Source organism: Oncorhynchus tshawytscha, linkage group LG33, assembly GCF_018296145.1.
Source record: "Oncorhynchus tshawytscha isolate Ot180627B linkage group LG33, Otsh_v2.0, whole genome shotgun sequence".
NCBI classification, from domain to species: domain Eukaryota; kingdom Metazoa; phylum Chordata; class Actinopteri; order Salmoniformes; family Salmonidae; genus Oncorhynchus; species Oncorhynchus tshawytscha.
This window is the reverse complement of record NC_056461.1, coordinates 20,593,965-20,738,143: the sequence shown is the minus strand read 5'-3', so window position 1 is coordinate 20,738,143 and position 144,179 is coordinate 20,593,965. Positions and strand designations below refer to the sequence as shown.

Sequence of the window (144,179 nt, the reverse complement as noted above, 5' to 3'; positions counted from 1 at the left end):
CAGTACAACAGAGAGATGATTTTAATTCCTCCATAGTAACACATACATCATCGTAAATCGTGCGTTTTTTTTGTCGGTAACTAGTGGCTTGACAAAGTCCCACATTTTCAGAAGGATAAAAAAAGGATTTTGAAATTATGACCTTTTCACCCATTTGGGTCAACATTTCCCTCTGTTAGAGCTTTTGGGGTTAAAGTGAAAATGTAAATATCTCTCACGATATCACTTCCTTGGTTAACAGTCAGGTAATGTCTAGAAGCATTAATCGCCTGGTAAGGCAGCTACATGTGCATGCATGCTATATCCCACACATTCAGTAGCCTGGATCCTATTGGATCTTATTGTCTAGATGACATTTTTTAAATGTCTACTTGAAATTGTGACATCTCACACTGATCCTGAAGGACAAGTGTCATCATCCTCAGAACACCATAAGAGTGACTGTCCTGTCCTGTCCTGTCCTGGACTGTCCTGTCCTGTCCTGTCCTGTCCTGTCCTGTCCTGTCCTGTCCTGTCCTGTCCTGTCTGTCTGTCTGTGACCTGCTGGCTGTGCATTCACTCGTGGGCCTGGCTGTGCATTCACACGTGGGCCCAGGGCTCGAAGCAGAGTGCTGTCAGATCAGCTTTACAGACAGCGAACAGACAGCAAGGTCATGAGAGGAGTGCCCATGTCCACGGCTGCCCCGCAGCCTCCCAGCTGTCTGGAGACATCCTCACACAGTCATCGACTGCTCACTGGCCGAGGGCACGCACCCCATAATATTAGCCACCCCACCAACCCATCCACTGCAAACCACCCACCAACCCCCAAATCCTGACAACTCTAAACAAGAGGGCAACCATCCAGACAGACATGCTTTAAACAGTAACACTCAGTCAAGAACACAGTCATGAAAAAAGACAATTGAAGCTAGATTAAAATGGCTTTTACAAAAGCTTGTACAACATGTGACTCTCCAGAGTGGGCCAACTCTGCTTGAAATCAAGCATAAAAAGCTGTATTCAAACATTTGTAAATAAACATGGTAGAGTGGCTGCAGTGAGAAGCCACGGAGGTCATTTCAGCTGTGGAGATAAACCTTCAATGAATAATCAGCTTTTGATTCTAGTATGGAGGCAGACACTGGAGGGAGAGAATATTGAATAGACACTTGACAGTCAAGAGGAACACAAGAGAGTGCAATTTGAGACATTTAGAGGCAATCAGCTAAGACTGATGAGCACTTTACAGCCCAATGAACACAGGCAGACGCAGACGCAGACACACTCACACACTCATGGTACCGCCTGCGCACGCACTCACACTGTACAAAAGGCTGTGGAGATATAGTAGGTATCATAGTAGAATATACCCACTGGTGAAGTGGAGCAGAGCATGCTGGGCAATCTCCAGCTCATGGAAGAAGATCAGCTCGCGAGAAGTCATGTGAGAGAAAGTTCCAGCCATTCTGTGTTTTTCCACCAGTTAGCTTTTCATTGTGTTAGCCAAGGCCAGCATGCATCCTTGTTGATACAGTATGTAACTACATATTTCATATCCTTCAGGTGCTTATGTCTACAGACGCACTCGGTGACAATATTGTCATATTTTATGGATATGCTAATTAGGCATTTATACCGCGAGCGACCACGAGCTAGCAACTTTAGCTAAGCCTGCTAGCTCGGCCTCTCCTGTCAAATTATTTTGGACATTTAGCCTAGGATTCGTATTGTGTCCTGTCACCCAGTGCCTTTTTACATGCCCTGAAATTGTATAACTATAGATAATATGTGTGTATTTCATTGTGAACCTTGTAGAGGTATTTCAAGTTCATTGTGCAGTTGTAGCCCTGTACTGAAGATGGCGGTGCAAAGCTTTGTAGTACACGTGCGACGGGACCCCTTTGATCCTTAATTAGTGGAGTGACTTTGTATAGCCTAGCACTGTATTGTCATGTATAGCATAAGATGTTAGATGTGCATATTGTTTATAAAAGATGTGAATTGGAGATTGTATGATGTATATGGCATTCACTATTGTAACTTTATTTCCTCCCTTTTCAGAACCAAACACAGTTTGGTTGAGGCAAGATGCCATACCACTAAGTGCCTTAGCCCATCCATACTACATACACTGTGTTGTTCCGTGCCCGTAATGTGAATCTTCAGTGTCATTAAACCACCTCGCCTGTAATCCTCTGTACACGGAGTGAACTCATAAAATAAAACCTAACCTGAAGAATATACAGTCCACCAAGTCCTCAGTTATATACACACACACACACACACACACACACACACACACACACACATAGATGATGCCTGTGACATCAGCACGGCTGGGTGTTTGTCGAGGAGTGGGTCCACAGAGACTTGTCTTTGCTGACTCTCCTCCCTTCCTCCTCTCCTCCTCCTTCTCCTCCTCCTCACACATATTAATCTCATCAGTGAGAAGGGTACCCTCTCACCGTAGTTACAGTCCGCAAAATTCAGTCATAGCAGTCATTGTGTGTGTGCGTGCGTGCCTGTGCGTACATTATCAGATTCGATACCTCCAAGAGGAAATAAGGAATTTATTCAATTGCATATTCTCCTAATAGTCTCTTACTTAAAACACAGCTCCCTCCAGACAGCATACATCATCTCAGCATCTTTTCAACTAGTCATCATGTTTCCACCACATCCTAAAGTTAATATCCTTGGGGACATTTCCTATACTGCACCTATAGTGAAGCTCTCTCCACTAATGAGTCAGAGTTAAACCATACAGTATAACTAGGCATTAATTAAAAGAGAAGAAAACACTGGAATATGAAATCCTAGGAGGCTAGAGCGAGGATTTTTTTTCATGTCAGAGTCGGTGTGAGGCAGCGTTGGGTTAAGCCCGAGACTGAGGATGAGATGTCGGCAAAAGCCTTTCATTAGTCCCTAATGAAATTCCTAATAGTTGCCCCACACCCACCATGCAACCATTTAATCAACTTCCTAAATGGGAGAAGATATCAATATCCATGATGCTGAGACGGAGGTCAGCAGTTGAGTTTGTGCTGACAAGGAAAGGGACATGGGAAAAGGACATGGACGCATGTAAGAAAGCCCGCTACCACATCTGATGAGACATCAAACTTGAAAGGACAGTATAGGAGGAAGGTGGAATCCTATTACACCGGCTCCGACTCTCGTCGTATGTGGCGGGGCTTGAAAAATATCACGGATTAAAAAAGGAAAACTCAGCTGCGAGCTTCCCAGAGCCTAACAGAAGAGATAAATGCCTTCTATGTGCTCGCTAAAAGGCAAGTAACACTGAACGATGCATGAGAGCACCAGCTGTTTCAAATGACTGTGTGATCATACTCACCGTAGCCGACGTGAGTAAGACCTTTAAACAGGTTAACATTCTCAAGGCTGCAGGGCCAGATGGATTACCAGGATGAGTACTCAGAGCATACACTGACCAGCTAGCAAGTGTCTATAGTGACATGTTCAACCTCTCTCTGACCCAGTCTGTAATACCCACATGTTTCAAGCAAACCACCATAGTCCCCATGCCCAAGAATGCCATGGTGACCTGTCTAAATGACTATCGCCCCGACTCACATCTTTAACCATGAAATGCTTTGAAAGGCTGGTCATGGCTCACATCAACACAATCATCCCAGACACACTGGACCCACTCCAATACGCATACTGCCCAAAAGATCCACAGATGATGCAATCTCTATTGTACTCCACACTGTCCTTTCCCACCTGGACAAAAGGAACACCTATTGTATGTGAGAAAGCTGTTCATTGACTTCAGCTCACTGTTCAACACCATAGTGCCTTCAAAGCTCACCACTAAACTAAGGACACCGGGATGAAACACCTCCCTCTGCAATTGGACACTGACCTTTCTGATGGTCCGCCCTAGGTGGTGAGGGAAGGCAACAAAACATCCGCCATGCTGACCCTCAACATGTGAGCCCTTCAGGGGTGCGTGCTTAGCCCCTTCTGTACTCCCTGTTCACTCACGACTGCGTGGCTGCACACGACTCCAACACTATCATCAAGTTTGCTGACGACACGATGGTGATAGACCTGCTCACCGATGGCAATAAGTCAGCCTACAAGGTGGAGGTCAGAGACTTTGCAGTGTGGTGCCAGGACAACAACCTCTCCCTCAATGTCAGTAAGATCAAGTAGCTGATTGTGGACTATAGGCAAAAGAGAGGAGTGCATGCCCCCATCCACATCGACGGGGCTGTTGTGGAGAGGTTTGAGTCCTTCAAGTTTCTTTGCATCTAAATCATTAAGGACCTAACATGATCCACACACCGCACAGTCGGGAAGAGGACACGTCAGTGCCTCATCCCCCTCAGGCTGAAAAGATTTGGCATGTGCCCTTTTAAGCTTTAAAAAGATATACAGCTGCACCATCGAGAGCATCTTGACTGGCTGCATCACCGCTTGGTATGGCAAATACACCAGCCTTGACTGCAAAGCGCTACAGAGGGTGGTGCGGAAAGTCCAGTAAATCACAGGGGCCGAGTTCGCTGCCATTCAGGATCTCTATATCAGGCGGTGTAAGAGGAAGGCCCGAAAAATTGCCAAAAACTCCAGCCATCCAAGCCATAGACTGTTCACTCTGCTACCATCTACCCAAACCATCTGCATTTACTCTATCTTGCACTGACCCTACACATAATCATTAGACTATATATACAGTAAAAAATATATGCACACTCACACACATTCACATGCAGTACATAAACACACATACAAATGACACACACACACACAGACCGACACAACACAAACACACATACATACAGTTGAAGTCGGAAGTTTACAAACACCTTAGCCAAATACATTTAGACTCAGTTTTTCACAATTCCTGACATTTAATCCTAGTAAAAATTCCATGTCTTAGGTCAGTTAGGATCACCACTTTATTTTAAGAATGTGAAATGTCAGAATAATAGTAGAGAGAATGATTTATTTCAGCCTTCCACAAGCTTCCCACAATAAGTTGGGTGAATTTTGTCCCATTCCTCATGACAGAGCTGGTGTAACTGAGTCAGGTTTGTAGGCCTCCTTGCTCGCACACGTTTCTTCAGTTCTGCCCACAAATTTTCTATAGGATTGAGGTCAGGGCTTTGTGATGGCCACTCCAATACCTTGACTTTGTTGTCCTTAAGCCATTTTGCCACAACTTTAGAAGTATGCTTGGGGTCATTGTCCATTTGGAAGACCCATTTGTGACCAAGCTTTAACTTCCTGACTGATGTCTTGAGATGTTGCTTCAATATATCCACATAATTTTCATTCCTCATCTATTTTGTGAGTGCACCAGTCCCTCTTGCAGCAAAGCACCCCCACAACATGATGCTGCCACCCCCATGCTTCACGGTTGGGATGATGTTTTTCGGCTTGCAAGCCTCCCCCTTTTTCCTCCAAACATAACGATGGACATTATGGCCAAACAATTCTATTTTTGTTTCATCAGACCAGAGGACATTTCTCCAAAAGGTATGATCTTTGTCCACATGTGCAGTTCCAAACTGTAGTCTGGCTTTTTTATGGTAGTTTTGGAGCAGTGGCTTCTTCCTTGCTGAGCGGCCTTTCGGGTTATGTCGACATAGGACTTGTTTTACTGTGGATATAGATACTTTTGTACCTGTTTCCTCCAGCATCTTCACAAGGTCCTTTGCTGTTGTTCTGGGATTGATTTGCCCCTTTCGTACCAAAGTACGTTCATCTCTAGGAGACAGAAAGAGTCTCCTTCCTGAGCGGTTTGATGGCTGCGTGGTCCCATGGTGTTTATACTTGCGTGCTATTATTTGTACAGATGACCGTGGTACCTTCAGGCGTTTGGAAATTGCTCCCAAGGATGAACCAGACTTGCGGAGGTCTTGGCTGATTTCTTTTGAGTTTCCCATGATGTCAAGCAAAGAGGCACTGAGTTTGAAGGTAGGCCTTGAAATACATCCACAGGTATACCTCCAATTGACTCAAATGATGTCAATTAGCCTATAAGAAGCTTCTAAAGCCATGACATAATTTTCTGGAATTTTCCAAGCTGTTTAAAGGCACAGTCAACTTAGTGTATGTAAACTTCTGACCCACTGGAATTGTGATATAGTGAGTTATAAGTGAAATAATCTGTCTGTAAACAATTATTGGAAAAATGACTTATGTCATGCACAAAGTAGATGTCCTAACTGACTTGCCAAAACTATAGTTTGTTAACAAGAAATTTGTGGAGTGGTTGAAAGTTTTAATGACTCAAACCTAAGTGTATGTGAGTTATAACTTCCGACTTCAAATGTACACATCTACCTCAAACACCTCATACCTCTGCACATTGATCTGCTACCAGTACTTACAGTATATAGCTCCATTCTTGTGAATTTTATTTTATTCTTCATGATAAAGTCTACACCAGTTGTATTTTGTGCATGTGACAAATAAAAAGTGCTTTGATTAGTTAGAATGATTATTGAGACCTTTTAATAACTACACATCTTCATTGTTGCTATCGAAGTCATTCCAAAGGGCAGATTTAACAGAGCAAATGAAATGTAGCAATACTTTATGAGTCATATAGAGTGCATTCAGAAAGTATTCAGACCCCTTGACATTTTCCAAATGTCATTATATTACAGCCTTATTATAAAATTGATTAAATTGCCCCCCCCCCACATCAATCTACACACAATACCCCATAATAAAAAAGCAGAAATTAATTTTTAATATTTAAAAAATAATAATAATAATAATAAAGTATTCACATAAGTATTCAGACCCTTTACTCAGTACATTGTTGAAGCACCTTTGGCAGTGATTACAGCCTCAAGTCTTCTTGTGTATGACAACCTTGGCACACCTGTATTTGGGAAGTTTCTCCCATTATTCTCTGCATATCTTAAAATAAAAAGAAGAACATTTGCTGCCATCCACTTCCTTATGTCTGAAACACAGGCTTCCAGTGAGGGCAATTTTGGGGCTTCACCATGTTTCATCGAAATGTAAAGCTGTGTGTTGTCCGCATAGCAGTAAAAGTTAACATTATTTTTCCGAATGACATCACCAAGAGGTAAAATATATGGTGAAAACAATAGTGCAAGGCTCCTAAAACAGTTGATTTGTCAGAGGACAAACCATCTACAGAGACAAACTGATATCTTTCCGACAGATAAGATCTAAACCAGGCCAGAACTTGTCCATGTAGACCAATTTGGGTTTCCAACCTCTCCAAAAGAATGTGGTGATCGATGGTATTAAAAGCAGCACTAAAGTCTAGGAGCACGAGGACAGATGCAGAGCCTCGGTCTGACGCCATTAAAAGGTCATTTATGAGCGACACCGGTTGAGCATTCCTACAGCATTTCCTTCCAGAAGCCATGAGAAAATTGTCCGGCTGCGAAGACTGTGTGAGGGGATTTACACTACTATCTGTACTTATGGCACAGACGCTGTTTCACCTTTTCCTTCACTTAAATGACCCTTGCCTAACGATTGCGTCTGAAGCTGGGATTGCAGCACAGCTATCCTCGCCCTAAGGCGATCGATCTCCTGTATATTATGAGTTCAGCGACTGCAATAAAAGTAATAGTGTTAATGTTACTACTTAGCTTTGGCTGGTGGAGGTCCTGACGAACCACGTCCAGATAAAGCTATTAATGTTATTATGTTAAAAAAATAAAAAAATAAATGCAAACATTTCTAAAAATCTGTTTTCGCTTTGTCATTATGGGTGTAGATTGATGAGTACATTTTTTTATTTAATACATTTTTGAATAAGGCTGTAAAAAAATATGGAAAAAGTCAAGGGGTCTGAATACTTTCATAATGCACTTCAGAAAGTCTTTATACACTGTAAAACTGGATAAGCTCTGGCTACTAAAACATTTTGAGGAAACCGATTACCTAAAAAATATTCTGTGAGCAGTACTACCTTCATATGAGTAATATAAATGCAGATTTTTTGAGTAAGGTATTCCTAAATGTAATACCCCCACTAAGCCACACCTCCAAGAATTTCCCAGTGTGCCTTGCCTTTTCCCATGCCTGTGTTTGTTAGTGACAGAAACATGGTTGTTGAATTTGTTCATTTTCAGTCCTGTGGCCTTCACCAAGTGAGTTCCTAGGCAAATATTATCATTATAATTGAACCATTACTGTACATATCATAAGGCCTTATACAGTGGCCTGAAACTCATAGTTTACAGGCAACATCAGAACTGCAAGTAGGGTTGTAAAATTCAACAAACTTTCCCCAATGATGTTCCAGTAATCTTCCAACCAGGATTTCTGGAAAATGTCCCAGTATTTTTCTACCCTAACTGTAATTCCCAATCACATGTAATTCCTATTGAATATAGCCAGTGTTAGGCTATCCAACAGTTGAAATTTGTATTCACACGCAACCTGCATTCCTAATGACTGCCAGGGTTAAGAACAGTGGGAGGAAACTACCTAAGCCATTTAAATTGGAACTACCATTTCAGTAACGGGTGCAAAAATGTAATGACTGGATTGGTGTCCACATCAGCAACAAATCTGCATGGTCCAAACACACCAAGACAGTCGTGAAGAGGGCACGACAAAACCTATTCCCCCTCAGGAGACTGAAAATATTTGGCATGGGTCCTCAAAAGGTTCTACAGCTGCACCATCGAGAGCATGGTTGCATCACTGCCTGGTATGGCAACTGCTCGGCCTCCGACCGCAAGGCACTACAGAGGGTAGTGCGTATGGCCCATTACATCACTAGGGCCAAACTTCCTGCCAAACGTCCACCTCTATACCAGGTGGTGTCAGAGGAAGGCCCTAAAAATTGTCAGACTCCAGCCAGCCTTGTCATAGACTGTTCTCTCTGCTACCGCATGGCGAGCAGTACCCGGAGCGCCAAGTCTAGGTCCAAGAGGCTTCTCAACAGCTTCTACCCCCAAACCATAAGACTCCTGAACAGCTAATCATATGGCTACCCAGACTAGTTGCATTGCTCCCCCCACTCTTCTACGCTGCTGCTACTCTGTTATTATCTATGCATAGTCACTGTAATAACTCTACCTACATGTACAGTACATATTACCTCAATTACCTCGATACTGGTGCCTTCGCACATTGACTCTGTACCAGTACCCCCTGTATATAGCCCTGCTATTGTTATTTACTGATGCTCTTTAATTATTTGTTATTTTTATCTCTTACTTAACATTTATTTGTTAGATTTTGTTGGGGTTGGTATTTTCTTTAAACAGCATTTTTGGTTAAGGGCTTGTAAGTAAGCATTTCACTGTTGTATTCAGCACATGTGGATTTTTTTTGTTGATTTGAAGTGGTAGATCAACACAGAGTTACACATGGAATAGGCAAACGTTGTCACGCCCTGGTCTTAGTATTTTGTGTTTTCTTTATTTATTTGGTCAGGCCAGGGTGTGACATGGGTTTATTTTGTGGTGTGTTTGTGTATTGGGGTTTTTCGTAGGTTTTGGGATTGTGGCTTAGTGGGGTTTTCTAGCATAGTCTATGGCTGTCTGAATTGGTTCTCAATTAGAGGCAGGTGATTATCATTGTCTCTGATTGGGAACCATATTTAGGCAGCCATATTCTCTGAGTGTTTCGTGGGTGATTGTTCCTGTCTCTGTGTTAGTTGTCACCAGACAGGCTGTATAGGTTTTCACATTCCGTTTGTTGTTTTTGTATTGTTTGTTTTTCTTCGTCATTAAACATGTATGAAAATTACCACGCTGCATTTTGGTCCGACTCTCCTTCGACGGAAGAAAACCGTAACAAACGTACAGTCAATAACACAATAGGAAAAAAAATCTATATACAGTATGTGCAAATGAGGTAAGATTAGGGAGGTAAAGGCAATAAATAGGCCATAATGGTGAAGTAATTACAATTTAGCAATTAAACATTGGAGTGATAGATGTGCAGAAGATGAATGTGCAAGTAAAGATAAAGGGATGCAAAGGAGCATTGTCCTCCCACTGTTCTTTACCCTGGCAGTCATTAGGAATGCAGGTTGCAGGTGAATAGAAAATGTCAACTGTTACAAGCCAGCATAATGTGATTTACAGTTAGGGTTTCAAAATTCTGGTAAAAAAAAATATTTTTCCAGATATCCTGGTTGGAAGATTACTGGAACATTTTGGGGGAAAGTTTGTGGAATTTTGGTGTTGCCTGTAAACTATGAGTTTCAGGCCACTGTGTGAATCCTTATGATATGTAATGGTGTCTGAGGTCCTGAAGTGCGGCCTACGGTAGCGGCATCTTGCACCGGTGCAGCAATCTTGTTCAATGTGGAAATTTGGGTACTTTTTGGTTGAGATGTTGATCAGTGATATTTCGACCTCTATTCACCCATGTTAAAAAGGCAACCAGAAGTCTCTTGAATTCCCAATATGTTATTCCTATGCCTTCAACCATTTAAAGCACAACCAAATTCCAATGGAAAACTTTTGGTTTAGTTGTCTTCTAAATGTGTTATCACTGAACTATCAACCATTCAAAAGCACAGCAAAGTTCAAATAGGAATGCAATGTCAAATATTTTGTATTTATACGACAACTTAATGTGTTTTCACTTTGCTTCATCTAATAGCACAACCAAATAATCTGGAATGTAGTAGAGATTACATTAAAAGTACATAGTGCAAGTGATCAATGTAGTTTGAGATTCTGCACAGATATTTATATTGTGAACTTCTCCACACACCTGCAACCTTTGCATGCTACCGTATCTTGAACATGCACGCTTCTATGATTAGATAATGTGACTTTTGTAGTTACAGTAACCCGAAATGTGGACACGGATGTGTCAGGCATACTTTGAATAAAAACTGCTACATTTGTTTGTAATATAGCGGGGCAGCAGGTAGCCTGGTTGTTAGAGCGTTGGGCCAGTAACTGAAAAAAATCTGTCGTTCTGCCCCCGAACAACGCTGTTAATAACCTCTTTGCGATAGGGGGTGGTATTTTGACATCCGGATGAAAAGCGAGCCCAAAGTAAACTGCCTTCTACTCAGGCCCAGAAGCTAGGATATGCATATAATTACTTCCAGTAGATGTCAACAGTCTTCAGCCTGGTTTTTGGAAAAATGAGCCAGAAATTGTAGTTTTTCTAGGTGGCTCCCATTTTGGCTGTAGTGTTTCCAAGCGTGTGAATGAGAGCTCGTTCTTTGGTATTTTTCTCCGGTAAAGACAATAACGATTCCCTGTCTTAAATTGTATAATTTATTTGCGTATTAGGGTACCTAAGGTTTGATTATAAACGTTGATTGACTTGTTTGGATAAGTTTATTGGTAACGTTTGGGATTCATTTTGTATGCATTTTGAAGGAGGGAAAACTATTGACTGAAGCGCGCCAGCTAAACTGACTTTTTATGGATATAAAGAAGGAGTTTATCGAACAAAAGGACCTTTTGGAGTGCCAACAGAAGAAGATCTTCAAAGGTAAGGCATATAGTATATCGCTATTTCTGACTTTTGTGTCGCATTTGTGTGCTGGGCGCTGTCCTCAGATAATCGCATGGTTTGCTTTCGTCGTAAAGCCGTTTTGAAATCTGCCATGGCGGCTGGATTAACAACAAGTTAAGCTTTATTTTGATGTATTGCACTTGTGATTTCATGAAAGTTTAATATTTATAGTAATTTAATTTGAATTTGGCGCTCTGTAATTTCACCAGATATTGGCCAGGTGGGACAGTAGCGTCCCACTGATCCGCAAGAAGTTTCAACCTGCTGTTCCCCGGTAGGCCGTCATTGTAAATAAGAATGTGTTCTTAACTGACTTGCCAAGTTAATTAAAGGTACAAAAATTAAAATAATTAGAAATAGAGTGAACTTTGGACTATTTACTGTATTACAAAAGCCATATTGAATTGGGCAAGGTTTACAACACAACCAAATATCTACATTTAAAGGAGACGTGAATCCAACATATAATTTGTTAACTTGTCGACAAGTTAATAGGCTATTTAATGTATTGCAAAAGTGGTATTGATTGGGTTTGGTTGTCAACGTAACCAAATATCAAAATTTGAAGGAGATGCATACATTAATTTGTGCCATTGACTTAGTCTGACTTTAGTTCCAGTTTGTCTACAAATTAATAATTGATGTTGGATTAACATACCGATCAACCAAAATTCAAAGTTAAAGAATAAGACCAAATAAAATAAATTTTTCAATGGACTCTAAATAAAGTGTGATTTGATTTAGTCCTATTCTTTATCTTAAACTTCAACTTGGTTGAAATGGAGAACCAACATAACTTGAAGATTAAATTCGACATCAATTAAAGCTTGAAACCCTAGGGATCCGTGTACGGTTTGTTCAATCAATATCCGTTCTTCAACAACTAATAGGCTGACCAATAGGCATGCGCGAGCATTGCAAAAAAATCTCATAAGATTCTTGGTGTAGACTTCAAGCCTTTCTATGTGGAAATGATGAGTGTGTCTGTGTGTGCTCATCCATTCCTGTGTGTGTGTGTTACATGTAGGAAGTGTTCTAGCTGCTGCAGCAGCTCCATGTCTATGGATTTTATGTAGGATGTGAGGGATTGTAAGGGACTGTAAAAGTCTGCATCCAGTGTCTCTATGGAGAATGAAGAGTATACAGAGTCAAATACAAAGTCAATTTAGTTAATTGCACATTAAACACGGTCCCCGTCCCTGTAGAAAAACAGAGAGAATTATGTCATTATACTCTAGTACAGGGGTATTGAACTCCTACCGCACTAGGTCTGGAGTCTGCTGGAAATGAATTGCACCCACCTAAATCAGTCCCTGATTAGGTCTAGAGTGTAGTTTAAGGGCTATAGTACTGTACATACAAAGCCATACCATGTAAGGCAGGAAATGGCAGAAGTGTAGTACCACTGTCAACACTGCCAGCTTCAATCTCACCCAGTGATGCAGGTGTAGTGATGGCCATACACAGACATACTCAGTATTCCCACCTATTTCTCTACAGATATACTCACCTATACTCACCAATTGTCATTGAGAATAATTTACTGATTGAACAATCCATCTTCATTTCTTTCATCTCTCACATTATTAGGTGGAGGGAATGACCACCTATAGCTAGCTACCTACACCATGTAGACAATTGTTGATAATATATGCATACTCACCTTATCGCAGAGAGAAGTTGATGGTCAAAACTTAGTACGGCTAAAGCTAGCTAGCAATCATACCAAACAGATGTGTGTGTGTGTCTGTCTGTACACTGTAAAAGGATTGTTCAAGACTATCCAGCCCCAGCTAACACGGCTTGACGTACTAAGTTTTGACCATCAACTTCTCTCTGCCATAAGGTGAGTATGCATTTATTATCAACAATTGTCTACATGGTGTAGGTAGCTAGCTATAGGTAGCTATAGGTGGTCATTCCCTCCACCTAATATTGTGAGAGATGAAAGACATTTAAGATGGATTGTTCAAATGGCTTTGTATGTACAGTACTATAGCCCTTAAACTACACTCTATTTGTGCATGTGTCTGTGTGGTATGTATAAGGGGTAAGGGGGCAGAGTGAGTGTTTCCCTGTTAACCTTTATTTTACTTGGCAAGTCAGTTAAGAACAAATTATTATATACAATGACGGCCTAACCAAACCCTAACACGGATGACGCTGGAATGTTTCTGAAGGCGCTAACCTGTGTGTGTGTGTCAGTTGTTTTAGTCTGCCCTACTCATAAAAGTGTGTTTTTTGTGAGAGTTACTACAAAAACCGAGTGACGTCTTCGTGAGGACTTACCTCACTTCGGCAAAGCAAAGTAGCAGTTACTGAAATTTTCACACTCGGGGATAAAGTTTTTCACAAAAAAAGCATGGAAAATATATAATACATGAAATTGATTTTATTCACACCAAATGGCATCACTGTAACTCTTGTGATTTCCATATCAAAGGAGTTGATTGGAATTTGTTTCAGTGCATCTCAAACAAACAAAAAACTATCACAAAACAGGATGTGTCAAGGCCGTCATTAAAGGAAGACCAAGGTGCACCGTGGTGAGAGTACATTTTATTTTATTTTGTCAAATGTCGCCAACAAAACAAGAAATAACAAAAACGACCGTGAAGCTTACAAGGGCTGTAGTACCCCAAACAAAGGCAACTTCCCACAATGACACAAGGGAAAAAAGGCTGCCTAAGTATGATTCCCAATCAGAGACAACGATAGATAGCTGTCCCTGATTGAGAACCATACCTGGCCAAAACATAGAAATACACAAACCTAGAAAACAGAACATAGAATGCCCACCCCAAATCACACCCTGACCAAACCAAATAGAGACATAAAAAGGCTCTCTAAGGTCAGGCCGTGACAATATGACATCACACAGGGAGAAAGATGGCAGGAGCAGTGGTCCCCTGTATGTCCCGGGTTCCCCTGGTCTAGGCCGGGTTACCGTAAAAGCACTTTGTGACAGCTGCTGATGTAAAAAAAAAAAAAAAGGCCATATATAATTTTGCTTGATTGAATGATTGTATAAGTGATGTCCACTTTACACGTCAGGTAGGAAGTAGCAGTGCCAACACTGCCAAGTGTCTGGGATGTCCTCCACGGAGTCAACTGTCCTCTGACCCCCAAACACCTCCACCACTTCCACTCTCACAGTCTGCCGTCAACCGTCTGCACCCCAGCTCCTTCTGATCACAGTTTGAAGCGTTGGCCCAACCAGCCTCCTCACATTTGGGCGGAAGTGTCTGGGAACAAGATTAAATCAAACATCTGAGAACACATCAACTTCATAGAACAGTCAACACACTGTTATCGCTCGCAAAAAAAAACACACTTTAATCAGTATTATGAGTAGGGCAGTATAAAACAACTGACACACACATTCAAAATGTGTGTGTCCTGTTTTTAGGGACGTTATTCATCAGAGTGAGCAGCATCGGAAGCAGCAGGCTAGAGTCCCCACACTAACCCCTTCCCTTTTTAGGCCATTTAATTATTTATTCGAAAAACAGTACAGGCCTAGAGTAGGCTAATAAAGAAAACTCATCACTTATGAAGAAGAGCATCACAGCTTACCTGCTTTAGTTCATGGATCTCTGGGTCAGCAGGCTGTCGCAAGGAATGTTGCTGACACCCCTCCTCCAGCTGACCTTAAAATTCTGAGTTAATTAACTCGTTACAGCAAGCGCCTAATTATGGTTCAGCAGGCAGAGTGAAATCATACCTCCATAGACTAGTCATCCTACATGCAAGATCAAAATAGGCATTGGCTAGATCTTTATCATGATCTAAGAAGACAATAAATGCAGGTAGCCTGTGAAAATGGTTTGTCAATTTGCCAGAACCACTGTATTACCACTACGGCCTGCTTTTGGTCCGTCTTAAAGATGCACTCTTGAACCAAAACTGGTTCCTATTTTTTATGTACTAAAGGCATCTTTAAATATCTCTAGTTGTGCTGCACAAAATTGTGACGTTTATGCTTGTTTTCAAATATGGCCACCCCTACCTCATCAGGTACATTGCCGAACCTGCCGTTATGGCTTGAAAATGCCAGTACCCCAGTTTTTACATGATGAAAACGCAAACTAATGTGCATTTGACACTAGCACTTCCTTACCGCCAGCTGAAAATATAGCCCTCTATCTCAATGCAACCACTACCAAATGACAAATAACTCATTATTTGTTATTTCACTTATATTTTTATATTAACTCACCGTATATTTTTGTATTCAGATATCATGTCTGTGTTGTGTGCTGTGTATTATAGGTTCTGTCTGTCTGTCAAGCCAAACAATGTTTGCAGTCTAAGCAGTTGACAGACATGATCCCTCAAGGACACAAGCTAATTGTGCATTCCATAACCGGATGCCATTTTGGCTCAAGAGAAAAAAACACAAGCTTCTATCCACATTTGACTCATGGACTAAGATGTGACGGCATCCTCTGCAGGGAGAGGTATTGGCTGAGGCTGAGGCTGTTGACAGGTGTGAAACATTCATCTGGAGCTCAACCCACATTTTCAACACGAGGAACAAAGATATCAATTCACCACATGCTATTCTGTGAAAATGTCCCAGACAATACAGCATTTCCACACACACCTCTCATCTTTTACCTTACAAAGTGGTTTCTGGCTGCTTCAGCCACACAACACGCTAATCTTATGGCTTTACAGAGACCTGCATCTGTGCAGCAGGGAAAGATCTTCTCTAAGTTGACAAGGTGAATGGATTTAAAACAGCATTTGGGAGAATGGCGGGCTGTAAAATTGGATGTGTCATCTCCCTCATGGCTTAACTCTGGCTCTGTGAGGAAGTGTAGCAGAGACGAGCAGCAGCTATTCATGCAACTCTAAATCTGGACATAGTGACTGTGTGGAGTACGAGAGACAGGCAATCTACTGACGAGCCAAAACAGAATGAAACTGTTCAGCCAGTTTGGTCCGTATACTTCTCTATAGGGTATCACCGTTAAGCTGATCCATGACATACGGTACTCACTGACATACTCAACAGCTGTTAACTTCACATACACGATCATGCAACAGACCTTGAAGCACCACATTCACGAGTCTCATGACTATTCCAACAAGAGCTTAAAAAGATCAAACTCTCGCTAGTATACCCGGGAGACGCAAGAGCTATCCAGATTATCCATGCTTACAAGCCAGTTTACCCTATTAGTCTGTCAGAGGAATGCTGCAAATGATAAACAACCGGTTCAGTCAGCTAGAGCAGGTTTGTCTGTATGGATTTCATCTTTTCCATATCTAATGAGGTGGGTGGCAGGAAATGCTTAAATAATTTAACGTTATTATGTAGCCTTCTGTAAACAGCAAGTGAGCATGAAGTTATATACATAACTTACCTGTAGTGCTGAGTGATTAACTGAATTCTTTTTTTTTTTTTTGGAGCTCAATACACACATTGCACAGTTTCTCTCAAGAGATAGATCAGATCAAGCCCGAACTGTACAATGTACTAGAGTTGTAGTTTCCAACAGGTCAATACTCTATATAGTTGAGCACAGAAAACGTGGTAATTAACTACAATGACCATAATCCATTGTGTGCCTACATATCCGGTCTGTTTCTTTTACGCTTGCTACGTAAAAATAAGCAGAATGTGCGAGCGAGAGGGATAGAGAGCAGTTGCTTCGTGAGGTATCTCTACCTGAAAATACATTATCTAAGTGATTCATAGTTGGTATTCATCAGTCATAAAAGTATGTCTTATTTACATTGAAGAACTACTAAAATAGTGATTTTGTCAGACAGCATAGGCAGCAGCTCTTTAGAGTTGAGATGATGTCTTGGAATTAAATAATAAAGTCATCAAATAAAACAAATACACAACTGAAATATTTATTGTGAATAATGTGAATAAATGATGGTTAAGTGATAAGCAGTGATGACAGTCAATACCTTCATGGGACTTTTTAAATGGTTGTATTATGTGTTGTTACAGCATTCAACCCACATAATGCATAGTGCATTCAATTGTTTATTTGTTTTGCGAAACCAAAATGGAATTTAAAAAATAATCTAACCGAAACCGAACCTACCTCAAAAAGCACTAACAGCTCAGCACTATTTACCTGATACCAGCTATTAACCCCCTTTGGGTCCTTGAAAAGCACTATATTCAGTAAGTCCCATGTATTATTATTATTATTATTATTACTACATATTTCATAAAGACAGATCACTCTTTCCCACACAACATGGGAAAACTCCTGGCAGTGCTAGTACTCAGTATTCAGTGGAACAGATTAGCCTTTAAACCCCAAGTAATGAAGCGTTAACATTTGCATCCTGACATCCTTTTCATTCTTAAACACCGCCACATCCCTGTGTAGAACCTGGACATGCAAATTCAGAACATTTTCTGACAGGGTGAAATAGGCTTTGAGTAACCATGGAAACAATGGAGGGAGGGTACATGTGTCCTTAAAAGACATGGAAAGCAACGTTCAGAATCTAGACTAAGTGGGAGAGAAGAGAGTAATACTGGGATGAGATTACATGTAATATGTAGTTCTAAGTAAACATACAGGTAACTGACAAAATAATGGAAACACTTGAGGAAATGAGGGATGCAAAGTGTATTGAAAGCAGGTGCTTTCACACAGGTGTGCTTTCTGAGTTAATTAAGCACTTACCATCCCATCATGCTTAGGGAAATGTATAAAAATGCTGGATAGGCCATTATTTTGGCTACCATGGCTATCCCCCATAGGATGACAATTCTCTCATCCACAGGGCACGAGTGGTCACTGAATGGTTTGATGAGCAAGAACACAATGTAAACCATACGCCATGGCCTTCTCAGTCACCAGATCTCAACCCAATTGAGCACTTATGGCAGTTTCTGCAGTGGCGCCTGTGAGCGTTATCCAACACCATCAACAAAACACCAATTGATGGAATTTCTCGTGGAAGAATGGTGTTGCATCCCTCCAATAGAGATCCAGACACTTGTAGAATCTATGCCAAGGTGCATTGAAGCTGTTCTGGCTCATGGTGGCCCCAACGCCCTAGTATGTTGGAAATGACATTAGGCCATTTAAGAGCATTTAACCGTAGGATGGGCTGATGACTGTGGGTGTGGCAGCAACACTGTAGGTGGTTATGAATGTGAAAAGACTATAACCACACAGTCAGCCTGAAGACATAAACACAGTACTGAGCTACCATAGCTACCATGACAACAAGGTCAAGTACCGTGGTCTCACATGGAAAGGAGACTATAAGAAGCAAGAGCACTGGAGAAAAGGATCCGGTGCAAGTGAGTGTGATGCATTCAATTGTGCCCTGCGATGTAAAGAGCAACAGCTGGAAAAAAAACCCTAGAGATGGAAGATGGATCCTGCCCCACAGCATTCACTGTGGGCTTGAAGCAGACTAGATGACATACATTTACTGACAACCAGGAGAATCTTCACACAGTTAATGATCACTGTAAATTAGTGAGCCATGAGGGCTTAACGGAGAGAAGCTCCAAATGAACCTGTAAATCTTCAGCACCACAGACAGCACTCACATTGTACTATACATCTCTCAGTGTGGTACGTTCATATAACGACCTCAGTTAGCTTTCCTCGTGAATATCAGGCTGCAAGGAGAGAGGAAAATCAGTATGCATTGTGTAGGGCTATAAGCAAATAGTATGTTTTAACCCTGTAGTATGTTAACCATATAGTCTACCATATAGATTGCACCCTCTGTGCCTTTCTGTCCTTGTGAGTTGTCCAGTTTATTGGAAGCACTCCAGTCGGCCCGCTGGAAGTGAGGGGCCTTTTTGCCATTGGAGCCTGTTCGTCCAATACCCCCACCCCACCCCCCACATAAGACAAGGAACAAGGAATGTCAATTGTTGGAACCCTTCAAATCGACAGACAGGCAGATTAAGATGGTAAAAAAAGAAATTAAATAAATAAAAAAGGAAGGTTGATTATGAGGAATCAAGAGGGTGGATTGACACCTTATTAAGAAATGCTAGATGAATGTCTCATCATCAGGACAGAAGAACGATTGCTATGGAGAGTACAGAGCAAAGCATAAAGTACTCCATAAAACAATACAATGAAATCAACACGTTGTTATAGGATGGATTGACAGCACAACAAAAATGTATGGCCCCATATTGTCAATTGATCTATCTTTCTTTGTAAATGATAGAGGAAGGAGAGTGTACAACGAAAATGTTCACTGAAACTGGTATATACCTGGTAATAGACTCCAAAAGTGCAGTCTGGGGAAGGATTCACAGGCTCATGCGTATTTTGTGGTTTTCTAGATAATATTTCTTAATGTTGGGAGGTGACTGGGTGGAACAGTTTGTTCCTTTATCTTGACTGGGAAGATTCAGCAGATGTTTCTGAAAGACAGAGATATACCATCTCACCACCTCTAGCGCTGGTATAATTAACACTCCAAGCTCAGGTATGGGGGTAATTTTTGATATTAGTCCAAACACCCCAAAAATACCCTAAAACACCACAGAATACCACAAACTACTTCAAAATGCCCCTAACTACCATAAGCTACCTGAAAATGTCCCAGACCAAAAAAAACATGAATGACTTTGAGTGAGTGATGTTCTGTAAGTGGCTGAAAAAGACAAAGTGATATCATTGTGAAAGGCTGTCTGTGTCCTGGTGAGGAAAGGGAAACTCATTTATTTTTGCTGAATTTAGAAAGCAACAAGACAATGATGACTTATATCTCGTTGACTGTGGTGTAATACAAAATGTTGAAGCTTCAGTGAGCTCTGATGAGTTTGAAGAGCTGCCAGACTGCAATGGCTGCCAGTTGACTGCGATAGCCACAATGGACAGTGACCACTGATGATTCTCATGAATCTGATTGCAGTGCTTTTCTGGTGGAACATCCACAGGCACTCACCTAGTCTTATCATTACACTGCCTGATAATTAGGCTGCCATCACAACCGACAGCTCCTGTCACTGATCTGAGACTGACAATCATAACGCCTGTATCTACACACACACCTCCAAATTAGTTTTTTCTTAAAACATAAAAATGACATTTGCATGAATCAGGCTGTGCCTTTTATTAATCTCTCTAAAATGATGAACACTACATATCCCAGTAGTTTACAGTCACAGTGACTTTGCAAAAACACAGCTGGCAGCTGCAGGCGTTCACTTGTAACACACACACTTCCACCGTATACTCTTCCTCCTCTTCCTCCACCAAAGAGATACTGCCAAAAGCACCTTCGTCCTCAGACTAAACTCTCACCCACCTGGCTGTCCATCTCACTGACACATGCCAGCCATCATCTTCAAAACCCTCCTGAAAACCCTACTGAACCAGCGCTGACTTCTCCAGACATCTATCTTTTCTGTACACTTTACTACATAAACTTGGACAAGTTCAGTCTAATTCTTGTTCACATGACTTTTCTCTTCAGATATGTTATAACAAAACACAGGAGCAAAGCTGTTTCCGTTTAGCAGATAAACCCAGGTAAATGCTCATTTGGGAGATAAGAGCCGGGGAGCTCACCCACACACCACACAGCATGATAGCTGTAATCAGGAGAAGGAGGAAGAGGAGACTGAAGAGACTGATTGTTGTGTTGGTTATGGCCATTTACTGCTCGCCAACACTGATTGAGTCTACTTGGAACATACTGAAATGATAGTGTTCTGAGATAATGTGTGTGTGTAAGAGTGAGAGAAAGGGGTTTGGTGTTGGGAGTGTGCTTTGTAAACTCATAAAATGTTAAAACAATCCCTCACAGCTTCATCATTGAGTAAATGCACATAACACCCACAATCTGTCAGCTCAATTAAATCAGTGTGTAAAACATTATGCTCCATTTTCACCCAATAATGAGTTTTTATTTGTCCACACCACACTCTCATCTCTGTGACAGTGAGAAACAGAGAGACGGGGAAGCATGCAGACTCATTGTTTTATTTTAGAAAGGCACTGTAGAGCTGGGAAAATATTCTCTTTGCCTGCTGACTGAATGTGGATCATGGTGTACACAAGTTGTGACATGCCCTTGGCAGCGGAGCAGATTGTGAGAAACGTCTCTGGCATCAGGAGCTGTCAACATGGAGAAGATCATAAGCACTTAAGCACGCTGCTAGCAAAGCTTCGACACTGTTAAATATTCATTTGACGTGTGAAGAGACTTGATCGGCATTATATTACAATCATTAGCAGAGTGCATAATGAAGACTAAAATAAAAAATGTTTTAAATGTGGCTTTGCTAAGCACCTATCGGTATATACAGTATACACTGAGTGGACAAAACATTAAGAACACCTGCTCTTTCCATGACAGACTGACCAGGTGAATCCAGGTGAAAGCTATGATCCCTTATTGATGTCACTTGTTAAATGCACTTCAATCTGTGTAGATGAAGGGGAGGAGACAGGTTAAATAAGGTTTTTTAAGCCTTGAGACAATTGAGACATGGATTGTGTATGTGTGTCATTGAGAGAGTAAATGGGCAAGACCAAATATTGTGTGTTTGAACGGGGTAGGGTAGTAGGTTCCAGGCACAGCTGTTTGTGTCAAGAACTGCAACACTGGTGGGTTTTTCACACAGTTTCCCGTGTGTATCAAGAATGGTCCACCAACCAAAGGACATCCAGCCAACTTGACACAACTGTGAGATGCACTGGAGTCAACATGGGCTCAACACGCTCAAGGTCCTAAACGATATCTTAACCGCCATCGATAAGAAACATTACTGTGCAGCCGTATTCATTGATCTGGCCAAGGCTTTCGACTCTGTCAATCACCACATCCTCATCGGCAGACTCGACAGCCTTGGTTTCTCAAATGATTGCCTCGCCTGGTTCACCAACTACTTCTCTGATAGAGTTCAGTGTGTCAAATCGGAGGGTCTGCTGTCCGGACCTCTGGCAGTCTCTATGGGGGTGCCACAGGGTTCAGTTCTTGGACCGACTCTCTTCTCTGTATACATCAATGAGGTCGCTCTTGCTGCTGGTGAGTCTCTGATCCACCTCTACGCAGACGACACCATTCTGTATACTTCCGGCCCTTCTTTGATCACTGTGTTAACAACCCTCCAGGCAAGCTTCAATGCCATACAACTCTCCTTCCGTGGCCTCCAATTGCTCTTAAATACAAGTAAAACTAAATGCATGCTCTTCAACCGATCGCTACCTGCACCTACCTGCCTGTCCAACATCACTACTCTGGACGGCTCTGACTTAGAATACGTGGACAACTACAAATACTTAGGTGTCTGGTTAGACTGTAAACTCTCCTTCCAGACCCATATCAAACATCTCCAATCCAAAGTTAAATCTAGAATTGGCTTCCTATTTCGCAACAAAGCATCCTTCACTCATGCTGCCAAACATACCCTTGTAAAACTGACCATCCTACCAATCCTCGACTTTGGCGATGTCATTTACAAAATAGCCTCCAATACCCTACTCAACAAATTGGATGCAGTCTATCATAGTGCAATCCGTTTTGTCACCAAAGCCCCATATACTACCCACCATTGCGACCTGTACGCTCTCGTTGGCTGGCCCTCGCTTCATACTCGTCGCCAAACCCACTGGCTCCATGTCATCTACAAGACCCTGCTAGGTAAAGTCCCCCCTTATCTCAGCTCGCTGGTCACCATAGCATCTCCCACCTGTAGCACACGCTCCAGCAGGTATATCTCTCTAGTCACCCCCAAAACCAATTCTTTCTTTGGCCGCCTCTCCTTCCAGTTCTCTGCTGCCAATGACTGGAATGAACTACAAAAATCTATGAAACTGGAAACACTTATCTCCCTCACTAGCTTTAAGCACCAACTGTCAGAGCAGCTCACAGATTACTGCACCTGTACATAGCCCACCTATAATTTAGCCCAAACAACTACCTCGTTCCCAACTGTATTTAATTTTAATTAATTTATTTATTTTGCTCCTTTGCACCCCATTATTTTTATTTCTACTTTGCACATTCTTCCATTGCCAAACTACCATTCCAGTGTTTTACTTGCTATATTGTATTTACTTTGCCACCATGGCCTTTTTTGCCTTTACCTCCCTTATCTCACCTCATTTGCTCACATTGTATATAGACTTGTTTATACTGTATTATTGACTGTATGTTTGTTTTACTCTATGTGTAACTCTGTGTCGTTGTATCTGTCGAACTGCTTTGCTTTATCTTGGCCAGGTCGCAATTGTAAATGAGAACTTGTTCTCAACTTGCCTACCTGGTTAAATAAAGGTAAAATAAAATAAAATAAATAAATAAAAATGGGCCAGCATCCCTGTGGAACGCCTTTGACACATTGTAGAGTCCATGTCCCGACGAACTGAGGCTATTCTGACGGCAAAGGGGTTACCATTCAATATTAGGAAGGTGTTCCTAATGTTTGTTGTTATGAACTGGGTGGTTCGTGCCCTGGATGCTGATTGGCTGACAGCCATGGTATAAAATGACCATACCACGGGTATGACAAAACGTTTATTTTTACTGCTCTAATTATGTTGGTAAACAGTTTATTATAGCAATAAGGCACCTCTGGGATTTGTGGTATATATACCACACCCCCCTGTGCCTCATTGCTTAATCATACTCAGGTATACACATCTATAAACAATGCATTCTCTTTTCATATTCCTTTCCCAGTGGTAGTGGTCAAAACAGACTGAAACTGTTCAAACACCCAGACCAATGTTCTCACCAGGCAGATTGTCGATCACCTTGACTTAGACTGACAGACACCTTGAAACATCAGCTCCTAATATTGACCATATTAAAAGTCTAATGAAATGTCTCACAAATGGGTTGTATTGATACTGTTGAATACTGCAGATACTGTTGAAATTGCCTTCTTGAAAGATGTCAGCAATCATGGAACACTTAACAATAGTCATATCCTAACTAATTACTGCAAATGGATTTGAGTCGCATTCGAAATGTAAGCAATTAATAAAGCCTATGAGGATAGGAAAAGAGTACAGACAATCACTTAACTCAGTGAATGGAGATACACAAAGAGAGATATAGCAAGCTCAAGGCAGAGTGAATGGGGACATTGGGAACTGTACAGTCGAGCGTCAACCAAACCCAAGGTCAGTGGTAGACAGAGTCTGTCTGACAGGCAACTGCTAGGATGAGGGACAATGGCCAACTTTCTTTGAATCTAGTACTTTTTACATTCAGTGTGTTTAATTCTGATTTTTTTGGGGGGTACTCCGGATACATTTGGACAGGACATTTTCTCCACGCTTCCCTTTCAAAGTCACCAAGTCACTTGACAGTTCTCCTCTGCTTGGGATATGGAAATGAAGGGGTGTTTGAGGAATTTTATACACTCACTAGCAATCCTGAAACATTTTACAGGTCTGTGGAGATAATAAGGCATTTAAAACACTGAAAAAGACACAATTTATGTGTGTGCTCATTGCCCACACAACAGCCTTTATTTAGGTCTGTATCCCCACAGTACCTGCCTCTTTTTAACTGCATATTTTAAGTAATTACTGTCAGACTTGGCATCAAGTAGATAAGAAACCCATGAGATGATACAAACAATGAGATGACAAAACAAAAATCGAATGAAAATAATATTTATATCGGAATTGTGTCATGATGTGCTGACACCGCGGCTGGTCATTGTACTGAGGAACAAAGCTCTATGGGGATCTCTCTGTCACACACACACATGCATGGACACATGGACTCACGCACACACCCACACCCACACAACAACGGGGTTGTAGTGGAGCAGGTTGAGAGCTTCAAGTTCCTCAGAATTATCATTGTCCACACATAACAACACAGTCGTGAAGAGAGCACAACAACGCCTCAACGTCTCTTCTCTCTCATGAGCCCTCAGATCCTCAAAATGTTCTACAGCTGCACTATTAAGAGCATCCGGACTGGCTGCATCTCCACTTGGTATGGCAACCGACCGCAAGACCCTACAGAGGGTCTTGCGGGGGCTGAGCTCCGTGCCATCCAGGACCACTATACCAGGCGGTGTCAGAGGAAGGCCCTAAAAAGTGTCAACACTCCAGCCACCCAAGTCATAGACTGTTATTTCTCCTACCATACAGCAAGCGATACCGATGCACCAAGTCTGGAACAAATAGGACCCTGAACAGCTTCTACCCCCAGGCCATAAGACTGCTAAATAGTTAGTCCAGGTAGCTTATTGGTTAACTATTTAACTATCTGCATTGACCCCCACTGTGATTATTATTATCTGACCCTGCTGGTCATCTATGAACATTTGAACATCTTGGCCATATTCTGTTATGATCTCCACCCGGCACAGCCAGAAGAGGACTGGCCACTCCTCATAGCCTGGTTCCTCTCTAGGTTTCTTCCTAGGTTCCGGCCTTTCTAGGGAGTTTTTCCTAGCCACCATGCTTCTACGCCTGCATTGCTTGCCATTTGGTGTTTTAGGCTGGGTTTCTGTACAGCACTTTGTGACATCAGCTGATGTAAGAAGGGCTTTATAAATTGATTGATTGATTTTTGCACTAACTATTCTGACTCATCACATACGCTGCTGTTACTGTTAAGTATCTATCCCGTTGACTAGCCACTTCATCCCTACCTATATGGAAGACACATTTCAGTGGAATACATCTAGTTGGACAACTGACTAGGTCTCCCCCTTTCTCTTTCCCTTTATACGTACATGTCATCTGCCTCCATTACCTCGTACCCCTGCACGTCGACTTCGTACTAGTACCCCGTGTATATTGCCAAGTTATCGTTACTCATTGTGCATTTATTCCACGTGCTATTATTTTTCTATTATTTCTCTTGTTTTCTCTCTGCATTGTTCGGAAGGGCCCGTAAATAATCATTTCACTGTTAGTCTACACCTGTTGTTTACGAAGCTTGTGACAAATAGCATTTGATTTGGCACACACACATGTTTGCTGATTTGTATTGAAAATGTTCAAAAAGGGACAGTTTTTCTTTTTCAGACGGAGGTTTCTCCATTTTGGGATGGGTAGTGTTGGAATAAAAAGCAGATATCTTTGATCTGGAAATAGGCTGGGTCCTTTCATCTTTGGAAGCTTGGAGGAAGGTAGAACTTTAGTAGTATATGTTTGCCCCATCAACACATCAAATGGCACTCTTCAGATACAAACACCTTTGACATCAGGTGGGAAGTGATGATTCATCTGAACAAAGGAGAAACCCAACAAACACCTGGCTCTCTAGGTGTTGCACCTATCCCTCTCACTACAGAGTCCACTCATGCAGTAGTGTACTTAGTCTTATCTAGTATATATGTTGTGTTTTTGAAAAGTACACCATGCATTTGTCTACACTTTAAATGCACTGAACGTGTTGTAGTCATCCTTGTCTAACCTAAAAAGATTGTGCAACAGCCTTGTCTTGAGACATAACCAAGACTGACATACGGAGAAAAACTTTCGGCAACACTTCCAGACATACCCACCAGCAAACAATCTTCTTCAACCGTGGTGTGCGGAGTTCCTTGCCTGGAGATCACATACCTATTTGCCTTTTTGAACGACTGAAAAATAGACGAGTGGAGGTGGCAAGATCCTCCATCCTCATCATCGCAAATGTCATAGTGCTGACATTTTTTATTCATGCTCATCTGTCGCCACTTGGCGATGTCTCGGGAAAAAAGGCCTGTATCACTGTCAGCCAGTTCTATCAGTTACGTGAACAGAGTTCTACCACATATTTGAACAGGAAAGACACCTTGAGGAGTTCAGCAAAGTTCTTCACGGTGTGGAAAAAGATGAAACAAAGAACTAAGATCCTCCGAAAATCACGATGACTCATTGGTCTATACGACACCGCGAACAGCACACAGCGATTGGCAAACTGCTCAAGTCATTCCGGGTTCAACGAGAGTCATCTGAATCAGGAATCAGATATAAGAGCTCCCATGTGAGTCCTAACTAGAAAGTCAGCTCAGAGAGATTCAAAGAGGGATCCCCAGGGAGTGTGGGTGCTTGTTTACCAGTGACTATACACTGTGCTGTCGAGGAGGCCAACTGCTTGTAAAAAAAGAAGCAGAAAACGCAGACACATGAGAAACACTCTCATTCTGTCAATCACCCCCATACTACAAGAGACTGTACTGGCTTGTAGGGAGGGGGAATGGTGTGTGAGAGAAAAATGAGGTATTTACCTGTTTTGTTTAATATTAATAGTTAACAATTATTAAAGGAGTAATCGAACTGCCATTATCCCTTGTTTGTGCGCTGTGACCTCACACGCCCAATACAATAGCCACAAGAAGAAAACAAGGTAGCTTATGATGCCTCGATCTGCCGGGGAGGGGTGGAACCAACCCTGACTATGCAGTTTTGGGGTTTCTATATAAAACCCTTGCATTTCTGTATTATTTGGGCTCTCAACGTTCACCTACGGGTGGTTGACCAGCTCCACTAATGCAATAATTAATCGATATTAAAGGATGATTGAAGAAATTGAAAGTCTCTTCTCCCTCACTTGGTTAGAATTTTCACGACAGCTGTCACTCACAGAAAGAGGGGAGAAGAGAGAAAAGAGAAGAGAGGAGAAAGATAGTGAGAGCGAGAGAGAGATATCATTATGAAGAGGAAAGAAAGAGGACAGATGCATGATGTGACAGCTTGCGTAAGAGAGAAAGGGGCCATAAGCTCTGAATGTACTGAACACTACTATGCACTATTCTCTCCTAAGAGACAGCCTAAACTCTGGCTAGCTGTGAAACAGAAGCATTTCAACATGTACATTTAATGGAAAGGGAAGATGTAGCTATATTTCATGTTGAAAATAAACCTCAAGGGCTCTAGAGGATGGTGAGCTAAACCATCATGGCTGAGTGATTGTCCTGGGTTAAGTGGCCTGATGCAGTTGTCATGTTTGCTGGGTTGCTGAAAGTGTGTGTGTTTAGGGACATCCATCCATCACTGCATAGAGAGGCTGTAGTGGGGCTGGAGGGATGGGCAGCTGTGGTCAGAGGAGAGGAGGGGCCAGGCGTGCTGGCTGTAGTGGGGCTGGAGGGATGGGCAGCTGTGGTCATAGGAGAGGAGGGTCCAGGCTTGCTGGCTGTAGTGGGGCTGGAGGGATGGGCAGCTGTGGTCATAGGAGAGGAGGGTCCAGGCTTGCTGGCTGTAGTGGGGCTGGAGGGATGGGCAGCTGTGGTCATAGGAGAGGAGGGTCCAGGCTTGCTGGCTGTAGTGGGGCTGGAGGGATGGGCAGCTGTGGTCATAGGAGAGGAGGGTCCAGGCTTGCTGGCTGTAGTGGTCCTCCATCCTCCTGGAACCCGTGGCTCCACATCAGAACATCGTTTAATGCAGGTATTAATGATCTATGTGATGACATTGACTGACAGTGCCAGAGAGATTAGTAATTCTCTGCACAAATGAGGCTGCTTTATCGAAAATGCCAGCCGGATCTCAGACTAGACGTTTAGATAGTAAATCCATTACACTCAAATTAGAATGATATGTTTACGTGTGGTATGGTTACATAAGACAGAAGGTTACTTAACACAGTTTACATGACATAGAAAGTTCTAGATAACGCATTGCAAACATCTCAACCAGGCGGTTGAGTTGCCCAATTAGGGTAAACTCATTTTCTATTGGAATTTGCATAGACTTTTTAAATCATCCAAAAAAATGAAACATTAATTAACATTATGTCTGCTTCAGTTACTTATAATTGAAGACTAGCCTAGTTAAATGAGGACTGACTATAAAAATGAATAAAATATAATATATTTGCGTGTCAAAATATGAATATTCAAATACACAGTTGAAGTCGGAAGTTTACATACACCTTAGCCAAATACATTTAAACTCAGTTTTTCACAATTCCTTACATTTAAGCCAAGTAAAAATTCCCTGTCTTAGGTCAGTTAGGATCACCACTTAATTTTAAGAATGTGAAATGTCAGAATAATTGTAGAGAGAATGATTTACTTCAGCTTTTATTTATTTCATCACATTCCCAGTGGGTCAGAAGTTTACATACACTCAATTAGTATTTGGTAGCATTGCCTTTAAATTGTTTAACTTGGGTCAAACGTTTTGGGTAGCCTTCCACAAGCTTCCCACAATAAGTTAGGTGAATTTTGGCCCATTCCTCCTGACAGAGCTGGTGTAACTGAGGCAGATTTGTAGGCCTCCTTGCTCTTACTCACTTTTTCAGTTCTGCCCACACATTTTCTATACGATGGAGGTTGGGGCTTTGTGATGGCCACTCCAATACCTTGACTTTGTTGTCCTTAAGCCATTTTCACACAACTTTGGAACTATGCTTGGGGTCATTGTCCATTTGGAAGACCCATTTGTGACCAAGTTTTAACCTCCTGACTGATGTCTTGAGATGTTGCTTCAATATATCCACATAATTTTCCTGCCTACTGATGCCCTCTATTTTGTGAAGTGCACCAGACCCTCCTACAGCAAAGCACCCCCACAACATGATGCTGCCACCCTCGTGCTTCACGGTTGGGATGGTGTTCTTCAGCTTGCAAGCCTCCCCTTTCTCCTCCAAACATAACAATGGTCATTATGGCCAAACAGTTCTATTTTTGTTTCATCAGACCAGAGGACATTTCTACAAAAAGTACGATCTTTGTCCCCATGTGCAGTTGCAAACCGTAGTCTGGCATTTTTTATGGTGGTTTTGGAGCATTGGCTTCTTCCTTGCTGAGCGGCCTTTCAGGTTATGTCGATTTAGGACTCGTTTTACTGTGGATATAGATACTTTGTACCCGTTTCCTCCAGCATCTTCACAGGGTCCTTTGCTGTTGTTCTGGGATTGATTTGCACTTTTCACACCAAAGTACGTTCATCTCTAGGAGAAAGAACACGTCTCCTTCCTGAGTTGTATGACGGCTGCTTGGACCCATGGTGTTCATACTTGTATACTATTTGTACAGATGTACAGATGAATGTGGTACCTTCAGGAGTTTGGAAATTTAAAAAAAAATCTGGAGGTCTTGGCTGATTTCTATTGAGTTTCCCATGATGTCAAGCAAAGAGGCACTGTGTTTGAAGGTAGGCCTTGACAGGTACATCTCACAGGTACATTCACAGGTACATCTCCAATTGACTCAAATTATGTCAATTAGCATATCAGAAGCTTCTAAAGCCATGACATAATTTTCTGGAATTTTCCAGGCTGTTTAAAGGCACAGTCAAAGTGTATGTACATTTCTGACCCACTGGAATTGTGATACAGTGAATTAGAAGTGAAATAATCTGTCTGTAATTGTTGGAAAATTACTTGTGTCATGCGCAAAGTAGATGTCCTAACCGACTTGCCAAAACTATAGTTTGTTAACAAGAAATTCGTGGAGTGGTTGAAAAGCAAGTTTTAATCACTCCAACCTTAGTGTATATCAACTTTTGACTTCAACTGTATTTTAATAATGTGTTTACTGTTTATATGCTCATAATACCTGTAGAATGACATGCACTGAATAATATTATGAAACATATTGAAGATAACAGGCAGACAGTAAATACTGATATGAATATGAAAATATTTTTCAATTTGCACAGACAAAAAAATCTATTACAATATTTCTCCATTGTCCATTATAACTAGCTTTGGCTAAATTGCATTCCTATAATGGGCAACTTAACCGCCATATATTTTTCAAGAGTCCCTAAAATTATAATGCAACATTTGAATAATTTCATCATTACAAAATTATGTTTTAGAGGTCAACAACATTTAAATTCTCGTAATTTCCCATTTTATTCACAATTAGTAGTGAAAATGTGATTAATGAGGTTCGGTTTTGCTTACGTTCACCTCATGGTTTTCAACCAGCCTTGAATATTTGTTTTAAAAAAGTGTGATAATGAAAACCACATGATCATTTTAGTAAATGGCATTAGTTGAGATGTTAGAATATGCCAAACAAAATCCATATGTTTAATTTATTTCAAATTGCTTGTCAAAATTAGCAGCAGCCCAGTTGAGCTGCCTGTTTTATGGCAAAAACGAAAGTAGGTTGGTTGGTCGGGCTGGATGGGTCGGTGTATAATGCGAATGTCTAGCAACCCAAAGGTTCCATGTTTGTATCTCACAACTTTAGCATTTTAGCTAAGTAGCAACTTTGCAACTACTTACTACTTTTTAGATACACTATATGTACGAAAGTATGTGGACACCCCTTTGAATTATAGGATTCGCCTATTCCATCCACACCTGTTGCTGACAGGTGTATAACATCGAGCACATAGCCATACAATCTCCATCGACAAACATTGGCAGTACGATGGCCTTACTGAAGAGCTCATTGACTTTTAATTTTGCACGCCCAATTTTTCAGTTTTTGATTTGTTAAAAAAGCTTGAAATATCCAATAAATGTCGTTCCACTTCATGATTGTGTCCCACTTGTTGTTGATTCTTCACAAAAAAATACAGTTTTATATCTTTATGTTTGAAACCTGAAATGTGGCAAAAGGTCGCAAAGTTCAAGGGGGCCGAATACTTTCGCAAGGCACTGTATGTCAAAACAAATAGCAATTTCTAGCATATCATATGAATTGTAATTCGCAACATATCATACGAAATGGGTAATGGACAACCACAAATGAATACATAACATAAGAAACATAACATATGATACTAATTGGAGAGTCCCGGATTTACATTTACTATGTTATGTCTACCCTTGAGTCCAGGTTGAAAATGCATAGATCTGCTATGATCAACTTCTAACCAGCAGTAGTTTTGTCATGGTCGTTGAAAGAACTGGACCAAGGTGCAGCGGTTCTTTTATTTAGAAAAGATGCCGAAAAAAACAATAAACACTACAAAACAAACCATGACGCTAAAGGCTATGTGCCATAAACAAAGTCAACTTCCCACAAAGACAGGTGGGAAAAGGGCTACCTAAGTATGGTTCTCAATCAGAGACAATGACAGACATCATCCCTGATTGAGAACCCTACCCGGCCAAAACATAGAAATAAAAATAATATAACATAGAATACCCACCCCGAATCACACCCTGACCAAACCAAATAGAGACATAAAAAGGATCTCTAAGGTCAGGGCGTGACAAGTTTGGAGAGCAGCATGACATACAAAGGCTAATTTTCATCAATGTTATATTTTAAATATATTAAAAGAGTACAAAGATAATAATACCACTGCCTTACAATACCATCTGTCAATACTTGTAATTACCCATAATTATGGTCCATAGGATTCTGGATGTACTGAAGGAGAGGAACACCTATTTCTCATACCTATTATTTTCCTGCAATTTCCTCCCTAAGATTGTCGCATTCCTGCTGTGTTTTCTCAGAACCGTGTTCTCTGTTCTCTATGGAACATAATGGAAAAAATGTATAATGTCCGATCCACCCCTAGACAATTATAAATGTAACAGAAGTGGGACCAAGTTACTATTATTCAAGTCACAAGCAAGTCTCAAGTCACAGGGTACGAGTCTCAAATCGAGTCCCAAGTAGAATGGGTCGAGTCCAAGTCGTACATTCTAAGAGCAAGTCAAGTTTGGTCACAAGTTCTCAAGTTAAGTCACAAGTCAAGTAAAAACAAATATCTATACAGGCAATGACTTGTTCAACTCCACATTTTTGTCTATTTATTGAGGCTACCAGACAACCCCTTTCATTATTTTGTCTACAAAATGTAATTGATGATGTAATTGTAAAATAGTGTCCTTGTAGTAGGTGTAAGGGCGTGACATCAGCAGAATGCAAGGCAGGTTGACGTGCTCAGTGTCGATTTATGTACTGGTCTTGTTGATCCATTGTATCAAACATGAAACAGAAATGTCTAAGTGTTGGAATAAACGTTACGTGGATGTAATGATTGACTGCTAGCAATTAGGATTAGATGGTATACAGTATATATTTACAATGTAGCCTATGCATTTAAACGTGTGAAAGAAAGCAACAACAAGCATTTAAACAAGAGAACAAATCGCTCTCCATTGGCTGACGTTTGGAGAGCAAGTGGAAACGCCCACAATAATAAATCATTTAAACAACATATTCGAAATGCAAACTTCATAAATAATGATCAATTTCAAGCAATTTTGACATAGGCCTCCTAAAAGACCAGTAGGCCTGTGCTCGTAATTGTTGCTTGATGCCTCATTGCTGGTGAGCTTGCAACGTAAACAGTTCATATTCTTGAACATCAAACATTTTTGGAGCTGCATATTTATTCATTCTGGCAATCATCTCTCCCTACAATTTGTGCTTACGATTCTATAGCTCTCCAAAAGAATCAGCAATCTGTTCCAAAACTCATCTGATCTGTGTTGATTGACAGTTTGCTGGTCCAATCAGCAAACTGTGCACTTCACTAGCCAATCTATTGCACGTTTTTTTTGTTGCACGGGCGATGTTGTGGCTAAGGTCTTGGCATTCGCGGAGATTGATCCACAGACTGTGCCACAAAATAAGTGACATAATGTTACAAAACATGGCCATATAATTTAAAGTCATCAGTCTTAAGTCAAAGTCGAGGCCCGAGTTTTGAGGCTCTAAGTCCAAGTCAAGTCTCAAGTTATTTTATTTTCTATTAAGTCGAGTTTCAAGTCATCAAATGTGTGACTTTGCCCTCAGAACAGCCTCAATTCGTCAGGTAAGTACTCTACAAAGTGACGAAAGTGTTGTTCCACAGGGATGCTGGCATATGTTAACTCCAATGCTTCCCACAGTTGTGTTAAGTTGGCTACATGTCCTTTGGGTGGTGGACCATTCTTGATAAACACGGGAAACTGTTGAGCATGAAAAACCCAGCAGTGTTGCAGTTCTTGACACAAAACGTTGGGCCTGACACCTACTACCATACCCTATTCAAAAGCACTTAAATATTATGTCTTGTCCATTCACCCTCTGAATGGCACACACACAATCCATGTCTCAACTGTCTCAAGGCTTAAAAATAATTCTACCTGTCCCCTCTCCTTCAACTAAAATGATTAAAGCGGATTCAACAAATGACATCAATAAGGGATCGTAGCTTTCACCTGGATTCTCCTGGTCAGTCTATGTCATGGAAAGAGCAGGTGTCCTTAATGTTTTGTACACTGGGTTCATTTATTTCATCTTACTCACTTCATAATTAATTCAAATGTCATTCATGACTGGAGATGGTATTGACAACAACTCTGTCTTGTGGACAAAGAGTCTGTGAGGTCACAGATATGCAGTCATAATGTCATACCATTTAACAGCTGGTGGCCTGGGTATGACTAAAGTAAGCGTAAATAAGATTGGCATAACTTGACTCACATCAGACTAGTTTGTTCAGAACACTGTTAGCCTGTCTAGAAAGAGCTACACTAACCACACGGCTGAGGGTGGTTGCTCTAATGGCAGTGAGGTTTTCATCAAAAGCCCTCCGAACAGATAGAGTAGTGAGAAACACGTTTTGATTCCGACCAGAGTCTCAAAGAAGCACCAGACACTCTAAACACCACATATCAGCCTTTGGCCAGACTGCAGACACTATCAGCTGTTCTACTGCTACAATCATCATATTCCTCCCAGTCCTATACATGTAAATTGTGCATTCTGGGGGCTATAGATTATGGGTTATATTTTTTATTTCTTTCACCTTTATTTAACCAGGTAGGCCAGTTCAGAACAAGTTCTCATTTACAACTGCGACCTGGCCAAGATAAAGCAAAGCAGTGTCGACACAAAGAGTTACACATGGAATAAACAAACGTACAGTCAATAACACAATAGAAAAAGTCTATATAGAGTGTGTGCAAATGAAGTAAGATTAGGGACGTAAGGCAATAAATAGGCCATAGTGGTGAAATAATTACGATTTAGCAATTAAACATGGGAGTTATAGACTGTGTCTGATGCCGTAAAAGGTTGTTGAGTCAGTAAGTGAGGGCGATTGGCAGGACTGTTAGGACTGAGAATGGGCACACTGGGCATCGAGGAGAGTGGGGGCTATCTGAGTCACTAAGTAAAGGGCAAAGCTTACAGCATCCTGTTTGCAAACTACATATAGAGAAATCTGTAGCCTTACAACGGTTCTAAGTTAAAGAAAGACATTATGTTCTCTGGGGTTGAATACAGACATGTGTCTCAGCTCTTGAATTTCAGCTCTCTACAGAGTCATGACATGAGGCACCGTGATAGTAGCTCAGTTAATAACTAGAGGAACCATTAGTGATAGTAATGAATATTATTTGTCAGTGTCAACGTAAATCTATTACATGAACTATGGGCAATTTGAATTTAGCCTACACATTGACCCTTGACCTTGGACAATTGACCAGAGTACGTGAACCATAAATATCATAGACATTCTGTATTTTAAAAGATGCATAATTCTGTCCATTAAATGCATTACGGTGAGCAACAGTAACGTAGCAGGGATTATTTTAATAGGACCTAAAGACTGGGGCTGACACACACACGTACGCACACGCACACACGCGGACACACACTCACACACCGCTCCATTCCAACTGAATCTTAATCAAATAGCAGCAATACTGAATTAAAGTTCCTATCAAAGGGCCCTGTTTCAATTGGCGGCTCTCCTCCGCACCGGGGATAATTATCTCCATTATTCTATTGACGCAGGGGCCACTGGAAAGCCCTTTAATATTTGACAGCCTCTTTGTTTGCTAGCCGGCTCTAACACAGACACACACGCTTCTTTTCTCCTTAGAAGCACAAAAGTCTGGGTCTGTTCCCCCCTCCCTCAACACACACTCCCACACCCCCATTTGGGTTTCATTGCTGTTGCTTGAGGCTCATCTATTTTGCTAACTAATTCACAGCGATCAACATCCCTGCCAATTAATTAGGCAATCAGTCTGGAGCTCAAGTCACTGACACAGAATGAGGTGTCCCTCTCTGCCTCACATTGCCTTTACATGTCCAATATGAGCCCTTCATGGAGCTGATGGTAATGGGCTCCTAGAGGTCCCTATACACTGCTGCACACTCACCAACAGTACTAATGCTGAACACAATTGGTCCTGTCGATGGCAATCGAACCCATTTTAAATAAGCTTTGGTCAGTTCACCAGCGCACATTATAGCACTGTAGAAGTTTTCATAATCCCCCTGAACCCCTCACTACTTCCAATAAACACACACACAGATCTCTTTCTCTCGCTCTATGTATTAACTCACGCCATCAGAGAGGACTAATAATGCTTAGTAAAAACTAATCAAGATTCCAATATGAACAGAACAGTTATTTCAGTTTAGCGACTGACTGCTCATTAGATTGTTGATTCTTAGCCACACATTTCCCCCTGCTGGATGGATCCGATAATAAATGGATCCAAAGCCAAACCTGTTCAGATCAGGGTGTTGGCTACATGTGCCGGCCTGTGCATGAGGTGGGCCTAAGATGAAACAATAGGCTCACGGTATATCTCATAAAACTGCCTAAACATTATTTATTGAGCTATTTGTATCACTTTATTGTAGCCTTGGCTCAGTCCATACCTGTATCGCAATTAGGCCTAAAAAAAAAATGTATTGACCGTGGTTGAATAATTTGTCCACTGAACAGTAGTAGCCTATCAACTATTGCAGATTATTCTTTGCCCGGAATTATAATTGATTTGATATAGTGCAACACAAGACAAGCTATACATTTGTAATCTTAATTAATGTGTTATCTGGTTTATATGCCAGATGTTAATAAAGAACAACATTTCCATAAAATTAAATAAAATCTGTAGCCTAACAAGCTATTGAATACAATAGCTAATATAATGTTAATAGCTAATGTATGGTTACATATATTAATTGTTCATTGTTAGTTGTATTGAATGCAATAGCTAATACATTCTTAATTGTATTAATTGTTAATACATTGTCAATAGCTAATACATTGTACTAATACATTGTAAGCTATTGAATACAATTGCTAAATCATTGTTAATTTATGTCTTATCTGGTCAATGTGCCAGATATTAATTTTAAAAATACAATTTCCAAAAGGTTACATTTATTTCCATAAAATTCCAATATCAAATATACTAGGTACAAATAAAATATGCAGCTAAACACCCTAAATCCTGCTTTTGTTTTCCCAATCAGAGTTGTTGCAATTACTTTACTTTCTTTCCAATAAAATACTTTCTATAGAAATAATGAATTTATTGTTTATGGTAGAGTTCAAATATCTTTTGAAGATTACTCTTCAAAGCATTTAAAAGTGCAAGCTCGACCAAATATCGTGCACCATCATCATAAGCCTTCTTTCACACCTTTTTGTCATCAAATAGTTCCCATTCACCTACTTTGTTGTGTCTTTCCTCAGATTCTTCTAAGAAAGAAGTAGGCTAGTTAGAAGTCTATGAATCTCTGTATTTAAAAAAAATAATATTTTTTTTTTAAATATTTATTTAACCGTAGCCTAGCTAGTCCCTCTTCAGAGAATATCTATCATGCAGCAAATAATCTCTAGCCTACACCTATACAGATAATATCCAAGAGATGCTTAACACAAGGAGACTGCACAGGCCTTCTAAAAATAAATGGGCCAATTCCATTTCGTCACTATCATGTCATTGCAATGTAAAAGGAACCAACAGAAAGCTGTAATGTGTGTGATTATAAGGTTGATAAGACTGTCTCATTGTCTTGCGAGAAGGCTCATACAATTATTTGTTATCAGTGATGGTATAAAATAAGTTATAAATACTGTGGTTATAAAGAATGATCAAACATTTTAGGCCTATACAATCTGAGCACTGACATTTCATTTTCGTAAAGAGAAGTTGGGTCAGCTTTCTAGATTTCTTACCTAGGTGATTAAAGAGATGACTTCCTCTTATGACCCATCTAATAAAAAGGCATTGGATTGATTAAACCGTGTGTTGTTCATTCCTCCTTCCCATTCATCAAAGCGCAATGTTCAGCTACTAATCTGCTTAACTAATTTTATCGTGGTTCCTTATCAAAGAGATCTCTGATACATAACATTCAGTGCAGTGCTATTCAAGTTAACACCTTGCCTACTCCAAAGAGCCGTTGGTTTCGATTGCCTACACAACGACCTTGGCCTTTGAACTCTCTGTTCTCCCGTGGATCACACATTCACTTCAAAAGACCGAGGCACGACAGAACTCTTCAAGAAAGACACAGGGTTGTTATAAGTGTTCTCACTCCAGCAGACAGCATCTCACCTGAGGTATTCACAACGGGAGAAGGAGCTCTACCCTATCTATCTGTTTCTCACGACAAGAGCTTCACTGGCTTCAATTTTACAGGAAAATAATACATTAAAATAACCTGGAATTATGGAAGGACTCACTCTGGCTTTCTTCTTGGCGCTTCTGGTGGACTCGATCTGTGTGGTTGGAGCAGAGAATTTCCCAGGGAACCGTGAGGCTTTCTTCCACGGGATTCGTAGGTTTCCCCCGCCAAGCGGAGGTCACAGGCACCCTGTTCGTCACTCGAACAGGTTCCCACTCTACATGATGCAGCTCTACCGGACTCTACTCGAGGGAGACACCGCCAGGACGCCAACTGTTAGCGCCGCCCGGACCAACAACGATGACAACCCCCGCCTTCACGACTCTGACTACGTACTCAGTCTGGTTGCCAAAAGTGAGTATTTTTATTTGACAAAACACTTCGTTTATATCGTGGATTTTTTTCTGTTTACAATTAATTATATTATGTTTTGGAGATGTGTGAAAGCACTTTTACGCAACATAATTGGACACACTAATTCAATGTGAAGTCATATTTGAACTATTATGTTTGCATAATTAAATTCACCCTCAGTAAACATAGTAATTATTTTAGCACTTGGACACCTTATACAATGTTTATTGTGAAGAGCCTTCCATATGCATAATTTCAGCGGGTATTATTTAAAAGTGTGTATACTAGCCCCAGGCTGTCTGTTATAACAGTGTCAGGCGCGGAGCAATACACAGTGTGACAGTCACAACATTCTACTTGATCAACTGCTCATCGCATGTCAAAAGAGAACGTGCGAAAGCTGTCTTGTGGCACGCATTTTACTTTGCTTGCCGTGGACAACAATAAAAGGCATGTGACACCATCTGTGATTGTAATGAATGGGACATAGTCTGATAGTCACAGAGGTGAAAGAGAGATGATTGCACACTTTCATAATCCTAGTCTGCCCTCTGCATCATGCATTGCAAACTGATTTTCTATGTTATCTCCCCAGGTTGTCACCAGATCGGTGGGAGGTGGTCTGTCACCTTTGACATGTCCTCCATCTCTGCAAGTGACAAGGTCCAGCGCTCCGAGCTGCGGATCCGCCTGCCTGCATTCTCTGCCTCTAAGCGTGTCACTGTGGACATGTACCACTCCCAGAGATGCTCCTACTCCAGCCCGCCATGCCCAAAGGAGAGCCTCTTCCTGGGCCACCTGAAGGCAGAGCCAAGCTCTCTGACCTCCACATCCAACTGGAGGGTGTTCAACATCACCGCCCTGCTCCACTACTACTGGCTGCACCAGAGAGGCTCCGCACTTGGCCAGGAAGTGCGCAGGCCAGTGGAGAGAGAGGAGGAGGAGGGACAAGAGAGGGTCCTGCACCCCACAGCCGACCGGGTCATGGTGGTGGTCTTCTCCAAGCACCAGGCAGAGAAGCGGGCTCCCACCCTCATCCACACCGCTGAGCACTCCAAGTACGTCACTCTGGACTGGGAGCGAGCTAGAGCTGGGGCCGACCCTGCTGCCAGCGTAGAGGTAGAGGGCGGAAAAGGAACCAGTCGCAGGAAAAGGCATGGGTACCACCAGAGAGCAGGAGTGGCTGGGGTGGCCCCTGGTGTGGCCCCCATGGAGGAGAGGAAGGACCCATTGTGCAGGAAGGTGGACATGTGGGTGGACTTTGACCAGATTGGCTGGAACGAGTGGATTGTTTACCCCAAACGCTACAATGCCTACCGCTGTGAGGGCAGCTGCCCTACCCCAGTGGACGAGACCTTCACCCCCACCAACCATGCTTACATGCAGGTAAAACTGCCAACACTACATGATCACTGCTGAAAATAATGCTTGAAATAGAGCCTTTGATTTGTTTCATATTACAATATTGCCTTTTCCCCTTAGTTTATGATTTCACTTGCATTAACATCTCTCTCTTCTCTCTCCAGAGTCTGCTGAAACTTCACCACCCAGACAGGGTCCCATGCCCGTTCTGTGTGCCCACCCGCCTGGCCCCTCTCTCCATGCTGTACTACGAGAACAGTGAGGTGGAGACGCGGCACTTTGAGGGTATGGTGGTGGAGGAGTGTGGTTGCCACTGATCAGCCTGTGTGCCAACATGGACACTTTCCATCCCAGGTAAACACCACTCTGTCCCAGCTTCTGCTCTCAATGTGCAGGCCTCAGGAAGAAAGTTGAGGTCCAAAGGTGTGGGCTTACTCTGTGAGTGTAGTCTCAAAGCTCAAGGCTTTTCTACAAGGGCAGCTGCTGCTTTCAGCCAGTACACTATGGTTATACTGGACACTGAAGCAGACTGAACACAAGCACTGAAAAAGATCACGAGAATCGTCAAAAAAGGATAAAGAGAATGACTTATAATGTATAATGTATAAGGACTAATGATTAAGGCAAAAGCCGATACAAGGACAACGCAGACTCCTTAAGTGCTTTAATTCCTCTGCATGACCCAGTATTGATACAGTATTATTTTCAAATGTAAATATTTCATAAGAGTAATGTATTTTTTTTAAAGGACCGAAGTATGTTTGTTTAATAAATCCTCAATTAATTGCAGTCTGCTTCTATGGTATATTCTCTCAACACTTAATAGTAGAGAGAACACGCAAGGATGAAATAAAAATGGATGACAAATATATTTTTTTATGTTATTATTCAGCTTCAGTTCCTCTGGAAAAATATGAAGCAGAATGCAGCCCTAGTTTTTCAATCAACACATTAGCCTACACCAGGGATGGGCAACTGGCCCTTTTGTAGGCCTACGAATACATTTTTAGGAACTAACATAGGTTCTCAACTTACTGTTGAGAGTTAGAATGGTAGAATACACAAAGGTCAAAAACTATCTAAACTTGTAGTAATCATGGTCGAATTACCGACCAGGGGGCCCCCATTGATCATCAGATATCATATTAAAAACGGTAAACGTTTGTCTCCACCCTATGGCAAAATGTGTAGAATTGTAGGAAATTAGCTGTAAAACTGCTCATTTTTCGCTCTGCCCCATGGCAAAATGTGTAGAATTATAGGAAATTAGCTGTAAAACTGCTCATTTTTCTCTCTGCCCCATGGCAAAATGTGAAGAATTGTAGGAAATTAGCTGTAAAACTGCTCACTTTTCTCTCTGCCCCATGGCAAAATGTGTAGAATTGTAGGAAATTAGCTGTAAAACTGCTCATTTTTCTCTCTGCCCCATGGCAAAATGTGTAGAATTGCAGCCAACTTGATTTAGAACTGAAACAAACAAAAAAAATGTGGGTGGGGAGGCTGGAAGGGATACAACAGATTCTGCTAGGGCCGGCTCTAACTGAATGTGTGGGTATGCAGACCCGTGAGCCACTGTGTCCACCCATGATGAGTCCCCATTTTTGTAGCCCCCTCCCCCATCAAAGTTGACCACCCCTGGCCTGCACCAATACTTAACCGCAACAAATACTGAGAATGCCATTGGGGTATACAAAATTCTATTGGAGAACACTAAAACATAATCCAAAGGCTTTATCCTTCAGACAGGACATTAAGTAAATAACATCAAATCAATGGACAGAGGAGTGAGGAAATATTGCATGTTCGTGTTTTCTTTTCCTGAGCGATTTGATTTATGCCTGCAGATAAATAATGCAGCACTAGGAGGCAGTCTCTTCATCCCTTTTATAATGCTGTGTTCATTAAACAAAGGAGACAGCTTAAAACACACAGTAAAACACACGTTCCTTGTTATCCTCAAGGCTGCAATACTCCAGCAGATCCATCAAATGGCTAAATGTCCATTTCAAATTGAGCATCCTTCCCTGCAAAAAAACAAGATGAAAACAGTGCAGGAAAATAGAAAAGAGTCAAAAATTATAGACACTAATATATAACACGTGTATGTATGGCACACACTCACACACCAGACCTTTACCTGCACTCTTGTCTGGTGGTGGAATGAGGTTGTTGGGGGGTCTGTTTAGGGTGGGCTGTGTCAGTGGTTGTGTTGTCTGAGAGGGGGCTGGTTACCCCTGGGATATCAGGGCGGCAGGGAGTGGTGCGCGCCAGAGGGGCGGTTCGACACTCAGGGAGGAACTTCCTGTCGTAGATGATTCAGGTGGCTGGGTGGGTTTGGTGGAGGTCGATTGGCAGTAAGAGAGATTACAAACAGGGTAGATGAAGGCAAATAAGCACCAGATATTAATAATAATAATGATAAAGAATAAACATGTTAAATTAGGCCTATTATTATTGTAGCGATCATCCCTATATGAGCTATGTTACAATGTCCAACAAGTGAGTTAATTATTGGCATGATGTGTAGGGTGTTTGCGTTTCACGACAGCAACCTGGGTTCGCTACAATGGTGTCAGAAGTGGGATGGCGTCCGTGTGGCCATTAGACCGCTGAGTAGTCGAAGCATGGGACATGCCTTCCCATTATGAGCCACACTGTTTGAATCAACATTGTTTCCGCTTCATTTCAACAAGTGAGTAAACCCTATTGACGCGATGCATAGGGTATTTGTCTTTCACGCCATTGATCAGGGTTCACTTCCCTGTCCCGCCATTCGCTACGTTGTTACAACGATGATGACTATTATTAAAATAATATATTATTGTATTTTCTATAAGGCTATTATTATGATTGAGTTTCACATACCTCCAGGGGTCATACTGAAGAGTGTCCCTCCTGGTGTTGTAGAATAATCTTGAGGCACGAGGGCCACATCGTTGATGACAGGGCGGGTGGTCGGGATAGCCTGACCAGTCGTTTGACTCCCAGTATCCCCGAAGACATCCTTTAAACTACGAATACAAACCAAACAGCTGTAAACCATGGCCTTTGAACAAGAACAAACGTATAGCAGATGACAGACAGTGCGCAAATTTCACATCTAAAGGTCAGTTTTTCTCCTCATTCCATCTTTTCGGATCACCTTGCCCTCCACGTGCCTCCAATACTACTACAAAATAATTTAGCGTAAGTGCTCCTCAAAACAACGTTGAAAGTACCGCAGAAAAAAACTGGACGTCATCCTGCATAAACCAAATAAGGGAGAGTTCACAGGGAGTTGTAGTTTTAGCCTAAATAACTTAATGTAAACTGAATGATATATATTTTTTAACAATCATAATTCTAAGGTTTTAAATATTCCTGTGAGAGTACATGGATAGCCTTAATACGTAGGCCTAAGTCTTTGAAACAAAGGATAAGAACCACTCTGCCCGATAACTGTTTTGCACCAATGTACTTACCTTTATACACATACATATAGATTTACAATTGACATTTACAAACGTACATCAATTTACATTTGATTCTCAAACACATCAAAATGTGTAAGAGAACACATCAGGTATGTTCACATCTTTCTTTAGTCATTTCTGTAAATGGTTGGAGCTGGTGTACAGAGTAGATGACCTATACATATCTTCATGTCAGAATCAAATCTGATTGAAACAAAGGCTTGAATACATATTCACGTTTGTTTTTCCTCTCTCCATGACAAAAAAAAGAAAAGAAAACTATTTGAAATACCTACAAAGCCTCTACATTCCCCACGATGTGGCCGTTTACCTATACTATAGTCTAGTTAATATGCTTAAAGAACATCCATAACAACTCTATAAGGGTGCATAGCATTCTAATTAAATATATTTTGTCATATATTTATACATACATTTTCATAAAAACATTTTCTGTGCATGTGTGCAGTTGCATTCCTTAGTATAGAGTAATATCATATTGCGTTAATATTGTCACGTTTCCATTCTAAAGGATTATAGGTGATCTCTATTCTTTGCAACAGTAATTTTAAAATACTCTTTAAAATACATGATCATTTCCATGTCCTCATGTTGTGTCCCTAGTTTTAAAACCATGTCCATCTCTCCTCATCAACCTTCTGAACACCACAAGCACACACACATGCACACACACACTGGCGGAGTCTACAGTTCTCACAGTGCAAAGGCTTGTGGACCGGCTCAACTTTCAGTTTGATCTTGTCAACCTCTAAACCCACATACACAGATCCCCTTCATCTGAGATTAATCAAACATGCTGTACATCCATTTGAAATACCTTTCAGGACTATGGTCTCTATATCTCATCCATATCAGGTATCAGTGTCTTGTTCTTGTGGAAAACCTGATTGATAGATTGATTGACTTATCAATTGCTGATTGAGAGTCTCACTTTTCTTCATCATTAGCCTATTCGGACCCAAAGCAGCAACATAAGTCAATCAGCTACACTGCTGTTTTAAGATAAATTAGGTGACCTGGAGAGGTGAGGCTTAAAGACCACGGACCTTTCACCTAGGGAATCCACCAACATACTAACTAAAGGATACCCTTTTATAATTACACCTCACCTGTTACCAATGACCCCTCCACCACATTCTCTCTCACACACACTCACACACACTCTCACACACACACACACAAACTGATTCCGCAGCACTCATGTTAACACCCATGGTTCTCTTTCTACAGAGGGCTCTGAACTCAAAAACAGGGCAAAACTTGGATCCTGCTAGAACTGAAACCTGAGTGGAACAAGAGTGAATGATAAGTGATATGTGATATATGTGGCATAACAGATGAGGTTTTAATGTGCACTGATTGGCAGGGAATACGTGTCGGTGACGTGTTACTAATCTATTCACTAAATCATTCAGTCACATTCACTCCAACCACACTACATACATATATAGTAAATAAATGCTACCATGAGAGATCCATTCCTAAGATTCAATGTATGAAGTTAGCATATCCTGGGTAATATCTGCTACGTTAAGTGCTGGACCAAATCCTTTTCCGAAACCTTTACTAGCGCTAATCCAGTTATCTAGTCTGTGATACCTCTTTGTAACACCAGGTGGCAGTGCCACCATGCTAATACAACAACATGAAGGTCAGAGGAACAGAGGAGCTACCATTACGAAATGTCAATCGTGAATGCATTGAAAGGATCACATTTGTGAGGGGAAAACTGTTTGCATACCGTCTTGGATTGTAACTTTTGTATACATGCATGCTTCTGATTTGTCTGCACCAATTTCAGAGAGAGAAATGCTTTAAATGCTACCATAATGTGCAGATACAGAACACCCACCCTCCCACTGTACACACACACACACACACACACACACACACTCCCTTCTTGTCTGATATTATTGCTGTGGCAGACACCAAAGTACATAATCTGAGTCCGACCAGGCTTCTCATAACAACTAGGGCACAATAAATGAATTACTGTATGTGCTGTGTGCATGTGTGTATTAAGGATATATGTGAGTGTGTGTATGCATTTATGAGGTGTGTGTGTGTGTGTGTCTAAGTTCACAGTACAGGGTACATGGGCTCAGGGGTCAGTGTTAAATTGGGCGATCACAGTGCTATCTGTCAGTCTGTCCTTACTTGCTTAGCTATGCTAGTCTCTAGCATTCCATCTAAACCTTCACATTTACCTCCATCTCTTTCCCATGAATATGAATATCCACACTGATCATTAATCCCCTGTCTGCTTCACCCCCTCAAATCAAAAGCACAATTGAATGTGAACCACAAAAGGGCGATGTCGTGAGGTGCTATAGCCACAGCAAACAGAGAGAATATGAGAGAAAGCGGTGGATGAAGCTGATTGGGTAGAGATTTAAGTTGGAGCTACAGGAGTTGATGGAGAGGAGTGTGGTGTCAACATGGCAAAGGGGGGGATAGGAGGGGAAGGGGACCCCATGCTACCGTAAATCTGGGATGTTTTGGGCATTAATGTTAGAATACACTGGCTGCCACGCAATGCTATCAAGCGACAAACTTTTTTTTTGTTCCCATCTGGAAAAACATTCCCATTGTCTGAATAAAGCACACCCTCCTAAAACAGGGGGGGGGGGGAAGCTAGTCCCTATCCAAGCCAGACAAAGTGGAACTGGGGTGAACAGAGCTAAAGGAACACGAGAAGCTCGTTCACAAAGGAAAGACGTCACACACAGACAGACGCTCCCGAGGAGGGGAGCACGGTGAGTTTCTCATTCCCACATTGAGCACACCGTGACATCACAGGAGCACTGACCAATCAGGACACGGCTCAGTGCCAAGCCAGAAGCGAGAGAACACATGCGGTAGAAATACACACACATACACACACAGACACACATCCACAGAGCATAGTGCATATATCACATAGAATAACAAGGAAATAGGGTCCAAGTGAAAGAAGCATTGGTAAGCTCAGCATTGGATTGACTGTATCATAGCAATCTGAAGACGGAAAAAATATGAGCTTTTTTGGCAGTAGTGTTACCAGACTCAACTTGCTAACACCAACCAATCCTTTTGGGCGGGGGGGTGGGAGGTCCTTAAACTCGTCCCTGACCCAGTCAGTCCTGGGTCGGCCCCATAACTTGTACCAATTGAGTTTGTAGATAATGACAGTTCAAAGGTCAATGGTCATGCACCAGCAGTCAATCATGCAATTACAGTTGACAGGAAGCACTTTTTTGTTTTTTGTTTTCTGGTTGGATTTTATGACGTTTTTATAGAAAAAAATCATGCCCTACTCTAGTTAAGTATCTTTGTTTTATGTTACAAAACTACAAGTAGATCTCCTTCTCGTTTCTTCTTGTTGTGGCGATCCAGGGTCATACTGCAGATGATGTGTTGTGTTTGTATTTGTTGTTTGCTGATCTTAGTCCTTCTTTCAGTCTTCTCTAGTCTCCTCCTTGTTGTCCTCTGTCACCTGGCGTTTTGTTTGTGGAGGATGGTTTGGCAGTGGATGTCCGGTTCTACGGTACAGAGGAAAAAATGATTTCAGTAAAAACTATTACAATCTCATCACATTTAAAGAAAGGGACAGAGGTATATACATACACGAGGAAGAAACAACATATGAAACCATTTTCCCCCCCCAGTTGATTAAATAAAAAATGAACAACACTTAAAGATAACCAGAGATGTATTCCCATTCAAAAGGGATGAAATGTAATGTACGCCAACCATGCTCTGATGAGAGCTGGCAAACAAAGATTCTTTCATCTTTCACTTTTATAACATTATTGCAAGGGGAGTAGTGTGCAGGGGTTTGTCGTTTACAATAGCCAGTTTAACTTCAACTTTCTCTGGTTCTGAGGGGTCTGATAGATACTTCTAAAAGCATCTATCCAAGCACTGCAATATGTGCTTATGTGTCCCATACCTTGAGGACTGGGTATGTGTGTTTCAGTGTTTTACTCTCCGCAGACTGTTGCGCTTCACTGACTGAGCACCCTTCCTCACATCCACCCCCACCTACAGTACAGCAGGGAGGGAGAAAATACACAGAGGAGTTAACACTGATCTGCGCAACGTGCATTTGTGAGCGCGTGTGTGTGCATCCATGTTATCTATTTGTGAGTGTGTGAGTCTATATTAGGGGAGAAATAGTCGTGCAGACGAGGACAAACTAACCTCCCTAGTGACAACGTTTCCATGTTCGTCCACCAACTGCTCCTCAGCCAGGAACTCAACAGCATAGTCCTCTTTATCAGCATCAATCTGTGTCAAAACATCAGGATAAAACACATAAAATAACCACATGACATTAGTACACAGGTTTACAAACCACACAACACAACTTTGCCCCATTAAGCCAATTTCAGATAATGACGTGACATAAAGTCAACATTTGGGTTTTGATGGTTGGAATTTTTATGATTGAAACCAAATTAAAAGATTGTCCTATCTATCGCAGGCATGGACAGGAAGTCCTTCCTCCAGGCACAGGAAGTGGCAGGTGGTCGGTAGGCATGACAACCTGGAGCCCTGCCTCTTGGTGAGAAGCCCAACACCTTGTCGAAGGGCTGTGTCCCAAACAGGTGCCTGCACAGCACCTCCGAATGCCCCCATGTCACACACCGGTGTCAGCAGAGCCTCTTGGGGTACACGAGACCTTGGTGACATCATCAGCGTCTCCACACTCTGCCGGGGCAGCCTGGGCGCCTGCGACCCTGCCCAGCCGCGCAGGGAGTCCTTGTTGGGGAGGTACGGCTGGAAAGCACCGCCCCCAACCACCCTGAGAGAGAGGGGAGAGGGAGACAGGGACAAAGAGACAAAGAAGAAAGAGGAGCAGACAGACAGAGCGACAGAGTCAGAGGTACGAGTAGGAAAGAGAACAAGACAGACAGATAAAAGACACAAAAAGAGAATGCCACAATGGATTTCGTTTGAGTATGGATTCTGTACACACATACAGAGAATAAGGTCTGTCTGGCAAGACCAGTCTGAGCCCCTGACCGAGTCTTACCTGTTGTCTCCATTGTGCTCCATTGCTCGGCTCAGTCCTGACATCTCACACAGCTGGGCATAAACCTGCTGCCCTGCAACAACAGAAAGCCCTTCCTCTGAACTATGTCTTAGTCCTCCTCCTCCTCCTCCTCCTCCAGTCACACTGCTGCCCACCACTGATGCTGCTACCTCCACCCTCCTGCCCTCCGACCTCTGACCTCCCAGCTGGCCATTCAGGTTGACCTTTGGCACGGCGCCGCTGGCCCTCACCCGGTCCCTGTCCGCCAGCTCCTGCCGCGCCTCCTCCTCTACTTCCCCTTCCTCCTCCTCCTCTTCCTCCTCCTCCAGCTCTATGATGGAGCCACTGGCCCCACTGCTGGGGCGCCTCAGGCTGCAGGGCAGGGACAGGGTGGCCCCCTCTGAGTCGTCAGCCCGACTGCTGCCATCCAGGGACGAGTCCTCCACTGTGACCAGGGAGGGGCTGACCCCCGAGGGCCACACCTGCACGTCTGACATCTCCATCAGGGTGTCTTCTTCGGTGGTGGCGATGGGGGCACACTCCAGGCTGGAGACCTCCTGCCAGTAGGGCTCAGCTCCCAGCGGAGAGGGCAGACTGTACTGCATGGAGGCTGGGGAGAGCAGCTCTTCCTGCACAAGTCCGTAACCTGGGAAGGAAGCGAGATAAAAGAGAGAGGGAGACTAACACCACGCAGGTGCAGGGGTGGGGGAGTTAGGGGAGGGTTAGACAGGGATGTGGGTGTAGTGGGACTGTTTCTCTGCAGGAAACAGAGCGGCTCTATCCAGTGTCAAAATATGCTGGGAAAGAGAAAGTGACTGGATTTGGTTTCACTACTTCCAGTTCCAAGGAGGCACACACACTCACTGGCACCTTCTTGGAATCGGTAGTAGTGAAAACATCTAGTCACTCTCCCAGGGTTTAGTTTTGCATTGTCTGACTTTCCATGAAAAACACTGATTTTGATGACCACTGATCTATTGGTGATCCATCAGTGGTTCTGTTGGAGAGAATGTGTGGAAAGGAAGCAGTTTTACATTCCCCTAAGAGCAGCATGTGTTATGTTAGGGAATAGGGTGTTGGAAATGGAGTCTTGTCCATTGTCTGTGGGAAAGGGGTAGTGTTAGAAGGTTGAAAATGTCATCCAAGATAGGAAGAGAGTGGGGTGTTTGGTGTCAGTTGGGTTGGCACGATAATCAATACTACCAATTTACCATGATAAATGTGTTCAACGAAACCTACGATATTGAATTTCATTATGTCCATGTTATCGCAATATAATTTTCAACTGCTCTAAATTGGCTGTTGGCAACAACATTTAGATTAAAAACCCATCCACTTTCCTCAAAAAGGATTTATTGTCTGATAAAGTGTCCTTTCAATGTCTATTATCGTGATAAAAACGGATTATCGTGATACTATTATCATTGAGATATCAGGATACAAATCCCATTATCGTTCCAAACCAGATCACAAGTGAGAGGGGTCAGGAGGCTGCCAATTCTGCTGAGAAAATTGGAAGTTGCTTGCACTTGCACTCAACTCAAACATATGCACAAGCGCACACACATTACATACTCTAACAGGACACACAAATTCAACACACACACACGCACACACACACACACACACACACGATATTACTACCAAAAACAGGTTTATGTTGTGAAATTGGATCTATTGATCTATGCTTTTATGTGCATTTCTAATTCTAGGCATAGCTGTAAATAGAGCCTGCATATCTGCTTGTAAGTTCCTGACTGTCTGTCTGTCCACCAGTCTGTCCGTCCATCTCCCATCATCATGCGTGTCTTTCTCTGTTATGTCTATCTTTAAGGTAGACTAAGCGATATGGCATAGGCTCAGCTTCTCGGCTGTGTTGGTCCCCTGGCTCCCACGCTGTAACAGAGTGAAGCGAAGCGTGCACATGCGCAGATACCGTGTGTGACTGTGCGAGAGCCAAGCCTTGCATCTCACTCATCTCACTATCTGCGGTGCTGCTCGTGGCAACGTCAGTTCACTGAGTCGAACTTTAAAAAGCCTTCCACTGTCTCACCTTTGTATATCTCTATTTTGAGAGCCTGTCTGTGTTGTAGGTGGTAATAAAGGTGAAGAAGGAACTCAAGTGTTCACGGACAATGGAATATTGAATGAAGTGTGGCTTCATTTCTTTCAGTGTTTATGCCTACGGACAATAGTATAACTGTAAAAGTGTGTCAGTCTGTGTGTGTGTTTCTGGGATGGTATAGAGATGGTACAGTATAGAGACGGTAGAGGTGAGGATAACGAGGGGTAGAGATGCACTTTGACTGAGGTGGATGATGGAGAAGTGAGTCTGAGTGATGATGGTTTATCTTGGTTAGTCCTTAATGTACCTCCCAATTTAAAGACACTTACGCTGCAAAACACATAGTGAAGCACAGCAAATCTACATAGATTGTACATCTGCAAACACACACACACACACACACACACACACACACACACACACACACACACACTATCTACTTATGTACAACACACACGCAAACAAACTGAGACACACTCCACCACACCCACAGTTCACAGGGTCACTGTACATGGGAACACACACAAGCCCAGACTCACACACTCCACCACACCGCAGAACACACCAGCGAGCACATAACATTCTAACAATGTATCGGTAACATTATGACAACGTTGTCTTAAGGACAAAGCTGTCATGTCCCAGCTACATTATTTTGAGAACATTATGTGCTGTGCAGTCAACCATGGGTTTCACCCTAGCATACAACCAACACCATAGAGTTAACAGAAAACGACTGAGATTGAAGGTGTTAATACTGCATTTAAAACAAGTTTGACAAAACAGGGAAACAAGAGAAAGTAAAATACACATAGAGAAATAGTCATAGAGAAAGCATGCCATGCAAATACACAGTTCTTATACCAAAACAGCAAACCTTTATTTGGACAGCAATGCCTTTATTTGGATACCCTTCCACCCCACCCGCCATCAACACTGACCCTCCCAGACCTAGAGGAAGACACTTTCCCTGATGCGAGCCACAGAGAGGTACAGCGAGGCAGGCAGCATGCACATGCATTGACACAGAGCTACTTCGAGAGAGGAGGTGAGGCTCCCGCTGGACTGAACACGGGAACGCGGGAAAATAAGATGACAGGAGAGAGGAGAGGCCCAGGAGGTCAACATGAGGTCGATATGAGGTCAGAGGTCGAAGAGGAAGAGCTGTGAGGAGGAAGGCGGCTGGGCAGCAGAGATGACATGTCACAGACACAGAGAGAAAGAGCGAGAGGGGGATAGATCTAGGAGAGACAGAGGGGGTAACAAAGGAACAAGGTATGGAGGCTCAGAGCACACAAACTGTGTACTAGTGCCACTTAGGAGGGGAGTGTTCATCCCAGACACACACACACACACACACACACACATCCACGCATATCCAACTCATCCATATACCAGGCTTAAACCCAAACACAGTTAAGATGTATATTTTAGCCTATCCTCATTAACTCAATGTATAGGACTGTGCAAATTCAAAAAACATCTGTCTTCAAGTATAATGTCATGTGAGACCATTATGTTCAGGTCTAAAGCATGAGGTGTCAGAACAGTAAAACTGAAACGATGTCTGTCAGCAAAATGCAGTAAGGAAATGCTTACATGCTGACATATCACTGGGTTATGATGGAAATGGCATCATTTCTCAGACCCTAATCAAAATCCCTTGAGAATCATCCGCAGCAATCAACCATGCAGCCCAATTACCACTTACCCCTTCTGAAAATTGGATGCCTAATAACTTGTGGATGACCTGTGCCGGTGATCTCTTGTAGAGCAACAGAGATATGGTTCCGTCTGTGTTACCCATACACTTGGGAAGAGTAAGTGCCTTTTCATTGATCTTGTTTCAACCCCTTTCATTACTAGGGGCAATTGTGGTATATACATACTATTGATTCCATTGATTGGTGGGATAAACCCCCCCATAAACCCCCCATTTCTAAAACCAAAGTTGCGCCCCTGTGTGTATGTGTGTGTGTGTGTGTGTGTGTACGCGCACACCTCTCTGTATGTGTCTCTTACCATTGATAACACTGGGGGAGAGCAGGGTGGAGTCGTGGTCAACCAGTCTGCAGGCCCCCTCCTCTGAGGCCCCGGCCCCTGTCTGTGGCTGGCCCTCCACGGAACTCACAATGTCTGAACGGTCAATGTTCTTCAAAGCTACATATATACTCTCCACTGACAGAAGGAAAGAGGAAGGAGAGGAGAGAGAGGGGTCGGAAAATAAGTTAAGGAATGAAGAGGTGGGGGACTGTAGTAACACAGACAGACAGACAGACAGACACTCACTCTTGGCCCTCTTGCCCTCCCGGCCAACCCACAGATTGAGCAGGGCTGAACTCTGGTCCAGGAGGGAGTTAGGATTCTCCACCCTGATTCTGTTAATGTCATCCACACCAAAATGCAGCTCCCGTGCCAACTCTGAGAGAGAGAAAATTGTATTCAGTATATCAAATACGTAACTAAGTTTATCTTACCACATATAGTAGACTATATACAGTGGGGCAAAAAAGTATTTAGTCAGCCACCAATTGTGCAAGTTCTCCCACTTAAAAAGATGAGAGGCCTGTAATTTTCATCATAGGTAGTACACTTCAACCATGACAGACAAATTTAGAAAAAAAATCCAGAAAATCACATTGTAGGATTTTTTATTAATTTATTTGCAAATTATGGTGGAAAATAAGTATTTGGTCAATAACAAAAGTTTCTCAATACTTTGTTAAATACCCTTTGTTGGCAATGACAGAGGTCAAACGTTTTCTGTAAGTCTTCACAAGGTTTTCACACACTGTTGCTGGTATTTTGGCCCATTCCTCCATGCAGATCTCCTCTAGAGCAGTGATGTTTTGGGGCTGTTGCTGGGCAACACGGACTTTCAACTCCCTCCAAAGATTTTCTATGGGGTTGAGATCTGGAGACTGGCTAGGCCACTCCAGGACCTTGAAATGCTTCTTACGAAGCCACTCGTTGCCCGGGCGGTGTGTTTGGGATCATTGTCATGCTGAAAGACCCAGCCACGTTTCATCTTCAATGCCCTTGCTGATGGAAGGAGGTTTTCACTCAAAATCTCACGATACATGGTCCCATTCATTCTTTCCTTTACACGGATCAGTCGTCCTGGTCCCTTTGCAGAAAAACAGCCCCAAAGCATGATGTTTCCACCCCCGTGCTTCACAGTAGGTATGGTGTTCTTTGGCTGCAACTCAGCATTCTTTGTCCTCCAAACATGACGAGTTGAGTTTTTACCAAGAAGTTCTATTTTGGTTTCATCTGACCATATCACATTCTCCCAATCTTCTTCTGGATCATCCAAATGCTCTCTAGCAAACTTCAGACGGGCCTGGACATGTACTGGCTTAAGCAGGGGGACATGTCTGGCACTGTAGGATTTGAGTCCCTGGCGGCGTAGTGTTTTACTGATGGTAGGCTTTGTTACTTTGGTCCCAGAACTCTGCAGGTCATTCACTAGGTTCCCCCGTATGTTTCTGGGATTTTTGCTCACCGTTCTTGTGATCATTTTGACCCCACAGGGTGAGATCTTGCGTGGAGCCCCAGATCGAGGGAGATTATCAGTGGTCTTGTATGTCTTCCATTTCCTAATAATTGCTCCCACAGTTGATTTCTTCAAACCAAGCTGCTTACCTATTGCAGATTCAGTCTTCCCAGCCTGGTGCAGGCCTACAATTTTGATTCTGGTGTCCTTTGACAGCTCATTGATCTTGGCCATAGTGGAGTTTGGAGTGTGACTGTTTGAGGTTGTGGACAGGTGTCTTTTATACTGATAACAAGTTCAAACAGGTGCCATTAATACAGGTAACGAGTGGAGGACAGAGGAGCCTCTTAAAGAAGAAGTTACAGGTCTGTGAGAGCCAGAAATCTTGCTTGTTTGTAGGTGACCAAATACTTATTTTCCACCATAATTTGCAAATAAATTCATTAAAAATCCTACAATGTGATTTTCTGGATTTTCTTCCTCATTTTGTCTGTCATAGTTGAAGTGTACCTATGATGAAAATTACAGGCCTCTCTCATCTTTTTAAGTGGGAGAACTTGCACAATTGGTGGCTGACTAAATACTTTTTTACCCCACTGTACATTATTACATTTGAGTAATTTAGCCGAGGCTCTTTTCCAAAGCAACTTACAGTAGTGAGTGGATACATTTTCATACTTTTTCATAATGGTCCCCCGTGGGAATCAAACCCTCAACCCTGGCATTGGAAGTGGCATGCTCTCTACCAACTGAGCCACATGGGAGTAACAGCCCTGTACAGGAGCACTGACCTGCCCAGCTCAATCCCAGCTGTTCGGATATTAGGGAGATCTTGAGCTCGGTCCTCTCCATGACATTCACTGTAGCTGAGGAAAAAAAGATAACTTCAGAACTTTAAATCTACTTTAAATGTAGGACTCAATCACAACTACACGACTGAGCACTGTGTAAGGGTTAAATGTAGGACTCAATCACAACTACACGACTGAGCACTGTGTAAGGGTTAAATGTAGGACTCAATCACAACTACACGACTGAACACTGTGTAAGGGTTAAATGTAGGACTCAATCACAACTACACGACTGAGCACTGTGTAAGGGTTAAATGTAGGACTCAATCACAACTACACGACTGAGCACTGTGTAAGGGTTAAATGTAGGACTCAATCACAACTACACGACTGAGCACTGTGTAAGGGTTAAATGTAGGACTCAATCACAACTACACGACTGAACACTGTGTAAGGGTTAAATGTAGGACTCAATCACAACTACACGACTGAGCACTGTGTAAGGGTTAAATGTAGGACTCAATCACAACTACACGACTGAGCACTGTGTAAGGGTTAAATGTAGGACTCAATCACAACTACACGACTGAGCACTGTGTAAGGGTTAAATGTAGGACTCAATCACAACTACACGACTGAGCACTGTGTAAGGGTTAAATGTAGGACTCAATCACAACTACACGACTGAACACTGTGTAAGGGTTAAATGTAGGACTCAATCACAACTACACGACTGAGCACTGTGTAAGGGTTAAATGTAGGACTCAATCTCAATCACAACTGACACTGTGTAAGGGTTGTACGACTGAGCACTGTGTAAGGGTTAAATGTAGGACTCAATCACTGAGCACTGTGTAAGGGTTAAATGTAGGACTCAATCACAACTACACGACTGAGCACTGTGTAAGGGTTAAATGTAGGACTCAATCACAACTACACGACTGAGCACTGTGTAAGGGTTAAATGTAGGACTCAATCACAACTACACGACTGAGCACTGTGTAAGGGTTAAATGTAGGACTCAATCACAACTACACGACTGAGCACTGTGTAAGGGAGCACTGAGCACTGTGTAAGGGTTAAATGTAGGACTCAATCACACGACTACACTGTGTAAGGGTTAAATGTAGGACGACTGAGCACTGTGTAAGGGTTAAATGTAGGACTCAATCACAACTACACGACTGAGCACTGTGTAAGGGTTAAATGTAGGACTCAATCACAACTACACGACTGAGCACTGTGTAAGGGTTAAATGTAGGACTCAATCACAACTACACGACTGAACACTGTGTAAGGGTTAAATGTAGGACTCAATCACAACTACACGACTGAGCACTGTGTAAGGGTTAAATGTAGGACTCAATCACAACTACACGACTGAACACTGTGTAAGGGTTAAATGTAGGACTCAATCACAACTACACGACTGAACACTGTGTAAGGGTTAAATGTAGGACTCAATCACAACTACACGACTGAGCACTGTGTAAGCGTTAAATGTAGGACTCAATCACAACTACACGACTGAGCACTGTGTAAGCGTTAAATGTAGGACTCAATCACAACTACACGACTGACACTGTGTAAGGGGTGCAAACAGTACAGTTCAAGTTACTCAATACAGGACATTATCCAATATATCAAACCCACTAAAATCAGTTGCTATTAAAAGAGATAATAGCAAACTTACCTTGACAAAAAGCACTAGTCTGTTGAAGGGAATATGTATTACCCACAGAGTATTGTGTTTTTACACATACAATCCTTATGCGTTAGCAGGGTAGGTTAGAGGTAGGTAGAGAAGAAATTCATTCAGACACCAGTCCCTTCTGTTAGAACAACATAACCATAGAGAACTGAGGTGCAAGGTAGCAGCGCCGTGCTCAGATAGACAGAAAAGGCCCAGCTCTCATCTTCACCATGTAACCAATGAGCACTCCTTCCCATCTTGGCTCATCTACCATGGGCCAATCAGAGGGCTCCTCTGTCTGGCTCCACTGCAAGGACCTGCCCATTCCCAGCACTAAGCTAAATGCTAAATATCCGCCATGCTAACAGGACTCGCAGTGGAGCAACCAGCACCAGCGCCATGCAAACCATAACAGGTAATTCAGTACTAATGTTACCAGGACTCTGGAAGGGATTAAGTCCATAGAGCTGTTTGGATGTGTAGGTATTAGCTAATCTTTGGCACATAACCAATATGGTGCCATCATCGCACTGCTGTGTATTATGGGGCTCAGTAGAGCACTGTGTCGCATCCAAGGCTCATGCGTAATAGATTGGGAAGCAGGGGAGTAGGGGTGAAACATTCAAGCCCTGTCTCCTTCTGTATATTAGGGAGAGGGCTTCTGAAAAGGCATGACAAGACTTACCCAGACCGGGCTCGTTCAGCGCATTGTAGCGTTCCCTCAGGGCCAACGGGGTCAGAGTTCGCCTCCGTTCCTCACTCCCAACAACCTGGACCACACACAATGGACACAGTAACAAAAAAAAACACATCACTTACTAGATATGGGTACTGCTATCTATGACAAATACTGAACAAAAATATGAAATGTTAACGCAACATGCAGTGTTGGTCCCATGTTTCATGAGCTGAAATAAAAGATCCAAGAAAATTTCCATACGCACAAAAAGCTTATTTCTCAGAAATGTTGTGCTGAAATTTGTTTACATCTCTGGTATTGAGCATTTCGCCTTTGACAAGATAATCCAACTGACAGGTGTGGCATACCAAGAAGCTGATTAAACAGCATGATCATTACACAGGTGCACCTTGTGCTGGGGACAATACAAGGCCACTCTAAAAGGTGTAGTTTTGTCACACAATGCCACAGATGTCTCAAGTTTTGAGAGAGCATGCTATTGGCATGTTGACTGCAGGAATGTACACCAGAGCGGTTACCAGAGAATTGAATGTTCCTTTCTCTACCATAAGCCGCGTCCAATGTTGTTTTAGAGAATTTGGCGGCACGTCCAACCAGCCTCACAACCGCAGATCACATGTAACCACACCAGCCCTGGACCGCCACAATCCAGCTTCACCTGCGGGATGTCTAAGACCAGCCATCCGGACAGTTGAGGAAACTGTGGGTTTGCACAACCAAAGAATTTCTGCACAAACTGTCAGGAACCTTCTCAGGGAAGATCATATGCGTGCTCGTGGTCCTCACCAGGGTCTTGCCCTGTCTGTAGTCTGGCTTCATACCCCATGTTGGCCGTGGGGTTATGGTATGGGCAGGTATAAGCTACGGACAACGAACACAATTGCATTTTTCCCCGATGGCAATTTGAATTCAGAGATACCATGACAAGATCCTGAGGTCCATTGTCGTCCCATTCATTCACCACCTCATGTTTCAGCATGATAATGCACGGCCCCATGTTGCAGGGATCTGTACACAATTCCTGGAAGCTGAAAATGTCCCAGTTCTTCCATGGCCTGCATGCTCACCAGACATGTCACCCATTGAGCATGTTTGGGACGCTCTGGATCAACGTGTAAGACAGCGTGTTCCAGTTCCCGCCAATATCCAGCAACTTCGCATAGCCATTGAAGAGAAGTGGCCACAATCCACAGGCCACAATCAACAGCCTAATCAACTCTATGCGAAGGAGTGTTGTGTTGTGCTGCATGAGGCAAATGGTGGTCACACCAGATACGGAGTGCTTTTCTGATCCACGCCCCTACCTTTTTGTTTAAAGGAATTATGACCAACAGATGCACATCTGTATCCCCAGTCATGTGAAATCTATTGATTTCAATTAACTGATTTCCTTATGCAAACTATAACTCAGTTAAATCTTAGAAATTGTTGCATGTTGCATTTTTATTTTTGTTCAGTGTACATGCATTTCTCCCAAGGTTGTCTAAGGAAATGTTTGCATGTGGTTTCTTGTGCTGCTTTTGTGACTATTACATTGTACTGTCTTAGTGGAAACAAAACTGTATTTGAGATCAATTATTTTGCTTGAATTAGCAATGGGACATAAAAATATTCAGTTCATCTTTGCTTTTGAACCGCCAATCAATAGTCTGACTAGTCTCTTTTTAGATACGGTATCTTTTACAGTCTGTATTTAATGTTGGTCTTTTTTAAGCCTTCAAAGTTCAACTGATCATGCATCAGCTGAGAAGGATGCAGACAGAGCTTCCCAGGAGATATTGCAACACCCTTTGTTGACTGAGAACCAATCAATCAACAGCAACAATAAAGCATAAAAACACCCCATTCATAATTTCCATAAAATGAATGACTTTACACTCTTAGAAAAAGGGGTATGGTCAGGGTATATTGCATTGTTCCTAGGTGGTACAAAAATATAAAATACCTTCAGAGGAACACATATGATTTCAAATGGTATTGTTTGGTGCCTTTTAGGGTACATGTTGCAGATAATCTAGTATAATGGTATAATTTTGTACCCAATATTCAGAATATAAAAAGGTACAATAATCACACACTCTCAAAAACCATATATTTATCATATTTTCCTGCATGCTTTTTGGAGGTAGATTTTATGCTACACAAAGATAAATAACATACATTTTTCTAAAAAAATCCAATCTGTTAGCAGTCAGACTTATTGCACCCATTACTGAGATGGTTGTTCCGGTTTAGGTCAGTGGTTCTCCAACCTCTCCTTGGGGACCCCCAGATGTTTCACAATGTTGTTTTAGCCCTGAACTAGTTCACCTGATTCACCTAGTCAAGGGCTTGATGATTAGTTGACAAGTTGAACCAGGTGTTCTGAAATAGATCAAATACATGAACCGGCTAGGGGCTCTCAGAGGAGAGGATTGAGAACCACTGGTTTATGTCGTCTCATTTTGTAATTTTTCTGTACCTTGGTAGTCCTACCCATACAAAACAACCAGGACCAACCTTGCTTAGCTTCAGAGGCAAAACAGCAGTGGGATGCAGGGTGCTATGTTTCTGGAATGAATGTGCCAAAACGAGCAACTGTAATAAAAAAAGGCTGCGAAAGCAAAGGCCGGGCTAACATAACCAAACAAAATTGCAGGAAAGAGGGACATGTTCCATTTAATTGCGTCCATTTGCAATTTGCTCTCGCATTTATAAATTATTTCCTTGCAATATTTATTTTTTATATCAATACTTTTGGATTTATGTTTTGCTTTCAATATCATTATTTTTGTTTGCAATAGTAAGAATTTTGTTCTCAACTTCAGAAGTTTTGCTTGATATAAATGGCACCAAGTAACTCATTCACTAGAGGATTTCACCATATAATAACACTATTGCCCTATTAAAGGTGTTTAAAGCGGAAATAGTTAATTCCGTGTTTCCCAAACTCTGTGTACATTTGTGTTTTTTTGTGTTTTTGCCCTAGCACTACACAGCTGATTCAAATAATCAACTAATCATCAAGGTTTGATTATTTGAATCAGCTGTGTAGTGTTAGGACAAAAAAACAAAAGGAGCACCCCTTGTGGTCCTGAGTTTGGGAAACATTGCCTTAACTGAATCATTAACACAGTGTTTCCCAGCCACAGTTTTGGTAAAAAGGTGAGGGAATGGGCTGGTGAAATGCAACCAATCTCAAATCCATATACTATGTTATGGATGCAAGGGCTGACCATCCATCCATGATATCAAAATGACATTTTAGGCTATACAGCGTTTATTTACATTTACCTTGTTTACATACATTGGAGTAAATGTGGAGTTTTCTTACATGTGAAACTGCAAATTTGATATCAGTAAATGTGGAGTATTAGTTTTTCCATTTATCCTTTGAGGTTGGACTTTAGCACGTATAGCTCGTTAGCATGTGGGGCGCACTGATTGGTGTCACCTTGTTAGTCAGTATGTGTTACACCTGTGATGGTTGCCATCTCGTTAATGGGAAGGCGTTTCACCTGTACTAGCCCAGGTGCTATTTAAGAGTGGCTGGCCCAGTGCTCCAGCGGTCTTGATAGATACAGAGGGTTAACACCTTTAGTTGGCGTGCCCCATTTTGAGGTCTAGACAAGCAATCCTTAGTCTGATCTTCCCTGCTTTCATTTGGATCCACTTATTGGTTTTCTTCTGTCTTTGAGTTTGGTGTGGGTTTTCCTGTTGTTTGCTTCTTCTTCAGAGGTGGAGAAAGTACCCAATTGTCATACTTGAGTAAAAGTAAAGATACCTTAATAGAAAATGACTCAAGCAAAATTGAAAAGTCACCCAGTAGAATACTACTTGAGTATTTGGTTTTAAACATACATTATAAAAAGTAAATGTATTTACAAAAATATACTTAAATATCAATTGTAATAGTAAAAGTTTAAATAATTTCTAATTCCTTAAATTAAGCATACCAGATGGCACCAATTTAGTGGTTTTTAATTTGCCAGGGGCACACCAACACTCAAACATAGTTTACAAACTAATCCCTTGTGTTTAGTGAGTCTGACAAATCAGAGGCAGAAGAGATGACCAGGGATGTTCTCTTGATAAGTGTGTGAATTGGACCATTTTCCTGTCCCGAGTACTTTTGGGTGATAGGGAAAACGTATTGAGTAAAAAAAAATATTTAGGAATGTAGTGAAGAAAAAGTAAAAGTTGTCCAAAAATATAAATAGTAAAGTACAGATACCCCAAAAAACAACTTAAATAAAAATACTTTGAAGTATTTATTACTTTGAAGCATATTTAATGACCGCTCATGGTGGGTAATCTTTTAGGTTCCAGTTGTTGTTGCTAGTTAACTTTCAGTAGACTTGTGTCTGTCAGAACCTCTCCTAAAACCCCACATGTTTTGTTTTGGTTGGTCAGTGACGCTTTGTTAGTTCCCCCTTCTGTTTGAGTGACATTTTGGGTTTTCTAGCTGGGGAATGTAACATTTCTTACATGCGAAAAGCAAATGTGATTTTCACGTGAATGTTTTTCACATGTGAAAATGCAATTCCACGTGTGAAAGTGAGATTTTCACAGGTTTATTACATGTGAACCTGCAAATTCCAAAAGTTCTATTTTGTGAAAATGCATATCTGATTTTCACATTAACGTTTTGTAACGTCATTCTTCCTCCTCTTCTCCTCCTCCTCTTCTTCTGAGCGAGAAGGATCGGAGGACAAATGCGCAGCGTTGTAAGTGTCCATAACGTTTATTTAAAGGCATAAACTGAACACTACAAAACAATAAACGTGAAACGAACGAAACCGAAACAGTACCGTGTGGCAACAAACACTCACACGGAAACAAACGCCCACAACTCAAAAGTGAAACCCAGGCTACCTAAGTATGATTCTCAATCAGAGACAACTAACGACACCTGCCTCTGATTGAGAAGCATACTAGGCTGAACTCAAAACCCCAACATAGAAAAACACACACTGCCCACCCCAACTCACGCCCTGACCATACTAAATAAAGACAAAACAAAGGAAAAGAAAGTGACACGTTTTAACATGTGAAACAGCAAATTTCACATGTAAAATTGCAATTCACATGTGAGGTGAAAACATGTTATTCTCCTCACATGTGAAAAGGTGGTGTAAACATGTGAACTCTAAATTTAATACATGTCAAAATATGGTTTCACTATGTGGGAGTTCGGAACGTGAGAGAGTGAGTTGGAGTGTGTGTGCGTGTGTGTTTGTGTGTGTGCATTCATGAGTGTGTACCTTGACACAGGGAGGCATGGTGATGTTGAGGTTACACAGCACGTGCTGTGCATCCTCATACTTGGTAGACTTCCGCAGGAAAGAAAGGAACCCAGAGGCTTCCTTATTGCTGTCTCTGACCTGATAGACACAGAGAGAGAGAGAGAGAGAGAGAGAGAGCGAGAGAGAGGAGATACAAGGGAAAGAAAGAGAAAGACAGACGAAAAAGAGGAACAGGAAGACCAGAAGAGGTGGACTCGAGGAAGAGAGACACGCGAGAATGACAAAGGTAAGAAGAGGTAAGCAGAACATATATGAAGGACAAAGAGGATAGGGTGAAATGTAATGAAAAAGAGAGAGAGGGAAGAAGAAGAAGAGAGAAAAGAGTTGAATTAGATAACCTGCAGAGTGGTGGTCTGTCGAGCAGAAACACAGAGGGAAGAGATGGAAGCAGTCCATAGGCAGGCGAGAGAGAGAGAGAGAGATTTACCTGCACAATTACCTGGGCGTCTGTCAGATCAGACAGTAACAGAGTGACCGTGAGAGAGAGAAAGAGAGACAGTGAGACAGACATACAGACAGGCAGGCCACAAGATTGGCAGGCAGGCAAGAAGGTGAAAGAGCTAAAGGACATGCACACAGTTACAGCTAGGTAGAGTCGGCAGGTACACCACGATGGAAAATACTTCACAAGGCACTCGTCTGAGACTGACTAAGATGGAAGCGCACGTCACACACACTCAAAAGCCACACAGACAGACAGAAAACACAGACAGATATGGGTAGACAAACAGACATATACATATGGTTAGGCAGACAAGATGTATAGACAGACACACACACAGACAGATAGACAGGTGGTCTGTGAAAGAGAAGTGTTGTCTGCAACTCAGGTATGCACACAGGTTAAGGAAGATAGAAAGACAGGCTGAACAGATATACAAAAAATAAAATGGCAAGATTTGAAACAGATGGAGAGATGGGAGTGATAGAGATGGGAGAAGATACACAACAATTGTAATGAACATATATAAAGTTAAAGAGATAGACGGACAGATAGATGGACACACAAACATGTCTGAAAGAAAATGACAGACACACACCGACATATCAGAAACACCGATAGTCAGTCAGACACACAAACATGTAGACCGGATCGAAAAGACCAAACGACTGTCGACTGACCGACTGTCAATTCAACGCAAAACCTGCCTGAATAACATGTCAAATACACCAACAGACAGTTTGACAGACTGACACTTCAATTAAATCGACTGAATCATAATTCAGTGCAAAAATAGAGATAGACAATGAGAGGGAGACAGACCTTGACAGAGACGGGCAGTCTGTTATCTCTGAAGGCTTGGAAGCTGAAGCTGCGTGGCTGCTGAGTGGCCTTCCTCACAGGCACCAGGTTCCCAGAGCACTCCAGGTGCAGCGGCATGCCCTCCATCACCTGAGGGGGGCGACAGAGATTCACGAGAGAAAAAAATCCTCCATTGACTTCCATGGATTATTCACACAAATGTCTGAGTTATGTGAACATATTTAAAGACAGTAGAACCTACTGAAACACACACTAAACCCCTCGCCCCCTGACCCCTGCTGACCTCTATATCCCTGCTCCGGGCCACCTCGCTGAAGTTCTCGTGCAGCTCCAGGGTTTTGTCCATCTTGTCGTCGGTCATGCAGTAGCAGCGTAGGCGGCCCTCGCGCGCCTCGTTCATTTTGGCAAATATTACAAACTTGGCCATGTAGGGCACGGCCATCAGCTCCCGGTACAGCAGGTTGGCAAAGGTCACCACCTCGGCTGTGCGTGGGCAGTCTGCCAGCCAGAACCTGGGGAGAGGAGGAGAGGAGAAGGGGAGAGATGACGCACAGAGAAGGTTGAGGGATAGTCGATAGAGATGGTGGCTGTTTGTGTGTGTGCATCTGTTTTATGTGTCGAAGTGTACAGTTAATGGATTAAAGACTGTAGCATAGTGTAAGCGGATGGAACTCAATATGGTTTGGCACATAATGAGGTTGCAAATGGTTATTATGCACAGGGTAAATTAGTATACTGGTGTTCTTCCTCATACATTTTGTATAACATCTAAAGGAGGGTGTGAATTAGGACTCACCTTGCAGAGACATTGGTGGTGAAGTTGGCGCAGTTGTTGGTGTACATCAGCTTGGTGGTGCCAGTGATGTCCTCCCACTGGGCTGGTGCTGTTCCACCTGGGAGACAAGGGGCTGTTTCATCTCTCTTTTTTTATACACTTCCACTTTCTCAATCTCTGTCTTTCTCCTCAGTGGCCTGTTACTTTTCCCAACTCTCTTTCATTCAAGATTGTCTGGGCACGTGATGCTATCGTCCCCGTAGCACTCACGTCAGTCAAAATGAAGTGCTTTGAGAGGCTAGTCCAGGGCCATATCACCTTCACCTTACCAGACACCGTAGACCCCCTACAATTGACATAACGCCCCAACAAATACACAGACAATGAGTAGCCATTGCACTACACACTGTGGTATCCCACTTGGGCAAGAGGAATCAGTGTTGGGGAGTAGTGAACTATATGTAGTTCAACTAGAAATGTAACTACATTTTGCAGTAGCTTGGTGGTAGTTGAACTAAATTCAAATCTAAGTAGTGATTTCAGTAGTTAATTACTTTTTAGCCATGTAGTGATGTAGCTACCAACTGGAACTACACACTACTTTCTTGCTCAAAAACATTTGGGTGTAGGCAATAATTTCTTGTATTTTTCGGTATTAATTCTCACTTGAAACATAATTTTTGTGTTTAATAGGCTAAATTACACACAGTGGCTGACTTACCATTAGGCAGTTGCCTCAGGCCTCACATCATTAAGTGGCCTCATGATCTGGGCATAATTAAAAAATGATCATACTAGTAATAATTTCACTGCTTCACATGCTCCGGTCGAGGCCGGTGAGGGTTGGGAACAACACCTCCGCAACGCTGATCCTGAACACCCCAGGGGTGTGTGATTAGCCCCCTTCTGTACTACCGGTTTACCCACTACTGTGTGGAGCTTTCAGCACTAGTTCTGTCCCCTTCACCCCTGTCCTAACACTCACTTATGTTGACAATTAATGCTATTTGCCATGAACCAGATGTCAAGGACATAAAGTAAACTCCATGCATGCCCGTACCAATGACACTGCAGAGGAGGCGCAGGCTGGTGGTGTCCCCCTCCCCAGCGTCACGTGAACTCTCCCTCCAAGACGGGGGCAGCGGGATGCGTAATCCTATTGGCCGGTGGAACTTGCGTCGTCGTGGTTCGACCGTGACCACTGGGCTGAAGGTCGCTTGGTTACCAAGCTGTCGAGTCAGAAGCTCGTCTGGGATAGGCTGAGCCTGAAGAGGGAGAGGAAAGACGGGAGATGAGAAAGAGTGAAAGAAAAGAGAAAGGGATAGAGAGAAGAAAGGACAAGTGATGTATTAAAAGGGGAGACAAAAATAAGAACAATAACGTAAGGTAAAAATAAAACAGAAAACACAAAACTTTTTCTCACATTACTCGCCCTCTGGAACATAGTCAACAAACTATTATTAAGACAAAAAAAACATGTTGTTACAACATAATACATAGGCCTACCTGAACATACATCTAACAGATGGATAAACAATCATACACGTAAAAACAAACCAAGTGACATGCGCATTTGAATATCAGTTCATTTAGCTCAGGGAACTGAAGTATGATGAAAGTCTGGAGAAAGGAAAAACTAAAAAAGACGATAGTGAAACAAAGCAAACACATTCATACATGCAAAAATTCTATATCACAAATACAGTACACAAAACATCGAAATCAAAGGACAACAGACACAAAATTATAATGAGGAGATAAGGGACAAATGGACGCAGTAAGAAGTAAAACAACACAATCTTTGGTCGTGGAAAAATATATGGAGGTAGTCAGCACTCCTGACTGCCAGTTACTATATGATGTAGTCAGTGTTATGCATTAGCCAGCTCCATTGTTGCTGCGGTGACAAACTTGCATGATTGGCAGGGCAGACAGCACTGATTGAGTGAGCTGAACAGAGCAGCTACCTGACAAAATGTCCCATTCAATCAAAGTTGATTGAATACAGCCCTAGGTCTTTGGAAGAGCAGTGCAGAAAGCATGACATAGTCTATTCACTCCTAGGGAGCCAACATGAAAAACGGCCTTTCTATTTACATAACCCAGTAGGTAAGGTAAGGCATCGCTCTGCAGGCATCTCCCCCTCTCGTCCTCGTCCTTCTCCTCTTCCTCACCTGCAGCCCCAGTCGAACTTTCTTGGTGACCGCTGTCTCAGGGAAGATGGCTTGGACATGAGGGACCAGCATGCTGGCCAGCTGACCGCCCTCTGGGCCAATCAGGTCGCTCTCCTGCTGGACGCGGGACACCACAGCGAAGTAGAGGGGGAAGTCCGTGGAGATGATGCGGCGGATTCTCTTCTTCTCCAAGTCCTCGTGACTCTCCAGGTCTGAGGAAGGAGAGGGGCGGCAGAGAGAAAGGGGTAAGGATTATGTTAATGAGTTACATATATTTTTGTGTGTATAACATCATTGTTACACTAAAATGATATACTGTCGCTTACATACGAGGATTACGCCATAAACACGGCTCTACTGTAGAGGGGTGACATTTATCATCGTTACACTGACCTTCATCCATGCCATTCAAAATGGTCTCCAGCACCTCGTCGCCATAGCGATTGCGATGCTCCTTCCAGACAGAGCCGTTCTCACTGCGCAGAACCACCAGCTCCCGGTCCCCTCGACCCAGAGAAGCGAAGTGGGGAATCTCCACTATCACTGGCCTATAGAGATATTACCACTCTACATCAGAATGCTATACATGCTGTTACTATTGGAATCTATTACGATTACTGTACGATTGCTCCTACACTGTTACAATCACCACTATCACTGCCACTGGGTAATAAGAGAAATGCAAGGTCCTCACTGCCCAAATACAGGTTGACAAACAAGCAGACATACAGAGATACAGGCACACACATGCAAGCACGCACGCAAGCGGGCGCACGCCCGTACTCACCCTAGGAACTGCATACTGGAGGGCCCCAGGGAGATGATACGGCTGGCCAGGCCCTCTCCCTCTACCAGCGGGGGTGGGGTGTTGAGTTTCTGGGGTTTGACCAGACGACAGGTGATGCGGGTGGGGGCAGCACAGGTCCGAGGGGGGATGATGACACGCAGCCCGTGGTGTCTGCTGCCACGCATGGAGCCCCCCCGGGCATCCACCATGAAACTGACCAGGAACCTGACCGGCAACCAATGAGAACCACCATTAATTATTGAGAGAATAACTATCCAACCGTGCTCAACTCAAGTTCATCCTGGTCAAATTCAATCACGAACGGTCATAGTGACCTCGTTAAAGAACTGTAATCACACTGAATGGAAGAAATAGGAAATAAGCTGCCGATTCATTATGTAATGTGTTGGCATTGTGTTTAATAGGTTGTGTAGGTATTGCAGTGCGTAAGCATTGTAGAGCAGGGCTCTCCAACCCTGTTCCTGGAGAACTACCGTCCTGTAGGTTTTCACTCCAATCCTAATCTAGCTCACCTGATTGTAATAATTAGCTGGTTGATAAGCTGAACCAGGTTAGTTACAACTGGGGTTGGAGCGAAAAACCTTCAGGAGGGTAGCTCTCCAGGAACAGGGTTGTGGAGGTAGTAAACTGACCCTGTGTGTATGGGGCTGGCCACTGGGCTAACATTGTCGGAGGTCTCTGTAGCAGGACTGCTGGGGATCAGAGAGTCCTCATCATACTCCTTAGGCAAGGGGACAGGGGTGTGCTGTGGAGGGAGAGGGAGAGGAAGAAAGAGAGAGCACAATCTAATCATCAGCATTGACAATTGCATTTGATGAGATAAATGAATAAATCCTTTAACCTTACCCCCTCAAGCAGGACAGTTTCAGGGGACACGCATGGGATTCTGGGAATTGCAGGAGAGTAGGGCCTGCGCCAACAAAAAGAAAGAGAAAAAAGTGAGTGGGCCAAAGAGTAACGTGGTGGAAAATCATTTCCCTCACATTATCCTCAGATGACTGGACTCTGACACACAAAGTGTTCAGTTCGACCCTGGCGCTGTCACTTACGTGGTGCCCAGGCCGCCCTCAAAGTCTCTCAGGGTCTTCTTAGGGGACAGGAAATCATCATCCTGGTCCTTGAGGTCGTCAAGCTTCAGGTAGCGAGCACCATCCATCCCCAGCAACTCATCACCTGCAGAGCACAGAGAGACGACAGAGGAATGGAGAGAGAGAGAGAGAGAGAGAGAGAGAGAGAGGGAACAAAAACAAAAAGGCGCAGAACGGAGAGAGAAAGAGAGAAAGAAAAGAGAAAAATTACTTGATAGGTCTAGACCAGGGGTGTCAAACTCATTCCATGGAGGGTCTAGTGCCTGCTGTTTTTTGGCTTTTCCTTTCAGTTAAGACCCAGGCAACCATGTGAGGAGACTTCCTCACCAATCAGTGACCTTAATTCCTCAATCGAGTCCAAGGGACGAGTGAAAACCCGCAGACAATCAGCCCTCCGTAGAATGAGTTTGACACATGGTCTAGACTGTTCCATTTTCCACCTACCATTACCATATATAGTCACATCCCCAAGCGGTTTTGGATCGAAATGGAGTCAAACTGACAACAACCAATGGAGACCAATGGGAAAAAACAGTATGATTGACAACACAGAATAGAACACACACTGCATGGTACATAGCATGGCACCTGGTTACAGCATAATGAGCATGACCGTTAGAGAGTTCCGTATGGGAGAGAATGCCTTGGTTACTGGAAAAGGTTATTATAACTACAAGCAGTTACATATGGGTGTACACAGTCACTGTGTTTGCACTGATCCCTGAGTGCTTCTCAGCTGGAGTTGTATCTGTGTAATTAGTCTGTTGATCAATTAAGCACCGCAGGACTGGATCCCTCAGTGGCAGAACATTTTCTGTTCTATTTTTCTCTTGCTCTACAGTATTTCTACTTTCTAAATTCTGATGTAGGCCTGTCAATGACGAGTCCATGGACAGGTGTTGTTAACACTGGTATCGGAAAATGTCATGGCCACATCACATGCCAATGAAACACTGACATGGTCGTTCACATTGAGCGCAGAGAGAGAGAGAGAGAGAGAGAGAGAGAGAGAGAGAGAGAGAGAGAGAGAGAGAGAGAGAGAGAGAGAGAGAGAGAGAGAGAGAGAGAGAGCTACTGGGTGGATGTAGAGAGACGGTTATAAAGGGAGATTGATAGGGATTAGAGAATGAGAAAGTCCTTGCAATGGAGGCGCAATTTTACGAGCCACCAAACGACCGGACAAAGCAGAGGTAAAGACACAGTCCTACCTAACGTTAGCGCTGCGACGCCTAAAAAACAAATGGAAAAGGCATTGTTTAGGCTCGTCATCTAGGTTCAAACAGAGATAGACTTCAGTCCTCTTCCATGACACTGGACCTGGGCTGACTATCACAACCAAAACACAGGACAGGCAGTAGTACTATTTTTTACAGAAAGACTTAAACGCTAACAATGAACATGTCTCGAGTGCCCCAACCTACCCTCATCCTCTGAAACATCCAATATCTCATCTACTGTCTCAGGGAAACTCATCCGATGTTTCTCTGTGGTGATCTGTGAAAAACGTCAAGAGAAGGAGAGAGAAATGAGTGATATCTACTGACATGCTCAAATATGTCATTCCAGTCAACATGATACTGTGCTGTAGCTCAGAGTTTCACACCACACACAAATATACTAGTATCCATGTGAACCAAAACTGCTGCTCACCACGGAAACGGCCTCCTCGGTGACCAACTTCAGCACATCAATGACAGAGATGTAACCAAGTCGTTTGGCAATGCCCAGAGGAGAGGTTCCATTCTACCAGAGAACAGAGACAGACAGGAGATACACAGATCAGACGCCAGACGAAGGCTGTAGATGTAAGCGTGAGGGAAGAAATGAGTCGAGGAAAGCAAACAGATAAAGAACAGGTGAAGAGAAGAGAGTAAGCGAAGAGCAGAACTAGAGGAGAAGGGTGTACTGGAAGGATGAGGCGAGAGGAAGAAGGATGTGCTTACGGTGGTGATCTCGTTGGGCTGGGCTCCGTGTTTGAGCAGCAGGGTGACTATGTCAGTATGGCCCTGCTGGGCAGCCTGGTGCAGGGGAGTATAGCCCACCTAGAGAGCGGGGTGGAGAGAGAGAGAGAGACAGAGACAGACAGAGACAGTGAGAGACAGAGTGAGAGAGAGAGAGACAGAGTGAGAGAGACAGAGTGAGAGAGATAGACAGAGACAGAGAGAGCGACAGAGTGAGAGAGAGAGAGAGAGAGAGAGAGAGACAGAGACAGAGTGAGAGAGAGACAGAGAGAGAGACAGAGACAGAGTGAGAGAGAGAGAGAGAGAGAGAGAGAGGGGAAAAAGGTGTTCAGGTAAATGCAACCCTCTTACCAAGACTGCTGACATTGACATGCCATTATTCAATAGAAATTCCATGTCCAAACTAATGTAATGGGAGTGATGTGACAGCAGCCTGAAGGCGGCGGTGACGTGAGACAGGGCAGAGCCACACTAATAGAGGCCACGTGTAAGGAGGAGAGTAGCAGCGGCAGCTTCTCACTCTGGTCTTGCTGTTCACATGAGCCTGCTGCTGCAGGAGAAACTTCACCATCTTGATGTTGCCATAGTGACAGGCCACATGAAGCGCTGTGTAGCCCATCTGAAAGAGAGATGGAGAGGGGGGGAGGAGGTTGGCTATGTTTCAGTGGCCTCATTATAAACAGCTTGGTGGCTCTGTTGTACCTTGAACAGTCCTGCCAGTAAAATATTATTGAAATTTGAGAGAGTGTGGATGCTGTATGAAAGTATTGGAAATGGCATGTCGTCATAGCATGTGGTGCATCGTACTGATAATACTGAAACCCACTCTACTGAATATAACAGAAAAGTGTACATTACACATTTCTGTTTTGTACACTGTATTCTGAGGTTTGTGGTTGACATCATGCAGCATGTCTTACCCGTGAGGCTGCGTAGACTGATGCCCCCTGTTTGACCAGGGTGTCTGCTATCCCTACGTGACCTTCCTGGGCCACCAGGTGCAGAGGGGTCAGTCCATTCTGAGAGACACGGGGGGGAACAGGAGGAATACAGTAGGCTGCTGGTCAGTCTGTTCACTAACCAGCTCTGAGTCCGTCTAAGTCACAGTGCACCGTCAAAACACGCATACTAGTAGGTAATTCCGGTTACCGGTTTGACCCAGTGATTGAAACATCTTGCCCTGTAGCCCTCAACACTTTATCTTACCATGGGTCTATCAAAACCTGTACAACTTACCTAGCTATCCCTGAAAGCTTGCCTCAAACCCTGTACAACTCAACTAGCTATCCCTGAACGCTTGCCTCAAACCCTCCTGAGATGTATTGTTCCTCTCTCCAGTCCACTACCTTGTTCCCCAGGTTGACGTTGGCCTGCTTGGAGATGAGCAGGGCCACCATGTCTGGCTGGCCCTCCTGTGAGGCCAGATGGAGGGGTGTGACCCCCTGGAGGGACTCCGCGTTGGCAGAGGCTCCATACTGCAGCAGGCAGCTGGCCGCCTCCATCTGGTTCTGCTTGGCTGCAATGTGCAGAGGAGTGTAGCCGTTCTAGAGACAGACACAGGGAGTCAGCAGGGTTGGGTGTAATACACTGGATCATCAATTGGTGGGTCGTATTCATCATAGTGTACACTAGTTACCAATGAACCTGGAAGGGGGATATACTAGTATCGCTATGTGTGAGCGGCGTGTGTGTTACATCGTTCCTCTTACCCGGGCAGTGCTGTGTGCGTTGCCTCCCTTGCTGACCAGCAGCTTGACCACGTCCAGGTTGTTGTGATGGACGGCCACGTGTAGAGGAGTCAGGCCGTTCTGCTTGGACACACACACACACTTACTGTCACTAGCTATCTAAACCACAGAATATCATTCTGCCTTTGTGGGCGCATGTTTAAAATAAAAAATGATGTCTAAAATGGTGGGACATGTGGATTCCTTTTGGGCTGTGATAAATGACGGTCAGTACTTAGAATACAAGGTTTATTTGTTAGTCGGGTCACAGGAGAGTTCCATAAGCTTTAGGTGGGTCACAGTACTGAGAAGTATGCCTCGCACAGATAAAAAAGCACATGACAGTCCGCGTTGTGTTGCAGTGTGTTTTTCTACCTTTCCAGCCGCGTTGGGGTTGGCTCCTCTCTCCAGCAGCAGCTCGACCACGTCCACCTTGCCGTACTTACAGGCCACATGGAGAGGAGTGAAGCCTTTCTGCTTGGACACACAAACACACAGATTCAGCATGAGCAGGAGAACTAAAAGTGGTGAGGTGTGAAGGGATTAGGAGTGAGAGGAACGAACTTGAGAGAAAAATTGGGTTAGAAAGAGATAGAGATAGAAAGAGAGAGAGGGTGAGGAAGAGAGAGAGAGAGAGAGAGAGAGAGAGAGAAAAGTTGGTAAATCAAAGGAGAACCTTTGTCATCTTGGTTTGTTGGGCCGCCCCATCCAGGAGAATCCGGGTGGTGTGGGCGTGTCCCTCACGGGCGGCGATGTGTAAGGGGGTGTGGCCAGCGGTGGTAGCCGAGTCAGGATTGGCCTTGTGCTCCAGGAGCAACTTGACCAGCTCCTTATGTCCCATACGGGCCGCACAGTGCAGAGGGGTCTGGTCATCCTAGAGAGAGAGAGAGAGAGAGAGAGAAAGAGAGAGAGATGGAGAGAGAAAGAGAGAGATGGAGAGAGAGAGAGAGAGAGATGGAGAGAGAGAGAGAGATGGAGAGAGAGAGAGACAGAGAGAGAGAGAGAGATGGAGAGAGAGAGAGAGAGAGAGAGAGAGAGAGAGAGAGAGAGAGAGAGAGAGAGAGAGAGAGAGAGAGAGAGAGAGAGAGAGAGAGAGAGAGAGAGAGAGAGAGGGAGAGAGAGAGAGAGAGGGAGAGAGAGAGAGAGAGAGAGAGAGAGAGAGAGAGAGAGAGGGAGAGAGAGAGAGAGAGAGGGAGAGAGAGAGAGAGAGAGGGAGAGAGAGAGTGAGAGAGAGAGAGTGAGGAAAAACAGAGATTGGAATGAAATACGTGTAGGCAATTGTATTTAGCTAGCAGTAACATTGAGGTATTTGTGCAGTGTATGCTGTTGTAAAGATAGTAACTGAAGAATTTATATATATGTATGCAACAGTAACAGCATGTAACAGTAACAACAGCATGCACTTTCACTGGGGAGGGGGGGACATTCTGAAATTGCATTTTTGTCCCCCCCATGTGGACACCTCCGACCAGTCGGGTAGGCTGCTTGGAGTGTTTATCCAACTTATATGCCCCCCCCCCCACTTCTAAAACCAAATATGCTCCCCTGATATGTACCATGTGCTGGTGGTTTTGAATGTGTATTCCAACCAAGACAGAGTTTGTAGTAAAACATTCTGAATGCTCATAGATGTGTATATGAGAGTGTGTACCGTACCTTAGCCTTGGCATCCACCTGGGCTGTATTCTGCAGCAGGAACTGAGCCACCTCACAGTGGCCTGCCCTGGAAGCCATGTGGAGGGGCGTCTCCACTTTCTGTTACACAAACACAGGTCAGAGGTCACATAGCCTGTCACAACCACTCTGAAATTAAACACATGACTAGGCCATGCAACATCAATAACACACACACATCACCTAAAATATCACATTATACACACAGAGAACAGGCTTTAGTCATCCAATCCGTATGAATGCATGGACCAGATACCCATCCATCATAACCTTTTGCTGGTGTTCATTTCAACATAAGAATAAGATAAGTTACGACTAGTCCATCGGAGAGCGCTGGATATTTCACCCCCGTGTCAATAATAAAGGTTATAAAGGGGTGGCCTCTCACCACATTGGAGGCATTGGGAGAAGCACCTCTGTGGAGCAGGTTCTTCACAATGTTCAGGTGGCCCATGAAGGCTGCTACATGCAGGGGGGTCAGACCAGACTATGTAAGGGGAGGAGGGGGGGCACATAAAGAGAGAGAAGGTGTTATATAAATCCACCTCCATTAAGCCTACATTCTCACTTTCAGACCTTTTGTAATGGCATAACTGGCAGCAAACTATTACAACAATTACAAACAGTAGTGCACCGAATCCATTGCTCTTCAAAAGAGTGTTATCTCACCTCTGTGACGGCCTCCAGGGAGGCAGAGTGTTTCAGAAGCAGGTCCATGGAGCGCATGTGGTTCTTCTTACAGGCGATGTGGAGGGGAGTGAACCCATTCTGAACAAAGTCACAACATTTGACTAATTCAGCGTAGAGTTATGTTCGGTACGCACAAAATGGGAGAAAGCATTTAGAAATGGAGACGGTCCTGCCTGAACTTGTCCAATAACAACCCTCATTCATATTTCATAATGTTTTCTACTGTTTGTGCCTACTGAACGTGACCCAGTTATAAAAGCTCAGTATACCTGACCAATGGACAGCTACAGTACACCTCACCCTTAACACCAGTATAGAGAAATAGAAGGACACTTAAGTGTCACACTGCTGACCAGTGCACGTGCGTTGGCCTTGGCCCCCTTGTCCAGCAGTACTTTGGCCATGCGGTGGTGACCACAGTGGGCCGCCACATGTAGAGGGGTCAGGTGGTCCAGCGTGATGTCATCGATCTCAGCGTTGTACTGAAGGAGCTGCCTCACACAATCCATGTGGTCACCCTGAGCCGCCATGTGGATGGGGGACAGGCCATTCTGGAGGGGAGAGAGGGAGGACCGGGAGATAGAAAGGAGAAGTGCAGTGTAAGACCTTTGAGAGGGGAAAAAATTGATAAATTAATAATACTGAAATAAGTCACGCCTCTGTGCTGCTGGCAGCTGAAAATGCAAGTGTGTGTGATATTGTGCCAAAGTGGTGTTAATGGTGTGATATTGTGCCAAAGTGGACGTAAAGTAGGGCCCTCTATTTTCCCCATAGTGGACTCCAAGAGGCCCGTGGCTGACCTTGGTCTTGGCCTGGATGGGAGCCCCCTGGTCCAGCAGTAGATCGATGATCCTCACGTGACCGTTCCTGGCCGCACAGTGCAAAGGGGTCAGCTCATCCTAAAGAGAGTGAAGAGGCCAGGTACGGTTAAACAGTTTTCAAGTCAAATGGCAGAAAGGGGTGGATGAGGAGGAGGAGGAGGAAGAGGAAGAGGAGAAAGGGTGGGTTACAGTACCTTGGTCATGGCGTCTATCTGGGCCCCTCTGTCCAGCAAAAGCCGAACCATGATCGCATTACCCCTCCTAGAAGCTATGTGCACGGGGGTGATACCATTCTGAGAGAGGGGAAAGAACCATTTCTAAATCAATTGAATCAAAGACTCTTCTGTTAGGAAATTGGGTCTTTGAGGGACTATAATATCTACAATATCTATGTCACGATTAAGGCAGATACAGTAGGTACAGTATAGGTGAGGTTTAATGGACTGACCTTGGGAGTATAGTTGACATTGGCTCCTCTGTTAATTAGCAGTTGGGCCACACTCAGGTTCTCATAGTGAGCCGCGATGTGGAGAGGAGTGAAGCCAGTCTACAGACAGAGCGAGAGAGAGAGAGAGAGAGCGAGAGAGAAAATAGTAACATCTTATTTTCATCATCCATGTTTGCAGGTGGCTTTTGTTGAAAGCTTTTTTGTTTAATCAAATGTATTTATAAAGCCCTTTTTACATCAGCAGATGTCACAAAGTGCTATACAGAAACCCAGCCTAAAACACCAAACAGCAAGCAATGCAGATAATCACCTTTGATGCTATTGCTTTTCTGCAAGTCAACACAACAGTGTTTTGACTGATGACATCAGCTAATGACACCAGCATATTAAAGTTTAATAAGTCATCATTCACACACACACACACACACACACACACACACACACACACACACACACACACACACACACACACACACACACACACACACACACACACACACACACACACACACACACACACACACACACACACTAGTACCTTGCTGAGGACGTCGGGGTTAGGGTCATTCTGCAGCAGTACTGCGGCAGTGCGTGTGTCGTCGTTGCGTGCAGCAATGTGCAAAGCGGGAAGACGGACCTTGCCCTTGGTGCCGTAGTTGATGAGCAGGGCCACCACGTTCTCATGACCCTGCTGGAGAGCCACCGCCAGCGGCGTGAACCCATCCTGACAGACAGGGGAAGAGAGATGGAGGTAGAATGTTGGAGAGAGAGAGGGGTGGCCAGGGAGTAAGGTCAGAAGGGAGAAAGGATGAGAGGGAAGGACAGAGGGAGAGGTAGCGAGGGAGAAAGAAGAGGACAGGAGGGAGAAGGAGGTAAGGAATGTCAACGATAGGGTGCAAGGGAGTGGAAGGAAAAGGGAGACAAGCCAAGTGATAATGGAAGGGTTGAGAGAAGGGTAAGTAGAGGGAGAGGAAAAGAGAGCAGAAGAAAATGAAGATAGGGGCAGAGGACAAGAGGAAAGGAAAATGTGATACATTGTAAATTGAGATTACTGTAATGGAAAGAGGAGAGAAAGTTAATGTAACATTTGTCTAGTGGACTAATACAATCTGAGAAGGCATGACTGTAGGCCTTTACTCACCTCTGTTGGAAGGCTCTGATTGGCTCCATTCTCTAACAGGAACTTAACGACCTCTAAGTGGTTCTCTTGTGCAGCCATGTAGAGGGGGCTGAAGCCTTTCTGTAAAGAAGAGGTACATGATGCATGGTTACCAGTAGGGCTTTGGAGGTCATGACATTTTGTCAGCCGGCGATTGTCAAGAAAATAATTGCCAGTCTCACAGTAATTGACTGTTAATTAACATAAACAAGTTTAGCATCTCCTGGCTTCCATGCATATCCTACAAGCCACTTGTGGTGGAAAAAGTACCCAATTGTCATAAAAGTAAAGATACCTTAATCGAAAGTGAAAGTCACCCAGTAAAATACCACTTGAGTAAAAGTATAAAAGTATTTGGTTTCAAATATACTTAAGTATCAAAAGTAAATTGAATTGCTAAAATATACTTAAGTATCACAAGTAAAAGTAAAAGTATAAATAATTTTGAATTCCTTATATTAAGCAAACCAGACAGCAAATGTTTTGTATTTTATATTTACTGATAGCCAGGGGCACACTCCAACACTTAGACATCATTTACAAACAAAGCTTGGGCTTAGTGAGTCCTCCAGATCAGAGGCAGTAGGGATGACCAGGGATGTTCTCTTGATATGTGTGTATTAGACAATTTTCCTGCCCTGCTAAGCATTCAAAAATGTAACGAGTACATTTGGGTGTCAGTCAAAATGTATGCAGTAAAAAGTACACTATTTTCCTTAGGAATGTAGTGAAGTAAAATAAATCCATTATTTATTTTAGACAGGTCTAAAGGAACATGTTATGAAGAAAATGTAGTCTATTTCAGAAGAATATAATAGCATACTCTGAGTTGTCCTTATGTTAGGCCCTGATCTGGCTATTCCATATGGCTGTGGGCTACGCTAGTTCAATTAGCAGACAAGATAAGCTTAGAAATCCGTGGCATTATTTTAGAGTATGAAGAATACAATTGAACATAGCTGAATAAAATAGAAAGCTGCACATGCAGCTACTCTGTGCTGAGTGGTCAACAAAGAAACCGGTCCTCCTATATGCTTCATTGAGAATTATTTATGCAACTTTAGTTGTGATACAAACTTTGGGCTATATTTTATTTGTAATATATTCTAAGGCTGCATGATGCGACTCTAATGATGATTTGAAAAAAGTCACATGAAAGGCATGAGCTCTGCTTTGTTTGTTGTGCAGGCTGCACACACACTTCGACAGGCTCTCATTCACAATTTGACAAGCACTTCATAATATTCTCATCAGGCCTCAAATTTCCCGGTAGCCGTAATGCCCCCTAAAACATCTATGCCTTTTGCGGCCAAAATGGCCCTTGTGCCTTTGGGCTGAATGTAATAATTATATTTCCCTTCTCCCGGCTGCCAATCGGCGTGCTCTGCACCTTTCACTCACATGGCTCTCTCAGATATCTCAATTCTTATTAGCCAATGCCCCTTATGTGATCGGGTTCTTCTCACAGGTATCTCAACTCCGAAGTAGGCTACAAGTGAAGACAGACACATTGGGGACGCAACTGCTCGCGTCCCTCTTAGTGAATTCTGAGACGCATAGGGAAGATGTTAGAGGAACTGTCCACATGTGCTTTTCATCAACCAACATGAGTAGATGAGTAGGCCTAACAAACAGCAAAAGCACTAGCCTATGTCAATCTACTATCCCCCAATAGTACAAAAGTTGACCTATTCTATTGGTGAACTTGTCTTTCTGTGCGAGAAAATGATATTCAAACATACTCGCATCAAAAAACCTTTCAATAGCAATGAGGTTGATGCAACAGATCAGAAACTTTAGCTTAAAATGTTAATAAACTATTAGTCTATTTCTTCACATTCTAAGCGCAGAAATGCGCACAATTTTGCAAAATGCAAGCAATCAGTTAGCGGGAAAACACGACTCTCAAAAAGGACTGCAAATGAGATTATGCAAATAATGCTTTATTATAAAGGTGCAATTTTTATGGTGAAAATTATATTCTCCAAACTTGAAAATCACTCGCCGCCTATGCACGCCAGTTAGGCTCTACATCGGTTGTAAAAATAATGCATGTGCTTCATTTTAAGAAGTTATTTGGCTACTTTAGTCGTGATACAAACCTTATCAAAAACATATAGGCCTATGGGCTAAGCTACATGAGATGTGTGCCTATGATTTGAAAAAGTTGCACACAAAAAAGGCATGCGCTGTTTCTTTTCTTACTGTACACGCTGGGCATCATTCACAAATAATAATACAGAATTCACAAGTGATAGTAGTCTGATGGGTGACAATATTAGCCTATGTAACCTTGTATTTACATATACTAAATCATATTTGTGAAATTAGTTTTGATTTAGAATCGACCATTATCATGCACCTGTCTTGGAACAGGGGGGAAAAAATACATGTCATCGGTAGCGAATGGAGGACACTTTTCCCTCTTTTATGCCAGCCAGGTAGGATATACTCCTGTTGTAAAGCGAAGCAATGTGCTTAATATCTGGGAAGTCCTAGTCTATAGAAAGCTGATGGGACCCTCCTATTTTTAATAGAGGCCATCAAAACTGTGTTCTTACGCAATTGCATAGCCTACAGAAATGTTGCGCAACATGAGCTTTCATGAAGTGTTTGATTAGATTTCCGATACATCTGCATTAATGTCAGAGTGATCGGAGGGACAATAGAGTGCTGAGTACCAGGCAGTTATGAAGTTTGGTAGGCTACTAATGACGACTAACTACCATGACTAAACGGACGTGGAATTTCCAGTGGTCTTGACTCGTGACTGCCGGTGTGGCAGTAATACGGTCCCCGTAACAGCCCTAGTTACCATCAACACGCACACACACACTACACTCACCACCCCCCAACCTCCTGGACAACAGTAAGAAGCAGTATAATGTCACTGATGACTCACCTGGGACTGGGAATTGACGTTGGCTCCATAGTTGACGAGCTCAGCCACCACTTTCTCCTGGCCTGCCAATGCAGCGATATGGAGGGCAGTGTTCCCTTTCTGGAGGTGAAACACAAACACACACAGAGAGAGAGACAGAGAGCAGTCTGAGTTCAGCCTTATGACCCAAATCTCTACTTAAAAAGCTTTGATAAGGATACAGTGCTAAGAAATAATGAGTTATGACTTATCAGTCCCTTAAGGATTTTGTGGGGATTATTTTTTTATATTTGCGGGCAAAAGGCTTGATTTTGCTGCGGCAATTCTGACATTTTGTTGAATTGTTGATTTTGCAAAAAAATTTGGGATCGCAGAATCGCTGAATTCTGGAGGGACTGACTTATGACTTAATAGATTGATATTGAATAGATTAAATTAGATACATCCGTTTGTAGGCCTATCAAATGAGATTAATAAGTATTCACACCACTTGATTTTCCTACATTTAAATTTTTTTTTATTGATTTGTCCTTTAATGTCAATAACCTACACAAAATAGAAAAATAGAAAAAGAAAAATGCTAACATCTATAAAAATTTTTTTTAAATAAACCCGCTGATTCAATACATGTTAGAATCACATTTAGCAGTGATTACAGCTGTGAGTCTTTCTGGGTGAGTCTCTAAGAGCTTCCAAACCTGGATTGTGCAACATTTCACCTTTATTCTTTAAAAAATTCTACAAGCTCTGTCAAATTGGTTGCTGATCATTGCTAGACAACCATTTTCAGGTTTTGCCATAGATTGTCAAGCAGATGTAAGTCAAAACTGTAACTCGGCCACTGGAACATTTGGTAAGCAACTCTTGGCCTTGTGTTTTGGGTTATTGTCCTGCTGAAAGGTGAATTCATCTCCCAGTGTCTGGTGGAAAACAGACTGAACCAGGTTTTCCTCTAGGATTATGCCTGTGCTTAGCTCCATTCTGTTTAATTTTTATCCTGAAAAACTCTCCAGGCCTTTAACGATTACAAGCAATACCCATAACATGATGCAGCCACCACTATGCTTGAAAATATGGTTTGGTAGTTAGTAATGTGTTGGATTTTCCTCCAACACAACACTTTGTATACAGAACAAAAAGTGAATTGCTTTGCCACATTCTTTTGCAGTATTTCTTTAGTGCCTTGTTGCATACAGGATGCATGTTTTGGAATATTTGTATTCTGTACAGGCTTACTTCTTTTCACTCAGTCAATTCAGTTAGTATTGTGGAGTAACTACAATGTTGTTGATCCATCCTCAGTTTTCTCCTATCACGCCCAATAAACCCTGTAACTGTTTAAGTCACCATTGGCCTCATGGTGAAATCCCTGTCCGGGTTTCCTTCCTCTCCGGGAAATGAGTTAGGAAGGATGCCTGTATCTTTCTAGTGACTGGGTGTGTTGATATATAATCCAAAGTGTAATTAATAACTTCACAATGCGCAAAGGGATATTCAATGTCTGCTTTAAAAAAAAGTGGTTTGTGGTTTGTGGATTGCAGTTGAATCTGTGTTTGAAATTCACTACTCGACTCAGGGACCTTACAGATTATTGTATGTGTGGGGTACAGAGTAGAGGTAGTCATTCAAAAAACATGTTAAACACTATTATTGCACACAGAGTAAGTCCATGCAACTTATTATGTGACTTGCTAAGCACAGATTTATTCCTGAACTTATTTAGACTTGCCTTAACAAAGGGGGTTGAATACTTTTTCATGAATTTGTTAAATATTTTTTTTAAACATAATTCCTCATTGTGTGTAGGACAGCGAACAAAAATCTAAATTAAATCGATTTTAAATTCAGGCTGAAACACAACAAAATACGGAACAAGTCAAGGGGAGTGAATACTTTCTGAAGGCTCTGTATATAGTGGATTCTGTCTGTAAACAGTCTGTTATAGCTGGTGAATATCTCAAGCATAAGGCAGAGGTAGGTCTTATGCATCTGTGGTTGGTGAGTAGAGTCATGGTAAGCAGTGAGTAGTGAGTGAGTAGTACCTTAGTGGTGGTCTCCAAGACAATGCCTGCGTGTAGTAGCCCCAGGACCATCTTGACGTGGCCTTCTTTCGAGGCCAGATGCAAACCGTTGAGCCCATTCTGCAGAGACCGCAGTGAAGATTAGTATTGACCACACAGAACCATCAGACAGAATCGTCAGCCAACAGAACGAGCCCCAATAGAATCTGTCTGCCTTTTAGTCCATTCATCACATGGATTCCTAAACAGTAGATTCACTAAAAATAACAAGCAGAGAAACTCGAAACCCACAGTGGCTACGAAGCAGAACAAAAAGATTTCTGAAGATAAACAACCTTAAGACTGAAACAGTCGGGTCTCAAAGGAAGCAGACAGCATGTATTTGTCTCAGGCTGTCAGGGCATACAGCTGCAGAATCAGACGGACTAAGAGTAAAGTCAGGGCCTGTCTCTGCTCTGCCAGCCTGCAGTACCGTGACTGGCCACAGGGAGACTCTGTAAGCCACACTGGTCCCGCCCTCATACTGCAGTGTCACCCAATTCACATGAATAACGTACTACATCTGCAGTGCATGCACACACTGAGGGGAGACACACATATACACACACACACACACACACACACACACACACACACACACACACACACACACACGGGGCAACACACGCGTGCATGCACATGCACATACGCACGTACACACAAATATGTATGTGTGAGCTGGCAGGAGTCTGCTGGTTTGTCGATCGGGCAGGGGTAGGTTGACAGACTGACTTCACATATAAAACCCTGACTCATAGTATTTTGTAGAACAGCAGTAGCTCCAACAATTATCATAGCTCTTTGCTCTACTTCAACCCCAATCCTAACTTGAACACATATAGAAAACATGTTTTACAACGTCACATCCCCACATATAGACACATGCAGCATGTGCATTGAAGGCACACTTAAAGCATGCATCCTCATTTGTATCATAGCTCTACCTCTGATCCTTAGCCAGTAGTGGAATTATTATAGTGGTAGTATTACTTGGTGTAGAGATAGTGGTATTAGTTTCACAACATTGACAGCTTGGTGCCATGGTTGTTTCTGTGAATGGTGCTGAGGGGTTGCAGTAGCAGATTGTAGGCTTACAGAGTGGGTGTGCATTCCCCGAGCTGTCCAGAGAATGGGCTCCCTGCCAGTGCTTGTGTACAAACTGAACTACCTTCCTTTCACCAAACTACTTATGAAAAATACAACAACTGAGTCCCTTCCACTTAAGCGTCCACTCATAAATAGGCTGGCATACATGTTACACACACATTCCGTATTTGTTACAAAACTTGCCACTTGAGATGAGTCGGAAACAAAAAATGCATGCACCTCAGCCATTCTTTGCATGTGAATTTGACGTTATTTAAAACTACAATATGTTATTTTTTCAGCCACCTGACCAAATTGACATATAACTTTTTGTTATAGATCTGTCATTCTCATTGAAAGCAAGTCTAGGAAGCGGTAGATCTATTGCCTTTGCACTATTTCTATGCTTCCCCTTCTTAAGTTTCATTTTTGTGTCTTTTACTTTCGGTTATGTACACCAGCTTCAAACAGCTGAAAATGCATGTGTTTTGGTTAAGGGAAGTATATTTCACAGAGGTTTAGATGGTACAATGATTCTCTGTACTAGACTTGCTTGTTTTGTCACATAAACAGAAATTAGGCAAACTATTAGAATTTTAGCAACCAGGAAATGGCAAAGTGATTTGTGCATAGCACACCGTTAAGCATTGTGGTCCTGTCATGATGCAACAAGGTGCAATGGAACAGATAAAGGGTAGGATAGGAGAGGAGCAGGGAGGAAGCGAGAGAGGGTCTGGCTGTATGGCTAATTATTAATATTTTCTCATTAAGGTTGTGAATGACTGGCATTAGTGCACAGTAAACACAGCTAGAGTGGCAGGACACAGGAACACAGGGGGACAATGTGGGAATATGGTTATGCATCACACACACACACACACACACACACACACACACACAATGATCCTTGAAACTACAGTTTATCTAGGCAAGACTTGACTGTTAATAGATCTGATTGGCCGAAACCAAATAATGCCATCTATAAAAAATACATCTACAATTTAATCTTAATAAAGTCTGATGTAATAAATGTTTTACGAGACAAAGTCTGTGGTCCAGAGGCAGTGTACCAGACTGTGACCTTGAGGACTCTCTGACGTACCTGATTTGATGTGTTGATGTCTATTCCATTCTTGATGTGGTCAAGAGCCTTGTCAAGGTTCCCTGAACGGGCTGCACGGAGGAAACTGGTGACAGCATCCGCCTGGAGGGAAGGAGAGCACAGACAGAGACAGAGATAGAGACAAAGACAAACAGTAAGAGAAAGAGAGAGAGAAAGAGAGAGAGATAGAGAGAAGCGAGAGGGACAGAAATGTTTTTTTTTTCTTCAGTTAGAATAGATCCCACTGAAATCTCTATTACAGTCTGGTTGTCATTCTTCAAAATCAGCATACTCTACTAAACTACTCACGATCACCCTGTCTGATATTTTTTGACTGTCTGACAGCACAAACTGGTGAGCCTCCCCCTCACTAGGAGTTTGGTAGCTATACATAGCCGAGCACACGCTGGCTCCATCCCTGCATGTTGACTGACTTCTGAGGCCTCTGTAAAAGCGATGTGTTCACCTCTGCCACCATGATCAGACAGAAAGGGAGATTGTAACATGGCTGCCTAGTACTGTAGTCCAGCATGCAATCTCTGCCTTGAGGACAAATATTATAACAATTCCATACAGTATGCCTATTCACCTCCTCCCACACACTAGTCATATGCAATGATACATATTATGTAGGAGGTGAATTCTCAAGTAAGATTGCTATATTAAACTGATACAGTATGTCCTTTTTTATTACAGTATGGGATGTCTTGTACAATTTAGACTCGACAGACCTGCGGGTTTATCTTCTCCCATTTCCTATTTGTATGGTGTATTCTCACAAATCAATGTCCCTCAGATTTGATCAGACAGGCCTAGAACTCTTATATTTGCATCCCACATAGAATACATTTTCCTCTGCTCTCTACTTCTCTTTCCAATCAATATTCCCCAAGGGCCTAAATGTACTGTGCCCTTTGCATACCCCATTTCTCTACCTCTATACCACTCTCCCCTCTCTCTCTCTTTCGCTCTCTCTACCTCTTTACATCTCTCTATATACATCTCTCTCTACCACTCCCCCTCTCTTTATCTCTTTCTACATCTTTCTATTTACATCTCTCTCTATATATACAGTTGAATTTGGAAGTTTACATACGCCATTTAAACTCAGTTTTTCACAATTCCTGACATTTAATCCTAGTAAAAATTCCCTGTTTTAGGTCAGTTAGGATCACCACTTTATTTTAGAATGTGAAATGTCAGAATGATAGTAGAGACAATGGTTTATTCTGACAATGACAATGGTTCTTTCATCACATTCCCAGTGGGTCAGAAGTTTACATACACTCAATTAGTATTTGGTAGCATTGCCTTTAAATTTTTTAACTTGGGTCAAACGTTTCAGGTAGCCTTCCACAAGCTTCCCATAATAAATTGAGTGAATTTTGGCCCATTCCTCCTGACAGAGCTGGTGTAACTGAGTCAAGTTTGTAGGCATCCTTGCTCGCACACACTTTTTCAGTTCTGCCCACAAATGTTGTATAGGATTGAGGTGAAGTGCACCAGTCCCTCCTAAAGCAAAGCACCCCCACAACATAATGCTGCCACCCCCATGCTTCACGGTTGGGATGGTGTTCTTCGGCTTGCAAGCCTCCCCCTTTTCCTCCAAACATAACGATGGTCGATATGACCAAACAGTTATTGTTTCATCAGACCAGAGGACATTTCTCCAAAAAGTACGATCTTTGTCCCCATTTGCAGTTGCAAACCGTAGTCTGGCTTTTTTTATGGCGGTTTTGGAGCAGTGGCTTCTTCTTTGCTGAGAGGCCTCTCAGGTTATGTCGATATAGGACTCCTTTTACTGTGGATATAGATACATTTGTACCTGTTTCCTCCAGCATCTTCACAAGGTCCTTTGCTGTTGTTCTGGGATTGATTTGCACTTTTTGCACCAAAGTACGTTCATTTCTAGGAGACAGAACGTGTCTCCTTCCTGTGCGATGTGGCGGCTGTGTGGTCCCATGGTGTTTATACTTGCGTACTATTGTTTGTACAGATGAACATGACACCTTCAGGCATTTGGAAATTGCTCCCAAGGATGAACCAGACTAGGTCTACATTTTTTTTCCTAAGGTCTTGGCTGATTTCTTTTGACTTTCCCATGATGTCTAGCAAAGAGCCACTGGGTTTGAAGGGAGGCCTTGAAAAACATCCACAGGTAAACCTCCAATTGACTCAAATGATGTCACTTAGCCTATCAGAAGCTTCTAATGCCATGACATCATCTTCTGGAAATGTTCAAGCTGTTTAAAGGCACAGTCAGCTTAGTGTGTATAAACTTCTGACCCACTGTAATTGTGATACAGTGAATTATAAGTGAAATAATTGGTCTGTAAAAAACTTGCCAAAACTATAGTTTGCTAACAAGAAATTTGTGGAGTGGTTTAAAAACAAGTGACTCCAACCTAAGTGTATGTAAACTTCAACTGTGCCTCTCTCTTTCTTTACCTCTCTCTTACCTTGCGGTCTTAACTCTCTATTTCTCTCCCTCTCTCCTTTGATCTCCTCCTGTGTGTGATCCCAGTGGGAAGGGGTGTAAAGCTGCTCTTTTTCCCCACTCACTCTCTCCCTCAGCGATGTATGGCTGATGTGTCCAGGCTGAGGTTTCGCCAGCCTAACAGTGTGTGTGTATTTGTATTCAGTCTCAGGCAATGTGTTAGATAAGCTGTTAATACCGAGATCATTCCTCTCCCTCACGCAAAAGCTATGCATTAATCACACAAAAACTATGCATTAAGCACACACGAGCGCTGAAAGAAATCTCTGATGCATGTCAAACAGGAAGTATAAATATATATTGGATTCATATCTGTCTGATACACATGAACAGTACCAGTTCCACCTTTGTAGGGATCCCTGAAATATTTCTATATTATTTCATTCTGACCTGCAGTAACTAAGGGATATCCTGAGAGGTATATGATCTATGTATTTTTCACCTTGTCTGTCTCAGTTGCCTTCACATCTTAGACCCCACCCTCTTTTCTGTGAGTTGACGGCGGACATTTGGAAGACTGGTGCCATGGAGTCAACGTTCCCCTGTAAGAAACCAATATTATACTACTTGTAGGATGTTTTCACATGCGAAGCCTCTTGCTGCAGCTCTGGGTTCCCGCACCGACTTGTCAGCGAGTGTTGAGCATGTTTATGCTCCCATTTTCGTTCTGCGGCCTTTGGCCATTTTGTTCTAGGATTTCACAGCTTTGTTGACATGTTGGATATAGTGGGCCATATGTGAGCAGAATGGTGAGAATAACGTCTCCAGCAGCCGCCTCCCCTCAGTCAGTCTCTGAAATGGATTGATGAGTGCATCTATGAACTTCAATGTGTGTTTCTTAACTTGATTGTCTGAGGCAGAAGAGTAAAAAATTGTCATTTTAATCCATAGAGACGTGAAGGAGAAGCTCGTCGGATGTTGATCTCTTCTCGGGGCAGAGGCAGTCGATCAACGTTCTTGATTGTGCTTGTGTGTGTGTGTGTGTGTGTGTGTGTGTGTGTGGTGTGTGTCCTATCCTATGTTTTCATATCTTCCAAGAAATGGAAATGACTGCAGAACATCTTTGAAATTACATTTTATGTCAGATTGTGCTGACTCGCTACGAGGCACAATTGATTTTCCTTCTCATGTCCTCCCTCTCTCTCCATCCCCCTCTCCATCCCTCTGTCTGTAACATGTGGTCAATTTAAAGCAATCCATCCCAGCCCTGTCTATTCATTTGTAATCGCCATGTGAAGTCAATGCGTCAATTGTATCCAGTAATCAGATCCTCAAGCCAAACATGGTGATTTACACTCAGCATGCCCCCTTCCCATCACTCACGTTCCCTCCGCCCTCTCTCTCTTTATCTCATTATCCTTCTTGCACTCTCTGTTCCTCCCTCAACAGATCCCCTATTCGTCCCTTGCAAGGCAGGCTCCCCGCCTCATTCTCTCACACCCTCCGTCTGGTGCGTGTTCATCTCGCTCTTCCCTCCCTCCTTCTCCCCCTTCCTTCCCTCATATCAGTGTGTGTATCTGTCCCTCTCGTGTCATATTGATGTGATGCTGTGTCATCATGGCATGCTGCAGTATGGCGTGGCGTACATGCGTCACAAGCATTCCTCCATTGACGCGGCCAGTGGAAGAGAGGAGGGTTGAGAAATGAAAGCCTTTAATCTCATATCTGTGGAGGAATCTAATACTGTATCATATCGCTGTGTTTTCCGGCTTGCTTCTCTCCAGATGACTAAACTCCCAGAGGACAGACGCACTCAGCGCTATCACAGTGCTCTGTAGTGTATGGCTGAGGCTGCGTGTGTGCATGTGTAGGCTATACACGTGCAGTACATAAAACCTGTCTGCTCTCCCAAGGCCATTTCTTCTAAAAGCTACATTTGTTTCCAGAGGGAATGTGCATGTACAGGCCTCTACTGGATTGTAATGGAGTACGTCCATTTGGAAGGAGGAAAAATGATGTGATTCAAGGTGAGTGGATGGAAAGATGTGTACACTGCAGTGAGTGGGGTTCTTAAAAGAAATACAGATATCTTACCCTAAAAGGACCAGTCAATGTCAGATATTGATACATTCTTCTCTTTGACTCAAACAGACTCATACATATTATAGACGGACATAAAAAGACACACAGAGTGGTAGACGAGACAGCACACACGCTCATAAACAGTTCATAAACAGACATCCAGAGAGTTGCCACGCACGGTGAAGAATGCACACATGTGCACCAATAAAGACGCCACGTTACTCTTGCAAACTCACAGTCACAAATATTGTCCACCAAACACACAAAGACAAACAAGTACTACATACAAGTAGGTAAGGAGAGGAAAGCGGTGAAGATAGATACACGGTATTGCAGAACACCACCAAACCTAATTGCACTGACTTGCCACATCACAACGACGACAGCACAGAAGTCGTACAGAGAGTTCAAGAAGCCATGAGGGGAAGATCCCCAAGGAGATGCAAGGACATAAACCACGGCTACATAGAGCTGCCATAGAGACATGTAGAGAGAAAGTGTTGAAGCACACGGCGTGTGTTTTAGATGATATTTACTCTGTAGTCATAGTACCATATTCCCCGGGCTCGACTGGTCGACCTCTCAGAGCTCACACTACTGTCCTGATGGCCAAGCCGGCGCTGAACCACATGAGCCTAGAAGACACATCAACACGAAGACAAGGCCTGTTAATGTGACACAGATACAGTATGCAGACGCACGCGTGCAGACCGCACGGCAGACTACATATTAGTCTTGAAGTCAGTAGACGAAGTCAAAGCCTGTTACAGTAATGTGATTTACTGACAAACAGAAACACAGGCGCATAAGAAGTAACACACCCATAAACCCAAGTTTAAAGTACAAATGCACCATACAGGCCGACACAAGGGAGTCTGAGGACATATAGATGAGGCGTGTATGGAAAGATAAATAAACACACACATACATCCTTGTGCATCTAAATCTAAAGGATGAAAGTGCATACTATTTGTACTCAAACTGTGTGGATACAAAAGGCAGACGCTTCCAAATACAGTGTACAGTACACACACACACAATCCTAGAACAAGACCACCTGTTACGTAACACAAACACAATGAAGACAGGTATACACAATTCATAATCTTGGAAGACTCCCTACAACAAGACACAAAGCCTGCTAATGTAACCCATCCACCTTGGCAAAGAAAAGAAACCCATCCACCTTGGCAAAGAAAAGAAACCCATCCACCTTGGCAAAGAAAAGAAACCCATCCACCTTGGCAAAGAAAAGAAACCCATCTACCTTGGCAAAGAAAACGCACAGCCGAAAAACATGCTCAAAAAATCATGAACACACAGTCCCACATACAATTTGCAGCCACATAAAGGGTGGCTTTAGAAGGAACTTCATGCACACAAAAGGCATGTAGCCTAAGATGAGTATGAAAATAAGCAAACACTGGGATACCCCCGATGTGGCATATCCAATGGACTAGGACTACAACAGCACACACGTATGACACACACCATCAGGGTCAATCTAGAGCTCCAGCTCCAACATGGAGCCATGTCTAACGCGACAAAGACAGGCGGCGACCACAGCCCAGGAAGACCGGAGCTCTGCTCTCCTAAGCCACAGCCAACCCAGTGAAAACAGAGCCAAACACACAGGGAGACTGCACGCTAACACTCATTTCAACTAAAAGACTAAAGACTAAAACACACACAGACACATTTGAGCCAAAACACACAAATACAAAAACAAACTGCTATATCCAAATAAAAGCTATGCTGCAATAAATCAACAGAAAGTACGCCTTCCGCAAAACACACCATGGCAACGACAAAAGAAGACAACTGCAATTCCACACTTACTAAACACATTACATTCAAAGACAAAATATTCCACAAGACGTAAATATAGACATTATGAGGAACAAGCTCCATGACACATAATCACAGGTGGGTAAACTGAAGAAGTGGAGAGGATGGAAAATGAGATGATACAGAAACCGGAATGCGATTTTGTATACTGTAAATATATTTGGTAATCGTAGCTGTTTCTATAACGTAAGAGTCATTCTTTATTTTTCTAAAAGTGAGAGTCATGCGTTTCCTTGGCCAGTCGTTGGAGCCGGTCCAGGAGCGTCCCCACTGCTATACAAGATCCCCTGGGGGAGTCAAAACTATCCGTTCAGCAAGCCTAGCCCACTAATCATAACAGTCAAGATTATAGGAAAAGTTCAGCAATTTGATAGCGTGAAACACTGTCTCAGTCTGGGATGACAAAAGCCTTAGACAGAAGAGGTCAGAAGTCGTTACTGTAGTGACAGCCCCCGTCACTGGTGATTTAGATTCAGTGTCCTCACATCACTTAGAAATACAACTTAGAGCTCCACTTTATATTTAAACTTCAGGTACTGTACACTCTCAGAACAAAGGGTACAGTATTGTTCCCTGGGGTACTAACATGTAAATACTTATAATGTACCTTCAGAGGTACACATGATTTCACATGGTATAGTTCGGTACCTTTTAGGGTAAATGTGCAAATCATTTACTATAATGGTACATTTTGGTACCCAATATTTTGAAAGGTACAAGGGGGAGTGGCTTTCGGTTAGTTCTGTACCAGTTTAAGTGGTCTATGGTTATTTTTGTTCAAGTTTGAGCATTTACGCTGTTCTGAAGTCTTTATAAAAGCTGACATAAGAGCATGTGACCATAAAGTGCTGTAATTAATATTGTAGCGTCCTTAACCCAAATCTAAGTGACCTTGTCAAGAGGTACCCACCTCTTGGCATAATGGTTAAGCTGTTAGCTTGGGTCCAGATTCGAGTCCTGGTCGGGGCTACCCCCGAATTGTGAAGAAGAAGTGGGAAGGCATGTACACGAGGGACTTGGTATGGAGAATAGGTACATTTTTGACACATAAAAGGAAAAAACTGCTTTGTCAATGTGGTAGTACCCTAAAAAGCCAAATTTGTACATTTTGGCTCAAAATGCAAGAGTACAATTATATGCCTATAACAAATGGTACAATGGACGTGCCTTACAGGGCACGCATGATAAGTGCTTGTACCTCTAAGTACAATTCCATACATTTATTTCTGAGAGTGTAGAATTAGTTAAGAAAAGGTATGAGATAAATAGATTGACGTTCAGGATCTCAGACAGATCTTTTGTATGTATTTCTATCACAGCTGACCTGTTGTCAACAAATCTTCAACTGGAGAAATAACCTGAAACTGAGAGCAGCCTTCTAGGATCACATGGTTTAGAGAAGATCACAGACAGCAGTGAACATGTCTTTGGAATGGAGTAACACAGAGGTAAATGCCTGGTTGTCAGGTCAAGAAATCGGATAACGTTGAATAGATGGACATACTTCAGCTTCTCTCAGCTCAGTTCCACTTACACAGCAGAGAGAGTGGGACAGGCAGGCAGACAGACAAAGCATTTAGGGCAGATGCCACTGCACCTACATCTCCACAGAAAAGAGCAGAGTGGAAAGGGCATGCCAATTAGTGAATCAACCAAACCCATAATGATTTAAGGATGAGGGGCTTGTAGCTGGAGGTACTGTACTGTCCTTGACTGGGAGTTGTTACAGTCTATGATTGATGTATAGTAGTAGTAGTATGTTGTCCCTGCTCCAACCCAGGTCTGGCACATTTGGCAGAAACGGTGAAAGCTGTGAATGTTCTGACATGTAGTAACATGCATGCACACATTCACACACAAAAACACCAGTAGGATCAGAGAGAGATGGATCACAGTAATGAACCCTCCTGGGTTTACTCAAAGACCCACTTCTACGTCACACACACACACACACACACACACACACACACACACTATGATGAGGCTCAGTTAGCAGTAGACTGGGCGATGGGGTTTTGAGTGGTGGCAGTCTCACAGGTCCCTGGACAGTCAGGATTAGCTACAGCACAGAAGCCAATTGGAGCTCAGCAGTAGAAGGAGGAAACAGAGATACACTCTGCTAAAACAATTGCTGGATCTGGAAGGTCATTGTGCGCCGTTATAAATACACTAGACTCCCATCTATAATTATCAGCACTATTCTTATCATCTCTGGTCTGGTTCCTCCAGTCATTCTTCACTCCTTCCATTCAGCACATTTCTATTTCCTTTCATCATGAGACTTCTAATTGAAAAACATCCCCTAGGAGGTAATAGTTTCCTCTCTGCATCTCTCTCCATCCCCTATGCTGGTAAACCTGGCATTGAGATGAGTATTTTCTGCAAATGGTGTGTAGAGATAGATTAACCTCTGATTTGTTACTTCCCACATTGTTGTTTTGGGAGCAAATGTTCCTGAAAGCATTTGCATCCCATCTGCATGACTGGCAAGATGGAGTCATGGCCTAGAGAATGAGAAATCAATAACTTGCCCAGGAGGCGCTCAAGAGTGGGAGTTGATCAAATATTGATAGACAGCAAGAGTATCAGAGGTCACGTACGTGTGTTGGAATGAGGCACTTGAACACACAGACACACACGGTCATACATATGCACTTACACGGACGGACACACTCACATGCTGTACACACACAGACTTCCATATGTTCCCTCTCTGTATTCCAACTATTTGAACATGAAGAGGAGCATGCCAAAAATCCACAAAAACACTCCCTTCTCATGAATAAATAATGAGCCACATCCAAATAAGGAGCTTCCTGTTGTCTCTTCTCCCTCGTGCTAAAACAGAGGCCCTGAAATATTTAGTCTCTGCCAGGCCACTGCCTCTGCACTCCATTACAATCAAAGCATAGTTACTTTTTTATCTCTCACTATTTCTCTCTCTGTCTTAAACATACTCAAATGCATGCACATAGTGTGTACTACTGTTCACATATCACGATGCCTATAAAGACATATATACAGATGAATAATGCCAATAGATACACACAAATACACATGCATTTCTCACAGCAGGAAGATAGTCCTGCAGCTACAGGAAATGTGAATTATTAGAGGAAATGTGAATTGTTATGTGAATTATAATTAATGAAAATGTTTGTAGGGGTTGATATATTTTTAGTGAGGGAAATTCAAATCTGACATTTTAAAATGTACAAAATAATTGATCGACCCCTACATTAATTATAATACACATAATAATTCACATTTCCTGTTGATGCAGGATTATTATCCTGTTGTAGCAAACTGGCTCAAATTAAGATCCTACATCTGTACCCATGTCTAGTTACTGTGCACTGTATAAATCAAAACCATTGTATTCTCTCAGCTCCCCTAACTTCCACTCAGACTGTATCAGATTTCCTCTCCCCCTTTAACCATCCCATATTCCCCTAATGGCTTCATGGAAGAAACCTGCAGATCACATTCCTTCTCACTCTTCTTAACCACTGTCTCCTTCCATCTCTCTCCCTCTCTCTATGAGGGGCTGCAGCTGTCATTCAAGACCCTAGAACTGGGGGAGTCCATAACAGTTGGGAAGAAGGCGATGTACACAGCACGTGTCTAGGTGTCGCGCGTGGGCTCTCTGGAAGGGGCGAAGTCAACGAGGTGGCCCGTGTTGCTTGGTCCCAGGTGCTTCCCCAAAAGACTTCTGGTGATCTCTATACAAGCTGCCAATTGATAAACGGGCAGCTGACCTCCGATGGAGGATCGATAGCCACCAAAATAGGCATCTGGTGCACCTGGATCCTAGCATTGTCCTAGCTCATCTCTTAATGCAATGTCCAAGACTGATAGGGCTGTTTACGCTACCAACCAGCTGGTTTTTGGCCTTGGGGTTGGGTTTCTCTTCCAGGCTTTTCATTCTAGGGCCGAAATATAGTTTCAGTAATAGCGACCTAGTACTTTGTATTTGTTATGGATCCCTATTAGCTGTTGCCAAGGCAGCATCTACTCTTCCTGGGGCCACCTTAATTTTGGGGTCAAAATTAAGGTGATTATACAATTTTTGTAAAACATTACAAGACATTCACAACAGCTTTCACAACACATTAAGTGTGTGCCCTCAGGCCCCTACTCTACTACCACATATCTACAACACAAAATCCATGAGTACGTGTGTGTATAGTGTGTATGTTATCATGTGTGTGTATGCATGTGTCTATGTTTGTGTTGCTTCACAGTCCCCGCTGTTCCATAATGTGTATTTTTATCTGTTTTTCAAATCTGATTCTACTGCTTGCATCAGTTACCTGATGTGGAATATAGTTCTATGTAGTCATGGTTCTATGTAATGTAATGATTCTGCTTTGAGAGTTGATAAACTTGTAATCTCGCTTTTGAGAAAATGGCCTTTGAATGTTTTAGTACCTACTGGAGAGCTCTTCTTCGTCTACACCCATTCAGCATCGTTCACACCCTCTTAAGCTTTAGCCCCATCCATCTCTTTAAGGGTTGATCCGAGCATTCTGTCCTAACAACAGCAGTTAAGCACCCAAGCTAACGTTGGCTAGCTTGCTAGCTACTTCCAGACACAAATGAGAGAACAGCTCACTGACCATTATTTTTATGTTATCCTGAGCGATGGCTACTGCAACTGTGCTGCTGGCAACAATTTACGTTTTTTTGGCAACGTTTACTGACACCGGCCATATTGAGCGTTTGTAGATTCGTCAGTTATTCTGCGCTCCGGTACACTCAGACGAGAGTGCTTTGAAATTGGAGTAGATCGATGTAGCTGGTAAATTTGCTCTGGCTATCAACAGTTGTCGCAGTGACATTCTATTGAAATGGTTACTTGCATAGTGGAGTCTTTTGTTGAGACATGTAGCTAGCTAACAGTAGCTAGGTAAATAATGAACCATAATCCGAACTCATGACATTAATACCCTGCGTGAATCTGCAGGTAGCTAACCAACCAGGTTCAATGTTCGCTAGGTAACATTAGGCTATATATAGCAAAGTGTTGTGCTCTGTTAATGATGAGGGGGCTCTGGAGCTTTCCTTTTAAACCCATTTAACCTTGTTTATCTTAAAGGCTGGAACACATGAGCTCGACGTCTGAGGGCTGAATGTTGATGTGATGTCCTGCAGTGTTTTCCATTAGAGCCGACCGTTGGCTAATCAGCTGGTTATAGACTAATTTTCAGCCAGCTACTTTTTCCACTTCATATTAACGAGGCAACTTTTAATTTAAAGTTTCAATTTGCTAGTCTGTCAAGCCCTCTACCTCTAGAATGAACGATATGATTCTTCTAGCAATCCATTGATAGGATAGGTGCTTGTAAGACAAAGAGAGGGATGACAGGGAAATGCAGTCTGCCATCTGTCCCGCCTCCTGGTACAAATTAATTAAAGTTGAAATGTTTTGAGTCAATAAGTATTCAACCCCTTTGTTACGGCAAGCAGAAATAACTTCAGGAGTAAAAATGTGGCAAAAATGGCATAATAAGTTGCATGGATTCATTCAGTGTTCAATAATAGTGGTTGACATGATTTTTGAATAACTACCCCATCTCTATAACGCGCGCGCACACACACACACACACACACACACACACACACACACACACACACACACACACACACGTATAATAAGGTCCCTCAATAGAGTAGTGAATTTCAAGCAGATTTAACCAAAGACCAGGGAGGTTTTTCCATGCCTTTCAAAGAACGGCACCAATTTGTAGTTGTCTTTGGACCCACTACTCATTCAAGGGGTTTTCCCATTGTAGTAATAAAGGCGAAGACATTAAAACTATTAAATAACACATATGGAATCATGTAGTAACCAAAAAAAGTGCAAAACAAATCAAAATATATTTAAGATTTTAGATTCTTCAAAGTAGCCATCCTTTGCCCCGATGACAGCTTTGCACACTCTTGACATTCTCAACCAGCTTCGCCTGTATTGCTTTTCCAACAGTCTTGAAGTTGTTGCCACATATGCTGAGCACTTGTTGGCTGCTTTTCCTTCACTCTGCGGTCCAACTCATCCCAAACCATCTCAATTGGGTTGAGATTGGTGATTGTGGAGGCCAGGTCATCAGCACTCCATCACTCTCCTTATTGGTCAAATAGCCCTTACACAGCCTGAAGGTATGTTGGGTCATTGTCCTGTTGAAAAACAAATGATATCCCATCTGGTTTGAGCTTAGTGGGACTGGCGTATCGCTGCAGAATCCTGTGATAGTCATGCCGGTTAAGTGTGCCTTGAACTCTAAAGAAATTACCAACAGTGTCACCAGCAAAGCACCCACACACCATCACACCTCCTCCTTCATGCTTCATGGTGGGAACCACACACGCGGAGATCATCCGGTCACCTACTCTGCGTCTCACGAAGACACAGCGGTTGGAACCAAAAATCTCACATTTGGACTTCCATCGGTCTAATGTCCATTGCTCGAGTTTCTTGGCCCAAGCAAGTCTCTTCTTATTATTGGTGTCCTTTAGTAGTGGCTTCTTTGCAGAAATTTGACCAAGAAGGCCTAATTCACACAGTCTCCTCTGAAAAGTTGATGTTGAGATGTGTCTGTTATTTGAACTCTCTGAAGCATTTATTTGGTCTGCAATTTCTGAGGCTGGTAACGCTCATGAACTTATCCTCTGCAGCAGAGGTAACTCTAGGTCTTCCTTTCCTGTGGAGGTCTTCATGAGAGCCAGTTTTCTCATAGCGCTTGATGGTTTTTGCAACTGCACAAAAAAAGGTCAAAGACCTTCATGTAATGATGGACTGTCATTTCTCTTTGCTTATTTGAGCTGTTCTTGTCATAATATGGACTTGGTCTTTTACCAAATAGGCCTATCTTCTATATACCTCTATATACCTCTACCTTGTCACAACACAACTGATTGGCTAAAAGCATTGAGAAGGAAAGAAATTCCACAAAATAACTTTTAACTAGGCACACCTGTTAATTGAAATGCATTCCAGGTGACTAACTCATGAAGCTGGCTGAGAGAATGTCAAGAGTGTGCAAAGCTGTCATCAAGGCAAAGGGTGGCAACTTTGAAGAATCTCAAATATAAACTATATTTTGATTTGTTTAACACTTTTTTTGGTTGCTACATGTGTTATTTCCTAGTTTTTATGTATTCTACAATGTAGAAAATAGTCAATATAAAGAAAAACCCTTGAATGAGTAGGTGTGTCCAAACTTTTGACTGGTACTGTATATATTTAATTTTAAAAAGCAGACACTGATCCCTTTGAGCATGGTGCTACTGTAGGTGCACATGTGAATTAAAAGGTTTCTCATTTCTCTGATTTTTCCCCAGATCTCAAAAGTGGTCTCCTTATGTGGTTAAAGCATTGTTGTGGACTTCCAAAAAGAGGGATTTTTAAAGTAAAAACCTGAAAAAAATGGGATGTACCGAATCCTTCAAAAACAAAATTGACAAAACGGAATTTGGGAAAGAACAGATCAGAATCAGAATCAGACAAAAAATGTTATGTATTTTATAGGGCCATACCTAATGATTTAAAATAATTAAAATCAGAACGATACAATACTTAAGACTGACTTATCTTTCAAGATAATGTAAGTCATTTAGTTAAATGTTCTGTTTTAATAAAATATATAAATTGTGACAATTGATACCTTGCAGTAAAACTGTAAATAAGATTAATCTCAAGAGAAGACAGGTTAAATGTTCAAAAAGTTTTTATGTTCTCTTACTTAGAAAATAGTCCTGATAATATATCCCTGGAACTAGATGTTATCCAAAACAAGTAACAATACACTGTCATACATTATCATTCATGTAAATGGTAAAGTCATGTCTTTCTACACAATACCACAAAAAAAATCCAATCTGGGAGGTAAACTCAATCAAGTATTTAACAATTTCGCTATGTATTTCAGATGGAACCAGATGGACTCATCAGACCAAAGGACAGAATTCAATCGGTCTAATGTCCATTGCTCGTTATTCTTGGCCCAAGTAAGTCTCTTCTTATTATTGAATGTACTAGAGGCCACCAAAATAGAGCTCCTTCAGCGCCTGGCTGGCTACTTTTCTATTTGGCTGGCTACTCTATGTTCTTGTGGAAAACACTGGTACTGCAGTATAGGGTGTTGATCAAATAAAAGGGATTTTAAAATTCAACTTCTCTCTGCTCTTCTCCTGGTGAGCTGCACCAGTTCTTCTCATTCACATTACACATTACAGCAGTCTGAGTTCCACATCAACATTCATATTTTTTTGTGCCCCCTTTTCTCCCTCTACCTCAGTCTATGCCACTCCCTGTCTCTCTCCCTTTCACTCTCTATATTTCCTTCTTCTCTCTCCCCATTTTTCCTTTCCCCCTCCTATTCTCCTCTACCCCACCCCCTGTTTCTCCCCCTGCCTGACTCTGACCCTACCCATCTCCCTTACTCTCCATATCTCTCTCTCTTCCCCCATCTCCCCGCTCTCTCTCTCTCTCTATTTCCTTTCAATATTCATGAGTACTGCAGGAGCTTCGGTCGCTGAGCATGCTGGGTAGAGCTCCTTTGAGTCTCTTTATGACATCACTCTATGTCGATGCTTGGCTCCCTCACCTCTCTGGCGATTAGTGCAGGGCATGATCCAGCATTTCAGTACATAGCTTATCTTCGCTGACAGATACTAAACAAACCCTGGGCTTTGTCTCCTTTATAATGGCTACATGTGAAATTCTGGCAATTCAACAAATATCTTAGAATCCTCTTTTTATAGGCAAAGGTAAAATAACATAAGGCCATAAAAAAATGTTATATTGTGTAAAGCTGTGTATAAACTCTGGCGCACTGTAATAAAAAAACACTCTAAAATGTAATGTGCATGTAGTCTGTGCCGGCTTTATAGTAAGACTGGTTAACCTGTGCTGGAGCAGGTGCTAGGAGTAGAGGAGATGAAGTCTGTGTCGGGTCTAAAGTAAGACTGGTTAACCTGTGCTGGAGCAGGTGCTAGGAGTAGAGGAGATGAAGTCTGTGTCGGCTCTAAAGTAAGACTGGTTAACCTGTGCTGGAGCAGGTGCTAGGAGTAGAGGAGATGGAGTCTGTGTCGGCTCTAAAGTAAGACTGGTTAACCTGTGCTGGAGCAGGTGCTAGGAGTAGAGGAGATGGAGTCTGTGTCGGCTCTAAAGTAAGACTGGTTAACCTGTGCTGGAGCAGGTGCTAGGAGTAGAGGAGATGAAGTCTGTGTCGGCTCTAAAGTAAGACTGGTTAACCTGTGCTGGAGCAGGTGCTAGGAGTAGAGGAGATGGAGTCTGTGTCGGCTCTAAAGTAAGACTGGTTAACCTGTGCTGGAGCAGGTGCTAGGAGTAGAGGAGATGGAGTCTGTGTGTCTGAGAGTCGCGTGGCAGCAGGTCCTACAGAGCACTCAGCACCACACGGTCAATGACTCCACCAGCTCCCACAGGGTCAACACATCATCACCATGACAGGCGGTAGAGAGAGAGTGAGAGAGGTAAAGAGAAAAGATATGAAGAAGGGGGAGTTATGCAGTTGGAGATGGTGGAGAATGGGAAAGAGAGAGGTAGAGGTTAGGTGCAATAGCTAATGACAGAAGAGGAAACTAAAGGAGAGGAAAATAGGAGAGGGAGAGGGCAGAAAGAAAATAAATAGATGGAAGGTAGCCTAGCGGTTAAGAGCATTGGGCCAGTAACTGAAAGGCCGCTGGCTGGAATCCCCAAGCCAACTAGGTGAGAAGTTTGTTGATGTGCTCTTGAGCAAGGCACTTAACCCTAATTGCTCCTGTAAATCGCTCTGGTTAGAGTGTTTTATTTCATCATTTGTTTTTAGGGTTGGGACAGTTTAATATTGCAGAAAGATTGTTGCTTCCATCAATGTAATTGTCAGCATCATTCCCAATCCCCCATTTCTTTTTTGGGTTAATATATATATGCATACATAAACATTCATTCATTCATACATTCATTCATACATTCATACATACATACATACATACATACATACATACATACTTTTTTTTTAGAATATACCTTTACTATTCCCAGCAAATCCTACCACCCCTCCCCCAATTTGAGTAAACCATATATATATATATATATATATATATATATATATATATATATCCATATACATACCCACACATATGCATACATAAACATACATACATACATACATACATACGCACATACATACATACATACGCACATACATACATACATACGCACATACATACATACGCACATACATACATACATACGCACATACATACATACATACGCACATACATACATACGCACATACATACATACATACATACGCACATACATACATACATACATACATACATACATACATACATACATACATACATACATACATACATACATACATACATACATACATACATACATACATACATACATACATACATACATACATACTTTTTTTTAGAATATACCTTTACTATTCCCAGCAAATCCTACCACCCCTCCCCCAATTTGAGTAAACTAATAAACAATAACACTTAGGCTTCTAAAAGAGTGTTTGCTAAATGGCTAAAATGTAGAGAGAGGAACTTTTGATGTGTAGATGAAAGGGGCAGAGGACTCAAGGTCATTTCTTAAATACAAACTAAAGAGGACAGCCAGGGCCAATTGTGACTTCGCTTATATAAATGAAATTGGGACAAGTTATAATAAGGTTTCTTTCTTTGCCATCATTGGGAGTGGGAACAACTACACTCACTTATCTCTGCCAGTTTGGGCTGGTGAGGAGGCATTAACAGCACTTTGCCTGACATAAGGTCATTAATAATGAAGAGGTCATGGTAACATATGTGCTCCCCCCCATTCTCTCTCCTGTCCTCTCAAGTCTATTCCCTTCACACACACACACACACACACACACGTCTGCAGCAGTTCTGCGCCGGTCTCCCCACAGACAATTCTGTCACACTACTCTTTTCAGACGTGTTAGGTCATCATCCCCTCCTCTATCTGCAGCATACCACCCTCATCCCACTGTTGGCTTTCTTCTGAAGCTAAGCAGGGTTGGTCCCTTGATGGGAGAACAGATGCTATTTGAAGTGGTGTCCCCAATCCCAGGGCAGTGATTGGGGACATTGCCCTGTGTAGGGTGCTGTCTTTCAGATGGGATGTTAAACGGGTGTCCTGACTCTCTGTGGTCACTAACAATCCCATGGCACTTATTGTAAGAGGGGTGTTAATCCTGGCTAATTCACCAATCAGGTCCTCATACCATCCGAATCATCCCCAACATACAATTGGCTCATTCATCTTTCCTGTAACTATTCCCCAGGTTGTTGCTGTAAATGAGTTCAGTCATCCATGCAAAATCTAAGTTTTCTGTGAAATACCATGAGAACATTTTGTTTAGTCACCAATACTGGGCCACTCAAGGACATTCAGAGACTTGGCCCGAAGCCACACGTCTTGGCTGTGTGCTTAGGGTCGTTGGGGCGGCAGGGTAGCCTAGTGTTTAGAGCGTTGGACTAGTAACCGGAAGGTTGCAAGTGGTCATTAAAGATCTGTGGTCATTAAAGATCCCATGGCACTTATTGTAAGAGTAGGGGTGTTAACCCTGGTGTCCTGGCTAAATTCCCAATCTGGCTATCAAACCATCATGGTCACCTAATAATCCCCAGTTTACAATTGGCTCATTCATCCCCCTCCTCTCCCCAATAACTATTCCCCAGGACATTGCTGCAAATGAGAATGTGTTCTTAGTCAACTTACCTGGTAAAATAATGGATAAATAAAATTTGGGGAGTTTCTCTTATTCCTCTCTGCAGATCCTCTCAAGCTCTGTCAGGTTGGATGGGGAGTGTCACTGCACAGCTCTTTTCAGGTCTCCAGAGATGTTCGATGGGGTTCAAGTCTGGGCTCTGGCTGGGCCACTCAAGGACATTCAGAGACTTGGCCCGAAGCCACACGTCTTGGCTGTATGCTTAGGGTCGTTGTCTTGTTGGAAAGTGAACCTTCTCCTGGAAGTCCTTTAGGTGCTTTTGGCAAACTCCAAGCGGGCTGTCAGGTGCATTTTACTGAGGAGTGGCTTCAGTCTGGCCACTCTACATACAGGCCTGATTGGTGGAGTGCTGCAGAGATGGTTGTCCTTCTGGAAGGTTCTCCAATCTCCACAGAGGAACTCTAGATCTCTGTCAGAGTGACCATTGGGTTCTTGGTCACCTCCCTGACCAAGGCCCTTCTCCCTTGATTGCTCAGTTTGGCTGGGCGGCCAGCTCTAGGAAGAGTCTTGGTGGTTCCAAACCTCTTCCATTTAAGAATGATGGAGACTACTGTGTTCTTGGGGACCTTCTATGCAGCAGACATTTTTTGGTACACTTCCCCAGATCTGTGACTCAACACAATCCTGTCTCGGAGTTCTACGGGCAATTACTTTGATCACATGGCTTGGTTTTTGCTCCGACATGCACTGTGAACTGTGGGACCTTATATAGACAGGTGTGTGCCTTTTCAAATCATGTCCAATCAATTGAATTTAACAGAGGCGGACTCCAATCAAGTTGTAGAAACATCTCAAGGATGAGAAATGGAAACAGGAAGCACCTGAGCTCAATTCTGTGTCTCATATCAAAGGGTCTGAATACCTATGTAAATAAGGTATCAGTTGTTTTTTTATATACATTTGCAAAAAAATCTAAAAACCTGTTTTCGCTTTGTCATTATGGGGGTATTTTGTGTAGATTAATGAGGAGTTTTTCTATTTTTTTAATCCATTTTACAATAAGGCTGGAAAATAACCAAATGTGGAAAAAGTCAAAGTGTCTGAAATACTGTACTTTGTTTGGTAAGGTCACTGTGGGATGTTACACGTCATATGTCATTTCAGTACAAGTCGAGGGGAAAGAGGCAGAACAGTGGGGCACGCGCTTCTGTACTGTCCTGTTCTGACGTTGACTGACTGAGTACCAAATCATCCCAGTCAGAAGTCAAGACTGCAGAGTGCTCTAAGGCTGACAGACACACACACAAAATACACACACACACACACACACACACACGCACACACACACACAATCTTAGCCCTGTTGCCAACAGGCACTCCCAGGACATGACATGTTCTTCACTGGAGGAAATACGGACTTCCAATCACACACCTGCACACACGTGTCATCCCACCACCAACACTAGACCTATACAACGCAATACACATATACCACATACAACAAATCGCTCACACAATCGCTTATAGGCGCATCACGCACACAAAGTACACACAACCCATCCTCCCTTCCTCTACACATATTGTCTTTCCCCCTCCCTTAACCCCCATCTTCCTGAAGCCTTTGCAGCCCTGCTCTTGCTGCAGGGCCCAGGAGGAGGAATAGCCTTGTTAACGCCTTCACAAACCAGGTGGAAGAAGGGATTGCAGGGAGGCGTGATCGATGGAGCACAAATGGGGGCAGGGCAGGAGGAGTGAGGGAGTGTGGAAAAGACAGAGGAGAGGAAAAGAAGTGCAGGGCAATGAGTTGGCCAACCTGCTGGGTATAGAGAGAGAAACACAGTGTCATACTAAAGAGAAGAATAAGAGCCAGGGGGTGGAATGAGAAGAGGGTGAGAGGGAGAGAAGGAGCGAGGGAGTGACAGATGTGTAATGAGAACCCTGCACAGTGAATATTCACTCACTGAGACCAAGGCTCTGAAAGCTTTGATCACATATGACAGCAAGAGACTGGAGCCCTCCTGGGAATATGCCTGTGGCTTGTGTGTGTGTGTGTGTGTGTGTGTAACACACTACATCTGTCTGTGTTTGTGACAGCAGTCATCGCTAATCACTCAGTGGGTGTTGTCTTACAGCTCACGGTCATGCTGAAAGAGGGAAAGTGGAGGTAGGGGTTGGGGTGAAGCAGTGGGGAGACCGGGGGAGACCGCAAGGTGGGGCAGAGGACAAGATCAGTGCAGCAAGCCAACCTCCACCCCATCCCCACAATCTGCAACCTACTCCCAAATGACACTACAAAAGAGCACACAAACCAGTAAGTAAACCATGTCACTTTCCACGTAGAATGATGTCTTATCTACAGTCCAAATCCCTCCTGCTTTGTGTGGATTCCAGCAGACTGTCAATAACATGATGACCACTCCCTGTTGCCCGTCGATAGCCGCTCTGAGTCAGCATTATTCTCAGGTACGCGGGGGGGGTTTATGGTCACATCCATCAGATAGATTGCTGATGACAGGGTCAGCGATGAGCCTCAAGGCCCAAAGGGTAATTCATATACTCTGCGTCGCTTTTCTAAACTGCCGTAAAATATCACTAGTGGCCTTTCTCTGGGGCTGAATGGGGCAATTTCCATAAACGTGGCCTAGCAGCAGTGAGTCAGAGAGGCACTGTGGAATACTAAATAAGGGGTTTGATCTAAACTCATTAAACTAGTGTTTAAAGCAGCCAAACACCCCCAGGCCTAACCAGCCACTGAGACAATCACAGTGACACGCAGATTATTATAATCCAGACAGAAATGTTTATGGTAATCCAGCTCGTCTCTCGCTGTAGACTGCAGTATAGCAAACACAGAGTCACAGCCAAGACATCGGTAATATTTGTGCATGACAAAAATCATGCAACTCATTTAACAAGAGCAACATTATTGTGACATAAAAAGTATCATATGATGGCATGTTGAGAACTCAGCAACCCCACCCTCCATGACACATGCTGCATATGTCAGCAGCATACCACTGCTGGCTTGCTTCTGAAGCTAAGCAGGGTTGGTCCTGGTCAGTTCCTGGATGGGAGACCAGATGCTGTTGGAAGTGGTGTTGGAGGGCCAGTAGGAGGGACTCTTTCCTCTGGTCTAAAAAATATCCCAATGCCCCAGGCCAGTGATCAGGGACACTACCCTGTGTAGGGTGCTGTCTTTCAGATGGGATGTTAAATTGGTGTCTTGACTCTCTGAGGTCATTAAAGATCCCATGGCACTTATCGTAAGAGTAGCGGCATTAACCCTGGTGATCTGGTTAAATTCCCAATCTGGCCCTCAAACCATCACGGTCACCTAATAATCCCCAGTTTATAATTGGCTCATTCATCCCCTTTAACTATTCCCCAGGTCGTGGCTGTAAATGAGAACGTGTTCTCAGTCAACTTACCTGGTAAAATAACAGATAAATAAAATGCTGTAACAAACTGGATACACAAGGAAGTCCAAAGAATATAGGCCAGATAGACATGCTGACATATCATGCCGCAAAATGTATCCTTCTCATTCAGTCGCCATGAATCATTGAATACATCAACCAGCTACTGATACTGATATCCTGTACAGAATTAAACATATTTTTGTGATTTGCAGATGCTGAAACTACACTTAAAACATGTAGAATCATATCTTTCCTGTCAGTTTGTTTCCTCTCATGCACCGCTAGCCGGCGGTCACTGCTCGTCAATGGACAGGTGTGGTGTCATGTTGGGAAAGGACAGCCAATGGTGGTGTTTGTTCCCCTCACCTTGCTCCCACCTCCTCGAGGGCTACTGGTGCCGAGCCAGCACTGCCCTGTCACTGACCCAAACCAACTGAGTCAGATACCATGATTCACTATTACAGTATGTGTCCATCTGCGAAATTCAATTAATGTTCGTCCACATGTGTTTGTTGGAAAAACATTGAAATTGAGCAAGAGCCAGAATCTTCCAGTTGTTTGTCATAATGCCTGTAACGAGACGAGTTCCGAGACAAGGTCCTTCTTGGGCTATGCGAGCGTGATGTTAACATAGAGAGAGGGGGGAGCTGAGGCAGATAGCTGTCATGAGATGCTGCCCTATGAGCCGTATGGCTGTGTGAGGACTCTATGGTCTGGGGACTCTATGGTCTGGGGACTCTATGGTCTGGGGACTCTATGGTGTGGGGACTGTTGGTCCACTGTGGCCTGGAGCAGGGTGGCTAACCCAGGTCCCATCAGTAAACAGCCCGCTGAGGGAGATGTTAGTCACTGTTAGTCACACTGCATGACAGAGTCTGCCACACACATTAACAATGATTAATACACACAGAAGTGAGACAGGGAGAGAGAAGAATGAGATGGAGATGCCGAGGGCGGGGGAGGAGAGAGAGGCAGAGAAAGCGAGATACAGAGGGAGGGAGATGGTGAGGAACTGAGATGGTTGAAATCACACGAAAGTGGGAAGGGATGGCACATCAACACTGAGCCTGTGATATACAACCCCTCCACCTCCGAAACCCCCAGTACCTTCCCCTCTCCTCCTTCACACAGTCTCTTCCCTGACCCAACCTCCCCTACACTTCACACTACCAAGTTTTCAGATTTTGTATTTCTACCACCCCTAAATTCAACCCCCTCTAGCCCGCTGACCCACTCGTTTTTACTATCCTCTCAGAGATCCAGACACTACTGTTAATGTGACTCAAAAAAGGATCCATCTCACTTCTTATCATCTTTACCCTATACAAAACCCAGCCCTCTCTTTCACTCTGCCTCTCCCGTTCTCCCTCACCAGCTGTTGTGTCTCTCTCAGACAGCAGATAGGCATGGGCATGTGCAAGGAAAGACTGATGAATGGGGATACACTCACGGTGCATGGGAAGGTCGCTTCAAGTCCCTTTGGTTCAAATCAGATACACCTCGTTCAAAAGATGATGGTCCTGAGAATGACCAGCAAAATGAGGTAAACATTAACCTTGGACGACAGTCGATGTCATTATCAAATGCAGGAGCAGAGGCAGGGGAGGGGAGAGGTAGCATACTTAGCCTTTCCACTGAGAAACATGTCCAGATCAGTTAATGATGCAGAATGTGCACACCACGCTGACATTAACATTTTGGTACAGTGCAGTGCACGCGTACAACTTAACCAGTTGATAACAACACATTGGCACAACCTCGGAGTCACACACAATTACAATAGCCTACACACACACACACACACACACACACGAACAGCAACCCCCTGGCAAACATATTAACATAATATGTACATTTTTTATCAATATCGACATCCATGGTCAGACTGTATTCCTACATTTGCATTGGGAATCACTCAAACTTTATTGGGAGGAAGGGTGTTTTACATGCTTTATACATTTTAATGGCAAACCATTTTTTTTTAAACCATGTTGAAAGTGGCCAATTTGTGCCCTTTGTAGACCTATACAGTGCATACGGAAAGTATAAAGACCCCTTTACTTTTTCCACATTTTGTTAAGATACAGCCTTATTCTAACATTAATTAAATACAAAAAAATCCTCATCAATCTACACATAATACCCCATAATGACAAAGCGAAAACAGGTTTTAAGAAATGTTTGCAAATGTATCAAATATAAAAACAGAAGTACCTTATTTACATAAGTATTCAGATTCTTTGCTATGAGACTCGAAATTGAGCTCAGATGCAGCCTATTTCTATTTATCATCCTTGAGATGTTTCTACAACTTGATTGGAGTCAACCTGTTGTAAATTCAATTGATTGGACATGATTTGGAAAGGTACACACCTGTCTATAAAAGGTCCAACAGTTCACAGTGCATGTCAGAGCAAAAACCAAGCCATGAGGTCGAAGTGATTGTCCATAGAGCTTCGAGACAGGATTGTGTCGAGGCACAGATCTGGGGAAGTGTAAAAAAACATTTCTGCAACATTGAAGGTCCCCAAGAACACAGTGGCCGCCATCATTCCTAAATGGAAGAGGTTTGGAACTGTCACGCCCTGACCTTAGAGATCCTTTTAATTCTCTATTTGATTAGGTCACGGTGTGACTAGGGTGGGTAATCTATGTTTCCTATTTCTTTTTTGGCCGGGTATGGTTCCCAATCAAAGACAGCTGTCTATCATTGTATCTGATTGGGGATCATACTTAGGCAGCCTTTTTCCACCTGTTGTTTGTGGGATCTTGTTTTTGTGTCGCTGCCTGTGAGCAGCCCAGAATGTCACGTTTCGTTTTCTTCTGTATTGTTTTTGGTGAGTTGCACAAGGTAACCAGAGGCAATTAAGCACAGCTGACGGTACTAATGACATACTCTCCTTCCCCTATAAGAGAGAGAATGGAAAGAGCAGAGAGGAGAGGGGAAAACTATCTCTGGAAGATGGCCACCGAGAGAGAGGAGCTATCCAGGAAGAACCACTAAGACGGTGACAATCCCGTGACTTTTGTTGTAGTTTAAAGATAATCCTATTGTGTTCCTGTTTCATCTGGAGAAGAAGATGTATGTTTTTCCTTGGAAGATTTTCATTGATTATGTTGGAGTGTCTGTGTTGACCAAATGCCCTCAATAGAGAACTGTGTTCAATCAAGAAAACCTACTCCTGACTCGTTTATTCCACCTTCCCGCTTTAGAATGACGCCCAATTCTAGAGATGGCGAGGAGTATACAGGAACATAGGCGTTTGGAGGAGCGTGTCACCAGTCCGGTGCAATCTGTGCCGGTCCCACACATCAGGCCTCCAGTGCGCCTCGCCAGTCCGGTACGTCCTGTGTCTCCTCCTCGTACTTGCCCTGAAGTACGTGTCCCCAGTCCGGTACGTCCTGTGCTAGCTCCTCGCACTCGCCCTGAAGTGCGTGTCACCAGTCCGGTGCCACCTGTACCGGCCCCACGCATCAGGCCTCTAGTGCGCCTCCCCAGTCCAGCGCGTCCTGTGCCTACTCCTCGCACTTACCCTGAAGAGCGTGTCACCAGTCCGGTGCGACCTGTACCGGCCCCACGCATCAGTCCTCCAGTGCGCCTCCCCAGTCCAATCCGTTCTATGCCTGCTCCTCGCACTCGTCCTGAAGTGCGTACCACCAGTGCCGGCCCCACGCACCAGGCTTCCTGCAACGACCCCTAGTCCAGAGCCTCTAGTGAGGGTTCCCAGTCCGGAGCCTTCTGCGCCGATCTACGGTCCGGAGTCCCCGGCGATGATTCACGGTCCATTCATTCCAACGATCGTGACAGGAACCACTAAGACTCTTCCTAGAACTAGCCACCCGGCAAAACTGAGCAATCGGGGGAGAAGGGCCTTGGTCAGTGAGGTGACCAAGATGGTCCAGAGTTCCAGAGTTCCTCTGTGGAGATTGGAGAACCTTCCAGAAGGACAACCAACACTGCAGCACTCTACCAATCAGGCCTTTATGGTAGAGTGGCCAGATGTAAGCCACTCATTAACGCTTGGCGTTTTCCAAACGGCACCTAAAGGGCTTCCAGACCATGAGAAACAAAATTCTCTGGTCTGATGAAACCAAGATTGAACTCTTTGGCCTGAATACCAAGCGTCAGGTCTGGAGGAAACCAGGCACCATCCCTACGGTAAAGCATGGTGGTAGCAGCATCATGCTGTGGAGATGTTTTTCAATGGCAGGGACTGGGAGACTAGTCAGGATCGAGGGGAAGATGAACGGAGCAAAGTACAGAGTGCTCCTTGATGAAAACCCGCTCCAGAGCACTCAGGACCTCAGACTGGGGCGAAGGTTCACCTTTCCACAGGACAACAACCCTAAGCACACAGCCAAGACAATGCAGGAGTGGCTTCGGAACAAGTCTCCGAATGTCCTTGAGAGGCCCAGACAGATTCCGGACATGAACCCGATCGGACATCTCTGGAAAGACCTGAAAATAGCTGTGCAGCGACACTCCCCATCTAATCTGACAGAGCTTGAGAGGATCTGCAGAGAATCATGTGATAAACTCCGCAAATACAGGTGTGCCAAGCTTTTAGCGTCATTCCCAAGAAGGCTCAAGGATGTACTCGCTGCCAAAGGTGCTTGAACAAAGTACTGAGTAAAGGGTCTGAATACTTATGTAAAAGTAATGTTTTTGTACATTTGCAATCATTTCAAAAAAACTGTTTTGCTTTGTCATTATGGGGTATTGTGTGTAGATTGATGACAGTTTCATTCATTTTAGAATAAGGCTGTAACATAGCAAAGTGTGGAAAAAGTTAAGGGGTCTGAATGGTTTCGGAATGCACTGCGTGCCCCCAATAATACGTATGATCCGTGACCCGTAGAGGATACAAACAACAACTAAGCTCATGAGACATTTATTAGTTATATTCTTAAAGAAATACAATTCATTAATAAGTCCAAAACTGGATGTAGCAACTGCTGATTGCCCCTTTACAAGTAGCAGAGAGGCCACTGGAAATGTGATGTAATGTGTAAAATGTTATTTCAAAATGTAGCAATACCGCATATTTTAAAGCACACTATGAGAAGTATAATGCCACCAAGGTGTTGTATGTATCATGTACGGTTCACGGATCATTGGGGTCTTACAGGGGGGTATGAACAGTCCTAATAAGGTCCTAAAATGTCCAATTCATCATGATTTTAAAAAAAAATGGTTTGTGTTACAAATGAATATAGCAAATCAAACAAAAACTTCCTCTCAATGAAGTAAATAAGAATTGCCAGAACAATCCAAGATAAAAAATATTTTTGGGTCAAGCCAAGCAAATGGTGGAGAAGACGCAGCTTCCTTCCAGAGGAGTGCCAACTTGATTTACATATAAACTCAGCAAAAAAGATCATTCGTAAAAATACAAATAACTTCACAGATCTTCATTGTAAAGGGTTTAAACACTGTTTCCCATGCTTGTTCAATGAACCATAAAAAATTAATGAACATGCACTTGTGGAACGATCATTAAAACACTAACAGCTTAAGCAATTAGGTCACAGTTATGAAACCTTAGGACACCTTTCTATGGACTCTGAAAAACACCAAAAGGAAGATGCCCAAAGTCTCTGCTCATCTGTGTGAACGTGCCTTAGGCATGCTGCAAGGAGGCATGCGGATTGCAGATGTGGCCAGGGCAATAAATTGCAATGTCCGTACTGTGAGACGCCTAAGACAGCGCTACAGGGAGACCGGATGGACAGCTGATCGTTCTCGCAGTGGCAGACCACGTGTAACAACACCTGCACAGGATTGGTACATCCGAACATCACACCTGCGGGACAGGTACAAGATGGCAACAACAACTGCCCGAGTTACATCAGGAATGCACAATCCCTCCATCAGTGCTCAGACTGTCTGCAATAGGCTGAGAGAGGCTGGACTGAGGGTTTGTAGGCCTGTTGTAAGGCAGATATCCTCACCAACCACCACAGGCAACAACATTGCCTATGGGCACAAACCCACCGTCGCTGGACCAGACATGACTGGTAAAAGTGCTCTTCACTGACGAGTTGTGGTTTTGTCTCACCAGGGGTGATGGTCGGATTTGCGTTTATCGTCGAAGGAATGACACCGGGGCGGCAGGGTAGCCTAGTGGTTAGAGCATTGGACTAGTAACCGGAAGGTTGCAAGTTCAAATCCCCGAGCTGACAAGGTACAAATCTGTCGTTCTGCCCCTGAACAGGCAGTTAACCCACTGTTCCTAGGCCGTCATTGTAAATAAGAATTTGTTCTTAACTGACTTGCCTAGTTAAATAAAGGTTAAATAAAGGTTAAAAAATAAAAAATAAAATAAAAAATGAGCGTTACACTGAGGCCTGTACTCTGGAGCGGGATCGATTTGGAGGTGGATCATGGTCTGGGGCGGTGTGTCACAGCATCAACGGACTGAGCTTGTTGTCATTGCAGTGTGTGTTACAAGGAAGACATCCTCCTCCCTCATGTCATCCTGACATGACCCTCCAGCATGACAATGCCACCAGCCATACTGCTCGTGCGCGATTTCTTGCAAGACAGGAATATCAGTGTTCTGCCATGGTCATCGAAGAGCCCGGATCTTAATCCAATTGAGCACGTCTGGGACCTGTTGGATCGGAGGGTGAGGGCTAGGGCCATTCCCCTCCATGTGAAATGTCTGGGAACTTGCAGACTGTTACTTTTGATTTTGACTCCCCCCGTTGTTCAGGGACACATTATTAAATTTGTGTTAGTCACATGTCTGTGGAACTTGTTCAGTTTATGTCTCAGTTATTGAATCTTGTTATGTTCATACAAATATTTACACATGTTAAGTTTACTGAAAATAAATGCAGTTGACAGTGAGAGGACGTTTCTTTTTTTGTTGAGTTTAGTTCCCACCAAGCATGGCAATTGTTACATAGTTATCATCTCACTTCCCGTTGGCTGGCACGGTAGAGTGTTAATCAGCATTCCCCACAGGTACCTGAACTGGAATGGCAAAGGTACGCTGCTGGGGAGACAGACCCGCCTATCAGTCTATCCATAGTCTCACTCATTTCTCACTCCCTTCCCATATTTTGTTTCTATCCCTGTCTTTTTCTCTGTGCCTATGAATGTTTCCAATCTGTGCGCTTGTGTGTGTTATTGTGCCTGTAGCACATAAACAAAGAAGAATGAAAAGAGAGCAACCAACTGTTCTACATCCCAGATATGTCACTCTGTCAACCCCTACTCTCTCTCTCGTTCCCTCTTCCTCTCTCATTCCCTCTTCCTCTCTGTCTCTCTCTCTCTCTCAGCTGTTTAGAGGACTGAAAAATGCACACTGCACCCATATAAATACTTCATCCCTAATTGAATTTGAAACTGTGGAAGGGAAGGGAAAAACGAAAAGCAGACCGAGGGGCTGTGCTTCCATCATCCTTTCACCCCTTTCTCCATTATCCTCTCTTTTTCTCTCTCACTCTCGCTGATGGACGTGGAGGTGTGAGGGATAACATTTGATACTTTAGCTTGACTATCGCTATAAATGCTTATTGTGTTGTTGTTGACTCCACCATTAGGTCATTGATTACCATAATGTATGTTCATATGCCTGTTTATATCCCTGTGCATAATTGCAGTTTATTTGAATGGTATTGACATTGACCTACTTTGATTGCAAAAGACTGGAACACACAGATGGGGCTTTTCTGTATTTACCAGAGGTGCCAGGCAGCTGTGTGTGTGTGTGTGTGTGTGTGTGTGTGTGTGTGTGTGTGTGTGTGTGTGTGTGTGTGTGTGTGTGTGTGTGTGTGTGTGTGTGTGTGTGTGTGTGTGTGTGGTGCTAGGTGTGCAAGAGAGGTGCCTGCAGGAGTCCCTGTAACTCCATTAGAGAATAGATCAAATGTCCAATTAATGGTGGCCAATATTGAGAGATATCGTCAGGCTACCCTCACATATCTCAAATGACATGATCAGTAGACGTTTACTGATCATGAAAGCTGTTACTTGTTGTATAACTCTGATGATAGAGGTACAATTATTTTGCATGGAATAATCTGAAATGTGTAGTTCTGACTATGCTCTTCAAGAGGTGATGATATTACAACCAAATACTTAACATCATTGGAGTGAACACTGATTTTATAGGGCCCTAATCACAGTACTCTTAGCCAGAGAGCAGAGCTAGGGTCATGGGGAGGAGAGAGGAATGGGGGAGAGGGGATTGAGGAAAAGAGGCTGGAGAGGAGAAGAGGTTGAGGGAGAAGCGAGGAGAGGAAATTAATGTGAGAAATTGAAGAGGGAATGATGCGGAAGGAGGAAGGAGAGAGGGATGGGGAGTTGGTTGGCAGAAGAGGGTAAGGGAAAAGAGGGATGTTAGAGGGTTGGGCAATAAGGATGAGGAGGGCAGGGAATGAAAGGAGCGAGTGACAGGTGGGAGACAAGGACTGACAGAGAATTGTGTGCAGGTGTGGGCGCGTGCTTGTAAAACTCGTCCCTGGGCCCTGCTCTAACACGGAGCCAGCTGATAGATCTACCCCACCCTGATCAAACACATCAATCAATAACACAGCAGCAACACTACAGAGCAGCACAGCGATGCAGACATGATCACTTAAAGTGCACTGCACACATACCCTCTACTACCACTGCAAGGACATTACTGTATACACACACCTCTATCCCTCAGTTATTATCTCCACTTCAACATTGCTACAGTGTATCAGCCCTAAACCATCTCCCATATGCCTTTGCTACAGTATGTTTTGCCCCTCAACAATATTTCCTGCGAGAGCAGCCATCTCCTCTCAACGATCTTCCCCAATGTATAGGCCCTTTCTAAGGATACCAATTGAATCCTCCTCCCAAGGGCAATAGTTCCCAACTGTTGCAGTGGCCTCCAGGCCACTTGCCCCCAGCAGCACATACATAGAGTCCAGTATAAGTGGTACAGGGAGTGTCAGTGATGGGGGCAGGGTGCGCCCAAGGGCAGTGCTTCAGCACATTAGCAGGCTCCCAGGGCCACATGATACAAACTGACCTTGAGGAGTTCTGGGTCCATTACATACCATTTTTTTGGAGAACATCTATGACTGATCAAAACTCATTTTTCGCATGCCTCTCTCTTGTCCCTCTGCAGCAGACATATGGAGAGCAATATGTTTGTGTTGTGTCTTGGGCTATGCCGGATTAAGTGATATGACATGCTATTCTATAAAATAATTTCTCTGTAAATAACATTACCTGATTAACCTAATCAGGCAAATGTAACTAACTAGAAAGTCAGGGAATCACAAAATAATGTTTATAGAGCTGTTATCTTCCGAATAAACTCTTAAAGATCTCGTAATCTTTTACATCAATAGCAGTCCATATTTAATCGTCACCTTGTTAAGTCTCATCTGAAAGTTGTACATTCTTGGTTATCTTCACAAACCCCGGCTAACAAGTTGAATCAGCAATACAAAATGTGGTTGAATTATTTATTTACTAAATATCTAAATAATCACACAGAATTACATATACACAGAATGTATCATACATTGATTACAATTTATGTCATAAAGGGACGTTTATGCGCTTCGATCGGTTGGTCGTAGATGGGAGGTCGGGTTGTCCTTTGAAGAATGTCTGGTGGTAGGACGGATACTTTGCAGTATCGTTGTGTGTGTTAGACTGTATATGTCGTCCGTCCTTTCCTAGCCCACGTTTACAGCGACTGCTGCTAACTCAACGGCTAGGAGGTATCTCTTCTGGAGTGAATAAGAGTTCAAAGTTCATACCAAGTTGCCATACTTTAAGCTCATGCTATATTCTGGCTGGTATAGTCGAAATTCATCCTTCCGAAGTGTAGGTCGTCACCTTCACATTGAAATTCGATGCCAATTTCGTTCTTGCTGAGGTTGGATTAGTTCTGTAGGTGGTCTTTGTCCTTTCAATGTGGGGATGGTAAGTCCTCACGTCCTTGGAACAGGAAGTTACATTTTCGACAACGAGTTTATATAGTGGTGAAAGAAGGGCGTGTTTCATAGTTTACAACCAAAGTCTGTTCACTTGGACGGGTCCTCTGAGTGAGTAGAGTTTCTCTATGACAAACCATTCTCTCATTTAAGAAGCTAAAATTACATTAAATTTTTTCACAAATAGTTTAATATTTAAACATTTAAATTGCACAACAATACCATGTGAATCTGATTAGAATGTGTCGACTTTCCAAGCTACAGTTTGTTTCAACCTGTCATTAGTAATAATATCTCAGACAACAACTGATCTGAGATCATATTCATATTCATGTGTACCAAAGCATATTTTCAACTGGTTGGATTACCGAAATATGGTTCTGTTTCCCATCTTTTGATGTCACCAGACTCTCTCTCAATGTTAACAAAGGGATTTTCAATAGTCACATCGGTAGAGTAGAGAGAGGAAAAAGGGGAAAGATTTATGGGGGTCATAAACCTCCCCCTCGGGCTAAAATCATGACATTTGGAACATTGAATCGAAATAAAATCACAGCATCGAATCACAATACATATAGGATTGTGAGAATGGCAATACATATCATATCGGGACCAAAGTATCGTGATAATATGGTATCGTGAGGTCCCTGGTACATTTCCAGCCTTAGGTCTAATGGCCAGCTCCTGCAGCAGACTGGGGGAATGGTAATTGAGACAAACACTATGTGTGATCAGATGAAAACAACCCCAATCTGTGAGGAGCTCATTTATCTTGTAGTAGCAGTATGTTAGATTAAATGAAAGTCAATTAAAAGACTATGGAGCCGCTGTCACCAGTTGTAGCCGCTGTGTGTTTTTGTGCAAACTGTCTGCACCCAATCTCTGCATGGTTGGTGCGTAGCATTTGTGTCTTGATGTGTCACATGTTATGTCATCATGTGTCTTCATCACCCCCACCACCCCAATACGTCAGGAGGGTGAGAGCACATAAGTCACTTCAGATGCCTGCCTCTTGACCCAAGGTCAAAATAGAATGTGCAGATAAAATTTACTGCCATTACCCCTCCCCTGCACTAGAGTGGCTCTGCTTGGCTTGTTCCTCTAGAGAGGCGATGTTCTGATTAACGGGCGGGTTGATAGAAGAGCTGTTTGATTGGTGGGTTATCCGACAGGAAAATATTTATCTGAGTGACATTGGCAGATTGGCTCCCTGATTTCACACATGGAAAACACAAGAGCTAGGGCCCACGTCCCTGGTATTCTCCTCTCCGTCCGTCCTACAGGTACATATTTCCCATCCCAGTGCTCTCACTCCATCCAGTCCCTTTCAGACCAGTGGGCTGGAAAGATGGCCACAGAGAAGCCAATAGTCCCTAAAATACTACAGTGAGGTGGAAGTGAGTGGGGAGAGGAAACCTTAGAGACAAACAGATGCTGTGGAGGACACCAGCCCCCCTTCCCCAGCCTCACCCCCCTTCCCCAGCCTCACCCCCTTACATCTGGGCCTCGGGATGGCAGTGTGTCTGCTGGCAGCGGGCCACACTTTGGGCTGAGGAATAACATTTGCTCAGACAAAGTTCCTGAAGTTCTAATGAATCTATTGATTTTTGATGAGCCAATACAGAGCGCTTTGGTCTTTATTTAGGAGCTGCAGTGGATCTCCTTTCGTCACTTCATCCAATTACCCTGCACTGAGACAAGTCAGAGACATGACGTCTATCCAAAACAGGACTGGTCCCAGACACATAGGAACCATTCCAGACAATACATGCAAAAACACAATGTTATGTTACCACAAACAGACCAACATATTATGTCACTACAAACAGACACACATCATGTAGACAGACATGTTTTGAGATTCACACACACACACACACACACACACACACACACACACACACACACACACACACACACACACACACACACACACACACTCTCTATGCAGTGAGAACCCTGGGGTTGCGACAGCTGTGAGTCCAGCTGAAGATGAAAACATGTGGAAGAGGTCCCTAGGCTGGGCATCCACCCTTCATCTGCCCTCCACACCACTCCCCCCACCATCCCCCTTCATCTGCCCTCCACACCACTCCCCCCATCTCCCTCTCTATGTCTCCCTCTCCACAGTAACTTGTGTAAATCAGTATATTTCGGGATCACATGAATTCTTAACTACGCCACATACAGTATGTTGAGTATGCCTTTCAGAGGACAGCACAGATATAGCACAATCAAGTCAACCTACTTTTTCAGCTGAGTCACAGTGCCGTGATCAGAAGTACAGCTTCAGTTTTCAGCTTCTTAAAAGTGCTCTTTCATAAAGGGCCCCCCTCCATTACTTTATTACTAATCCAGCCAGTTAAGCTCTTGGCACTTCCTGAAGGTAAAGAGGACCCTCTAAGACCTCATAATCATGGCTCTCCAGTTGAAGTGTTATGGTAACTGTATACCTAAGGAGATGTAAAAGATGTCATCCTTTAGCCCACCCACTTCTACCGTATGTGGTGGGAAAACACTAAAAATACTGACTTTACGGTGCATCAAATGTAAATGTATTTTGTAAAAATTAACATTGTACTACGCGGTTAATCCGTTAATTTGACATGCAATAGTTTGTTAGCAGATCTGTTTGCAGATCTGTATGTGCTTTAGCCAATCATTTTTACACGTTGTCAAGCCGTACATAATGTTTACCATGACAACGAACACAACAGAGAATTTAGCTAAATTGCTAATTGATCTGCTACCAGACCAGTAGTTTATATTCCATTCGATTAATTTATACACGTCGTGAGCTTGGGACTAGGTGCATTTCTGTCAACAGTTTGTTCTTGACATAGCCTTGTTCTGTTAAATTTTCTCTACCTATATAGCACTTTTAATATCCCAAATAATGTTGTTAAGTTCAAAAGAATTCAGTAGCGCTACAACCTGCCCAGCAAGACTTGGCAGATCAATCCTCTGTTTCTATCTGTCCTTCACACCTTCAGTTAGTGTTTTTTATTTTATTTTTTATTTTATTTCACCTTTATTTAACCAGGTAGGCTAGTTGAGAACAAGTTCTCATTTACAACTGCGACCTGGCGAAGATAAAGCATAGCAGTGTGAACAGACAACAACACAGAATTACACATGGAGTAAACAATAAACAAGTCAATAACACAGTTGCACGGAATACCCAAAACTGAAACTTCTGTGATTTTTCGATAAACATTTTTTTTTTTTTTTTTTACGTTCGGTACTTCTGTCAAATGTGTCTCATGAGATTGAGAAGATGAAGTCTGTCTATCAGCGCAGCCCATTTATAGTGGAAAGAGCAAATTGCATGCTCCACTTACTCAATCATTGGTACAGATGTCTGGGCTGCATTGTTAGCTCCCCACTCATGCTGCACAGAAGTTAACATACTTGAATAATGCAAAACGGCATGTAGAAATATTGAAATGAAAAACAATGTCAATACAGGCTAGAACAGTGTTACATTGCAAGATGATGCCGGTAGCTTCCAGTTTGCATTGCTGGAATTCAAACTGGAAGCTACCGGCATACAGCTTACAGCTGAAGCAAATTTCAATTCATTACCCTAGCACTTTGTTTGTGATAGTATGCTAAGCTTAACTAAAAATATTCTGATTTCAAAGTGACCATATCCCCCGTGCATCCCGCAAAGGCGGAGGTGTTGCCAACATTTACGAGAGCAAATTTCAATTTACAAAAAAAAAAATGACGTTTTCGTCTTTTGAGCTTCTAGTCATGAAATCTATGCAGCCTACTCAATCACTTTTTATAGCTACTGTTTACAGGCCTCCTGAGCCATATACAGCGTTCCTCATTGAATTCCCTGAATTCCTATTGGACCTTGTAGTCATAGCAGATAATATTCTAATTTTTGGTGACTTTAATATTCGCATGGAAAAGTCCACAGACCCACTCCAAAAGGCTTCCAGAGCCATCATCGACTCAGTGGGTTTTGTCCAACATGTCTCTGGACCTATTCACTGTCACAGTCATACTCTGGACCTAGTTTTGTCCCATGGAATAAATGTTGTGGATCTTAATGTTTTTCCTCATAATCCTGGACTATCGGACCACCATTTTATTACGTTTGCAATTGCAACAAATAATCTGCTCAGACCCCATCCAAGGAGCATCAAAAGTCGTGCTATAAATTCACAGACAATACAAAGATTCCTTGAAGCCCTTCCAGTCTCCCTCTGTCTACCCAAGGACGTCAGAGGACAAAAATCAGTTAACCACCTAACTGAGGAACTCAATTTAACCTTGCGCAATACCCTAGATGTAGTTGACCCCTAAAAACTAAAAACATTTCTCATAAGAAACTAGCTCCCTGGTATACAGAAAATACCCGAGCTCTGAAGCAAGCTTCCAGAAAATTGGAACGGAAATGGCGCCACACCAAACTGGAAGTCCTCCGACTAGCTTGGAAAGACAGTACCGTGCAGTATCGAAGAGCCCAAAGCTAACTAAAAAGCAGCATTCCCCAAGTGAGGATGGCTTACACTTCAGCAATAATAAAGTCATGAACTTCCTTGAGGAAAAGATCATGATTATTAGAAAGCAAATTACGGACTCCTTTTTAAATCGGCTTATTCCTTCAAAGCTCAGTTTTCCTGAGTCTGCACAACTCTGCCAGGACCAAGGATCAAGAGAGACACTCAAGTGTTTTAGTACCATATCTCTTGACACAATGATGAAAATAATCATGGCCTCTAAACCGTCAAGCTGCATACTGGACCCTATTCCAACTAAACTACTGAACGAGCTGCTTCCTGTGCTTGGCCCTCCTATGTTGAACATAATAAACGGCTCTCTATCCACCGGATGTGTACTAAACTCACTAAAAGTGGCAGTAATAAAGCCTCTCTTGAAAAAGCCAAACCTTGACCCAGAAAATATTAAAAACTATCAGCCTATATCGAATCTTCCATTCCTCTCAAAAAATGTAGAAAAGGCTGTTGCGCAGCAACTCACTGCCTTCCTGAAGACAAACAATGTATACGAAATGCTTCAGTCTGGTTTTAGACCCCATCATAGCACTGCACTTGTGCACTTGCACTTGAGACTGCACTTGTGAAGGTGCTAAATGACCTTTTAATGGCATCAGATCGAGGCTCTGCATCTGTCCTCGTCCTCCTAGACCTTAGTGCTGCTTTTGATACCATCGATCACCACATTCTTTTGGAGAGATTGGAAACCCAAATTGTTCAACACGGACAAGTTCTTGCCTGGTTTAGATCTTATCTGTCAGAAAGATATCAGTTTGTCTCTGTGAATTGTTCGTCCTCTGACAAATCAACTGTAAATTTCGGTGTTCCTCAAGGTTCTGTTTTAGGACCACTATTGTCATCACTATATATTTTACCTCTTGGGGATGTCATTCGAAAACATAATGTTAACTTTCACTGCTATGCGGATGACACACAGCTGTACATTTCAATGAAACATGGTGAAGACCCAAAATTGCCCTCGCTAGAAGCCTGTGTTTCAGACATAAGGAAGTGGATGGCTGCAAACTTTCTACTTTTAAACTGGTCTCTGATTTGGTCCTGCCGTACATATCTACACGTACACAAGACGCGGGCCTCCTAATTGTCCCTAGAATTTCTAAGCAAACAGCTGGAGGCAGGGCTTTCTCCTACAGAGCTCCATTTTTATGGAATGGTCTGCCTACCCATGTGAGAGATGCAAACTCGGTCTCAACCTTTAAGTCTTTACTGAAGACTCATCTCTTCAGTGGGTCATATGATTGAGTGTAGTCTGGCCCAGGAGTGGGAAGGTGAACGGAAATGCTCTGGAGCAACGAACCGCCCTTGCTGTCTCTGCCTGGCCGGTTCCCTCTTTCCACTGGGATTCTCTGCCTCTAACCCTATTAAAGGGGCTGAGTCACTGGCTTACTGGTGCTCTTTCATGCCGTCCCTAGGAGGGGTGCGTCACTTGAGTGGGTTGAGTCACTGATGTGATCTTCTTGTCTGGGTTGGCGCCCCCCCTTGGGTTGTGCTGTGGCGGAGATCTTTGTGGGCTATACAGGGCCTTGTCTCAGGATGGTAAGTTGGTGGTTGAAGATATCCCTCTAGTGGTGTGGGGGCTGTGCTTTGGAAAAGTGGGTGGAGTTATATCCTTCCTGTTTGGCCCTGTCCGGGGGTATCATCGGTTGGGGCCACAGTGTCTCCTGACCCCTCCTGTCTCAGCCTAAAGTATTTATGCTGCAGTAGTTTATGTGTCGGGGGGCTAGGGTCAGTTTGTTATATCTGGAGTACTTCTCCTGTCTTATCCGGTGTCCTGTGTGAATTTAAGTATGCTCTCTCTAATTCTCTCTTTCTCTCTTTCTTTCTCTCTCTTGGAGGACCTGAGCCCTAGGACCATGCCTCAGGACTACCTGGCCTGATGACTCCTTGCTGTCTCCAGTCTACCTGGCCGTGCTGCTGCTCCAGTTACAACTGCTCTGCCTGCGGCTATGGAATCCTGACCTGTTCACCGGACGTGCTACCGGTCCCAGACCTGCTGTTTTCAACTCTCTAGAGACAGCAGGAGTGGTAGAGATACTCTTAACGATTGGCTATGAAAAGCCAACTGACATTTACTCCTGAAGTGCTGACTTGCTGCAACAACTACTGTGATTATTATTTGTTGACCATGCTGGTAATTTATGAACATTTGAACATCTTGGCCATGTTCTGTTATAATCTCCACCCGGCACAGCCAGAAGAGGACTGGCCACCCCTCATAGCCTGGTTCCTCTCTAGGTTTCTTCCTAGCATTTGGCCTTTCTAGGGAGTTTTTCCTAGCCACCGTGCTTCTGCACCTGCATTGCTTGCTGTTTGGGGTTTTAGGCTGGGTTTCTGTACAGCACTTTGAGATATCAGCTGATGTACGAAGAGCTATATAAATACATTTGATTTGATTTGACTGACACAAAAAATGTTCTTAATTCACTTCATCTCCCTCGTCACCAGAAACTCATTCACTTCTTTGTCTTCCTCGCCTCCCGTCTGGTTTCCACAAGATTCCATAGCCACACAAAGTCCGATTACACAGCCAAGTTCTGCCTTGTGAATGATGTCATTACTTTCTTAATAATCCTTGGAGTCTATTGACCATGTGTCAATCTAAGTAACGTAATAAAAATCCATCAAAATCTGTCAGTTTAATTAAGATAAAGATATGGGCTGTGTCCCAATCCACCTCATCCGCCTATGTCGGCCTTCCGCATTTGCGGTGGAAGCTGACCGAGCTATAGCGGTGTGTGTCAGACCATGACATATGCAGAAAATCGGTCTTCCCACAAAATTGTCGAATGCTATGGAAAGGGGAGAATCTCGCGGACATGATGGTGTTCTCCGTTTTGCTCTACAATCCCCACAAGTGTCACGGGACTAGTCTAAAGGTAACCATAACAAATTCATGGAAGTATGGAGGTAGTTTTGTTCCAAAAACCAGCCTATTTCCTTAAATGATTTCCAAAGCTTTTTAGGGTCATTTTTGTTCTCAGTGATTTTATCAGCAAATTAACCAGTCTTAGCTTCATCCATCCTGCTCTGTGCTTCATTTCTGTGACGTTTATATAGGAGAAAATCAGGCTGCGCTTGAGAGTTCTTAACATTTCTTAAAGGCCTATTCCCTTGTTTTTAATACTGAAGATTCTAGAATCTCATGATTAAACCAAGGGCTAGATCTCTGCTTTACTCTGACCCTTCTAATGGGAGCCATCACATTCACCACATCATGGAATATACATTGAAAGGCTTCCCAGGCACTGTCTACCCCCACACTATTGAACACAGGTGACCAGTCAATTTGAACCACTTGCTCCCTAAATATTTCTACACAGTATTTTTTTGTCCTCTGATTCTAACAGTTTTTTTTTAAGGTTAAATATATATTTAACAACCCTCCTTGTGCAAAATGTAATAAAATGATCGCTGAGACTATCACTACACTTTGCGATATTATAGATTTATCAGACACCGATATTAAGTCAACCGTACTTTGCACTGTTTCACATACCCAGGAGGGATCTTTTATCATTTGGCGTCAGAGCAAGTGATTTACAGAAGTGCTTAAATACATTGTGGGTTTGCAGAAATCAGTATTGAAATCCCTTAGCAAAATGATTTCCTTCACCAAGGAATCATTACAGTTTGACAATACAATTGAGACCCTCATAGAATTCGTTCTGATTGGGCAGCCTGTAACACCCCCACCCCCCCAACAAAATTGGTTTTGGGAAGGCATATATCCAGCCTGACGATCTCCAGATCATCGATTAAATCCGATAGGTATCGAAGTCAAAATTTTGGTATCGCAAACAACACCACTGTCAGTTGCCATGGGGAACCACATCCAAGGCCTGACATCAGGGATTCTGGGCCAGCTACTGTTTGTGTGCAAGTACAAACTCACGCACATGCAGTACGGACATACAGTACACAACAACACACAGTCACACAGACCCATGCACATCGATACACAAACATTGGCCCAAAAACAGTACTGCGATCTAGAATCTTTTTTTTTTGTCAGCTATGTTTTTTCATATCTTTAAATGTCACTCTTCACAACAACAATTAGAGCAAAAATAATTCTGACTGCAGCTGGAAATTAGCCTAGCCCTCTGTCAGCAGAACAAGATCTGTTGTGATCTGTTTGTGTTTGATAGATTTGGCCCCAGATCCCAGTAAACATCATCTTCCTCTACCATGAGGGTTGCAGGTAAAAGTATGATAGATGAGATGGTCCTTACGCCACATTGAGAACAATGGTCTGTGTTCAGTGACATGTTAGGCCATGTTAAGGCCCAGATGCCTTTTAACAAACTGGTACTTAAGATCGTAATTGAATTTTCGGCAATGCATTGGCTGGCATTAAACGAGTCATGAGACTAGTTATATTACGATCAGAAGCCTGCACTGAGAATAACCTCTTACTGTAATATTTCATACAACCCTCTGAACTCTCATTTCAGCCATAGCTCTCTCTCGCTCTCTCTGACTGCTGCCTCTAGTGGCATCTGCTTCACACAGCAGGTACCTGCCATAACGACAGCAGACTGTACATGTTCCTGTTCCAGAACGTTCCTCCAGCATGGCTCTGGTGCAGTGAAACTCCTGGCTTAGAGAATGGTGGCTGGGATGAGAGTGCTTACACGTCAGCCCGACCTCGCCTCCTCCTGCCTGCTCCTCTGAGACGCACGGACACGCATGCGCGCGCACAACGCGCACGCAAGCAAACACATGCACATACAGGTCCCTCGGAATCTGGGACACTTCTGTTTGCGCCCCACACATACGTAGGCGCAAGTAAACATACTCACGTACATACGTTGCCACTCTTTCAATACCTCATCTCAGCAGGAAGACCGAATCTAGGGCAGCGTTTTTACACACAGCCTCTGCAGTACCAACCGGTCTAGGTTAAATAGCCCAATGCGTGGTTATTAGTAAGTGAGCCTTGTGGATTACAACTACCAGCTCTGTAGTGAGTGATACATTTCTTTTATCAGCGCTCCATGCTACAGCCCAAAGGCTAATTGGTACACGCAGATATAGCACAGTCGAATGCAAGCAGTTCATAGCAGTTTCAGCGAGGCTTCTAAAAATGATGTTTGGAATCCCACTTACAAGTCTAAGACATTGGTGCACATCCCTGACCACTGAATCATTCATTTGGTCATTTGTATTCGTGCCTCCACCTATGACAGAAGAGCTCATCCTCAAGGCAATACTAGAGAAAGTGAATGCCTCTGAGCTCACATTGTAATGGTTTTATCATTAGAGGTCTGCAACTAGGAGGTTACACAAAAGAGGAATGAGATACCCTGAAGCAATATAATTTCATGTACACACACACACACACACACACACACACACACACACACACACACACACACACACACACACACACACACAGCATCCCTAGTATAAAAACATAGATGATCATTTTTCTGTATCATGCAATTTTATAGGATATATCAAATTCATTCATGTTTATGGACAGTATAAAATCATATCAAAGATCATTGCAAATATAGTAGTATAATATGTTATATAATAATATAATATGTTACAGGATTGATGCTAGTTCAAAAATAAAACCAAATATAGTGTAGTACGTGACCTTTTTCTTAGGACACGAGAGGGGTGTAAGGACACGCTGGGCAGCTGGGCATGATTTATATCCAATGAAACCAATAAACATTTAAGGAACATTATGGCCCTCTCTCCCTCTTGATAGCAGGCTTCACACAATGGCATGAAAAGCCTCAGTCCAACGGAATGGGAGAGGAGAAACAGTGTAATATGTCTAAGAAGCGCTGGAGCAGAAAAGTAGTTGCTTGACGCAACTTATGGAAATGCATCTGGCCCATTATCGTCGATGAAACAGTACTTGATCATATCTTCACCACTATTCTGAGCCAACCTCAAACCCTCACTCACATTTATAAAGCACTAAATTGTGATGACTAGAAAGATATGCATGAAGACATTGTAGCGCAGATACCTTTTCTTTTACACATACCAACTACTGACAGGGGAGTTCATCACAATATGGAAGGATAATCATTCATTCATTACGCCGCTGTCTCAACCTTATTCCAATGCCAACCTTGGCATACAAGCAAGCAACATGATGTTTTCAAATGTGTGTGTGGCATTGAAATGAGAGCAGCCAACAGTTGCTGTTAATTGGTATTGCAGATGCATCCTCTTTCTCTGTCTCACACTCTCTCTCCCTCTCTCTCTGTCTTTCATTCCGATGGTGTTGATACGGAGGTCAGAGATAAAAAGCTGGCATATGACAGATGTTGTGAACAGGATATCCTTCCCGTGAGACGTCATGGCCACCCCTGACATTACTGAGCCTGTTTTCCACGGTGATAACAACAGTCACATGGAGCTACGGGGCTCTCTCCTCTCCTTATGCCATCTCTCCCTTCCTCCATTTCTCTCTCTCTGTTCCATCTCATTCTCTCACCGTCCTCTGACTGCACCAAGACCCCCCCCACCACCACCACCACCACCACCACCACCACCACACGGACCCACACGTTGTCTTATGATAGACACAAGCCATCGACAGGGAAGTGTCATGTCACCATCATTACCCAGGGAAATGAACCGAATGAGCCATGGAAATGCAAGGAGCAGGTGGAAATACCACTGTAGCCTACAGCACAGAACACTCAAGAGATACAGGCAGCTGCACTGCACCCTACTGGAGAACATCCCTTTAACCCTCAATCCCACAGGTAGAGCTGGGAGGCTCACATTAAAACAGGCTGTTCTCTATAGCAGGAATATTGAGCTTAGCCCATAGGGGAAGGAGAGCAGAGATCACTAACTCCCTTGCAGCAGATGATTGATGAACACTGTCTCCCACACTCATCTAGTAGAGTGACTGCAAAAGCCAGCCTCTCAGAGATGTGTGGCACGTACTACAGCAGGTCCACAGGAAGGGAAAACAATAGAGCCTGAAAGGGCAGCCGATTAAACCCAGCCAGCAGCAGCCGGACACTTAACGACACAGACAGGAGATTAGGAGAAGGGAGGGGTGGAGGGAGATGGAGGAGAGGATGCCTGACTGCCTGCCTCCCCAAACCGCCCCCGCCACTCTGTGACTCCCTCCTCTTAAGAGAAATGGGGAAAAGACCAGAGTAAAGAGCATAACACTCTCCCCAGGAGAAGCGGGCAGGGCAGGGCAGGTTAATCAGTGGCTCCTTTTAGACCAGACCCCCAACCACCCCCACACTCATCTACACGACCAGCAATACCACCCTCCATCCCCCGCAGCTAATTGTCTGACTGAACGAACACAACCTGTGTATGAGCATCTGTGCATAACTGGTTAACACGCGGCGGCTGTGACTGTGTGTGTAATTGTACATGTGTTAAGCATCCCAAACCCCTTCCTGCAGAAAGGAGGGAAGGAGACAGGTCGAGAGAATGAGAAAATGATATAGAGAGACAGAGACAACAGAGACAGCGGGAACAGGGACGGAGAGAAATCGACACCATCCTCAAACAGCCATACCTTGCGTCTGCGGTCCCTCGATCGATTCCTCTTCTTGTTCTTCTCCTCCTCCTTATCCTTCAGCTCCTGAGCGGCGAGCTCCGCTAGGTCCTTGTTCTTACGGAGCTGCTTGGCGGCTTGCGCCATGGTGCCGCAGCTGCTGTCGCCGTAGCTCCAGTCGTCAAGGTAGCAGTCCCTGTCCCTGCCCCAGCGCCGGCTCTGACGACGACTGCCACTGCCACTACGTGTGTGTGACGGTGGCGCTGGGAGCGCCTGTGTGTCTGTGAGCGGGAGCGCGGTGCTCTAGTGACCGAGCCCCCCAGCAAGCCACAAAGGAGATGCTGCTAGTGCTATTGCTGCTGCTGCTGCTGCTGCTGTTGCTACTCATCCAGTCAGGCTGTGTTGCACTGAGCTGCCTCCCCTCCCCCCGCACGAGCTGCAGATTCCTTCAAATTATTCTGTCACATCTTGCTTCTTTTTGCCACTTCCACGATTCCACAATTCCCTCAAAGGCAAAGGACTGCTATAGAGCAGACATTGAGTAATTCTACATATACTGTATGTACAAATTTGTATTGCTCTTTAGGCTTATTCTATATGTATATATATCTTGGAGTATTCAATATGATGGCAATCTTTTCTCTGTATTTCTCAAGCAGTGAGAGGCTGTATTCACCATAGATAAATCATCTGGCTCTATAATTTTTTTACAGTCAGCAACAGACAAGACTGAAATGCATCAACAACATGCATGATTCCCTCCATCTTTCCCAGTAGATCTAAAAGCAACAGAGCATGAGAAAGGAGGAGAGTGAGAAAGAGCGAGAGACAAACGAGCAACCAACCACACCTGCTCACTGCAATAGGTGTCTCTCCCTTCTACACTACACGGCCAAAGGTATGTGGACACCCCTTCAAATTAGTGGATTTGGCTACTTCAGCCACACCCGTTGCTGACAGGTGTATAACATCGAGCACACAGCCATGAAATCTCAATAGAAAACATTGGCCGTAGAATGGCCTTACTGAAGAGCTCAGTGACTTTCAACATGGCACCGTCACAGGATGTCACCTTTCCAACAAGTCAGTTCATAAAATTTCTGCCCTGCTAGAGCTGCTCCGGTCAACTGCAAGTGTTGTTATTGTGAAGTGGAAATGTCTAGGAGCAACTACGGTTCAGCCGTGAAGTGGTAGGCCACACAAGCTCACTGAACGGGATCACCGACTGCTGAAGCGAGTAGTGCGTAAAAATCGCCTGACCTCGGTTGCAACGTCAGCACAAGAACTGTAGCTTCATGAAATGGGTTTCCATGGCCGAGCAGCCGCACACAAGCCTAAGATCACCGTGCGCAATGCCAACCGTCGGCTGGAGTGGTGGAAAGCTCGCCATCATTGGATTCTGGAGCAGTGGAAACACGTTCTCTGGAGTGATGAATCACGCTTCACCATCTGGCAGTCTGACAGACAAATCTGGGTTTGGCGGATGAAAGGAGAACACTACCTGTCCCAATGCATAGTGCCAACCGTAATGTTTGGTGGAGGAGGATGAATGGTCTGGGGCTGCTTTTCATGGTTCTAGCTAGGCCCCTTAGCGCTACAGCATACAATGACATTCAAGATGATTCTGTGCTTTCAACTTTGTGGCAACAGTTTGGGGAAGTTCCTTTCCTGTTTCACCATGACAATACCCCCGGGCTTTACAGAAATGGCACAGAGCCCTGACCTCAACTCTATTGAACACCTTTGGGATGTATTGGAACACCGACTTCGAGCCAGGCCCAATCGCCCAACATCAGTGCCCAACCTCACTAATGCTCTTGTGGCTAAATGGAAGCAAGTCCCCTCAGCAATCTTCCAACATCTAATGGAAAGCCATCATAGAATAGTGGAGGCTGTTACAGCAGCAAAGGGCGGACCAACTCCATATTAGTGCGCATGATTTTGGAATGAGATGTTCATGTAGTGTATCTTTCTGTCTCTCATTCTCTCATTCCCTCCGCAAATGACAAAGGAGATATCCTGTAAGATCTACCTCCTATCATGCCTCCCTGTCTTCTCCCGCTCCTTTTCACTGTAGAACAAATGCTGAATCACTCCAAAACATATAAGATCCACACACAAGCATCGAGGGAAAAGAGAGGAAGGGCAAAAATGGATATGACAGGAGTATTCTAGTCGCTCCATTAAATTCTATTTTAGTCACTTCATCTCAGCCATATAAGTGGGATCCTTCTCAATGTCAGAGACATAGAGGAAGGAATTACACTGACATAATGATAGGTGTGTCTCTCTACCATTCCTACAGAAATGTGATTTTGTAGTGCAAGGTATGTAGCCTTAAGACAGCGGCCACGTGACTGGATCAGTCATATTTATTTACGGTTGCCATGAGCATCCGGAAAGCATTCAGACCCCTTGACTTTTTCTACATTTTGTTAAAACATATTAAATACATATTTTTCCTCATCACTCTCCACACAAATACCCCATAATGACAAAGCAAAAACAGGTTAGAAAATTTAGCAAATGTGTTAAAAATAAAAAAAAGAGATACCTAATTTACATAGGTATTCAGACCCTTTGCTATGAGACTCTAAATTGAGCTCAGGTACGTCCTGTTTCAATTGACCATCCTTGAGATGTTTCTACAACTTGATTGGAGTCCACCTGCGGTAAATTAAATTGATTGGACGTGATTTGGAAAGGCACATACCTGTCTATATAAAGTCCCACAGTTGACAATGCATGTCAGATCAAAAACCAAGTCATGAAGTCGAAGGAATTGTCCATAGAGCTCCGAGACAAGATTGTTTCGAGGCACAGATCTGGGGAAGGCTTCCGAAAAAGTTATGCAGCTTTGAAGGTCCCCAAAAACACAGTGGCCTCCATCATTCTTAAAAGTAAGAAGTTTGGAACAACCAAAGACTCTTCCTAGAGCTGGCCGCCCAGTCAAACTGAGCAATCGGGGGAGAAGGGCATTGATCAAGGAGGTGACCAAGAACCCGATGGTCAATCTGACAGAACTCCAGAGATGCTCTGTGGAGATGGGAGAACCTTCCAGAAGGACAACCATCTCTGCAGCACTCCATCAATCAGGCCTTTATTGTTGACTGGCCAGACGGAAGCCACTCCTCAGTAAAAGGCACATGATAGTTCGCTTAGAGTCTGCCCGGAAGGCACCTAAAGACTCTCAGACCATGAGAAAAAAAATATTCTTTGATCTGATTAAACCCAGATTGAACTCTTTGGCCTGAATTCCAAGCATCACGTCTGGAGGAAATCTGGCACCATCCCTACGGTGAAGCATGGTGGTGGTAGCATATTGCTGTGGGGATGTTCTTCAGCGGCAGGGACTGTGGGACTAGTCAGGATCGAGGCAAAGATGAACAGAAGAAAGTACAGAGAGATCATTGATGAAAACCTGCTCCAGAGTGCTCAGGACCTCAGACTTGGGCGAAGGTTCACCTTCCAACAGGACAATAACCCTAAGCACACAGCCAAGATAAACCATTAGTGGCATCGGGACAGGTCTCTGAATGTCCTTCAGTGGCCCAGCCAGAGCCCGGACTTGAACCCGATCAAACATCTCTGGAGAGACCTGAGAATAGCTGTGCAGCGACGCTCCGATTCAATCGGACAGAGCTTGAGAGGATCTGCAGAGAAGCATGGGAGAAACTCCCCAAATACAGGTGTGCCTAGCTTTTAGCGTCATACCCAAGAAGACCCGAGGCTGTAATCACTGGCAAAGGTGCTTCAACAAAGTACTGAGTAAAGGGTCTGAATACTTAGGTAAATTGATATTTAAGATTTTTTGTTTTAATACATTTGCCAACATTTTTAAAAAAAAACTGTTTTTGCTTTGCCATTATGGAGTATTGTGTGTAGATTGATAAGGGGGGAAAAACGATTTAATCAATTTTAGAAATGGGCTGTAACGTAACAAAATGTGGAAAAAGTCAAGGGGTCTGAATACTTTCCAAATGCACTGTAAATATCATTCCCCTCTGTAACTTTAACAGTGTGTAACATTGGGGGTATGATCTTTGTTTGTCTGTAACAATGAATTCATGATTATCCATAACCATAGGAGCATCCACATTAATGTAGTGTTCAGAGGCGCTAGGATTCAGAAACATGTTCTATTCTTACTTGCAATAAAAGTCACTCCATAATGACAATACATTATTTACCATTAATTTCTATTGGGAAAAACATAATCTGAAACACAACCAAAACAAACTACAAACAGTTTTTTTAGAGTCACAAGATTTATGTAGTCATTGCATGCTAGGAATTATGTTGTTGGTAAAGGGCTTGTAAGTAAACATTTCACGGTCTACATCTGTTATATTCGGCACATGTGGCAAAGAAAAATACTTAAATACACAAATGAATTTGTTCAAATACTCATGACACCTTCAAACACATCACGGACAAACTAAAAAGGTCCACCCACACAGATAGCGTGGTGAAGAAGGCGCAACAGCGCCAATTTGGCTTGTCACCGAAAAAACTCACAAACCTTTACAGATGCACAATCGAGAGCATCCTGTTGGGCTGTATCACCGCCTGGTACGGCAAATGCTCCGCCCACAGCCGCAAGGCTCTCCACAGGGTAGTGAGGTCTGCACAACGCATCCCTGGGGGCAAACTACCTGCCCTGCAGGACACCTACACCACCCGATGTCACAGGAAGGCCAAAAAGATCATCAAGGACAACAACCACCCGAACCACTACCTGTTCCCGCTATCATCCAGAAGGTGAGGTCAGTACAGGTGCATCAAAGCTAGTACCGAGAGACTGAAAAACAGCTTCTCTAGGCCATCAGACTGTTAAACAGCCATCACTAACATTGAGTGGCTGCTGCCAACATACTGACTCAAGTTTCTAGCCTCTTTAATAATTCAAATGTGGATATAATAAATGTATCACTAGTCACTTTAAACAATGCCACTTTATATAATGTTTACATACCCTACATTACTCATCTCATATGTATATACTGTACTCTGTACCATCTACTGCATCTTGCCTATGCCGCACCGCCATCGCTCATCCATATATGTACATATTCTTATTCATTCCTTTACACTTGTGTGCATAAGGTAGTTGTTGTGTGATTTTACTGCACGGTCGGAACTAGAAGCACAAGCATTTTGCTACACTTGCATTAACATCTGCTAACCACGTGTATGTGGCCAATTCAATTTGATTTGACTTGAAATTGGGGGACTAGATACATAAAGTGCTTTAATTTATAAACAGTAAAACAGATATGTATGAAAAAACCCTCAAATAAAAGGTGACATTATATACTGTCGCCTGATTTTGGCTGTCAGATCCAAAATGCTGGAGTATAGAGCCAAATAAAAAATGTAGCTTCACTGTCCAAATCAATACGTAAGGGAGTGTATGTATGCGTATCACTTCTTCATGTGTCAATCAAAACAGTACCAACTCCACCTGCCACTACTGGCACTGAATAGGGAAGGGAAATTGCTTTGGTGTGATTGACAGCTTTGGGTTTTGTTTTGACTGATTGTAATGGTCCCTCTTCAACTGGAGGCAATAAACACACAAAGAAATAGTCCATCCTTCAATATGGTTTCGATCGCCCCAGGAATATATGGGCATTATTCCATGTTTATTTCAAATGCCAAGTCCTGTGGGCTCAGTCTGTGGAGCATTGCATTTGCAATGTCAAGGGCTGTGGGTTCGATTCCCACTGGGGGGACTGGATTGTATAAATTAAACATGTCTACTAAATGGCATAAATGGGAAATTACAAACAAGGCACATAGACCTAAGTAGACAATATTCCATTGTTACTGATGGGACAGGTTCCAATTAATGTTGTTTCCCTCCATGTGTTAAACATGTCAATACCACTATGTGAATATATAATATATTTGCAAATACTGTACCTGTTTTTCTAAAATACGTTATGTATAATACTGCCACCTACTGAGATGTTGGTGAATGCTATATCAATTGTTTTTGATGACGACATGATGCATTTTCATCGAAGACAATAAGACTCCCGAATTTTCAGGCTACTTCATTAGCGCAGACTGCAGACAAAGAACATGATCTCCTTGACAAAAACTATAGTAGGTCTGACTGAGTGAAAACAGAACGAATAGACGCCGTCCTCGCTGAATATGTAGTCCACAATAAAACTTTCAGTAAAAACACAAGATAAGGCCAGGCCAGTTTACACCAAACCGCTGGCTGGCAGGTGGAATCCAAATCAAAATGGCATAGGTAGCCTACAACTCACGATTATTGCAGAAAAATCAACGCACGAGGAGCTCTTACAATTGTTCCAAAACATGATTCAACATTGCCATCCAGTGGTATGAAAGTGTCTTCTACTTCTAAGCCGAGGTAATAAAGTTTGTAACAGCCACACAGAAAACAAACTTTGCCATTTTACCCACTGACTGTGCACATGGAGTTCTGTAGACCTAAACTCGTGACGATGATAAACTCAGCTGCAACATGCTTCTTTAATTAATTAAAACATGTGTTAAGATACGAGAGAGTAAATTGCTTTACATTATTTTATTATTGTTAAATGGCTTACCTTTCAAGCATTCCGCAGGTAGGAAAAGGGTGAGTGCCTGCTTGGGCAGCAACATTTTTTTGCGCCACAGTATGTTAGTTTCCCGCATGTAGTCTGGGACTGACAGGTGCGCACAACACAAACAGAAATTAAGCAGATGGTGGAATAGAACAACTTTATTATGACAAATTGGCTGATCACAAGACCATTAGAAATGTATTCATGTGACATATTACTTGGGAAGAAAATAGGGATGTTTAAAAAAAATATAAACAATCTATCCATTGAACAATATATCATTTCATGTCTGTTTAGGAAGACATGTGCTGGTCAGTGTATGACCACTCATCATGTCCTTGCTCAAACTTGACCAAGTGGGATGAAGGAGCACCAGCATGGGACACAGTGCCATAGCACAATTCATCTTCACTTTTCTGTTGTTGAAACATAGGGAGGAAGGCACATCATAATTGAAATGGAAACATCAAATAATCCGATTCTTGCAAGAAAGCACAATTCTTACTGCCTTCAATTTATAATGTAGTTATACACTGACTGCACAAAACATTAAATACACCTGCTCTTTCCATGACATAGACTCTCCAGGTGAATCAAGGTGAAAAACAATTGAGACGTGGATTGTGTATGTGTGCCATTCAGAGGGTGACAAAATATTTAAGTGCCTTTGAATGGGGGGGGGGTATGGTAGTAGGTGACAGGCACATCGATTTGTGTCAAGAACTGCAACGCTGCTGGGCTTTTCATGGTCAACAGATTCCCGTGTGTCTCAAGAATTGTCCACCACTCAAAGAACATCCAGCCAACTTGACACAACTGTTGGAAGCATTGGAGTCAACATGAGCCAGCATCCCTGTGGAAAGCTTTCGACACCTTGTAGAGTCCATGCCCCGATGAATTGAGGCTCTTCTGAGGGAAAAAGGGGGAGATGCAACTCAATAATTAGGAAGGTGTTCTTAATGTTTTGTACACTGTGTGTGTTGTGTGCCAGCTCCCTGTACTGTATACGCAACGCACAGAAAACCGAAACATCACTAGATAGTGTCAAAGTAGATGGAGAGTGCGAGGCAGTGTGGTTTTGGTTTACCTCTACTGTCCTCTTTTCCTGTTGAGATTCTGCAGGATTTGTTGTGTCACTGGCTGTAAAGACAGAATCACAGAAATGTTATGTTAACATGGATTGTGGTAAACATCTCACCATATACAGTGCGCTCCGTAATTATTGGGACAGTGAAGGGTTTTGTCTTCTTTTGCCTTTATACTTTTTGGATAATCCTAAATCAATCATGAATAATGATGAGTGAGAAAGTTACAGACACATAAATGCTAACCTACCCTGTCATTGTATGGTGAGAGGTTAGCATGTCTTGGCGGTATGATATTTGTGCATCTGTAACTTTCTCACTCATGATTATTCACAATTCTTTCAGGATTATCCATAATCATAGTAACATCCACATTAATGTAGAAGGGTTTTGACACATTCTATTCTTATTTACAATGAAAGTGACTACAAAATGACACAATTACACAACATTATTTACCATACATTTCTATTAATCTGAAACACAACCAGAACAAACAGCAAATGTATCCAACAATATTGTAGTCACTAGCTTGATGAAGGGATTGCGAGCCAGAAATATGGGACCAAACACGTATACTGTGCATTCGGAAAGTGTTCAGACCCCTTGACTTTTGACTTATGTTACAGTCTTATTCTAAAATTAATTAAATAAGACATTTTCCTCATTGGGGCGGCAGGTAGCCTAGTTGTTAGAGCATTGGGCCAGTAACCGAAAGGTTGCTAAATCAAATCCCCGAACTGCCAAGGTAAAAATCTGTCGTTCTGCCTCTGAACAAGGCAGTTAACCCACTGTTCCAAGGCCGTCATTGTAAATAAGAATTTGTTCTTAACTGACTTGCCTAGTTAAATAAATCAAATCAATCTACACAATACCTCATAAGGACAAAGGGAAAACAGGTTTTTAGAAATGTTTGCAAATTTATAAAAAATAAAAACAGAAATACCTTATTTGCTATGATATTTGAAATTGAGCTCAAGTGCATCCTGTTTCCATTTCTCATCCTTGAAATGTTTCTACAACTTGATTTGGAAAGACACACACCTGTCTAAATAAGGTCCCACAGTTGACAGTGCATGTCAGAGCAAAAACCAAGCCATGAGGTCGAAGGAATTGTCCGTAGAGCTCCGAGACAGGATTGTGTTGAGAAACAGATCTGGGGAAGGGTGGCAGCATCATGCTGTGGGGATGGTTTTCAGCGGCAGGGACTGGGAGACTAGTCAGGATCAAGGGAAAGATGAACTGAGCAAAGTACAGAGAGGTCCTCAATGAAAACCTGCTACAGAGCACTCTGGACCTCAGACTGGGGCGAAGGTTCCCTTTCCAACAGGACAACGACTCTAAGCACACAGCCAAGACAACGCAGGAGTGGCTTCGGGACAAGTCTCTGAAAGACCTTCAGTGGCCCAGCCAGAGCCTGAACTTGAACCCGATCAAACATCTTTGGAGAGACCTGAAAATAGCTGTGCAGTGACGCTCCCCATCCAACCTGACAGAGCTTGAGAGAATATGCAGAGAATAATGGGAGACACTCCCCAAATAAAGGTGTACCAAGTTTGTAGCGTCATACCCAAGAAGACTTGAGGGTGTAATCGCTGCCAAAGGGGCCTCAACAAACTACTGAGTAAAGTATAGTATAAATCGATTATTTCCATTCTTTTGTGCTTAATTAGTCATCTCAGTCTTTTATTACTGTAGCCTATTCAAATCACACAGAAAGCATCCCTAATGCTTAATGACAAAACAACGAAGAGAAAGAATATTCAAGAGAAACATACTGTACCTGCATCTGTTTAATTGTAGTTCAAGAGAGACTATAGATCATTGTTATTCCAGCCAAAAGTACAATCAAATAAACAGTTGTGAAAGTAAATGATTTGACATTTGATTATAGGGTACGATAATGTTATTACTAATAATACGTAGCTAACACAAGGCACCAGCACATTAATTGGATCATGGTTAAGAGTTGTTTTACGGCTCCAAACCTGTCACCTGTTATAAATAACTCAGAGAGAGAAGTGAAACAGGATATATGGAAATGAGAGATGCTTTCAGGACGAATGTGAGGCATGCTCTCAAACATGCTTTTATTAATAAATATACCCAAGAGCATTTGGCTGACTCAGACAACGCCACAGTAGTACAAAGGTGAAACACTTAATGGTAAAACAATAGCTCTCACCTATCACCCTCTTGTGATGGTGCTTCATTTCATATAAAACTATCATACCTATAGCTGTAACATGGTCCAAGTGCAGGTTTAGACAAAGACTGATCTGGTTGGGCCTAGTCTATCACAACTCGGAGTAAGACCCAGATGCAGACAGTTGGAATCACAGATGTTTATTGACCAAACAGGGGGCAGGTAAAAGACAGGTCGAGGGCAGGGGGCAGGCAGAGGTCCGTAATCCAGGGCAGAGTCAGACAGGTACAGAATGGCAGGCAGGGTGGTCAAAACCGGAAAACCTAGAAAAACAAGGGCTAGAGCAACAGGCGCACACGGGGGGAAACACACTAGTAGGCATGATAAGACGAGCTGGTAACAGACAGACAGAAAACACAGGTATAAATGCACATGGGATAATGGGGAAAATGGGCGACACCTGGAGGGGAGTGGAGACAAGCACAAGGTGAAACAGATCAGGGTGTGACATAGTCTCTCCTAAAGTCTGTGACAAAAATGATACGTCTGTCAGGAGCATATGGGATATGAGAGTTATGTAAATGTGACATTTGGTTCTGGGTTTCTGAGATTACTTTGCGCCAAATCAGGCCTACTGTAACTAGCAGAAACCATTTGTAATTGGAAATTATTTTTAAAGGAGTCCAATGTGAATGTTCTACTTGAAAAGTGATTGCATTAATGCAATTCTAATTTGGGTTTCATTTGCCTCTAGTTAAAGCTTTGCACATAAATGATGGGAAAATGCATGGGTGAAGAACGAGTTCCAAACAGAACCTCCATGTTAGCTTGCAAATCAAGAGTCCTTTTGTATTGCTTTCCTCTAACAGATAGTGAAGTGGTTTATTAAGAATGTTCTGCAATACAGAGAAACGGAATCAATTTTTTTTTAAACATTTTCATCTCTGTAGTTTTATCTCATTTTACACACACAACTTATAAATGACATATTGACTTATAAATCAAGAAAGCTGTTCATTTACACATCAAGTATACCTGTTGAATGTCTTGCTCCCAGGCAGACTAAATAACTTTTTGCCCGCTTTGAGGACAATACAGTGCCACTGACACGGCCTGCAACGGAAACATGCGGTCTCTCCTTCACTGCAGCCGAAGTGAGTAAGACATTTAAACGTGTTAACCCTCGCAAGGCTGCAGGCCCAGACGGCATCCCCAGCCGCGCCCTCAGAGCATGCGCAGACCAGCTGGCCGGTGTGTTTACGGACATATTCAATCAATCCCTATACCAGTCTGCTGTTCCCACATGCTTCAAGAGGGCCACCATTGTTCCTGTTCCCAAGAAAGCTAAGGTAACTGAGCTAAACGACTACCGCCCCGTAGCACTCACATCCGTCATCATGAAGTGCTTTGAGAGACTAGTCAAGGACCATATCACCTCCACCCTACCTGACACCCTTGACCCACTCCAATTTGCTTACCGCCCAAATAGGTCCACAGACGATGCAATCTCAACCACACTGCACACTGCCCTAACCCATCTGGACAAGAGGAATACCTATGTGAGAATGCTGTTCATCGACTACAGCTCGGCATTCAACACCATAGTACCCTCCAAGCTCGTCATCAAGCTCGAGACCCTGGGTCTCGACCCCGCCCTGTGCAACTGGGTACTGGACTTCCTGACGGGCCGCCCCCAGGTGGTGAGGGTAGGCAACAACATCTCCTCCCCGCTGATCCTCAACACTGGGGCCCCACAAGGGTGCGTTCTGAGCCCTCTCCTGTACTCCCTGTTCACCCACGACTGCGTGGCCATGCACGCCTCCAACTCAATCATCAAGTTTGCGGACGACACAACAGTGGTAGGCTTGATTACCAACAACGACGAGACGGCCTACAGGGAGGAGGTGAGGGCCCTCGGAGTGTGGTGTCAGGAAAATAACCTCACACTCAACGTCAACAAAACTAAGGAGATGATTGTGGACTTCAGGAAACAGCAGAGGGAACACCCCCATCCACATCGATGGAACAGTAGTGGAGAGGGTAGCAAGTTTTAAGTTCCTCGGCATACACATCACAGACAAACTGAATTGGTCCACTCACACAGACAGCATTGTGAGGAAGGCGCAGCAGCGCCTCTTCAACCTCAGGAGGCTGAAGAAATTCGGCTTGTCACCAAAAGCACTCACAAACTTCTACAGATGCACAATCGAGAGCATCCTGGCGGGCTGTATCACCGCCTGGTATGGCAACTGCACCGCCCTCAACCGTAAGGCTCTCCAGAGGGTAGTGAGGTCTGCACAACGCATCACCGGGGGCAAACTACCTGCCCTCCAGGACACCTACACCACCCGATGCTACAGGAAGGCCATAAAGATCATCAAGGACATCAACCACCCGAGCCACTGCCTGTTCACCCCGCTGCCATCCAGAAGGCGAGGTCAGTACAGGTGCATCAAAGCTGGGACCGAGAGACTGAAAAACAGCTTCTATCTCAAGGCCATCAGACTGTTAAACAGCCACCACTAACATTGAGTGGCTACTGCCAACACACTGTCAATGACACTGACTCTACTCCAGCCACTTTAATCATGGGAATCGATGGGAAATGATGTAAATATATCACTAGCCACTTTAAACAATGCTACCTTATATAATGTTACTTACCCTACATTGTTCATCTCATATGCATACGTTGATACTGTACTCTATATCATCGACTGCATCCTTATGTAATACATGTATCACTAGCCACTTTAACTATGCCACTTGGTTTACATACTTATCTCATATGTATATACTGTACTCGATATCATCTACTGTATCTTGCCTATGCTGCTCTGTACCATCACTCATTCATATCCTTATGTACATATTCTTTATCCCCTTACACTGTGTATGACAGTAGTTTTTTTGAATTGTTAGTTAGATTACTTGCTCGTTATTACTGCATTGTCGGAACTAGAAGCACAAGCATTTCGCTACACTCGCATTAACATCTGCTAACCATGTGTATGTGACAAATAAAATTTGATTTGATTTGATTTGATTTGAAATGAATCTTATCCTAAAACCTCTGCACATCTATTTATAGCCCAGGAAGAGAATCTGAGAGGAACTGATGTTTACAGACTACAGGAAGACATGGTGTCCACAGAGTAGAAGATATGTAAATCAAGCAGAAGTGCACCAACGGGTGGAAGGTAACTGTAAGTTAATTATGAGAAAAACAACACTTTTCTACAAGACAGACTGTCTTTCTTCTATTATTCTGCTAAGAGGGCGTAGTCTCCAGTCATTGCAAACTTGATCTTGGTGCGCCCAGGTCCAGCTTGGTTACCGGTAAATGTCACAGTAGTATAATGCAGACTTGCTCGGTCACTGGTAGATGTCGCTGTAGCATATTGCAGACTAGTGTCCTCTTCCTGTAACATAGAACGCAGGTCACTTTGAGCTATGTGCAGCTGGGGTTGCCATTGGCAGTATATTGCTACATTTTGTGATCTGATCAATGTATGTGGCATGGGGAGTCAAATTCAAAGTTCAAACCGTATTATTGAAAGTGGAAGTCAAGTGCATATTAGCCTACTTCACACTGCACTTATTCAATCCAACTCACCTCATCCCTTGGCAGTGGTGTAAAGTACTTAAGTAAAAATACTTTAAAGTACTACTTAAGTCGTTTTGGGGAGTATCTGTACATTCCTATTTATATTTTTGACAACTTTTATTTTTATTTCACTACATTCCTAAAGAAAATAATGTACTTTTTACTTCATACATTTTCCTTGACACCCAAAAGTACTTGTTAGATTTTGACAGGAAAATGGTCCAATTCACACACTTATTAAGAGAACATCCATCCCTACTGCCTCTGATCTGGAGGACTCACTAAACACATGCTTTATTTGTAAATGAATGTCAGATGGTTGTAGTGTACCCCTGGCCATTCATAAATAAAAAAACAAGGAAGGAAGGAAGTTATGCTTTCTGGTTGGCATAATTTAATTAGAAATTATTCATACTTTTACTTTTACTTTTGATACTTAAGTACATTTTATCAGTTATATTTACTGTTGATGCTTAACCTACATTTAAAACCAAATACTTTTCAACTTTTACTCAAGTAGTATTTTACTGGGTGACTTTCACTTTTACCTGTATCATTTTCTTTGAAGGTATCTTTACGTTGACGTATGGCTTTTGAGTACTTTTTCCACCACTGTCCCTTGGTCTTGTGTTGACAGAATCTGTTTCAATTGAGAGAATGATTGAATATAAAACACTGATCAAAGAAAAGCAGTAGTGGTTTAGTCAGCCCTCATACTCACAGACACAAGGTGGGGTGTTGTCTTCCTGCACAGGTGGGCTTCTGTCGAGACAATGCAGTGCATTCAGATGGATATACACTGAGCGTACAAATCTTTCCATGACATACTGTAGACTGAGCAGGTGAATCCAGGTGAAGGCTATGATCCCTTAATGATGTGTAGATGAAGGCGAGGAGACAGCTTAAATAATCATTTTTAAGCCTTGAGACATGGATTGTGTATGTGTGCCATTCAGAGGGTGAATGGGCAAGACAAAAATATTTAAGTGCCTTTGAATGGTGTATGGTAGTAGGTGCCAGGCACACCATGTTGTGTGTGTCAAGAACTGCAACGCTGCTGGGTTCTACACACTCAACAGTTTCCTATGTGTATCAAGAAGGGTCTACTACCCAAAGGACATCCGGCCAATGGCAGCCCAGTGGTTAAAACAGGTCATTGATGAAAGAGGACAAAGGAGCTTGACACGAATTGTGCAGAGCAACAGACGGGCTACAGTTAGTCAACTGACAGTCCAGTACAACATTGGTGCCCAAAGTCCCATAAAAGAATGCACAACTTGTTGTAGCTTGACACTAATGGGGTATGACAGCCGACGACCTTAGAGAGTATCACTTCTTTCAGCAAAAAAAACAAACAAGAAACTACAATTGCAGTGGGCTAAGGAACAAAAACACTGGACACAGGAGAATTGGAAAAACATTGTCTGGTCTGATGAATCCCGGTTCCTGCTTCACACTACTGGGAGAAAACCACATGAGTACATGCATTCCTTCATCATGCTGTGTGTCAACATTGCTGGCTGTTGGTGGTGTGATGGTTTGGGGTGTGTTTATTATGGCACACATTGGGCACCTTGATAAAGGTGGAGCAACGTTTGAATGCCATAGGATGTCTGAACATCATTGCCAATCAGGTGCATCCCTTCATGGCAGCAGTGTATCCATCTGCAAATGAATATTTCAACAGGATAATGCCCCATGCCACAAGGCTACAATGCCCCATGCCACAAGGCAAGGATTGTCCAGCAATGGTCCCACAAACATGACAGTGAATTTAGCGTACTGCTGTGGCCTGCCCAGTCACCAGATCTCAATCCAATTGAGTATCTGTGGAATTGTGATGGAACGAGCCATTCGCGGTAAAGATCCAATACCAGCCAACTTTGGCATTGGAGTCAACATGGGCCAGCAACCCTGTGGAACGATTTCGACACCTCGTAGAATCCATGCCCTGACGAATTGAGGCTGTTCTGAGGGCAAAAGGGGGATGCAACTCAATATTAGGAAGGTGTTCCTAAGGTTTTGTACACTCACTTTTATTGATGTGCATAAATATGGGAAACATAATGGTAGTTTAAAATATAGAAACAATTCTTAACCAGTATTTGCAGGCTAGCCTTGAAATCCTTCAGGAGATAGAAAGAGAGAATTTGGCAATTTAAAGTAGCCCTTGGAACAAAATATCAGTGGGATATGAGTAGGCCTGTCTGAAGGCACCACGCTTGCGTCGGAGGACACACAGCACAGACCCAGATAGCGGAATTAGTAAAAGGACGCAGACTGAAAGATGGTTACTGAATGATACTGTAGCTAGAATGTTCATGCAAGTAGGCCTTACTGAGAGTGACCATCAAAATACGAAGAGTTAAGGAGTTGAGATATTTTAGGAACTAATCAATACCTGTACATTAACTAGCAACAGAATCATACACTGTAAACTAATGTTGATCACCTTCTCTGTGGGTTGTTGTATTGCTGACAAACATTGGAACGGACTTTCTTTATAAGGTGTGGTGGTCTTTGTAGAAGTCGCACTCAGTGCCTTCATTTGACTCACAACATACTACAACAGGCAGGCATAGGTACAGTGCCTTCATTTGACTCACAGCATACCACAGAAAGCAGGCATAGCTACAGGCATAGCTACAGTGCCTTCATTTGACTCACAGCATACCACAGAAGGC

At 43.1% G+C, this 144,179-nt stretch overlaps 2 protein-coding genes across 5 annotated transcripts; one reads left to right on the top strand and one right to left on the bottom strand.

The window, feature by feature from the left end:
* Nucleotides 1-38,526: 38,526 nt before the first annotated feature.
* LOC112230562 (nodal homolog 2-A-like) lies at nt 38,527-41,265 on the top strand. The gene is made up of 3 exons (XM_024396839.2): nt 38,527-39,022; nt 39,618-40,408; nt 40,549-41,265. Exons 1-3 carry the CDS (start codon nt 38,713-38,715, stop codon nt 40,699-40,701), a joined length of 1,254 nt encoding a protein of 417 aa, XP_024252607.1. The 5' UTR covers nt 38,527-38,712; the 3' UTR covers nt 40,702-41,265.
* Nucleotides 41,266-44,170: 2,905 nt separating this feature from the next.
* On the bottom strand, nt 44,171-128,464 carry LOC112230510 (ankyrin-1-like). Of its 4 annotated transcripts, none has more exons than XM_042311370.1 (43): nt 128,095-128,464; nt 84,623-84,724; nt 82,417-82,515; nt 80,396-80,494; nt 77,476-77,574; nt 76,873-77,058; nt 76,335-76,433; nt 76,081-76,179; nt 75,866-75,964; nt 75,419-75,616; nt 75,045-75,143; nt 74,764-74,862; nt 74,358-74,456; nt 73,378-73,575; nt 73,077-73,175; nt 72,684-72,785; nt 72,321-72,518; nt 71,895-71,993; nt 71,495-71,593; nt 70,957-71,055; nt 70,664-70,756; nt 70,435-70,507; nt 70,222-70,242; nt 68,975-69,098; nt 68,772-68,835; nt 68,558-68,670; nt 67,905-68,129; nt 67,511-67,665; nt 67,118-67,329; nt 66,004-66,208; nt 64,965-65,061; nt 64,452-64,680; nt 64,169-64,297; nt 62,863-62,982; nt 57,605-57,689; nt 55,227-55,301; nt 53,229-53,360; nt 52,962-53,117; nt 48,875-49,520; nt 48,487-48,643; nt 48,040-48,126; nt 47,789-47,880; nt 44,171-47,378 (listed from the first exon to the last, which is right to left on the bottom strand). In XM_042311370.1, the coding sequence occupies exons 1-42, from the start codon at nt 128,218-128,220 to the stop codon at nt 47,812-47,814; spliced, it is 5,664 nt and encodes a 1,887-aa protein (XP_042167304.1). In that variant the 5' UTR covers nt 128,221-128,464; the 3' UTR covers nt 44,171-47,378; nt 47,789-47,811. The 4 variants fall into 4 exon arrangements, with proteins under 4 accessions (XP_042167304.1, XP_042167307.1, XP_042167305.1 ...); XM_042311373.1 differs by having other exon boundaries at nt 48,875-48,947; XM_042311371.1 differs by having other exon boundaries at nt 72,684-72,782.
* Between the last annotated feature and the right edge of the window lie 15,715 nt (nt 128,465-144,179).

Coding starts and splice junctions, on each gene's coding strand:
- LOC112230562 (XM_024396839.2), top strand. CDS start 38,713: ATGGAAGGACTCACTCTGGCTTTCTTCTTGGCGCTTCTGGTGGACTCG. Junction 39,023..39,617: donor ACTCAGTCTGGTTGCCAAAA/GTGAGTATTTTT, acceptor TTATCTCCCCAG/GTTGTCACCAGATCGGTGGG. Junction 40,409..40,548: donor CCAACCATGCTTACATGCAG/GTAAAACTGCCA, acceptor TTCTCTCTCCAG/AGTCTGCTGAAACTTCACCA.
- LOC112230510 (XM_042311370.1), bottom strand. CDS start 128,220: ATGGCGCAAGCCGCCAAGCAGCTCCGTAAGAACAAGGACCTAGCGGAG. Junction 74,863..75,044: donor CCCTGGAGGCCGTCACAGAG/GTGAGATAACAC, acceptor CCCCTTACATAG/TCTGGTCTGACCCCCCTGCA. Junction 67,330..67,510: donor TTTGAATGGCATGGATGAAG/GTCAGTGTAACG, acceptor CTCCTTCCTCAG/ACCTGGAGAGTCACGAGGAC.